At 37.2% G+C, this 144,179-nt stretch overlaps 1 protein-coding gene across 3 annotated transcripts; it reads left to right on the top strand.

Moving 5' to 3' along the window:
- The first annotated feature begins 430 nt into the window (after positions 1–430).
- Positions 431–100,823, top strand: COL12A1 (collagen type XII alpha 1 chain). 3 transcript variants are annotated; one of them, XM_085217786.1, is made up of 66 exons: positions 431–570; positions 2,941–3,048; positions 11,046–11,162; positions 12,434–12,577; positions 14,106–14,162; positions 14,855–15,118; positions 15,227–15,391; positions 15,829–16,002; positions 16,820–17,110; positions 17,327–17,929; positions 19,287–19,559; positions 21,218–21,490; positions 22,436–22,708; positions 33,073–33,342; positions 35,212–35,478; positions 37,505–37,697; positions 38,397–38,518; positions 41,232–41,381; positions 41,465–41,584; positions 42,119–42,283; positions 42,470–42,616; positions 43,274–43,413; positions 44,557–44,686; positions 45,832–45,977; positions 46,243–46,372; positions 47,182–47,321; positions 48,081–48,210; positions 49,543–49,682; positions 49,935–50,067; positions 50,155–50,181; positions 50,490–50,632; positions 53,968–54,097; positions 55,033–55,172; positions 56,445–56,574; positions 57,076–57,218; positions 57,892–58,021; positions 58,633–58,775; positions 60,385–60,514; positions 60,711–60,830; positions 61,330–61,476; positions 62,267–62,383; positions 62,820–62,966; positions 63,247–63,321; positions 63,860–63,999; positions 65,215–65,338; positions 65,534–65,677; positions 67,638–67,802; positions 68,673–68,711; positions 68,801–68,939; positions 71,011–71,153; positions 71,518–71,627; positions 77,628–77,777; positions 78,785–78,862; positions 79,442–79,528; positions 80,536–80,589; positions 81,061–81,156; positions 82,959–83,012; positions 84,262–84,315; positions 85,556–85,609; positions 86,483–86,554; positions 93,628–93,663; positions 93,774–93,840; positions 94,794–94,982; positions 96,061–96,129; positions 97,182–97,352; positions 99,710–100,823. In XM_085217786.1, the coding sequence occupies exons 2-66, from the start codon at positions 2,976–2,978 to the stop codon at positions 99,889–99,891; spliced, it is 9,369 nt and encodes a 3,122-aa protein (XP_085073912.1). In that variant the 5' UTR covers positions 431–570; positions 2,941–2,975; the 3' UTR covers positions 99,892–100,823. The 3 variants fall into 3 exon arrangements, with proteins under 3 accessions (XP_085073912.1, XP_085073913.1, XP_085073914.1); XM_085217787.1 differs by having other exon boundaries at positions 98,465–99,895; XM_085217788.1 differs by lacking the exon at positions 99,710–100,823 and adding an exon at positions 97,713–98,458.
- Positions 100,824–144,179: the final 43,356 nt, after the last annotated feature.

A 144,179-nucleotide genomic window follows, 5' to 3' on the forward strand; every position in this document is an offset into this window, starting at 1 on the left:
ATGTGTATGTAGGATGCTTAGGCTGGAGGGCGAACGCGACTGGTTGCGTGAAGATGACTATTATTAATGGGTTACTTGGTGGCTGCGCGCCGTGCCGCCCCGAGGTTCCCCGCGGGGACACCCCACGCGCCCGGGGACTCAGATTTTCCACCGCTCGCCGCGTCTCCCCCCCGGGCGCGGCGGCGGGGCAGGCGGGAGGGGGCGGCGGGACGGCCCCTGCCCCCGGGCGCGCTGCCGCCCGCCTCATGCCGCAGGAATGCGCGGAGGTATGCGCCAGTTTCCAGAAGCGGATCCCCTTCCCTGCTGGAGCGGAGCGGCGCATATATCATCTGGTGGCAGCAGTCCACCTTCCCTGCAGTTTCGTAACCGCTTACGAGGGTAAATTGAGAGTTGGGAACAGCCCTCTGTTAAGTAGCAGATTGAAGAGAGACTCTTCCCACTTGGAGAAGGCGAGTCTTCCCCGACGGACCCCTCGCGTCGGGAGCTAGTCATCGAGGCGTCTCCCCCGCGCCCGGCTGCTGCCTCCGCTCCTCCTTCGCCGCCGCTGCTACGCGCCGCTCCCTCCACCAGGTGCCCCCGGAGCTTCATCCTTTCTCCTCCTCCCTCTCTCCAGGTCCGACGGCCGCTGCTACGGGCACTGCCACCGACCCGGAGCCCCGCAGCCCCCCGGAGGTCGGTGCTGCCGGCAGCGGGGCTCTGCCTTCCTCCCGCGCCCCGCACGGCGCTCTGAGCGCGGCGGCAGCCGGGGCTGGGAGCGTGTGCCGGGGGCTGCCCGGAGCCGGGAGCTCCGTCCCCTCGGGGGATGCCCGGGCAGCGGTTGCCGGGGATCGCTCTCCGCCTCTCCCGTGCTGTTTGCAGCTCTCCGGCATTCTTTCTCCTCCCAGTTTTTATGTCTTTTGACCCAACTACTGGGTTCTCCTGTTTGTTTCTTTGTTTCTTAGAGGATGCGTGTATATGTATGTAAAGCATGAAAATAGTAGATTTCGCTCGCTGCATCGTTTGGAAATACTTGGCTAACCTTTGTGGGTTTGAATTAGCGTGAGATCAGACTGCTACTGGTGAAAGCCCGGTATTTTCTTAGAGTGGTTTCAAGATAAAAGCTGTGGTGGTGCTGCGAAGGCGGCTTTTGGCCCTGCTGAGCCCGCTCGGGGAGCTCTGCCTGCAGCCCGCAGGATTGCTTTCACACGTCCAGGTTTGAGAGAAGGAAACGGAGTTGTTTCAATGCGGGCGATGGGTGTTTGGCTGAGAAGTTTTATTGCACAAAAGAAAAATGTAGACCGGGAGCAGTAGACTTGCAGCAATAATGAGCTCCGAGGTGCCGCTGCGAGATGATTGATTTCTGTTGCTCTTCTCAAGGATCAAAAGATGGCACTCCAAGCCCACGCAAGCTTCCCAGGACTAAAGTCCTTTTGAACGCTGGGCTTAGGCGATCCTTTAGTCGCTGCACAGTGTTAGCTGCACGAGAGGACGGCTGCTTCCCACGCAGAGCGGTGGCAGGATCGTGGAGCTCAGGGCTGTTAAATGCCAGCCTCGGTGCTTGTGTTAGTGTCAGGGACTCGACGCGGTCAGTTTTACTCTTCTGCTTACGCACTGGAGGTGTCGCTGGACTGAAATGATCGCTTGGTTTTGCTTTGAGCTCGCTCTAATGCTATGTGCAGTTGGCTGAGGCAGCGCACCCAGCTGCCCTGCAGACGGCCGGCAGAAGCCTTTCAGGCTCGGTGTCAATAACCGGGAAAGGCATGCCTGGATCTCGGTAGCGTTTCCTGGATCTGCCCTCTGAATGTGCATTGCTGGCTAGTTCCTCAGATGGCAGAAGAATATTTTCCCTTTTGGCTGTTTCTGTGGGCTAACGAGTTATGTATTTTTCTTTTGTTTTGCTCTTGGCACCTTCCCGATAAAATCTGTTGCCTAATTGCTTGTGGAGTTCTCTTTCCTCCAGCCTAATTATGATGGATGGTATGTGATGCATTTATAGCTTTGTTCAACCAAACTACCCCCTCCCTACTTCCTGACCTAAAAAAACGCTTATATGCCTGTGCAAGGAGGGGCACGCATACTAGCCCTTACTTAGAAGAAAAATCATTTGTAAGTTTTGCTGGAGGAAGTGGGAGCAGTTTAACATGACTTTGAGCAGAGAAAGTTAAAAAGGTAGAGCTGCTTGCATCTAGGAGCTACTAACCTGGCCCAATCCCGCCTATTTTGCTGGACAACCTGCAGGGATTGCAGGACTCTTTGACCTGCCCGCTCTTTATGGTGTTTTTTAAATCTGTTTTTCTCTCAGAATGTGTAAATGAATTATCAGATGTTGAAACACTGTGGCTAGACGGACGTGTCAGGTTTCAGCTGTGTTACATACACTTCTGTATAATCTATTTCAGACCTTCGAGAAATGAAGAATAGCACATTCGTAGGCAGAACACCTCAAAAAAAGTTTTATTATGGTTTCCAAACTGCCTTGAGACCACTAAAACCCAGCGAACTAAGTGCTTCAGCAGCTATGAAAAAGGAGCCAAATAAAATCCCCAGCTGAAAGAGACATTTGGCTGATTGAAGGCAGCAGTGACCTCTGAATTAGCTATCATGGCACTCGCGATGAAGTCATGGAGCTCCCTCCTGGCTCCTGCCGTGTGGAGGCGCACAGCTTTGCACGTTAACCCTGGCAAGGTTAAAGCTGTGTGTGCTACCGTGATCAGGAAGGGTTCGGTGACAAAAGGCACATTATTGAGAGAACGGAGTTGAGTTAGTCATGCAGATCTGTCACAGTTTTGGACCGTTTCCAAGTCTAGAGGTTTTAACCTGGTCCCGTGGGTGGGTGCTGGGGATAAGGGAACAAAGTGAAATCCCCGTTTGTCTTTCTTATGTCTCATGAATACACCCACGCAACCCTCTAATCCATGCATATGATTTCCTTTCTTCCTCTTTTTGCCCCTGCTGCTGCAGATTCATTCATGTTGTTGTGAGCTGAAAGGGCAGACATGAGGACAGCGCTGTGCTCGGCAGTGGCTGCGCTGTGTGCCGCCGCCCTCCTCTCCTCCATCGAGGCTGAAGGTAACCGTCCTCCCCTGCCCCTTTGCGCGGGTGCCCCGTGAGACAACCCACCAGGCCCAAGCTGCCGCCTCCCCTCTCTCTTTTTGAATGTCACTCCTTCACCTTCTCTCTTTCTCTCCTTCAGAGGAACGCCTCTCCTTTGCCCAGCTCCTTCTGTGCTCTGTTTCTCCTGGCTGGTCAGTCAAAATGTAGCTCCCTCTCTCTGTCTCTCTGGTGTGCTGTCCACACCGCCCTGCAGCAGCGGCGCCCCAGGGGAACGCAGTGTCCCGAGGAGACCTGGGCACTGCCAGGGCCCACACCACGGTCCTGCGCCTGCCGGAGCCACTGGGCTGTGCAGTTGTGCTTAGTTGCGTTGAGTGAGGAAAGGAGAAATCCACCACCCGACCATCTGCAGCTCTGAAATAAAATGCTCCAACAGAGTCTGGCTCTCCGCGCCTGTTGTGTTTTGTTTGGGCCGGCCCCCTCGCCTTTACCCCGCTGGTCTCCTGGCCCCCCATGCTCGGTGGGGCAACCCCTGACTGAGCCCTTGGGGCGGCCCTACCCTTCCCCAGGTACTTCGGCTTTCGCGGTGGGCCTGGCGTGGAGGACAGCTCTGGGGAGATGTCATTGTATCTTGCATCCCATATGCAGCCAAAAGGTGACCGAGTCTGAGCCAGACCATGCTGTGCCACTGGGCTCCGAGGCTCTGGCACACCTGTTGCGCCACTGTCCCTGGAGCAGCCTTCTCCTCCTCTTTCTCCTCCTTGTGGGCCCCTGGTCTTGCTGGAGATTCCTGTCAGTCCTTGTTAGCTCCCTGCCTATGGCTGTAGGGAGACACAATGCTCATTGTGGTGTCTCTGCTGCCCTGAGGGATTAGCACAAGTGTGGGATAACCTCCTCCATGTGAGCTGGACAGTAGTAACAGCATTTCTGTTAGCAGTGTCTGCCAAGAGAAATACAAAGATGCAAGGTGCAACTGGACGCAGATGTGATTTGGTCTGACCTCTGGAACTCAGCTCCATCAATAGGGTGTGCCTTGTGTTTGAACTGGGAAAAACAGAAGCCAGTGTCTGGTAATTCAGTTTTTCCCCTCCTCCTATTTCCATACTGAGCTGAAAAAAATTCTCTGATTGTGACCTGTCACAATTGCCTGTGTCTGGACCTGGTTGTCTTGGGTGATGGCTACTAAAAGTATGGTGTGTGAGAGGGGCCTCTAAGATGTCTCTTCCCATGTCTGCTCTGCTGTCATGGGGCACAGAGGCATAAAAGAGACAATTTTCTGGAAAGTATGGCATTTCTGTTGTCAGTACTACATCTGGTCACCGTAGGAGGGGATCAACTCTCTGCCTCCCTCTCATGCTACGTTGTTGTTGGCTGAACAACCAGAAAGGTCATTTAAAGTCTTTTCAGAACTGCATTTCAAATGCAAGACCACTGTGCCAGAGAAAGCAGAGGAAATGTTCGGTTTTGATGGAAGAAGGGAGTGGATGTATTTGTGCATGCTTCCCACTACTAGGAATGAGCTGGTTCAGGGCTTGAGTGATGTTGCTGTTGTGCTGCACCATTGGTTACGTTTAAGGAGTGAGCTATTTCAAAATGAGTGAAGGCATTTTATTTATGTGGTGTGGACTGAAACAGCCACAGTTTGAGGACTGTTAATGAAAGCTAGAAGTATGTGTTGGAGAAGCACGCAACTGTTTTGTAAGGATGAAGCTAGTTATATTACCAGTCAAGCTGACTGTTTAGATCTCATTATAAAGTGTGTGCCATTGTTAAACAAAGGAACAGACGAAGCCTGATCTTGTCAATTGTGGAGCACTCCTGATAGGATTTATGCTGCTCTGCATTTAAAAGTTTGTATTAAATATGTATTAAATAAAGTGCATGGCTTTGGAGCAACTTCTCATAGCTCCAAAGTTTTGAAGCAAGAGCAGAGAAGTGTCTTTGAGTAGGAAGTACGGTGAGAAATAGCGATGCTGAAAATAGAAATTCAAAATCAGGATTAGGACTTGCTCTGGTGAGAGCTGCTGTTGTAGAGCCTTTTTTTTTTTTTCACTGTGCTTTTTGACTGGGCAATAGGGACCATTCTTCTGCACTGTTGTAACATTGTGCTTCAATTTTGTACATATTGGATCTTAGTTGCTTTAGTTCTGGTCTCATTCCAACTTAACTCCTGTCTGCTGAACTGACTTTCTCCTACAAATATTTGTCTCCTTGGTCTGTTCCTTCAACTTCCACACCATACTGTTCTATAATCCTCTTCCTTCCAGTCCTTTCTCAGGCTGCTAGTGCTACATACAGTTGCATGACTGTACTTTAATGCACTTTAAAAATTTTTTTTTCTTTTATTCCCTTGGCTCCTCCTACAGTGGTTACAAGAGGTGCAGTTTGAGTTTTTTTTCCATCAGCTGTGTGCAGGCACTTGGTAGAATGAAAAAGTGAGAGAGGGACAAGGGAGAAGAGCACTTGATGTGGTCAGGGTTGTTGATCTGCAGTGGGAATGTGTTGTGAAAGCAAAGGGAAGGAAAGACAACACTCTCTTTTTCTTCTGCCTTCCTCCAGCTTCCATTTTTCAGTCTCTCCTGGCATAGATCTGGTATTTTTTTCTGAAACTGCTGTTCAGATTCCTAAATACTCCAGGATGAAGCTGGTTCTTCATCACAGCTGCTCTGTGAGTCCTTCACAAGGGTTCACAAGGGCAGTGTTCTGTTGCTGTTGGCAAAGCGAGAGGTGCAGTAATGGTGTTGAAGCTTTTATACAGAGATATAGCAAAGCAAGGGTTTCTCTTTGGATATTTACTGTGACAGTAGAATGGGTAAAACCAACGTATAGTCCGAATGCATTCATGGCATTTCACTGTGGAAGTTACTTGTTTACTTTGGACAAGTGAGCAGATATGTTTTCAAGCTCTGTTTTTACTTTTATAATGAAATTCTACCTGTTCTAATTTGCAGTCCTTCTGGTCTCCCTCTCTGGCCTTAAGCATCATGTGTATGATGCCTTATTTTATGCTTTATTTGTTTCTTGCCATTTCAGTCCAGCACTGCCCAACTGCAGTGTATTTGGTGAATGTCCTTGCGTCAAGAATTCTTTCTGACACACTGTATTTTCCTTCTGTGATCACATAAAACTGGGGGCAAATCTGCGTCCTTCTATTAAAAGATAATGTTTTCATTATTATAGTCATAATTGAGTCAAGTTGATTCCTTGCAAGTAACCAGTTTGTTATAATCAGAAGGTAGTGCTATTATGGTGTTCTGGCTTCTGTAGTGTTTGCTACATGCAGAGGGATTTTCAAAGGCACAACAGGAAGGAAATAATTGGCTCTGCATAACCATTGAGCACGTGACGGTTCTGACTTTTCAATGTTTTGGGAATTGGTTCAGACCTGAGAGGTCTGTTTTCTAGAGAATAGGAAAGGAGGGCATCCCTGAGCCCAGGATGACCCAGGATAGCTGAAACTTCTAAAGTTAATCACCTAATCAGCTTTGGAATTGGTTGGTGGGACCATTAGTTCATGCCCTTTTGATGTATGATTTCTATCCTTTGAGAAATTAGCTGTTGATTTTCAAATTCCTGAAGAGAGAACCATTTAGATTGAAGTGTGAAGATGTGTTTTGTATATGGATGATGCTGACTACAAATTCTTGCTTTTTCCCACTTCTAGAATTAGAAGCAAAGTGTACATGTGAGTTTATGTATATACATACATGCACGCACATACATGTGAACAAATATGACAACATTTGGTAAATATTTATGCATGTAGTGTGTTTATATATATTATAGTTATTTGTTACATTACATTTAAATATGTATGCTTACATGTACAAAAAATGTATACATATTTAAATGATTTTCTTTCAAAATACACTTACATGAGCTGCATATCTTGTATTTTGAAAAAATTTCACATATAGTGTAAAATTTTTTAAAAATGCAGATTCTGCAGGAGACACTTTATGTACTATTGGCAGTGAATATCTTGCAAGGCTGAGAACTATTCTTTTCTATACTGATAGGCTATAACTCATTCCTTCTCCTATTCATATTAGCAAGATGAACTTCAAAGGACCTTGACTGGGGTTGCGATCTAGTTAGCTGTGTCAAATTTGTGCCAAGTATGAAGAAAACATTACATGAAGAGTTTGGGCCTCTTCCAGCCTCAGCGGGGCTTATCTCAGTGAGACCATGAGTGGCCTTATTCTTCAGCTACCATGGCCTGTATGCTATTTTAACAAGAACCAGTATGTTATTTTTCATGCTAATTAGCAGCAATCTTTTTCAGTGTTGGAATTACAGTTTTTGTGTCACGTAAGGATTGTGGAGTGCAGCTACTTCCAAGTTATATTACTTTTAAGATTGGTTATAGATCTGAATTGCTTGATCTGCTGATTACATTTTTCTTCTGTCTTATTAAGACACTTGTTGGGATACTCTAGCAGTCACATGTGTTGTCTATAAAAAACTGTAGACTTCTGGTCTGTTGATAAGCAGATGTGTATTATCTGTTGAGTAATACAAGCTAGTCTAAGACATACATAACATTCTTTGCTCTATACATTTTTTTCTTTTTTGCAGAAAATATACTGTTGTATTATATGCATATAATGGAAGGAGTGAATGAAGTATGTCTAAATTTTTTTTTTCTTTTGTGGTCTGTAAGATAGGATATGCAATCAAGGAAGCTGTCATGTCATAGTTCTAAGAGTGGTGAGAGTTAACACTGTGTAAACATTAAAAATTTATACTGTCATAGAGCAAGTTAAGATTTTACTGAACTGGAATGCCGTAGGGGAGCCCTACATTTCTGTGCAGCAGCAGTGGGATCATTTTATGAAGGGAATAGTACGATATTGTCATTTGTTACATTCACAATCTTGTACCTTGATATGTCAGAGAGAAGTTTGTCCTAGATTTTGATATAGCAGGGCTGGACAGACTGTCACTACACTTTACACATGTGCACAGCTTTATTTGGGCTATTAGTCTTATGTCAAGACTGCTTGCTCAGGTAAGGCTTAAGCCTTTGTAAAATGGAGTTTTAAGGGCTGTTTCTGCAATGGGGCAAACTCCCACTAGACCAAGGGCCATTTAGTTCCTGGTCTGATTTCATAAGAAGAATTTTGTGGAGGGCTGGTGGAGTTGCCCTGTTTGATGATGACAGTAAGATTTTTACCTTCTAACTATTTTGATGTACTTCAGATTGACTTGGATCTCTGTCATATGACTGTGCTTTGATCTTGATCCCACAGCCAGTTTCACATGGATGAAATTCAATCCATGTGAAGGACAGTGGATGTTGTAGAGATTCTATGTGAGTATCAAAAGCTTGCAGGCCGTCCAGAAGACATTTTGACAACATTGGATCCAAACTCGCTTTTCTTCACTCGGACAAATTTCCTTTTTGGATTTCCATGGAAGAAGCACACAGTGATTTAATTTTTTGAGCCAGCCATATGCTGAGGATGAGCAGATTAAAAATGCAACAACAGAGATTGGGCTTAGGTATTGGGAACAACTTTATGAGGACAGAGGAATTCAGGCAATTCCACTGGGAAGTGGGCAGTTTTGCCAATGGTAGAAGTCTCAAAATGTGATCTGAGCAACCATGTCAGGAATGACATGGGATGGCTGATCGTATCTTGGCCATGGGAAAGACTAGGGGACTTTCTGATGTCCCCTGCAAAACTGCTGTTCTAAAAAGGTGTGAATAATTGAATGAATGGATATGTTAATTATATATTGATGTACTGTTCTTTTCAACTGCCAAAATCCACATCTGAATTTTCATAAAATGGATCAAAACCCTTTAAAATGTTCAAGACTTTTCCTCACAGTCAGTTTTTTCAGTTTATCTGGAATCCGGTCATTTGGATATCAACAAGTTGGGCTGCTGCTGTCCTTCAGCAGTTAAAGCCTAAAGTCTCTGCTGCAACATACCAATTTACTTGCAAGGTTGGTGGTGCTATTTTTTCCATGTACTGATTTTTTTTTTTAAAAGCATGCTCAGGTCAGTTGTCTCTGCCTTTGCATTAAATTTGTCCTGAGCCATTGCTACTGAAACAATATTTTATAATGATATTCTTATTTATTACCTGAATGTATTATACTATTAACATGTGTTGCATGATTTTGATACTAAGAAACTAGCCTGCAATCTCCAGCATTGTGATACTCATAAAATGAATGATAGATAAAATGTGCATGCACATTTTAATGGTCTAATCTCACTGCCTGTGTATGGATAATAGGAAAAATAACAATTACTTCAATACTAGTTATCTATTTTATCAGTATTACAAAGCCATATTATCCTATGGTTGGAAATAACAGTAAATTAAAAGAAAAAACAAGGCTACAAAATTGGTTATCATTTTTTTTTTATCTCAGTCTTACTTAGTGCAATTGGATGGTGTCTTTTTATAAGTATATGTTTTAGCATTTATTTCTCGATCAGCTCTTTAAATTATGCTCTAAAGCAAGACAAAAGTCTTATTTGAGTTATGATAGAGATCTTCTGTGAAATGGAGAAAATCTGTCGATTAAGAATGCCTGCAAAATGGTCTGCAGTAGTAAAGGAAAGTATGGCTGAATCTCATCTTACTTTGTAGACCTATTTAAATAATAATATATAATACACCTACCATGCACTGACAGTGAGTCAGTAAAATATTGCATGAGTAAGCATGACATTTTTATAAAGAGAATATCATTATAAAATATTTTTGAAATGTCTTTGTGTAATGAACCTTGTACATGGAGGCTTTTGTCCATCGTGGGAAGCTAAAGAAATAATAATCAACATCTCATTTACATATGCATGATGCTGCAAAATAGCATACGTAAACTATTTCTTTCTGTACTGTTCATTTACTTCTGTCATCAGCTCCTATAAGATTTATTTGCAGTCATTTGTTTGAATCACTGGTGCCCTCTTTGCTGTTCTCTATAGATTCCGTAAAATGAATGTCCATAAAAATACCTTGATACTGTCTTTTCATAATTAACCATTGTGTTGTATGGAACCATACTGGCATTTTATGTTAAAATGCCACTAGTAGTATGGGTACACCTGCTGCAAGGGGAACATGAAAACAAAAGTTTACACCTTTGAATTTTTACAGTAATGCGGTGTAAACATATAGAATCTTATTTTTATGAGCTCTCTCATTGGCTCAAATATATCAGCAAATTTCAACCATTACTAACCTCGTTTATCCACCTCTTAGTTCCTCCATTCTTTGCAGCCATATGCAAAGTATGTCACTGTAGAGGCTTCTAGGAACCAAGGGGTGAAGCTCTCCCTATTCTGAAATAAAATGATACATCAGTATATCATTATTACTGACATACATTTTACATGCATATTCTTATCTAGACCCTAACAGAAATTGTTTTAATGAGCCAATTTGAACAAATGGCCAATTTGTTTTCCCTGTATTCTTAAAAATATTTTTTTTCTCTGCCAAGTTTCTAGAATCAGTGAAATTGATAAGAAATATGGCTGTGCAGAGACTATACTCAAAAGTGGATCAATTCTTTGATGTCTAATTAAGAAGAGTACTGTGTTCTCTCAATGTTCTAAATGATCTCTTGGTATTGTGAGCAGGTTGTGATTTGGCATGCTTGTACGGATTGCACCCAGCATGTACAAAAATTCCTTTTAATTGTTATGTGAAATGTTTGCATATGTGGTGATTATCTGTGAACTCATTGTACATGTATCCAAATGTGTTTTCTATTGTGCTTGATTTTGCTGGCCATTCTTGAATGTCTTGGCAACTCAAGAAACATACATTCTGTGCTGTCCTCTGTAACGCGTATACTCTTTGATGTTGTGTCATATTTTGTCAGCTTTTATTTTACTCTTTTTCCAACAACATATCTTTATATTTGTTGGAAACAAATTTATGCAAAGACAATTTTAGTAAGCTTTGCTCAACATTATTTTATTTTTCCATTTGCCAAAGCTTGTTCAAATGTTTAAACATCCACCTGGTATAAATCTTTTGCAGTTAATCCACCGTCAGACTTGAATTTTACAATTATAGATGAACATAATGTTCAAATGTCTTGGAAAAGGCCCCCAGATGAAATAATGGGTTACAGGATAACTGTGGTTCCTACAAATGGTGAGTTCAATAAAATTTTATTATTTGGTTTTTGGAAAACCTGAGTACATTTTTACTTGTATCCAAGTTAGGTATGAGAACAGTGAGTGACATCTTTCTGAAGATTGGGTAGCAGCAAAGAGCATACACGAAAGAGCAGAGACTGTTCCTAATTAGAGTATTTCTTAGTATTTACCATTTGTGGACTGCAAGTAATAAGTTTTGGATTCTTTTCCTTTGCAAGGAACAAGAAGTTAAAGTCCTCACTGTGTTCCTCTTCCATGCCTTTACCTTAAAGTTAGGGAATTATATTGGTCTTTGTTCAAGTCCATCTCCCAAAGGAAGTATTACATGTGTCAGATAATGATGCAGTGATGTAATGTAACTTCGATAACATGGCCATAATAATAGTTGTGTAAGACACTTGTTATTCTGTTTCACTTTGAGAAATAATCCGTGAGAATCTGGATTGGAACTGGACCATAATTTGTTAAATTATAGTACATTTTGTATGTGTATTTTTGTCTTAGTTTCAGCTGAAATGAAATTGCTTTCTTCCGAATATCAGATATGATGCTATATTTTGTTCTTGGAGAAAAACAATGTTGATAACACACTGACATTTATAGTTGCTGCTGAGCAGTGTTGTACAGAGCCAGGGCCATTCATAGTGAGGGGCCCAAGGAGCTGGAAGGGAACAGAATTAGGACAGCTGACTTAAACTGACCGAAGTGATATTCCATACCATATGACATCATGAGGAAAGAGTTTTGAAGTGGGTAGGAGTACATCTTGCTACCTTTTACTCTCAGGGAAGCTACCTCGGCATTGGTTGGGTGGTGATGAGCAATTGCTTGTGCATCACTTGTTATGCATATTTACATTTGTCAAAATTATTATCCTTTTCTTTTTCTTTATCTTAGTAATTTTTTTTCTCAACCCACAAGTTCTATGTTGTTTTTTCCCAATTCTCTTACCCATTCCACTGGGAAGTGGGGAGAGTGAGCAAACAGCTGTGTGGTGCTGAGCCACCTGTGGAGTTAAACTACAACAATTTTAAATTTCAAATTTCCTGGAATTTATTAAACATTTCACTAATTTTTTCAGTACTGAAAACAACTTAATTGGAAGTTTCATGTTTCAAAATATTTAAGGAAAGCAGAATTGTATCATTGCAAAATTGTCATTGGATGTTTAGGTAGATTACTCTCTGTTGTATTTTTTTAAATCATCTTGTCATTGATATTACTGGATTTAAACACTGCATTAACTATTTTATATATTTATTGCAGATGGACCGACTAAAGAATTTACTCTTTCACCTAGCACAACCCAAACTGTCTTATCAGATCTTATACCTGATATAGAGTATGTTGTATCAATAGCTTCATATGATGAGGTAGAGGAGAGTCTGCCTGTTTTTGGCCAACTAACAAGTAAGTATGTGTAATACAACTTATCGAAGAGAATAGAATAGTATAGAGTAGTTCAGTCGGAAGGACTTTTGAATATAATTGAGTGCAACCAATTCAGGGCACACCAAAAGTTAAATCGTGTTATTGAGGGCATTGTCCAAATGCTTATTGACATTTGTCAGGCATGGGGCATCAAACTACCTTGCAAGGAAGCCTATTTCAGTATTTGACCACAGTAAATAAATTTTTCCTAATGTACAGTCTGAACCTCTCCAAGTGCACCTTTGAGCTGTTCCTGTGTGTCCTGCCATTAGTTATAAGGAGCAGAGCCCACCACCTCCCTCTGCTTTCCTTTGGAGCTGCAGAGAGTAATGGGCTTACCTCTCAGCCTTCTTTTCTCCAGAAAATCAGAAGTGTCCTCAGCTTCTCACAGGACACTTCTTCCAACCCGTTGACCAGATTCATGGTCCTTCTTTGGACACTTTCATGTATCTTAACATCATTTTTATATTGTGGAGCTCAGAACCCCATATATTCAAAATGAGGCTGCACTAGTGCTAAACTAAGCTGCAAAACCCCACTCTTTTGACAGGCTGGCTCTACTGTGTTTAATGAATTCCCAAATGTGGTTTGCCTCCTTTGCTGCTAGTGTACACTGCTGACTCGTATAGAGCCTGTTGTCAACCAGTTAGAAAACCGAATAACAGAACTGACCAGTCATTTACAGAACTTGGCTTTATTCCAGTTCCTCAACAAAATATTGGCACATACCTAAACTCAGATCAGATGTAGCTGCACAAAAAGCCTTTTTTTTTTTTTTTTTTTTTTTTTTTGCATTAAGCATAATTCTTCACAGGATCAAAGATGAAAAGATGCTTGGATATACTGTTTCTGACATCTCATACAGAGTTCTTTGCAGGAGACCTCTGGTTTTGTTGAACTGGGCCTACTTCCTATTAACTGAGTCTGCATTCAAAGGGAAAGCTGCAATTGACTTGAGTTAAGAAATGAATCTGTCTGGATTTCAGTGAAGAAAAAACCCACAAACTTATTTTCATTAAATAGCAATATGTGACATTATACATATATAAATCAGATATAGACTTGAAACTTTTATTGTGTATAGTTAATAATTTTAAGTTAAACACAGCAGACTATCTTCAATGGCGTGTTTTGTCACATGCCTCAAGCTACCCAAACAACCACAGGAAAATTACTTATGATGAGTTTGTCAATGTTTAGTGAGGAGCAACACTTGTATTTAATCTGTGCGTGTTGCAGTGAATTCTATGATTCTGTGGTTGATTTTGGAGATATTACTTGGAAATATGCGAGTTCCAAATTATTACATTTTTTGTATTTTTTGTTATCCTGAATGCTATGTTGTCAGTTCTTCAATTACATGAGATGTAGTTATAACTTGCCTTTCTGTATTCAATTTCTGAGGCTTGTCAGATTTGTTCCCTTAATTCCTTACACGGTTTTCTTTGATTTTAACAAATTAACCTAATTTCCTTTATTAATCCTACCTATGTTGCATTTTGTGCAGTTCAGACAGGTGGTCCGGGCATACCAGAGGAAAAGAAGGTTGAAGCTCAAATACAAAGTAAGATGTTTTATCTATCAATGTCTTGTATTTTGTCTAGAAGATGTTTTAGAGATTTAGTGAGATTTAGTTTCAGGGCCTTACAAAATTAAGCTGTGTTCCTTTCTTAGCAATAAAGTTAGTTTTAAAGCTGCCTAGAATTAGAGTTAGGGTAGTATGGTTTGGTTGTGGTTAGACATGATGATCTTTAAGGTCTTTTCCAACCCGAGAAATTCCGTGATTCTATAAAGACTTTCTTCTATCAAGAAAAGACACTGTCTTTTCAAGGCACTGCAGAAGATGCCATGCAGCTATTGTGGGGAGATAAGAATGGAAAGCAGAAGTTGTAACAAAATGACATTTCCTTAAAATTAAACCGTTTCAAAAAATTTTATGTATAAGTTAGCATCTGCTGTGGGATAACAGATCTTGTGAAATAGAGTGAGAGGTATCTTAAAACTGATTTTGTATCTGACGGTTCCATTGTGTTAATGGCAGCTAAAAGTCCTTTGCCTGTGTTCACCTAGGTGAATAATGCTTCCCTAAGTAAAATGATTCCACAGAATAATATGAGTCTATTGAAAATCTGTTCATTTTATCTTTTTTCACTATTTCTCTCAGATGTTTCTCACTGATTTCTAAGAATACAATTGCACATCCACTAACAGTTTTTTTGTTTCTTTGTTTGTTTTGTATGTGCGTGTGTGTTCCAGAATGCTCCATAAGTGCAATGACAGATTTAGTTTTCCTGGTAGATGGTTCATGGAGTGTAGGGAGAAACAACTTCAGATATATTCTGGACTTCATGGTGGCCCTTGTGTCAGCTTTCGACATTGGGGAAGAAAAGACAAGAGTTGGAGTTGTTCAGTACAGTTCAGATACAAGAACAGAGTTTAATTTAAATCAGTATTTCAGAAGAAGTGATCTTCTTGACGCAATTAAAAGGATACCTTATAAAGGTGGCAACACAATGACAGGTATCGATTTCCCTCATGTGTTTATGCAGCATATAATTCTTATTTTAAATTTGCTTTAAATCTTAGTTCATTCATGCCTAACAAAAATACAACTTGTCTTTTTTTCAGGTGAAGCTATTGATTACCTGGTTAAAAACACTTTCACTGAGTCAGCTGGAGCAAGAAAAGGCTTTCCCAAAGTAGCAATTGTCATTACAGATGGAAAAGCTCAAGATGAAGTTGAAATTCCTGCAAGAGAGCTTCGCAACATAGGAGTTGAAGTTTTTTCTTTAGGTATGTTTTTGATGATTGAGAGATTAGCATTCCTAAAGCAGTAAGTTATGCATTTTGCAGATTCTGGGTTTGAAATTGTGCTATACCCATCTTTTCATATATGTGTGCCTTGAAATGGGCATTTGTAACCTTCAGAATGGAACATACGAGTTGTGTTAACTCGCTAGTAGCTTTGTAGCTCCTATGTGGAGACTAAGAAGGCTGACAAATAGAGTTTGACCCTTGGCCTTACCATATTATTTTCTTAAGTTGAAAATGGAGTGTATTACTTCATTGCATTTAGATATTTAGTAGTATGGTTATTGATAATGACGTTAGAGAGAACTGAATTTAACTCAGCTTTACCTCAGTATATTCTGATACTCTATCACTGCATTCACAGGTGTTGTTTGTATTTTACAGCCACTTAACATGGTCCTGTCTATTGTGACTTCTAGGAATCAAAGCAGCAGATGCAAAAGAACTCAAGCTAATTGCATCTCAGCCTTCACTGAAACATGTGTTCAACGTGGCTAATTTTGATGGAATTGTAGATATACAGAATGAAATTATATTGCAAGTGTGCTCTGGAGTGGATGAACAGCTGGGTGAACTAGTTAGTGGAGAAGAAGGTGAGATACTTTTATAAATGCATTTACTGTTGTCAGTTCATTCTGATGCATATGTAAGGAGACTAGCCCTACTTGCTTTGCTTTGGTTTTTTGGTTTTTTTTTTGGAGTTTGATCCGTTGCCTCATTTAGCAAGTGCGAAAAACAGGTTTCAGCTCTGTGCATTTAAATACAGGAGGACAAAACGTGTAACGCAGTAGCTTTGGAATAGCTCCATCATTCTGTAGTTTCAGGGGCAACAAAATGATGATCAGTTATCAGAGTCTCCTACACTTGGTTTGAACACCGGCTTTACTTCTATGGAGAAAATGTATGAAAAAGGGCAGAATATTAATGTTAAATGTTAAATAATAAATTGAAGAATCCTGAAAAAAAAAAACACACAGACATCAAGCTGTATCACTGTTTTCTGTCTATGTAAGATTCTGAATAAGTAGTTTGTTGCACAGTATGGTAGCAGGATGACTCTGCTGTCACAATGATCTGCTCAGGTCTGTATTTTTTCAGACCCTTTGCTGTGTTCCTATGGATGTTGCTTTCACTTCTGACTGAAATAGATTTAAAGGAGAAGAACATTTCTCCTGGAACTTCACTAAACTTGGGGTTCCACTAATGCACTGTTTATATTTTTACCTTCTCTCTGACGCCCGTCATGAAATTTCCTGTATTTCAGTTATGTTTACTTATGCTAAAAATAGGTGTGATTTTTAAGTAAAGATTAAGCAAGGATGACTGAATTTATTTAAGAAATAAAGACGTACAAATAATTCTGTTTATAATTGCAATTAATAATTTGGGTTTATTTTCAATTTCTTTCAGTGGTGGAGCCTGCTTCAAATCTAGTAGCCACTCAGATCTCCTCAAAATCTGTTAGGATCACTTGGGATCCATCTACAAGCCAAATAACTGGCTATCGGATACAGTTCATCCCAATGATAACTGGTGGAAAACAACACGTGCTGAGTGTGGGTCCTCAGACTACTGCTCTGAATGTTAAAGATCTCTCTCCAGACACAGAGTATCAAATTAATGTTTATGCAATGAAAGGACTGACCCCCAGTGAGCCCATAACTATAATGGAAAAAACACAGCAAGTCAAAGTTCAAGTGGGTGAGTTAAGAACTACTGCATTATTTCCAGGCAGGAGCTTTTTGTCTGAACCTCTGATACTTGCTTTATATCATACCTTTACTGTTTATAAGAGCTTTACTTGGAATGGTTTATTTCCTTAGTAAGCAACTGGATATAATGCATAGACTGCAGATGCAATTGAAATACCATCATTACTGAACACTTGTTTATAGTGGTGATTCTTTTTCTTTACAGAATGCTCACGTGGTGTGGATGTAAAAGCTGATGTTGTGTTTTTAGTGGATGGCTCCTACAGCATTGGTATCGCCAATTTTGTTAAAGTAAGAGCCTTTTTGGAAGTGTTAGTTAAAAGCTTTGAGATATCGCCTCGAAAAGTACAGATAAGTCTTGTCCAGTACAGCAGAGATCCCCATATGGAGTTTTCTTTGAACAGATACAACAGAGTGGAAGACATAATTCAAGCTATTAACACCTTCCCCTACAGAGGTGGATCTACCAACACAGGCAAAGCGATGACATATGTGAGGGAGAAAGTATTTGTTACCAGCAAAGGATCAAGACCAAATGTGCCAAGAGTCATGATTCTTATCACTGATGGAAAATCATCAGATGCTTTTAAAGAACCTGCAATAAAGCTGAGGGATGCAGATGTAGAAATATTTGCAGTTGGTGTGAAGGATGCAGTGCGTACAGAGTTAGAAGCAATTGCATCACCTCCTGCTGAAACTCATGTTTACACAGTGGAAGACTTTGATGCTTTCCAAAGAATATCATTTGAACTTACACAGTCTGTCTGCCTACGCATTGAGCAGGAACTGGCTGCAATAAGGAAAAAATGTAAGTAAATATTTCCTAGAAAAATATGGAAAATGCAATGAAAAAAATGTGAAACAATGTCCTGTTGTTGTAGCTACATAAAAAAATTAATGTTGAAATTGACCATCTACAAATAAAAATTTTAATAGCTGGGGTTTGGTTGTAATTTTGATGTATATTAAAAGCAATGGGAGGAAATTAATAGAGAAATGCAAGTGGAAAAAAAAAAAAGTAGAAATATCTTTTTCCTTCCTAAGTGCTTAGAAACTTCTCAGTGTAGCTTCAGTTAAGTCTCGAGTAAAACAGTTACTTAGCAAAGTTCATTCTTTAGCTGTTCAAAGTGAAGTAGCTAGTCAGAGCTTACGTTCTAGAATTTTAAAGGCAATGGAACAATGTAGGCATCTTTGGAAGGTGATTTAATTAATTTTTACACTAAGATGAACATTCCTAAGAAACTGGCCTTCTGTCTTCCCCAGCTGTAAAGAAGATGGGCTTAAAACAAGGCAGTATAAGACAACTAATGCTAGGTGACATTAATCTCATTCTAACTATAAAGTCTGAAATAAAGCAGGACATGAAAGTCTTTACATGTATCCGTACTTGGCAAGCTTGGATACTGTTTACTATTTAAAAAAAATCTAAATTCTAGCTTTTGTTCAGCTAAAGTTACTTAAGATTAGTTTCACTTGCAGTGTCCCTGCTTATGTTTATTAGAACGCTAATGTTGAATAGTCCCCAGCATTGAAAACTCCACTTTCTTTAAAAATAAGCCTTTTGTTTCAGGATAGCTTTGAGGAACAAACCAGCAAAGCAGCCTTTGTTTTAGAGGGCTCAAGCAGTCTTAACATCCCCACTGTTAGGCTGGCTAGGCCTACCAAAACAAGCCCAGGATGTCAGGTTTGTGTTTGTGCCTCATGTCAAGTTCCTTGTTTCCCCTTTGACTCAATTCCTGAAAAAATAGTGGGATTTATTTTGTCCTATTTCTTATCTACATTAAAAAACAAACAAACAACAAAAACTCCTAGGATTCTTAGTTCCCATTGAGGGCAAAGTGTTATTGCTGTTCATGAGACATGTAGAAGAGAGAACCCAGCTTGATTATTACATTCTTTCTTAAATTTTCCAAAGTACTTATATTTTAGGTGAACTGTTCTCATTTGATTTAGAAATCACTGAACTGGTGCTTCTACTCATTGTTGTATAATTTGAGAGATACTAGATATTAGATATAGTATCTGTTGCATGTACAACAAAATATCTTGTCAATTAGAATAAGTTGAATGATCAAGGGACATTTTTCACTGATTTTAGAGATTATATGTTAAAAATATGTATTCTAGCAAGTATGTCTTAGCTGCACGTTTTCATTTCCACACAGCTTACGTTCCTGCAAAGAACATGGTCTTTTCTGATGTAACATCTGACAGTTTCAAAGTGAGCTGGTCTGCAGCTGGATCTGAAGTTTTGTCATATCTCATTAAATATAAAGTAGCGATTGGTGGAGATGAATTCATTGTTTCAGTACCAGCTTCAAGTACTAGCTCAGTTCTCACTAACTTGCTGCCTGAGACTACTTACGCAGTCAGTGTGATTGCTGAATATGAAGATGGCGATGGGCCCCCTTTGGATGGAGAGGAAACCACCTTAGAAGGTAGGCTTATTTTCTTCTCTGATGTAAAAGAGTCAAATTCCAATGAATAGTTCCAATAAAAATGTGCTTCACTGAGAGAATGTGTATATGGGAAACAACCAGCAGGGCTGAGAAGCTGTACTGTTACGTGAGATGGAATACATGTTGTTGTCTCTGAGTGCATTTAGTAAAGTTACAAAATGCCAACAGAATATAAATGTTGGATTGTTAAGATTGGATTTTAGTTTTCCTGAAAATTGGATGGATGCTTGTTTTCTCTGCGATGGCCTATTTTTTAATAAAGTGTTGTGCTGTAAATAATAAATTCACTGACATATATTAGTCTTAGTAGTCATAGTATGACTGATGCAGGAATGTGTGCGTGTTGAATTTAATGCCTTTAAGTCAAGCATGTACCTTTGTAATTTTCTGTCTACATCTTCAGCTCACATTAACAGAAATTCCATTCTATATACCATAGGCTTGGAGGGTTTATGTTCAGCTGTTTTTCATCAGAACTTAATGGATCTGATTCAATAATTCTTACTGATTCAAAATTTCCATTGATGTCAGTGTGACTTTGTAATCAATAGCTATAAATTTAAGCATAGCAGCTGTACTTTTTTTTCTTGACAGAGTTGCTAAGATGCATTTCTACTGATTTAAAGGAGAAGGATCACAGTAACTTTTATTTTCTATTCCAGTAGTTAGATACTCAGTCTAGTCTAAACCATGTTTTTTTTTTTTTTTTTTTTTTTTTTTTTTTTTAAATATTAATCCACTCTCTTTCCTTATTCCATGCTGTCATTAGTGACCTTTGATGAGCAAAAGACGCGGCAGCATGGAAAATTTTTAATTGCATTTTCCTCTTAGGTTTGATGTAAATACACATTTATAAAATTGCTTAGTTTGGATGGCAAGTTTGGAAGATACAGGTTTCGCTGCTGGTGTGCATATTTCCATTATACCAGTCCGAATGGTTTTGCCACACAGAACTCTTTCCTTTTCCAAGACAGATTCTTCGCTGATAGAATATGTGGCCTGTGAGTGTAAGGGACAGGAGATGGAATAACTTGAATAAAAATAATCAGTGTTCTCATGTTGCAATTGATACATTTTAATGAAATCTTAGCATGTCTGAAAAGACTGAGTTCCATAATCACGTAAAGGTCAGCAGCAATCCATGCGGATCTGCTCCATGCAGCAATTTGGTCCTGATAGCTCTCCTCTTGACAACTAACACTGATTTAAGTCTTGTAAAAATTTTTAAATAGTATTTCTGATCAGTAAAAAAACAATTCTTCTCTTTAGGAATGTTAACTGCTCCACTTTTAATAGGTCTGTAACTGAGCACTGAAGAACAGTGCTTTAGCATACCTTGTTAGCTGAACTATACTTTAGATAGCAAATGATAAAAATTTAAACTTGTCTGAAGGAAAATGCTAACAACTTGCACTGCACTAGATTTTATTGTATGTTGGGATAGACAAGTTCTGCTTTTGTGTGTCATTGGTATGAAATGACATATGAGTTGTAGACTTTTGTTGAGGTCTAGACTAAGTTAAATGGCTCACACCACAGTTTTTAATAGCTTCTGGGATAATGAGCCAATTATTGTATTTGAGATTGCACCTTACAAATTATATGTGCTTTTTTTTTTTTTTCCTTCTTTTTAACAGTTAAAGGTGCTCCTCGAAACTTAAGGATAACAGATGAAACCACTGATAGTTTTATAGTTGGCTGGACTCCAGCTCCAGGAAATGTTCTAAGGTACAGACTTGTATATAGACCACTTACTGGAGGAGAAAGGAAACAGGTGACTGTCTCAGCAAATGAAAGATCGACTACTCTGCAGAACTTGTTTCCAGATACAAGATATGAAGTGTCTGTTATTGCTGAGTATCAGTCTGGGCCCGGCAATGCGCTGAATGGATATGCAAAAACTGATGAAGGTACATGATCAATGCTATGAATATAGTATGCTTGAGAAAACTTTACTGTGTGTTGACATATTCACACTGAAAAGAGAATAAACTATTGACTATAAATATTATCTCGTATGACCAAAGAATTATAAAATTACTGAAATCTCATTGAGAGGTGTTAAATGTTCAGTACCAATAGAATTTATCAAAACCAATATTTGCTTTTCAAATATAGTATATTGAACCTCCAGAACCAACTCTGGCAAGGTAATTTGGGCAAAGAGTCTACATTTATGTTTACTTAGTTTTCCACATAATTGTGTGGTCAGCAATACCAGTTATGTTTATTTTCACGCCCAGTCTGTGCTTCTGAATGGGAAGCAAGGAACAAATGAAGCATATAAGTTATTAAAGTTATCACTGTACCCCTAACTTTGGCTTAGACATAACATTTATGGGCTTTTAACAAGTGTCATGCATTATTAAACAAATTCCTAAGAGTACAGAGACATGAATGTCCTGATCATTGGTGAAGCTTCATTGAGATTTTAATTTATTAGATGCCAGAAAAGCTAAAGTCAAAAAGAAATCTGTAGATAACCATAGAGTATTAATTTCACATGTCATTGCTGATCTTTGACTTGATTCTGCAGTCAAGCATGGATCTTGGTGTGTTGAAGTTGAGCACGTGTTCAAGTGCTAGTATGTATAGGTGCTCAAGGATTGAGTCTGTAGTTTTCTAGAAAAACAAAACAAAAAGAATCAAAACAGCTCTTTATTGGGCATTTTTGCATTGAGTTGCATAGAGAATTGTACAATCTTGATTATGATAAAATTATAATATAGCAGTGTTAGTGCAGGCTAATCAGGAATTATTTTCTTCAGCATGAAAATCTATGTTGTGGTGACTTGAAAACTAAACCAAGAAACGAGGTTTGCTTCAATTTGTTTTCAATATCTTTTGTTGAGCAGTCCGGGGAAATCCAAGAAATCTGAGAGTTTCTGATGCTACAACATCAACAATGAAGCTGTCTTGGAGTGCTGCTCCTGGCAAAGTGCAACAGTACTTTATAACTTACACACCAGTGGCAGGAGGTGAAACTAAGGAATTGACTGTGAAAGGTGACACTACATCTAAAGTGCTGAAAGGTTTAGATGAAGCCACTAGGTATGCACTGACTGTGTCTGCCTTGTATGCCTCTGGAGCAGGAGAAGCCCTTTCTGGAGAGGGAGAAACACTCGAAGGTAACTACTGTTTTCGTACAGTTATTCATTTGTATGGATACTGTTTAAGATGTCTTAAAATGTATTATCTTTCTGAGATTTCTGCAGAAGTAAACATGTAAATGAAAAGTAGGTAAAAAGACATTCAACAGGGATATCCTTACATGGATTTACTAAAACTACGGTTAAAATATCTCATCCTTTTGAAAATCTGTAGGGTTTCTTCTGTACTGAGACTGAAAGATATTCAGGAACCATTTTTGTATTAGAGTCACAACTTCTCATCTAAACAGAGGAATAAAGAAATAGATCTTGCTTCTAACTGAGGAGTAAGAACATGGAGTTGAGCATTAGCAGGATGCTGGCAAGTGCCTAAATCAGAGCCAGAGACTTATAAGGAGGGGAGGCTGCTCTCATTCTACTTTTGAGTGGAGAATTTCCCAGACTTGGTCCTTGTGAGCATTCTCAGCGTCATCTGTTAATTGTCAGGGGATGGGGAAGGCTGCCTCTTAGGCCATGAAAGGAAGTGGGACTGTGCTCTGCACTGGCCAGGTATGTATTGCTAAAGTCTGGTATTCCAGCTCTCTAGGCACGGTACTTGAAAACATCTTATAGATGATTTACATGGAATTAAGATTCCTTCACTGACACTAATGAATTTATAGTAACAATATACTTGACTCTCAGTTTCTCTCTTTCTTTATGGCACAAGTTTAAAAACAAATCAAGAAACCTACTTGAAAAAAAAAGTCAGTTCCAATTCGGGCACTTAATTGAATGCTGAAGTTTGCAGCATGGAATCTCTAGGATTCTTCTGTGATTAATGAGAAAAGACAGATATGTTCAGTAGGCAGGTAGTCCATCTGAGATCTTATTTTCCTTTCAAAGGAACGTTTGTCTGTCCATTGACTATAAAAGGAGCAGTGAGTTAAGCTCTAGTCCCCCAGTACCACCACCTATATATCAGACAACCAACCCCCTATTTTCTGTCATGGCTGCACCCTGTCTCAGTGGATCAGGCACCTTGGTCAGACCTATTTCTTAATATGGAGCTCTAGAGTGAGCAGCTGTGTTTTGAGTTCATGAAATAAACTTAGCTTTTTAATCTGTCATAAGACTTGAACAATAGGAAAGTCTTTCAATTCATTGCCTAGAGCTTCAGTTAAAATCTAGTCTAAAAAAAAAAATAAAGAAAGAAAGAAAGCAATTGGGTGAAATACAGCAGAATTGAAAAAACAGCACCATCAGAAAAACAGAATTGAGTCTCAGGTGAAGACTCTGATGTCCTTTCAATGCTCCCTCCTGCAGGAGGGCTCTGATTCTCATGTAGACTTCTTACAGACTGCTGCAATAAATTGCTGATAAGAAAAACAATTTGAAAACTGGTTAAAGAGTCAAGGAAGTTAAAAGGATAGTCGTTTGTAGTTCAGTAACAGTTTTTAGACATCCAGATGGAGTTTGAAATGGATGTTGCACCTTAGAAGGACATGTGCCTTCCTTCATGCAACTTAACTGCATTATTTTCTATCAGTTTCTCAGTTGGGAGAAAATCAAATTAAAAATTACACATACCGTTAAAAAAGGTATGACTCAAACAAATATTCTTTGAACATTCAGCTGAATTGGAAAACCTTGTCACTGCTACTCCAGAAAATGTTACTTTTTGTATTCGAGCTGTCTATTAAGTATTTCTTTGTTAGATAAATCCTTAGTAAGAGCAAATACAGACTCCAGTAATTATTGATTGATCAAAGATAAATAAAGGAATACAAATTTCTTTTTGCATAGCAGTAGAGACTTAGGTTATGATCACAGAATCATAGAATGGCTTGAGTTTGAAAAGACTTAAAGCCCATGCAGTTCCAACTCCCTGCAGCGGGCAGGGCTGCCCCCCACCAGCTCAGCTGTCCAGGGCCCCATCCAACCTGGCCTTGAGCACCTCCAGGGATGAAGCATCCACAGCTCTCTGGACAGCTCTGCTAGGGCCTCACCATCCTCTCAGTGAAAAATGTTCTCCCTAACATCTACTAGATTAAATAAATTAATTAGATTTAGAGAAATTAGGTATATTAATAAGATAAATAGAAAAATTAATAAGTAAATTAGATTTAGAAATCCTGCGGAGAGCTCTGGAAGGATCAAGTGTTCCTGATGGAACATCCACCATATATTTCAGCATACTTCCAGTTTCACAGAAGAATAAAAATATTTGAAGTAGGCCAGAAGTTTTTGGACGCTGTCAATAGATATTCTAAAAGACTGTCAAACTAATGGTACAAAAGTAGGTACTGTTAAAGTACCTATAGGATAGTATGTCACTGTATGGTACTGTCTTACCTCACTGGAGGATACAAAGACAAAACTTGTGAGGAAAATCAGACAACTAAGAGTGAATGGATTAGCATTTTGGGAACCAAAAGATAACATCCAAACTTTAAAGCTTCATACAGGAACTCAGTTGAAAATAGAAGTCATGTTGCCTATGAAGCTAAGACAAATATGATGGGACTCTGCTGAAAAGTTATTCAGGTCAGTGAACTGAGCACTTGACTAATCATTAGATGAAATAACTTGTTTGACTGAAGCTGGGAATTGGTCAGATCTTAACTCCTGGAGAAATAAACTTATCAACAGTAATGACAAAAAATCTGTGAAAGGAAGCATAAAAAAAGTGTTTAGTATTTTGGTTAGTTTTTCTGCGAGCCATAGCATTTAAAAAACAAAATAGCATGGTAATTTTTTCATTGCCAATAGCACTGAAGTACTGAGTACTTGGGCATTTTCCTGTATCAGGAATCCCAGTGGGGCTTACTTAATGTCTTCACCATATGAATTCTCTCCAAAGCCGTTCAGTCAGATGCCATAGTTGCTGGCTACTTCAGTTTGTCATCATACCAGGAGCTAAGGCTGAGATCGCTTTTCAAACTGGGACAATTGTGAATCTCTTGTATTGATATATAGTCTAAGAGAAGTCAGTTTGAACGCTGTGAACATTTCAGCACTAACAGCAAAGTGAGAATAAAGATACAGTAGCTTCTCCGGCTAGCCTATATTAAAGTGGCAGGAAATGAAAAATCCAAACTCTCAGATGTTCGTGGAATTTTACTGAATCACTAAATAGTCCCCAGTGATTAAGGGTGTAGACAAACATTCTTACTGCCTTTAGTAATGATTTATTTTGCTCTGCATGTAGTAAGAGAACTCACATGGGCAATCATTTTATATCAGTTGCAAAAGTAGCCTTCAGCAGAGAGAGAAAACCTGACTCTTACAGCTGATAATTTTTTAAACTGCTCTAATGTGATTTGCAAGAACATGTCTACCTATGGATTCGGCGAAGGTCCTTCAGTTACATATGCTACCTCCAAAGTGTTTTGGAGCAGTTATTAGTTGCTCTTGGAAGTTCCTCCTCTTCTTCTTCTTTGCCCTACATGGCAATTTGTCAATGCTTTCGGGTGATTTTTCTTCAGGATACCCAGCCAAGTCAATCCACACAAACCCAGCATTGTTTGTAGTTTATATTATTTACCAGCTGTGTTCTCTATTTCTCTTTTCATTTTTCTTTTGTACTAAGTATATACTTGCCCTTACTGTTTCTCCACATAAAAGCAAGGGGGCAAATAGGCCTCCAAGAAACTGTAGATAATGTTCTCTGTGTCTATTCCAGCACAAAGACATGCAAAAGGATCAGAATTTTTTTAACCGTGCATAGACAACACAATATGGGCAATTTAGCAAATAAGTAATAAGAAATTGAGGGTGCTGTTCCATACCATACAAGTATTCAGAGAGAATAAGTTTATTTCTTCTTTGTCTTAGGGTAGTAGGAAAAGAAAACCATTTTTTTACTCCTCTCTTAAAAGTAAAAAACACTATGCTTTCTTTCAGTAAGACTTCAGGAAACTTAGAGTGCCCTGATCTTTCCTACAGCCTCTTTGAATCACTGGCTGATTTTGTCTGCAGTTATGAAGTAACCACCCAGAGGTGATAATTCTGGAGCTTTATATTTCATACTGCAGTAAACATAACTGCACGTGCAAAAAATGTGCTGTAGAAAGCTCCACTTTTATACCTGCTCTTTCAAAATTGCATGGTGATCCATCACTGGACAGCTGTGGTTGGAGCCCTTCTATAAAGTGCCATGGAAAAATTTTCCTCAGACACATTTTGTTGGCTGACATTCCCTCCAGCTCACAAAGATATTGAAACTGCTGAAGTAAATGATATCAGTGCAGGCTGCCATTTGCCATTTGATGGAGCAAGGCTTATGACAACAAGGGGAACTATACAAATTAGTAGTCATCATTATATTTGATGGTAATTGTTAAATAATGAAGAACAAGCAAGAAATCCCAACAAGAAAGCCTTAGGGAAAACTCTCCCTCCTATTGCTGAACAATCTCAAACAATCCATTTGGTTTTCAGGTTTTTGGGGATGTGTGATCTTATCCAAATTGTCTTAAGCCAGAAATAAAGTGCAATGATAAACATGGTGGCAGCAGTGCGTGTAAGTACTGCAGCAGTCACTGAGATTTTGTGAGAGCTACTGTTTTTCTAATCTTTTTTTTTTTTTTTTTTTCTAATCCGGGAGAGGCAGTTGCAAATCTGACAAGAATTTCATTTTCTGCCCAAAGGCTTTCTGTCAGATGAAAAGAACATACTGTACATTAGCTGCTAAATACATTAACTTAAATTATTTGCAGTTATTTTAAAGAAAAACAAAGTCAGTGTTAGATTAAGCAACCTACACAGAAATGTTTAAACATTATGAACATCTGAAAAGTTTGAAAGTTGTTGATCAATTTTTATATGTCCTTTTGCAGGTACATATTTTTCAGAATACTTTTAAGAATACTTCAGTTATTGATTGTAAGCAGAAATGCAACAGAAATCTGAAGCATTTTAAATACAAATTTCAGAGAAATTTAGCAAGTAATCCTTTTTCCAGGAAAAGACTGAGTGATCAGAGCCCCACCTTGCTGACACTGATATTTCAAATTATTTTTACCTGAATCAGTGAAGATCCTAGCCTAGTAACACTTCTGGTGGCTCTTCTAAAATAAGTGAGATTGCTAGTCTACATTAGCAGAAATGTTAGTGCATTTTCCTTCTTTCATTTGTGCACTTCAGAATTACCAAAACACAACATAGTTTATTATATTTGGATGATAAATTTCATACAATTATGTCACAGTCTGTAACCCTTTAGAATGTTTGTGTTAGAGTGATGTAGGGTCCAGTCCAGCCATCCTGTTTGATGAGAAGCTCTTTGTGCTGTGAGAATTGAGCTTTACTGAAGCAGAGCATTAGAGACAAAAGTTGTCATTATATAGCTTTTAGTTATAAGTTATTTTCTGCTGTGTACATTTCTTAGAGACTAGTTTTGAGGATTTTGGTGGAAGAGGGATCCAGTTTTTGTTCTTGTTGTTCAGAAAATGAATAGTGGCTCTTTGGTAAATAAATGATTTGCTTTTGCTGTTTCTATAGTAACATAAAAATGCTTTAGAAATGAATGACCTCCCACAGGCAGAATAATACAAATTCAAGTGACATTTTCTTACAATGAGGTTCTTAGCGTATCATAGGGACTTTGCGTAAAGTTCAAACTGCGTATTTCTTCCATCCTGACAGAAACAAGAACTCAGTGTCTCCAGGAGATACAATGCTGCATCATGCATTTTTTACAATTATACATTCCAAGATTTCTGGATCTGACATTTGAAACCAACATTTGTTAAGCTTTGGAAAATTATCTTAGGTTTATGTAGCAAACTTAATATTCACCAGAAAAAAAAAAAAAAATCAACAAGGACAGGCTGGAAGAATTACAAAAAAGCGTTCCTGCACATTTGAGGCTGGCATGAACTGACTAACTGTTGGAAAAATAGGTAAAATATTAAAAGAACTGATTGTGACTTCCTGATAGCTTTTTCCTGGAGCGGGGACTTCAGTACTCTGAACAAAAAGAGTCTCTCTTTTGAGTCAGGACCCTCTTGGTTTCACCTTCTCAAACTGTTACGTTCCCAGTAACAGAAGAGAAAGAGATTTGCTCTAACAATGTCAAGTTTGTTTTGTGTAGCAAGTCCTCCAGGACTTTCCTTCGCACCAGATCCACATCCTGTCTCACAATGCCAGTGTGCTGGAGGGCTGATAATCCTGGAGTAAGCAACTTCTTTGTGGCTTCTATGGAAGAATACCAACCAATTGAAGTGCCTTCTCTAGTGCTGAGGAGAATTTGGCCACTGGAGTCAACCTGAACATGATTCTGGCACCATCTCATTTGATGTGTGCCCTTGGGTGCTCTGCTGCAGTGCCCTGCTGACTTACCAGGATTCTCCTGATGAATTTCACTGTATGCCATAAAAAACTGGTATACGTCTCAGTAGAAGAATGCTCCTTTATTTAGCTGATTTGGCTTTTTAGGAAGTCGACATAGATCAGTTCTCCGTTTAACTTTAATGAAACAATGGTTTGCATGATACCTACAACTTAATTTTGAAAGCTAGTGTTTAGAATATGTGCAGAAAATTGTTTAAACTTTGGGCCCAAACTGCCTGTACAGCTCATACTGAAATCAGCTGGAGTTGTATAAATGTTTCTGAAGGGAAAGGGCATCTGAATAAAGCCACTGGATTTTTATGAATGCTAACATTTTAATATTAGCTGATTCACACGGCCTTGTATTCAACAACAACGGTGATTACTAGAGAACTGTGGAAAGCAAGCCAAGCAGACACAGGGAAACTACTTAAATATTATATTGTGTCTCTGGCATACTATAGTGGAAAAACAATATAAAAACTGGACATAGCAAAGGTCCATAACTGGATGTAAAAGCACTCATCTGAAAGTTACCAACTTAATTTTTTGCCTGCCTGGAGTGACGGTAGGGATGAACTGTTACTATAAAAAGATGGTAGCTTTGAGCTAAGTACCACTGAGGAGAATCTGGATGGCCTTAAGTAAGTGACTGTCTTGCTTCCTCACTCAGGGGTTTTAAGTTTCAGGCACTGGGGGAACCCTATAGCAGTCTTGCAGTACCTGAACGGGGCCTACAGAAAAGCTGGGGAGGGACATTTTACAAGGGCAGCTAGTGACAGGATGAGGGGAAATGGCCTTAAACCGGAAGAGGGTAGATTTAGACTAAATACAAGGAAGAAATTATTCACTGTGATGATGGATGGTGAGACACTGGAACAGTTGCCCAAAGAAGTGGGTATGTCCTCCCTGGATGCGTTTGAGGCCAGACTGGATGGGACTTTGAACAACGTGGTCTAGAGGAGGGTAAGGTATCTTTGCCCATGGCATGGGGGTTGGAACTAGATGGTCTCCTTTTCCACTTTGTTTAAAGACATAGCTGAGAAGCAGATGTAAAACAACCATTTCTGAACAAGTGCAGCAATGAACAGAACGACCGCTTCACTATTACAGTAGCAGATTTAAAAGATTTAAAAAAGCAAAAATAAAACACAACGTATCTAGATATTTTATTTCAATCCAATGGAAAAATGCTTCATAGGTCTGCTCGTATGTCTTCTAGTCACTAAATTATACTACTGTTATTTGTAGTGTGAATGCATTTCTTGAGTCTTAGTATAGCAGTTTAGATAATACTTGGTGGAATCCTAATAATTTTAGACTTACAGTTGAACTCCATCTCAAACACAGCTGCTCCCCTCATACTAAAATGCTTGTGGGCAATTCTATTGAAACAGAACAAAGCTGTCTGTGAACTTCCACCTCACACACGAGGTGCAAATCAAGTTAGTATGTTATGTTAAATAAATGTTCTCAGTTGCAGTGTAACATATAAAAAGTCTAATTTCCCTTAGTAGGTAAGTTGTCTTGTCAGCAGTTTCCAACTATTTGAAGTCAGAATTTTCCATTTAGGTCTGGTGGTTTGGTAGGAATCCCAATCCCTTTTCCCTTCTTACCTTGCCTTATAAAAAAGGCATTTAGTTCCATAGGGTATTTTCTTCAACACTAACATATTACAGTAACTGGTGTGCATTACGGATCATTCCAAACATATTATTTTCCCCTGTTGTTTAATGACCTCAATAATGACTTAATCAATAACGGTTTTAAATATGTGGTTATTTTTGCAGTGTTTCCAATGTATATCATTAACTGCAATGTCCAAGAGTAGCCTTAGAAAAAATTGTGCTGTGGTAGCAGATACTTTAATACTGAAATCATGTTGTGGCAGAGCCTTGTTTTAAAGTAGCCAAAATAAAGTAACTTGTATATTTATATTACATTAAAATATGGAAAGAAGGGTTTTTATTGTGAGCCATCTGTGCATTCTACCAAGTTAAGTTTTCCATATTTTTTCCATTTGGATTGCCTTAATATATTTTTTTTTTTTATTATATGAAAAAAAGCCAAGATTTGGGAGTAGAAGCTTAAGAGCAGACAGAAAAATTGGTGTAATTTACTTCTGAAGGCAAATCCTTTTTCAGGCTTCCAGGAAAATCGGACTTTGGAGTTTAGATTCTGTCCTGGCTTTAATTTAACACGGTTACTGAATTCAGTGAAACAGCACAAAGCATGAGCTGAATTGAATCTTCTCACTGTACTTTTTCATTATACGCAACTGCTATTTTTGTAAAATGGTAAACTATTGAACTTGACCAAAATCCCTGTATCTTAGCCTGTTTTTCAAGAGAAGACACCATAAAGAGTGGTAATTTATATCGTGAAGCTAAAATGTGACTTGAAGAATAAAACGGTAATACTGTGTTAGGATGGAAAAAGAATTAACTTCAGAAAAAAACTTGATGGGATGTTCCATGGCTGTGAATTAAGATGGAAAAAAGAAACCCTGCAGCACAAAGGAATTATTTAACATGCTCTGTTAACTATGTTTGAAAGAGTCAGCTGGGTGATTGGAATGGTACCCTCTGATTCTGTAATCTATTTAGCTGATGATTCTTATTGTACCATCATCGTTGCCTTCAGAAAAGTTGATATTAATTTCCATTCATTGCTAAGCCACATGGGATTCACTGGTTTCAGTGTTAATGAGGTTGTGCTGACAATACAATAATTCCAAAGGGAAGCCTTTGTATAGTAGCCCTGTTTTGTTTCTGCGGGTTCATGTTTGGAAGCATTGCAGATTTGTAGTGGAAGTGAAAGACATGAGTATGAAAACTGAAAATGCAGTCTATGGCTGTGAGTAACTTGTTGCTTTATCTTGAACTGAAATTGCTTCAGACTTCTGAAGACAATGAGGTCTGTGCTTGCGATGAGATTAAGCAGTGGAAAGGTATTGAATTTCTCTGTGTTCAAGAAATTTTAAATCTGGTCCTGTAGTTACTCTGGTATAATGTAGTGATATAATTTTATCACTGCAGGTTAAACTTAGCTGTGATGCCGTGAGGCCACCTCAAGTGTTTAGGTCTTCTCACTAAGCAGTCTCTCAGAAATGTCCTGTGCAGTGAAAGAAATCACAGAGAAAATATACTGAAGAGCCAATTCCTTCTGTGTGTATATGGATCTGGTTTTGTAGATTCTTTTTGCAGATTTTGCAACAGTGAGGCCATTGCATTAAAACCAACAGTTAGTACTCCTTTCCTGCCTCAAAAGCCAGAAATAGGAAAATTGAACATATGTTATAAACGTATGTTAAACATTAAGCAGAGATACTCCTTTTACTGCACCACTTCAGACCAATGAACTCCATTTTTAAGCACGATTCAGTCATCAAGCTGACAACTGGATTTCATAGACTAACGAGCTGTTCCTTCATTCCAAGCTGGCTGAACAAACTATAGTGAGGGGAAAAAGAGGTACAAATGGAAAGATGGTGACTATTTTCTTCTCTGATGTAAATGCACTGCAAATTAGTTGTTAACAGATAAAATGAAATAGACAATAGATCTAGTAAGCAATACTCATGGAGACAAGGATAGTAATACTAAAAAATGAGGTTGTCAGAGAATTTGAATGGACTATTTAACTCTGTTTAAAGTCTTCTTTATTTACCCCTCTCCACCAAAAAAAATTACACGTTGAAGGATAAAGATGAATGAATGAAGGAAAATTATTTTGTTGACAGTTAAAACTTGCTCAAATGAACTGCAGCACATATAAGCACTTGCTTCATTTTAAGTTTTTGTTCAGTATAATTTTTATTTTGCAAGTTCTAAAGCATAACTGTATAGTATGGGATAGATTATTCACATCTTAAACTTAACTTTCAGCATTTTGTTGAATAAAACCATCAGTTTTCTCCTGGAACTACAGGTGTGTGTTATTTGAACTAGTGTAGATGAGAAAAAAAGTTTGATTCTGCTCTTATGATTATTTTAGTTTTCCATTTGTACTCTGCTAACTTTAGCTTTTTGTATTTTAGTGACAGTTTGTTGTGATCTTTCTTGCAGAACGTGGTTCGCCTCGCAATTTGATTACCACAGACATAACTGACACTACGGTTGGGCTATCATGGACACCAGCTCCAGGAGCAGTTAATAATTATAGGATAGTGTGGAAATCACTTTATGATGATACAATGGGAGAGAAGAGAGTCCCTGGAAATACGGTGGATGCAGTGCTGGATGGCTTGGAGCCAGAGACTAAGTACAGGATTTCTGTATATGCAGCTTACAGCAGTGGAGAAGGAGATCCTGTAGAAGGAGAGGCCTTCACTGATGGTGAGTATACTACAGCATCACCACCATTTGTAACATTCTGTTCTTGATGAAATTATCATAATTTAATGAAAATGAACCTTATTGATCTTCACCTTTGTGTACTGAACAGACCCCCAAAACAAAGTCCCTCACCAAATCAATCAACTCTATCTTTTTGTTCGACTGTTAAAGAAGGAAAGTCTCTTCTATAACATGTAGGCTTCAGTTTAGCAAGAATTACCTCCAATCTGAGAAGTGATTTTGTCCATAAATTACTCTGAGGCCAGCTTTTCGTTGGTTTGAATCTTACTGTGACTACCGGAAATCAGCTGAAATAAACAGTATGGATAGAGTAAGGAGGGAAGGCAAGGTAAATTCCTGCAGAATCAGTTATTCACCCAAAATATTATATATTTGTCTAGCTGTATGTTGGACATTTTGTCCAGAGGGATGCCACGAGAAATAGATTTGAAAGCTTTGCTGAGATATAAAAATGTTACATAAATTGGCTTACCTCGGTTAACTAGATGGGTAACTAATCTTTGTTATTCACCTTTCCCAAGGCTCTTCTTTTCACTTATTTGCAAAATGTTGCGCAAGCTTCCCCTGCAGTACAGGCAAACTGAAACATCTTCAGAAATCAGGAATAGAACGTTAATTAGAGGAGCCAGAGTGAATGAGCGGATGCACTGGGAAAATCAGCTTTGATGTTTCTCTTGTTGCCTGAGGGGTCCACATGAAGGCAAAGTCTGAGTCAGTGCTCTGGGGAAGCATTGTGTATGCTTACCCATTTTTATATTCTTTCCTAGGCATGTTTTGAAAACTGTTGGAGGCAAGCTGTGAGCTATGTCACCCAGTATAGCTGCTCTTAAGGTCTCACAAGAGCAGTGTTTGTTGAAACTGGTAAAAGATGATGCCTGAGACTCAAAGTAGACCTGCTGTCATACATATTCCTTCATTCTTCAGGAGCAGCAGCATCCTTTCTTTACCAAGAAGGCAGTTCAGCCATATAATTTGTGGCTTCTTAGAATAAGTTTTTGCCTGAAGGAATGCACTATCTGGACTATCAACAGACTCAGACCCTAGTCTAACATTTCACCTTTCTGGTGCAAACACAGCCAGGACAGGATACTGTAGCCTGAAAAGCCTACCTAACTGTGAGATGAGATACTGATTGATTCTGGCATGCCAAGAAGGTTCTATTTTGCCAGAGTCTAGATGGGCTACACTGGCTGACCGGCAGTATTACATACCTTTCATTTTACTTCAGATCTTTCCTAATGTTTGTACTGCCTGGAAACTCTCTCTTAAAAGCTGAATGCTGCAATCTGCAGAGAAAATACCTTATTAGTCCTTGTCCTTATTTCAGCTTTAATATTGTCCTACAGTTAGTGGTGAGTGACTTTCCAAATACTTGGAAAATCTGTTGGTGTGGTTTGCAACACTCAAGAGTTTAGGCATATACCAGAACCACATCAGATCTGTAAACTTGAAACCTAGAAAATTTTAACTTTGTAGATCATTCTGTTCATTAAAAAAGGGCTATATAAATAATCAGTTTCACTTGAGAGTTCTGAATCCATTACTTAACAGATTATCAAAAAGTGCTACTAAATAGAACTCCCCCCCAGTTATGCTGTGTCATTGTGTAATCTATACTTTTTTTGTCTGTAATGGAAAATGAACTTGTATTTTTTTTAGCCCATTACAATCATGAAAGAAATTAACAGTGGCCTATGTGAGTTACCTCTGTTTCTCCCAATGAAATACCATAATTTTAATGAAAGTAAAAAATAATGTTAATAAAGCTGAATGCATTTTGTAGGCATGCATTTGAACATATCTTTATGTGAAAAAGTAAACATTTATCCATATTTTTACACTGAAAAGTGTCACAAAGTGCCAGAACTGTGACAGTAGACAACGAGACAGAGAATACAATGAGAGTTTCATGGCAGCCCTCACCCGGGAAGGTCTTGTCTTACCGTGTGTACTACCGACCACGCAGTGGAGGAAGGCAGATGTTTGGAAGAGTAAATGCTCCTGCCACAAGCATAGTGTTGAAGAGACTTAAGCCTCGAACTACGTATGACCTCAGTGTTGTTCCAATTTATGATTTTGGACAAGGAAAATCAAGAAAAGCAGAAGGAACAACAGGTATGTAATACATGCTTACATGGGGTTTGATAATCAAAGGTTTGTGCTGTAAACTGGCAATCATGATATATAGAGAACCTGAATGAAAATACAGGACTTGCTTTGAAATGCTGTCATCAGAAGTTAAAGTGTTTTGTAAGGAAGACAGTATTTAATCAAGTGTTGACAGGTTTTTTTTTATTATTTACATTTTTGGTCTGGAATATCAATTAAATAGCTACCTTACTTCCTGTTCCTTAGAAAGCCATATTTTCTGTGGGAAACCTGAAGTTATTAAAAAAATCAGTAGCTGATTTTAAAGAGTCCTCAGTGGAAGTCTGACCTCAGAGACCACAACATTCTGGATAAGCAGTCTTTTTTCTCAGAACCAGCAACTCTAAAATGTTCTTTAATTCCTGGTGAGGGGATTTTTTTTGAGTTCAAAACAAAAATAATTTTCTACCCCTTGTTTAGTTTGTTTCTGATATTGGTCTTTTGTTTTGTATGCTAATGGTCTCTTGCTCTCCAGATCAAATCAAAGAGATGTAAAGCTATTACCAAAAAAGAAAATTTTCCAAGATGTTTCTGCCTTTTTTGGGAAGAGATAGATTGAGGTACACTGTAAATACTCCATGCCATTCTCTAATCTTTGGACATATATCATATTGAATGGTGATAGAAGCAAGAAACAAGTCTAGTAGTGGAGATAACAGCACCACATTTCCTGCAGGAAGTCTTATTAAATTAGAATGTGACTGATGTAAAGCAGTTCCAAAAACTTGATCCGCTCTTGACTAATGCCTACTTTTTCAATCTTCAAAATTATGTTGAATTAAATCTCAGATCATCCATCTTCTTTTGACTTTTCACATTCTCATGTTGATATAGATATGATGTGGTGCTTTAAGTGTAAATAAATATGATGGCAGTCACACTGAAAGCAAGTGGAGCGTGAGTGATCTGGTTAGTTGAAGCTCTTGTGATATCATGTGTAACTATGCAAAGAGGCGCTGCATTTTTTATTACAATGGGATTGTATCTATTTCTAGTCAGAAAATTGCATAGGCACAGGAGTAAGAAAGCTACCTCCACTCCCAGCCATTTTTGTTTTGTTTTAGATTTTTCATTCCAAAGCTACTTCCTGGTTAATCTGATTTCTGTTTTTTGGAATTTTGAGATTACATTACTATGCTATTTCTGATGTTGGAATGCACTTTAGATTTACATAGAACCAAAAATGAGTCAAGATCTAACAGTAGGCTTATTAACCATTCTGCCTGTGTGTACTGACCTGTGCTGGGTAGCTATTAGGTGAAGTAGCTCTTGACCTCAAAACCTTAATCTGTTTGGCTGTCACTTGAGGAATTATTTTTTGACATGCTGCCATCCCTGTGGTTGGTGAAGTTATTTGAGCTGCCAAGCCCTGAGAGCAGAACCTTTTCTATGGAAGGGCTCTTGCCCAGTGCTCTGTCCTCTGGGACCTAGAATTCTTGAGGATGAGGCAGTTTGAGAAGCTTGAGATACTGGTGGCGGAGTGCTGGAGGAATGTGACTTTTGCTTGCAGCAAACTCTGCTTTTCTGGTATTGGTTTGAAAAAGCTGTTTACACTTCTCTCTTTCAGTCGATGTGTTTCGCCTACTCTTTGCCACGTGAAAGAAATTTAGTAGTTTAATCTGATCATCTTTATCATAGAGAGAAGACTGATGGTGTTTAGTCCACTTAATGTCAGCATTCATTGTAAGATCAGATGGATATTTAAGATGGGTGAAATAAATTGCTGTTTATCCTTCAATCTGTTGTCTGGAGGGAGACCCTTGATAACAAACTTGGCCTATGCATCTATTGTTTAGGTAGCTAAAATGAGCTGAAGTGTACCTCAGATTTAATATCTTGATTCTTGTCTCTGTGTCAAAAGAAAGGCACAAAAAGCATAAAAATGCTGCTAATGCTGGATTTGCTGCATTTTTAAATAAAAGCATTCTTGTTTGGTTTTTTTTTTATTTTTGGAAGTAGGCCTGATTTAAATCCTTTTCTTCCATCCTTACAGCCTCTCCCTTTAAGCCGCCTAGAAATTTGAGAACTTCTGATTCAACTATGTCAAGCTTCCGAGTAACCTGGGAGCCTGCCCCTGGACGTGTGAAGGGGTACAAAGTAACTTTCCACCCTACTGAAGATGACAGGAATCTTGGAGAATTAATAGTGGGGCCCTATGACAGCACTGTGGTTTTGGAGGAACTTAGGTATGGATGATGATAATGATAATAATAATAATTAATAATAGCTTAGGGTTTTGCTTAATTGCTATCTGGGATTGTAATACCTGTAAAAATCTAGTGTAACTTAGGAATAACTTCTGTTAATATGCTATCAGGAATTGGTGGTGCAGTTTTTGAAAACAACCTTACAGGACAGGTTCTGAGATTATTCACATTACTTTTCGCGTTCTCACAGTAACTGAAAAAGGCAAAGATGTGGGCAGAAGTGTTACTATATGTTTCACATAAGAGAGTGTTAATGAGATGCTAGAGAAAACAGCTTGGATTTCTATAGTTTGTCCAAAAAGCCCTTACCTCATGTTAAAAAGAGCCTAATTTAGTTCTTGATTCATTTTATCAGAGGCCAGAATTTATAAAGGAGGCTTCAGAGCATGTCAAAGTCTATTACGACTTGTTTGCATGTTAGAATTGTATGCACATTAAAAATAGGATCATTAAAAGAATTTTAAATTACTTGAACAAAGAAAGCTATTCATGTAAGTATAGAATCTTGAACCAGCTATGAAATACTGAAAATTTGCCTGTCTTGTTAAAGAACTAGTCTTTGGGCTTCACATTTTAGCACTTTCTTTTCTGTATAGTAAACTGATAAAGATTTCTTAAATGAAGTATCAGCATTATCAAGCCAAGTATCTTCAGTTACAATACATTTAATTATTGCAGGGCAGGAACAACCTATAAGGTAAATGTTTTTGGAATGTTTGATGGAGGAGAAAGCAACCCCCTGGTTGGACAAGAGATGACCACTCTTTCAGACACTACTACGGAGCCATTTTTATCTAGAGGTAAACATGACTGAATCAAATAAAATGTTGTCTTGGCTTTTGGATAAAAGAGACTGAGAGTTTTCCAGCACTTCCTATTGTTTTTATGATGCACATAAATATTTATTCACAGGATTCAGTATACTCCCTAACCCAATGACATAACCTCTGATCTGCAATGACCTCTAAGTATGCCCCCGTTCATCTTTCTAGTCCTCTGCACCCTTTAGATGATCTTACAAAAATGATAATTCAGGCAACCCATGTTTTGCTGATTATTGAAAGCCATCTGCATCACATTTTCAAGCCACCCACATCTGTGTTGAATTATGTAAGGTCAAATTCTTGAACAGAAATCACTGCTCATCTACAGGGGTGTTCACAGGATTAGAACAAAGAATTTTAAGCAGATTTTTAGCCTTTTTCTTGTCCTTATATGGTCAATTCTCCATTGAAAACTAAGGTGGTATAATGGACAAAGATCTCATAGTTGGGGATGTCCCAGCATTATTGTGTAATGCTTAAGTTTATATGCAACAATATTATTTCATCACTTTTACTACAGAAGGAGGAGAGTTAGTACAGTAATGCAATTGCTGATTGCTCTCTAGTATATTCTTGGGATTATCTTCCTGTGTAGGTAAGCTTTCAAAGAAAACTTTAGTGGTTGGTATGACAGCAGCTCTCTTGATGTGGTTGATGGGTCTCTGTATGTTAACTGAATAGGTCTGGCCACTATACTTTCAATTAATACTGAGTGAAGAGAATTTCAGGGTTCAGTCCCCCTTCATGGAGACCATGAAATGCTTGTCTGCAGCAGGTCTTTGCTTCTTAATAGTTAAGAATAGTTGCAGAAGTGAAGACCTCACCTCTACTATTTGTATATTTGTATATTTGTATATATATTTGTATAACCATCAGGGAGAATAGATAATTTTATGAGGAGAAAGAAGCCAACTGCAAAGGTCTCTCAGAGTTGGAAAAAAAAAAAAAAAAAAGCTCTCTGACAGTTGACTTATTCTTCTCACTTAACCTCTTTGAGTTATATGAAAATACTACCTTTGTAGCATTTTTATTGACAACACTTTTAAAAACTTATGAAGTTACTGCTGTCCCACTTGGTCTAATGCAAGTGTAGAAATAAGAAAAATACATAAGAGGCCATCAGTGACATTACAGTAAAGCTATAGTAAGTCTGGCAGAAAAATAATTAGACTGAGTGGTTCATTATTTTTTATTATGCCAGCTGTCAATTCTGTCTTGAGTGTTATATTCTTTAAGCTAATTAGTTTTAGTAATGCATGGATTTTAGTCATGGTAAATGTGAAAAATGAATTTTATATCTGTGACTGCAAATGTAATACTACATTATTTATTAGTAGAAAGAGAAAAAGAAATCAGCCTATGTGCCTTTGCTAGAATTTTCCATTCAGGGAACTTTGATAGTTGGAAGAAAAATAAAATTCAGAATAATTTAACTTTTATACTGTACATTAAGCTTAATTTCTATATAAAAGTTATGCATGCAATTTTTTGAACTAATGTTTTACTTAAACTCTACTCCCAACTTATTTTATTGTCCTGACTAAAGACTAGATCTATATTTTCTATGCAGAAGAGGATCATGCTTTTAACCCCCAGGTACATGGAATAGTTATATTCATGAGTCTGCAGTGTTGGATCAATTATGTGGAACATATATGAAATCACAATATCTTTCAACTGTGATGAGTGTGGCTGATTTTTCTCAATGGGATTTCTTCCATATAAAGACCAGAAGCTCTGATGGCAGGAAGCCAGAAAATTTGCAGCTGGTAACACAATCTACAAGAAAAGAGAGAGAGCGAGGATTTTTTTATTATTATTTTTATCATTATTATTATTTTTGAAATGGCGAAATGGCTGTGGATAAAATTGTTGTGTCTTTCTGCTCTGTATAAATATTTTGTGATTTTCCTTGTGATGAAAACGTTATGATGCATATTTTATTCTGTAATTTGTAAATTGAAGATATCTGAAATAATTTCTTACCTTTTCAGAACTGCGCCTTTATATAAGTGTGTGGTCTTGTCCCCCCTCTATCTCTTGCCTCTGTTTATGTGTACATGTCTTCTAAATTGTGATCTTTCTTTCCTATGCGTGTAAACTCCTATACCATCTGTGTTACTATGTCTTTTGCCCCCAACATTCGGAAATGCTATTTATTTGAAAGCGTTTGTAAAATATGGTGTTAATTCCCTACTACATTGTTGAAAAATTGAGCAATAGTATAGCCATCCACAGTAGACTGAAATAATTATTATTTGTGTAATCTGATAATGCTCACTGCCATGCCAGTGGTTAGCTCTGTAGTCTTTTACAAATCCTCTGAAGCAGTTCACAAAATCTCTGAAAGATGGTTATCAGTCATCTTATGAGACCGGAATAGATAGTGAAATGACAGTAGGGAAGAGCACTGGCCTTGGTATTTTAGAAGACTTACTTCTAAGAGGAAGCATACATGAAGAAATTCATATAGCTTTTGCCGTGGAACTAGTGACTAGTGTGAATAACATTCACAAATAGGTCATACTTGGCAGAGTGCCAGTGAATAAAACTAGAGCTATTTTGGAAACTAATTCATGACATATGTCATATAAAAGAGGATGGGGAAAGAATGCTATCATGCTAAGGCTGTGTTTTTCTGGTTGAAAGCTATCATACTAAGGCTGTACTTTTCTGGTTGACACAACAGGTTTAGAATGTCGAACCAGAGCAGAAGCTGATATCGTGCTACTGGTGGATGGCTCATGGAGTATTGGGAGGCCAAATTTTAAAACTGTCAGGAACTTCATTTCCCGTATTGTTGAAGTTTTTGATATTGGTCCTGACAAAGTACAGATTGGTAAGTCATCGCATGTAGGAGGGAAAATGATGCATATTTGCAGCATAGACATATATTATCTGAGTAATAATGGCTTTTTCCAGGTCTTGCACAATATAGTGGAGATCCCAGGACAGAATGGAATCTCAATGCTTACCGAACAAAAGAGGCTTTGTTAGAGGCAGTAACCAACCTACCATACAAAGGAGGCAATACTCTAACAGGTATGTCACATTGTGAGGATTTTCTTTAAGCTCCATAAAAAAAAAGTTCCACTAGCTGACCCTAGTATGGTTCAGTGAACTCAAATTCATTCATGATAAAGAGCTCCACAGTTAACTTCAGTACATTTGGAATTGAATGTTCCTAACACACGAACATGCATTATCAGTGATTATCAGTGAAGATTTAAGTGTTGAAGAACCAGATGAGTTTGGGTTTATGTTAACCATATGAAAAGAAGAAAAGGCAGTTCCATATGACGATCAATGTGAAGACAAGGTGAAGACCTAGAAGGGAGGCTATAGGGAGTCATATAGAAGGGTAATGCATAGATAGTGTGATGTTAAAGATTTTCAGGGGGGCTGAAATAACACCAGTTGCTAAGTGTAGATGATGAACTGTAACTAGACTGAGTCCTTGAAGAATTAAGCTGTGGAATGATGTTGTCGGTGTGAAATCACTGGAATGAATTACTGGCCTTTACCAGTATGTTGAAACAGTTTGTGGTGATAGTTACCCTCTTTGTATCATGCTAGGAATGGCCTTGGATTTCATTTTAAAAAACAACTTTAAACAAGATGCAGGCTTGAGGCCCAGAGCTCGCAAAATTGGTGTTCTCATTACTGATGGTAAATCACAAGATGACGTAGTCACCCCTTCAAGAAGACTCAGAGATGAAGGAGTGGAACTTTATGCAATTGGTAAGTATTACATGAAGAGGTGGCCTGTTCCTGCTCCCTCTCACCCCTCTGCTATAGGAAAGTACACACACGTAAGTATTTAGAAGGGAATTCAATGAATGTGTTTAGGTACTTATGGTGTTTATGGTGTTTATGGTGTTACGTTTCATGTCTGTCATTTCTAACAAGTTTTGTCTTCTCTGTAAGGTATTAAAAACGCAGATGAAAATGAATTGAAGCAGATTGCAACTGATCCAGATGACATCCATGCCTACAATGTTGCAGATTTCTCCTTTCTGGCTAGCATTGTTGAGGATGTAACCACAAATCTGTGTAATAGTGTGAAAGGTCCAGGTACATCCCATTTTCAATCTAATTCATCCTTTTCCCATTTGTATGCTTGAGCTATTAATTCTTTTATATTACATGGAACATTGTGTAGCCCTGAGCTGTTTTTTCAGCTGCTAGTGTAAGGAATTTGTTCAGACCACCTAGACTACCCTGCAGGGGTTCTTCCTTTCCTCTTAACAATGACTGTCAAACCTAACACAGCATGACATGACTGGAAATGCCTGCTTTTTCCCATAGTCAGGAATTATGTTGCTAAGTGTGGCAAGGTCTTTGAAGATACTCATCCAATAACAAAAATTCCAGCAATTCTTTTTAAGTATTAGTGTATGACAGCTCAAAAGCAAAGGCTAGCATGGAAGAACAGTAACGTTGGCTGTTGGTTCTCTAATAAAACACTGGTGTTGAAGGTAGGATAAGAAGGACAGAGAGCTTGTTTGGTTTGCTGATTGTGTGATGATGAGCTATCTCTTTACTCAGTTGTTTTAAGTGTTCCTGAGGAAATAGAGAAGGAAGCAAGTGCCCAAAGCATTGTGGGTTGGTTTTTTTTGTTTTTTGTTGTTGTTTTACAAGCAATATTTTTTAGGTCTTCTTATACCTTGTGTTTCAATTCCCAATGACATAAGATAAATTAATACATTTTAAACTTGTTTCCACTTGTAGGTGATTTGCCACCTCCTTCTAACCTAGTTATTTCAGAGGTAACACCTCGTTCTTTCAGACTAAGATGGAGTCCACCTCCAGAAAGTGTTGATAGATATCGAGTTGAATATTACCCTATCACTGGAGGTCCCCCTAAACAGGTTAGTACCAAATGTTCATCTCTGATATCCATAATAACATCACTTGGAAGTCATTTAGAATATCATTCTGAAGTCTTTGCTTATTAGGGTCTGTGTGTGGTATAGCTGTAAATGAAAAAAGACTTAAAGGTCAAGAATGTTTCTATAAATGATAAATAAAATTACATAAAATAGGAGCGTAAAGATGGGTTTATTAATCATTAATCTAGAAGTAAAATGTATTTATTAAGAAGAGTTTATTGATATTTCCAGTAATTATTTTCTGTTCATATTTCATTATAATATATAGGTTTAAGTAAGTCTATAGTAGAATTTTTTTGAGCATGCTCTCAGGTTTGCTTATTGTTCTTTTAATCCATTTTCTTGTTAATGGATACAAAAGATGCTGATATGAGTTGTGCTATGTAGTGCTTAGCTAACACTGTGATGGTACTTTGGAGGATATGTTTAGGCACAGATTCAATTGTTTAATGTACATGACCAAACTCATCCTATGATTATTATTTCTCTATATACATAGCCAGTAAGAGGCAAGCCTTGATGCAGAATTGGTCTTCATTCTCTTCAAACAGTCAGAATAGTATTTTGGAGAATGAAGTTAGGCATCTCCATGTGTCTAGCTCAGAATGTGTATGTAGCTTTCAAATCTTAACTCAAATTTGACTTGTGGAGAGTTTGGACTTTGTAAAACATGACCTTAGGATTTGGACTGTGATTTGGTTTGGAGAAGCCATTCCAATGTACACGAATTTTACAGGCTTTTTCCTGCAAGGTGGTGTTAATGGCATGTGCTATAACCACCTAGATTATCCTGGATATTTAAAATACTTTTCCAAAGTGGGAGCATCTATTAATGCTATTTTATGTTGCTGAGTAATATGAAAGTGAATGCCATGAGTGAAAGCAGTGTGCAAAGTGCATGCTAGATATATCTAGCCCAGTTGAAAACAAGTATCTGCTCGAGCTATCTCTATAGCTTGCTTTGCAATAGTAATGATATGCTGTGAAACGTGTAGAAGTCTAAGACCATTTTTTTTTTAGTTCTGTACCAATGATTTCACGTGATTTTTTTTTTTTTTTTTAGAGACAAGTTTACAAACATGTTTTTTGTACTGTTGTTAACATTCCCTCTCTTTTATGTAGTTTTATGTAAGTAGGATGGAAACTACAACAGTTTTGAAAGATCTGACACCTGAAACAGAATACGTTGTTAATGTGTTTTCTGTGGTAGAAGACGAAAGCAGTGAACCTCTAATCGGCAGGGAAATAACTTGTAAGTTAGAAGTGTAATGTGAATAACATGTAAGAACAAAATAATATATGGAGAACTGTTCAATAGAACTTGGAGCACTAATTGTGTTGTATTATACTAGTTGTTGAGATCTTGTCTGAAAAGCTGTAGCAAAGAGAAACATCGGGGTGGTAAAAAATGTTTATCCCACTTCCTTCTCAGCTCACAAAGCACAGGTATAAAATCATCTTAGTCTACTGCAATATTGATGAATTACAAGGCAGAGTTTATAAATCTGATCATATGCAAATCTATATTCCTTCATTTCTGTACTAGATAATTAAGTCCTGTAGTCAGCAGATGGAATACTGTACAAAATCCATTCTATTTTTATCAGATTAACTAAAAATCCATTCAAAACAAATCATTTTTAAGAGACACAACCATTATATTTTTACTGTTAATTGTATGATCAATTTTAGGTAGATTGAAGCTGAATGCAACTTAGGATGACTTTGCTGTCTGTTCAAGAATATAATACATTAGGGTATCATTTAACTTCTTTCGTTGTTTTGCATTGGTATTGTCATAAATCCTGAAAGTAGATAAATGATTTTTATAAAGTCTGTGGTAATTTTTAATGTTTATTCAATAATCTGAGAAATTCAGAAGTAAAGAAAGTACATAGAATCCTTTTAGAAGTACAGATCACAGCCATGTACTGCTTCTTATTAGGTCATTGTGAATTAATGTTGCTTTTTAGAATATTCAAGTATTCCAGCGCAGACTTGTAAGAGAATTTTAGCTGTGTGCATAGTGAATCTCTAGCACAATCAAAATGTGATGGCTATTGTTTCATTCTTAAATTAAACCCCGCTTGAAGTACTACTTGTAGACCAATTTCCTGTTACAAACAATGTACCTAAGTGCCCTTACGCAGTCTTTTTAGTGGTACTAACAGTGATGTGAAATACGAAAAGTGAAAAAGGTAGAAAAAAAAAAATATATATATATTTTTTTTTTTTACGACAGATCCACTGTCTTCAGTTAGAAACCTGAATGTTTATGACAATGTACCTAAGTGCCCTTACGCAGTCTTTTTAGTGGTACTAACAGTGATGTGAAATACGAAAAGTGAAAAAGGTAGAAAAAAAAATATATATATATATATTTTTTTTTTACGACAGATCCACTGTCTTCAGTTAGAAACCTGAATGTTTATGACATTGGACCAACTTCCATGAGAGTGAGATGGGAACCCGTCAATGGAGCTACTGGTTATTTGTTAACATATGAGCCTGTGAATGCCACAGTCCCAATTGCAGAGAAAGAGGTAAGAGAATTTGTCTTTTCTTCCTGTGCTCTACCTATATAAACTGAAAAAGATTTTGTTGTTACAATAGTCAAAAAGAGACTGATATGTAGTATTCAAAGCACACTGAGCTTACTGGGATATTGTATACAATGACATCAGTTAGGAAGCTGTAAATATACTGTGAATCCCACAAACAAAATTCCCTTGAAGTTAAATCATTGCTTGCTTTTCTGCTTTTGCTGTCTTCAGTTTTTAAACATGATGTGTTATTTTTCATGTGCAGATGCGTGTTGGACCATCAGTGAATGAGGTTCAGCTGGTAGACCTCATCCCCAATACTGAGTACACTTTAACAGCTTATGTATTGTTCGGTGATATCACCAGTGACCCACTCACCTCCCAGGAAGTGACATGTATGGACATCTTGACTTCTGCTTTGTTGTTATTGCTTCAGAAGTGCTGAACTTTAATTTTATTTCATGCAGCAGTTTTTATATATTCTATTTTGTTTAAAAGACCACCTTTTTCATATTTCATGTATTTTACACCACTCTTACATTTCGAAAAGATCTTAAGGGCAATTTCAGTGAAAAGGTACCTACTATTAAGAGGAAGAACAAAAGGTTTTTTTTCCTTCAATAATGAGATTGTAACATTACAGGTTTGTTTTTTTTTAAAATGCATTTTTGCTTGCATTTAGAACAGCCATAAAACACAATTTTCTCAGATGCAGTTTCCCAAATGTTAATAAAGTTGGAAATATTAGGTGAGGATAAGAAAACATGCCTTACAAAGTGAAAAATTGATCTAAAAATGGCTTAGTCATAGCTTGCCTTTCTTTAACATCTTTTCTTAAAGATTTCCGATTGTAAGAGGGATGTTTCTGGATGTGATGCACTTAGTACTATTATTCTTAGGTTCTTAAACATGTTAAGCCCCTAACTGAACATCTGAGGTTATGTTTTTAATCTCTGATAGTTCTGATGCTTCTGTATTGTGCTTATAGTTTACAAACATGAAGCTACTTGTTTCTAGCTATTTTGCTTGTTGGGGCAGGATGTTCTACAGCTATCTCATCTCATGGTCAGGGCAATTAACTTATAGGATAATAAGTACCTTAATTTCAATGCAATGTATGAAAATACTTAATTAATTCCTTCTGGGAGACCTGTACTTCTGCTGTGAATAGCATTTTCACTTACTACAGTCATTATTTTTACAGTGCCTTTGCCTGGACCAAGAGGTGTGACAATTAGGGATGTTACTCACAGCAGCATGAATATCCTTTGGGATCCTGCCCCAGGGAAAGTCCGAAAATACATCATAAGATACAAAATAGCTGATGAAGCTGATGTAAAGGAGGTAACCAAAAGAAGCATTTTTGCAAAATAAGACCATCTTTTTATTTTGAGGAGCTGGGTTATTAAAATAGTAGTAAACTCAATATTACAATCCTCCATTAAGAGCAGAGAATATCAGTTCTTGGTGATTGCTGTCAGGAAAGGGTACTGATGTCTTGGAATCTGAATCAGCATGAGATTAATTTCTTAATGTACTTCACCACCTTCTCTTAAAGAGAGGAAAAAACTGACTGGAGATTCTTCTGTGCTTTGATAAATGGCCATTTCTGCTCTCTGCTTCAGTGTTACCTTGCCAAGCTCTAAGAACAGCTTACAATAAGGAGAAAATGATTGTAGATTAAAGGTATATTAGCCCCTTTGCCCATGGGCAGCTCATATGAGCACTGGTAGGGATATCTTTCTTACAGTTGCAAGCTTTCTGTAAATGCACTGCTAGAACTGAATCAAGTCTTTGAGGGTTAAACGTGTTTTTGTAAGTGAGTGAGAACTTTCTGGAGATGCAATCTATATTCTTATTTCCAAAACAATGAAAGCAGGGAAAGAATTACAAGTAGTTTACTAATATTTGAGAGACTATGCTTCACAAGTGCAGTTAGTAGATCGCATTCAGTATTCAGATGTAAATGTAGGGGGACAAATGAAAAAATTTTGTGCAAAATACTTTTCAGTTTTTTCAGTACAAGGATTCCTAACATGAAATCAAATTCAGAGTCAGAAATAGAACAATTTGAAATTCTTAGGTCGCTACTTTTATTCCTAGGTGGAAATTGACAGACTCAAAAGCAGCACTACTCTTACTGACCTTTCTTCCCAAAGACTGTATAATGTGAAGGTTGTTGCTGTGTATGATGAAGGGGAATCTCTACCAGTAGTTGCAGAGGCTGTCACTCGTAAGTTTTCCTTATTACCTTTCTTTCAGTTATTTTTACATTATATTCTATTTATATGTGTAGCAATGTATTGCTATGTTAAGGTGGAGACATAATTTCATCTATCTGAGAAATATTTTACTTTTAGCATTATTTACAGTATAATAATCCCTGGAAATCTCAGGTGAATTGTGTTTTACTGCAGCAAACACTGAAGCTGCAATCTTCAAAGAGGGGACAGAGCAGCAGCTGAAGCTAGATTTTTCATGGTAAGACACTGAAGAACCATAGACCTAGAATTAGTGAGACTTTGAGTTCAGAGGAAAGGTTTTCTCAGTCTATGCAGTTATTTTAAATCTTGGAAAATCAGTGGGAAACTGGGACATGCTGGAGATTCAAAGAGATATGATCTTGTTTCTGATACCAGAGTTTTTGTACATGGAATGATAAATAAACCTGTAATTTTAAAGATGTTATTCAGGGAATCATAAAGGCAACGCTAAAGTAATAACAAGAGATAGACACAAGAAAATGGTGTTGCGCAGACCAGCTATCCATGCAAGACAGGTGACAAACTGAAAAGAGCAAGCTGATATCAGGGAAGCTTTCGTCTTGATGTAGTCTTGTGTTTTAGGAATACATAGAAATGAGCAGCATTACCTTATCACACACCATCACTCCAATGTGAAAAAAGAAAAAAAAATATGCTCTGTCTCCTTTTTTGTCTCCCTTTTCGCCTGTTTTTTGAAGCTTGGTGCATTTAAAATTTTGTTTGTTAGCATCTGCGTGAGCCTGTAGTCTGTTTTATCTGAATGCATAAAGAAAAAGAGGAAAAATCAGCCAAAATTTGTTGTAGTTTAATTTCCTGGTTTTACTTTTTTTACTGATTTCTTTCCAGTAGCTTGACTTTTTGCCTCCTTAACCTATGGTTAACCTCTGTGAATTCTATCTAAAGCAATTTTGTAATTCAGTCATTACTCGTTTGGCTTAAGTAAGGAATTTTAAGATCTGGGAGAGAGTCATGCAGGACCTTCTCTTCTGTATGTGGGAGTTCATAATTACTCATTCTAACTACAAAGCATAACAGTTGGAACTTCAACTGTTGTGAGTAGGCGTGCGAGTTATTCTGAGGTTGGTAGAACTGTTTGTTTTATCAGGTGATGACCTGATGTTGTGAAATTATGAAGTGAAATTATGAATTTACTTAGTGTAGGTGGGCTGGGTTATACCAAAGCATTTTGTTGTGATCCTGGTAAGTAAGATCTGAATCTTGTGCATAATTTTCCAAATTCTTTGTGTAATTCCTTGATTTAACCTTATCTTTTAGTTACGTTTTTCCTTTTCTTGCAACAGAGCCTGTGCCATCACCAGTCAATCTGAGAATCACGGAGATAACCAAGAATAGTTTCAGAGGAACTTGGGATCATGGAGCTCCAGATGTTTCTCTCTATAGAATAACCTGGGGACCATATGGTAGATCAGAAAAAGAGGAGGTAAGAGTAATCATAGTAAGATTTTGGGGGGCAATCTCTTAGTGGGCATATTTTAAGAACCAGAAATGTAAATAATAAATGGCCTAAATCTTGCAAGCCTTCCTGTTGTGCCCAATTGAAGTTCAGTGAGAAGATATAGAAAATGCATTCACAGCCATTTATAGTAATGTTACTGTGTAAAAAGTTACTCAGATTCCTCTCTGTCTTTTTTCTCTTGTTTATTTCTTCTATTTTTTTTTATTACCCCACAAGAGTATTGTAAATGGAGATGTCAACAGTCTGCTCTTTGAAAATCTGAACCCAGATACATTGTATGAAGTCTCAGTTACTGCCATCTATCCTGATGAATCAGAAAGTGATGACTTGATTGGCAGTGAACGAACATGTAAGTAATTAAAGGTTTTTTTATAGTTATTAAATCAGAAAGCATACATATACAAGAATATTGAATAGTCTTTCTATTTTTTTCTAGTACCCTTGGTACCTATTACAACACCAGGTAAGAATCTGAATTTCAAGGTATGGTATTATTAAAGAAAACTCATAGCTACCTTTCTCTATACTGAGAAGAATGTTGACATTAAAAAGCTGAGATCATTTAATGAACAGCATTGTGTATTTGGAAGACTACTAAACACTAGATTACCACATGTTTATTATTTTACAAACAGTGCAATTTATGTTGTCTTGGTCTTAATACGTTCTGCTCTTGGTCTGGCAGTTGTGCAGAACTTGGAAGTAGGAAGTGTTTGTCCTTCCTTTTTGCTTGAATTATATATTGATTCTGTACTTTGCTGCCTTTCTCAGCCCCGAAGAGTGGTCCACGAAACCTTCAAGTGTACAATGCAACTTCACACAGTTTGACTGTAAAGTGGGATCCTGCCAGTGGTCGAGTGCAGAGATACAAGATCATTTACCAGCCTATCAATGGAGATGCCCCAGAACAGTCGGTAATTAATTTTGAAGGCCTGTAGTTATCTTAAGGGTAGTTCTACAGAATGATCACTTAGAATAATTTATTCACAAAGTACTGCTGTGTATTAAGCACATTTTAAGTGAAAACATAATTCTAGTAATTAAGTATGTAGTCTCACATTTTTCTTTCTCTGCTTTCAAATCCAAGATAGAATATTCTTTAGAGTGCAAAAAATCCCAACAGTTTTGGTTATAGTCCATTTCATTATTTTTTTGTGAAAAACTGTATAATCTGCAGCTTTAACTATGTAGATTGATCCTTAATTATTGCTTCCTATTTATTTCCATGGAAATTACAACAGATAGGAAGAGCACTGTTTGACAGAGAAAATTCTCAGCTACAAAAGGCTATTTTTAACAGTCATCACCATTAGTTATGCATTTTTGCCAGTGATGAACAAGAGCCTGCATGCTGCATTTGTAAAAATTCTCAGAGGTGACCCACTGTTGTTACCACTGCTGAAATGTATGGCCCACTGTTTCACATCCACTGTTTGGTCTCCATTAACATTCAAAAGTGTTGATGAATGTCAGTGGGTGCCATTTAGTCCATACGGAGGAATTCAATGACACAACTTTTCTTCATATGCACTTCCATGTCAGACCCTGTTTTGCCAGACTGCCCCTCTGCTGTCATCTGTCACATGGCAACAACATGTAACGGAATATTGGTGGGAAGGTTCAACCTCTTCTGCCATGCTACCAATATCTGCCTCTGACATCACTGACGAACATAAATAAAAGAGGAGGCACTGCTTTCAAAAAATCAATCAGCACATACAAGTCACAGATACGTAGTTGTCTCAATCAACTACGTAAAGTACCATGACTACCTCCATAGTCTTGCCTTTCATGTGCTATTGAAAATCAGAGAATTGTGTGGTATTCTTACTTACCATGCTGGGGACAGAACAACCTCCAAGAAATTGCAATTGCAAAAATGCATGCATGGGAAACATGTTAAAGAAGAGTTTAAAGTATTTTATTGTCTTTTAATATAAACAAGCAGCTGTACTGAAAGGGAAAGCCAGTACCATATCATTAGCCAACTTATCCTTCTCCATCAACGGGAGTTGTGCTGATTACCTGTGGTCCAAGAAAAACAGCCCGGGAATGTTAATTAATTCAACCTGTTTATCAAAATCAAGTGCTACTTAAAGGTGCCCTATTCCGCACTGGGAGACTGTTGTGGTTACTGCCACATGACTCAGAATCTCAGATGAAAACCACATGCATTTAGCTTGTTCCCGCAATTGGAGATCACCGTGTTCAGAAGCATATCTAGGAACATTTTAAATTAGTTGGATACTTAGGGGCCCGTGTACCCATTTCTACCCTTTTCTGAAAAATGTGTGTTTCAGTTGACATAATTAAACAATTAAATGAAATGAGGATTTGAATGCAAGATTAGTGAGAAATCATTAAAAGAATAAGGAATGGCAGCACGGTTAATTAATATCTATACTTGCTGCCACTAGAGTGAAAAAAGGGCAATCTGTGGAAATATAAGCTGTGACAAAGAATTTTAATGACTTAATTATTCACAACTGGGCGGAGTCCAGCAGTGGCAGCTGGAGAAAATACCTCTTTCTGAGAAATGCATACAGAGCACTTTTGCTCTCTTCATAGCATGTTAGTGCCTGTCTGCAAGTAATTGTCAGTCATATGATAATAATTACTTGTCCGCTTTTTTTGGTCATTACGATATTTGATTAAACTGCTGTTAGTGTAGCACTGTCCCCAATGAAATATTCAAAACCTGAATTTTTAGAAGTTTTTTTGTTTGTTTGTTTGTTTGTTTTTTTAAAGACTGGTTTGACGTTTGACGTCCTTGGCATCAGGGGAGACCACAGGTGATTTGAATACAACTATACAAAAACTACATACCAAACTGCAGACACCATCATGATTGCTCAGGGCCACATTTTGAAAGGCAAATAGATGCAAAAAATATGAAGTCAGCCACAGTAGGAGGCTGAAAACATTTATGGTTTGAAATGAGTTTTGGACACTTGAGTAGAAACAAAAAAGTTTCTTTGTAAATTAAATTAAATATATGAAATATGAAGATGCCTCCTTGCTTTCAGTTCATCATCTAAAGATATTAAGTTTATCATAAACACCAATTAATTGAATAGGCTTTGAAAATAGGTAGATTGTCTTAAAAAGGATGCTCCAGGTGCAGTTTTCAAATGTTTTAAACCAAAAAAATCTCAATACTGCCAAATATCTGAATATTATTCTTAATGTGATGAAAATCTTTTCCTTGGAGGTAATTGTAGGAACAGGGTTCTATATCTCCCTCGAAGAGGCTTGGAGCACCCTTACTGTGAAGAAAGGCTAAGAAAGTTAGAGTTGTTTAGCCTTGAGAAATCTTCAGGACGGCTTTAATAGTGGCTTTCCAGTATTTAAAGGAGACCCATAGGAAAGATGGGGAAAGACTCTTTATCAGGGAGTGTAGTGACTGGACAAGTGATAATGGTTTTAAATTAAAAAAAAGGTTAGGTTTAGATTAGTCATTAGAAAGAAATTCTTCACTATGAGAATGTTGAGGCATTGGAACAGATTGCCCAGAGGAGCTGTGAGTGCCCTATTCCTGGAGTTGTTGAAGGCCAGACTGCATGAGGCTTTGGTCAACTTGGCTTAGTAGAAGGTGTCTTTGCCCATGACAGGGGGCTGGAACTTAAAGTTAATCTCTAAGGTCCTTTCCAACTCAAACCATTCTATTATTCTATGTTAAAGAAAAATTGAAATGAAGGTCATAAATTGATTTTAGATTGATTTAGATTTTAGGTGTTTAGAAACTAAAGCATCATGTTATAAAACACACAAAATCAAGGAGAGATGATGCTGATAAAATTTTATATTAGAAGTCTGCAGAGTATTGTCATTTATTCCACGCGTGCATTCGACCAGACTGCAGCAGCTATAGACCGATTCAAAATCCATCAAAACAAATTAAGGACTCCTGCTGATTTCTTATTAATATAGTCAAAGGCAATATAGAGAAACAACTTTGTTCTGGCACAGAACTGACAGTTAATATGTAATTGTGGTGACATGCAAGTTTGGAGACTTTAAAGAATACTGGCTTTGTGACACCAGACTCTGTTTGTATTTGCTAAGATAAATATGAAAATATTTGAAAATGTTTTTCAATGCTTATTGTCAGCTTTAGTCACCAGGGGATTGGACTGTATACCACAGTGTTTTCCACTCAGCCTCAAATGATTACTTTCTTAGCTATAATGATAAGCATAAAAAAGGAGCCCAAAAAAGCATTTTAATCTTTTCTTTTGTTTTACTTTAGACCATGGTTGGTGGGCGGCAGAACAGTGTGGTAATACAAAAGCTGCAGCCTGACACACCGTATGCTATTACCGTGTCATCGATGTATGCGGATGGTGAAGGGGGCCGAATGACAGGACGAGGCAGAACCAGTAAGTAACATGTGATCTTGTTAGATTTGAAACAAATCTGATTTACTTTTCAAATCAGCGGAGAAAATGTCTCTGTGGTGAAACTTATCATGTCTATTTGTTCTCTCTCCTTTGGTATTTGGATTTCTATGACAGTATTTTTCTCCTACTATAGGAAGCACTGAGTGATCTTCTACCAGCACTTCAGGTGTAAAAAACAAATCACTATTTTTTAAATTACTTAATTGGATAAGTAAATGTATAATGAAGTTACTTATTAATTTGTACATAGTTTATTTTTGAACTTCTGGAAGGTCAAACATAACAACGTGTTTGGAGAAAAATTAGGAAAACAATCCTAATGAACTTACTGTATATTTCTAAAATAACATGCAGAAATAAAGTTTTCTTATATTTTTCTTTAAATGGCTAGCCTGGAAAAGAGAAGGCTGCAAGGAGACCTCGTTGCAGCCTTGTGGTATTTAAAAGGAGTTTAAAAACATGAGGGAAATCAACTTTTTACACAGGTGGATAGTGATAGGACATGAGGGGATGGTTTTAAACTAAAAGAAGGGAGATTTAGAGAGAGGTTGTAGATGCCTCATTCCCTAGAAGTGTTTAAGGCCAGGCTGGATGGAGCTCTAGGCAATCTAATCTAGTATTTGATCTAGTAATTGGCAACCCGAGATCAACGGGGAATTGGAACTTGATGATCCTTGTGGTTCCTTCCAACCCAAGCCATTCCACGATTATATGATCTGGTTTTTTTTTTTTTTTTTTTTTTGAGTCTCATGTATTATGATTAATGAGATTAATGAAGACAACATTTGACATGAACTATTAAACCTGCTGTTTTTTAATTTCCTAATGAGACATTGCATGGACATGATCTGATAGCAGGGGGCGAAAGAGAGAATGTGGCCCCACATCTCTGACAGTTTATCGTCCTGTTTCAGAACCTCTCACTACTGTGAGGAACATGCTAGTTTATGACCCAACCACCAGTACTCTGAATGTTCGATGGGATCATGCAGAGGGAAATCCTCGTCAGTACAAAGTGTTTTATGGACCAACAGCTGGAGGTGCAGAAGAAATGGTAAATCCTTCTTGCTAACTGTCTCAAATAAATTGCAATATATGTTTCTAGTGAGGGAAATGCTATAGAATGAAGTTGGTCTTGTTTGCCTACATACTGGCTTTTCTGTTTGTAGCTATGCTGGAGCAAGTGCAGAACACATCCATGAAAGACATTTTTTCCAATCTGTAATACTGATGTTGGATTTTATGTATTTGACCTTCAGTGATAAGTTCTTAGAACACAGATTTAATGCTACACAACTTTTTGTTTGTTTATTTCTTACGGCAGTGTGCATGACCATAACATTGGTTTAAAGATGTACAAAAAGCTGTAAAGTTAATAGACCTTGTTTCTACCCATTTTTACTGCTGTGGCAATTGGCAGACATCTGGGACAATATTTGTGAAAATGAAAAAATGCATGAGGGCATCTCATTCTAATAATCTAAAATTACTTAATTCCTAATGAGACAAAACACTCTTTGAAATGAAATTTGATACCACGTTGCAGGCTGGGGAAATATTATTCTCTTCAGATCTGTGCCAATTTGATGTGCCTGTTAAATAAGGAATATGTGAATTACCACTATGTCATAAGCATCTAGAAAGCTACTGATAAAAAAAATATTCCTTAAATACTATGGAGTTATACTTGCAGACAGAGTCGCTCATTACTTTTTCTCATTAGGTTGTTGTAGTGTTATGGGATGTTTATTTTTCTGATTTCAAAAGTGACTTAATGACTCTCAGCTGCTAAATAGTAGTCATTAAAAAGATTGCTGTAGATCTTGTTACTGACAATAGTAGAACAGGATCAGAAGTGAAAGTCAGCTGTAAGGAATTGTGCACAAGACTTGATAACCATTGTGCAAGACAGAATCTTCTTGAAGGCCAATTCTAGAAGATATCATGAAACCTATTATTTCAAGTTTCAACGCATTATTTATTTCATAAAGATTTTATCACATCTAATTTAGAAATGAGATAAGGTAAACAAGTTTATTTTTTAAAAGGAGGACAAATGGAATCTGCCATGCTGGATTGTGAGGTTACTGCTATACTCAATGACATGATAAACAAAATTCATATTTTAACGTCTCTTGTATTAAATCAGAACTAATTTGATAGTAATTGGCCTGAGAGTGATTTGCAATTTATGTTCCCTTGTGAGGTAGTAATCATGTAAAGAAAAAGCTAAAATAAGTATTAACAGTAAGGGAGATACAAAAAGCTGAATTTTTTCCATTTTCATGTAAATGTTATACCTCCACCTTTCTTTTTAAATTTTTAGACCACAGTGCCAGGAAACACAAACTATGTTATCCTCAGATCTCTTGAACCCAATACACCTTACACTGTAACTGTGGTTCCAGTTTTCCCGGAAGGGGATGGTGGACGTACATCTGATACTGGAAGAACTTGTAAGTAAAATAGTCTTTTTAAATAAAATGTTGGATTTTGTGCATGTGTGTAAGTGGCTCAAATCATTAGAAACTGAGTAGTTCTAATTAAGTTATATAAATTATCGAAGTTTAATTTTCCTAATGTAAAATTCTGTTTACATGCATAGTTTGTGGTTTTACCTCTGTAAATGATTTGTTTTCTTTGTTTATTCAAATGGAGTCTTTCAGTTCATTTATCACTTGCAACCTCAGCTCTTATGTTGTAAAGCTATCTTATAGTTTACTTACATACAACAGGAACATTTTACTTCTAGTGCCAGTAGCTGCCCTGCTGCCTGGCAGAGATGCTTGTAAAGACTAATAACTAAGATTCTTAGATTCACAGATATTAGGGTAAAACAAATAATGTCTTGAGCTGATACACTTCTCAGCTTATTTTGAGCATGGTTGAAATTAAAGTAGAACTAGAATGTGTGTAAGGAGGCTTGTAAAACTTACTTTTAATTATCCTTGGTCTAGTGGAGAGAGGAACACCAAGAAACATTCAAGTTTACAATCCCACACCAAACAGCATGAATGTCCGATGGGAACCTGCTCCAGGTCCAGTACAGCAATACAGAGTTAATTACTCTCCACTGTCTGGCCCAAGACCATCAGAATCTGTAAGTAATTTACTTTTTATGCTAGTCTTTGAAAGTGTGCAGAAGATACTGCTTTCTTCAATGAGTGTAGAAAAACAACAATAAGCTATTGAATTTGGAATAACTCCCTGCTTAGGAGGGTCCCTGCGGAAATGAGTGTGCCTACAGAATTTACTATATTGTAAATGAAAGCTTGCTTTGGTGAAATGAAATAAATAAGAGATAAGATTCTCCTACTTAAAACTGAGAATTATCTTTTATTTTACTGCAGGTAATGATGAGTTAAGACATAACCTATATTTGATAAAGTCAGAAAGAAACAACAAATATTTATTAGAAAATGTTTAATAATGAAAGTGGAAGATCAATTTTACTAGTCTGTTTCTGTATAGTGGAACAGTGTATTACTTCACAGGAGTAGGAACCTGTCAATTCGTACCTGTTAGTACCTACCAAGCTCTCCTCCCATTTGCAGATTGAGTGTTCTTTATGTATTTATCTTTTTTTTTTATTATTATTCCTGTGGTACCTGCTCTTGAATTTTTATCAGTGTTATTTGGTTATTTTAAACTTCTGTTGTTCTTGAAAAATATGCAGTTCCTGATTTCTCTATATTTTGTTTAAATTGCTCATTTTAAGGGATATAGTATAAATTGAACACTTTTTATGTAGGTGCTTTCTGTTTCTGTTTCAGATTGTGGTACCAGCCAACACTCGTGATGTGATGCTGGAACGCTTAACTCCTGACACTGCTTACTCAATAAATGTTATAGCTCTGTATGCAGATGGAGAAGGAAATCCAAGCCAAGCGCAGGGCAGAACATGTAAGAGGCAGCACTTTTGTGAGATCTGTCAAGATTAATGTGTGAGGAATTTATAAAATCACAAATTGTGAAAACCATTCAGTGTAACTCAGATAAATGGATCTGAACTATGGCTGAAGCAATTGTAGCCCTCCCTGGAAGGGGGCTTTTTGGTATATTGCATGGAAGATGGAATGCATGCATAATCACTAAATTCATTTTCACCTGGGAAATAAGACTAATTTGAATATATATGTTTAAGAATTTAAAAATCGTTCTCTAAAATGTGATTACAGTTAAATATCAATTTATCTTCCTGAAAAAAGTAACATATTAAGATGCATAGGAAAAAAAAATGTGCTTTGACTTCTGCATTTTACTCAAAAATTGTACACATCAACCTTCTAAATGTTGTTTTGCTGAAGAAACCTAAACACCACAACCTCTGTGTGACAACTTAACTTGCTTGTGCTCGGCTTGTTTCATATTAATTCCAGAAACGAAGCAAAAAGGAACTGTTTATGGTATTCATATGTCACTACTCTTTTGCTGCTTTCTCCTTTCAATCCTCGTGTTTTTCTAAGACTTGATGTGACAGGCCATCATTATACCTTCTGTATTTCTTTCTTTAGTGCCTCGCAGTGGACCAAGGAATCTGAGAGTGTTCGATGAGACAACAAACAGCCTTTCTGTACAGTGGGACCATGCTGATGGGCCGGTTCAGCAATACAGAATCATTTATTCACCCACTGCGGGAGATCCTATTGATGAATATGTAAGTGCTGTAATTCTTTTATGAGCACTGAGATTTTCTCACTTGATTGTTTAGGCTACAGAAAAACACCTGTTTTACTTGCAGTGCACTTTGGACATTTGTGGGTTTTTTGGTCATTGTTGGTAATGCTGAAAAGCCATTGTTTGTACAAATTTTTTTCTTTTTCACAAAACTGAAGAAAAATATAGAGTTTAATGAACTCAGTTTAATAAACTTTTATGTAAAAAATGTTGAAGATGTAAGTCACATCATTAATCAGAGGATTCTGAGCAAAGCCTGCTTCTTGAAACTGAGTTCAAGTAGTGTTCTACAATAAATAACCATCTGTTATTTTATACTCTATTCATTATGAAGTCAGTGTGCTAAGATACAGAGTAAACATAAGTCTGAATTCTGTAAATTGAAAAAGCATTGACAAGGCTTAATAAGAATGTAGTGGTAAAACTTTGATTCAGCGTCTAACTTACTTTGGTAAAGTTCAACATGAATTATGTTTGTGTTTAATTTCCTGCAGCTTAATGACAGCATGGGTTAATCTGGTATGTATAAAATTCTCTGAGTGGTAATAACAAAGGCAAACCCAGATCCTATGGAGGTCAATGATGGAATTCCTTCTGACTGCCATCAGCTAAAATGTAGTGTAGAGAGTACTGTCTAAAATCTAAATGCTCTACCTGTTTATATATTATACAAAGCATGCTGAAAATCACTAGTAGGAAATTCACTATTGGACTTGTTATTCAGAACACAACTAACTTTGAATATGTATCTTTATGCAAAAAATATTGGTCATTTTATTTGTAAAAATAGTAAGTCTTGAACAACTGAATTCTCTTTCAAGTAATAACGGAAGATGTTGATTGAGACATGCTATTGATCAAGTCAATTTCTGTAGTTCCAGTGCTTTGTAGCTATTTTATGGAGCACTTTTTGGATTATGCCTACCTTTTGATTAGAATGAAGCAGAAGTTCACATCTGCACCAGGAAGTTGAAGAGACTGGAGGTTGCATGAGCAAGTTTTTACATTGCTGAATATTCAGAGCTTCTTTCTCAGACCAGCTGTTGTTTCTCCTAAAAAAAATTGTATCCATGAGGATAATGATAAGTTAGAACTGAAACTAATGAGTAGTGTGACTGGATTTGTCTTCCCTCCTTGTTTTACAAACACTTTCTTCTCTTTTTGCATCTCTAAACACATTATTCTGACTTTTCCTTTCTGTAAGGAAACAGTGCTGAAATCTGGGGGAGGAAATGCAGCATCTCAGTCTAATTATAAAGTCATAGAATCCTGTAAGTTGGAAAAGATGTTCAAGATTGTCAGTTTAACCATCAACCTGACCTGCTGAGTCCCATAACTAAGCCATGTCCCTTGTAAGGGTAGGAACTGAAGGGTCAATTTGATTTATATTTTCATGTTGGTCACAATGCTTTATAGTTTAAATTAAAAAGTACTAGTAATTGTTCATAGGCTATAACTCTTAAAATATCCTGTACAACTTTATCTACAGTGAACATGAAAAACAGTCAGGTTTTTAGTTCTAGTTACTGTCATAACTGATCGGTTACAATAGTCTGAGTTTGTTTGTATGTTTCTTTTATATGTTGTAGACAACAGTTCCTGGCATAAGAAATAATGTCATACTACAACCACTGCAATCAGATACGCCATATAAAATAACTGTTGTGGCTGTGTATGAAGATGGAGATGGTGGACAGTTGACTGGAAATGGAAGAACTGGTAATTTGTTTTAATGTAAAATATTCTTTTAAAAATGTAAGCTATACATTTCTTGAGCACTCCAACGTTGTTAAAGTGTCATTATGTTTATAGTTTCTCTGAAGTGTGATTTCCTTACAGAGTTACAATATAAGTTTCTAGAGGCTCAAAACCAGTCACTAGTCTATTAAATTGGAATGCTTTTCTTTGTTTTCAGTTGGCCTGCTTCCTCCTCAAAATATATATATAACTGATGAATGGTATACACGATTCAGAGTTTCTTGGGATCCTTCACCATCCCCTGTTCTTGGCTATAAGATTGTATACAAGCCTGTGGGTAAGAATACTCATTCATTCTGAGTAGAGCACTTTCAAGGAGTAGATAATGGGAGATCAGAATAGAAATCATACATATTATGAAATGTTTGTGTTAAAAGATTTATTTATTTTCCTTTATTATCTCTTTTTGATAGAAGCTCTTGCTATCAGTATTTTATAAGAAGCACTACCAAGTACAGTGTTTCATACAGTCATATAAAGAGACTGAACTGTGTTGAATGTTTCATACAGAATCTAACCAGTGACTAGATGAAGTGAATTGAAAAACCAGACTTGTTTTTCTCTCTTTTGTACCACTTGTACTTTTGAGAATGTGAACTGGTATCCATGAGATGAGTATTGGAGAGGTTATAAGATTCATGTTTTGTAAATTCATACTTTGTTGAAGAAAATGAGATTAATACCTAATGACATGTAAAAGGAGCCAGATAATTTTGTAGCTCACTTATCATGAATCTTTCTCTCTGCGTTTTCTTGATGCTTCCTTTCAATTCAAGGTTCAAATGAGCCCATGGAGGTTTTTGTGGGAGAAGTGACATCCTACACTTTGCATAATCTATCTCCCAGCACTACTTATGATGTGAATGTTTATGCCCAGTATGACTCTGGAATGAGCATACCTTTGACAGATCAAGGCACTACATGTAAGTCAAAAGAATTTTATTGTAATCATTCTAGATACATATACTGATCCGAGATAATGTTGATTAAGACAGTATTTCTTGGCTAGTTAGAAGATTTGAATAGAGACTTGGCCCTTGGCCACGATGTAGTTTCTAGAAATGAAACAAGACAAAAACTATGCTTCAGAACAGTAATGGAAATATAATTTTAAGTAATGATTTGAAAATGTAAAATTTTCTAGTCTGCTTCCTCAAATTTTATTGGCTGTAGTTGGGTTCAGTCTGTAATTATATCCAGGATACTACAGAATTTAACCATGCAGTCCAGAAACTGAAACTTTACCTTTTCAAAAGGAGATAATTTTGTCAATACCCTCAGTTAAAAAGCTTCTTAAAGTTTCTTCAGTTAACATGAATCAATTATCCTGAGTTTTGTTGACTACATTCATTCTTTTCATACTGCCGTATATGAGTCAGATTCTGATATGTTGAAATTTTTTATTGTGTAAAGAACTCCACTTACGTGGCTGAAAAATGATAAAATGGGCTGTTTCCCAAGATGAGAAGCTTATCAGACTTTGGGTGTTTGTAAAATACTAGGCCAGTATCTGTAGGGCATATGATAATATGAAGAAATTGGACTGGAACTGCTCTTTCCTTCTGTAAATCTTAAAAAACAAGCAAACAAAACAAAACAAAACAAAGGTTCTGGAGCAGCACTGCTGATAAATATTTAAGTGTGATGTAGCTCTTTTAACATCTGTGGTGTACTGCTTTCCAAAGAGCAATTTTTGTCTTTCTCTGCTCACAGTATACTTGAATGTCAGTGACCTAACAACTTACAAAATTGGCTGGGATACTTTCTGTATCCGATGGTCAGCTCACCGGTCAGCAACTTCCTACAGACTAAAGCTGAACCCAGCTGATGGTAAGAGAATTTTTGCACTTTCTAATACATAGCTTTCGTATTTTGGTGGCGGGACCACATGCTTGGGATGGAGGAAAGCCTCCACTGTCAGTCATGCTGCATTTGATTGAATTTTGAAGGTCTGAACATATGCTGTGGTGGTGAAAAAGCTGCGAAGTGAACTACTGCTTATTGTCAAGTTAAATTTCACTAGTGGAGATTTGCTAGTTACTGGAGTTTTACATGCACTGGAATGTTGCTGGAATGTTGCTGCTTTCCTGAATGCTCCAGGGTTCATAATCAGAGCTTAATCTTAGTCTAGAAGGTTTTTGTGGGACAAGAATAAGACTGCTATCCTAACTTCCTCTCAAAAAGTCTCTAATTTCTACACTTGTACACACATTAAAAAGGGAATAGTGGGTTCTAATTTTCATTCCATTGGTCTTTGTTTTTACAGGATCCAGAGGACAGGAAATTACAGTACGTGGATCAGAAACAAGCCATTGTTTTACTGGCCTCTCACCAGACACAGAATACAATGCAACTGTCTTTGTTCAGACCCCTAACCTTGAGGGACCTCCAGTCTCTGTGAGGGAACATACAGGTAGGTAATAGATACTATGAACCTTAAGTTTTGAATACAGAACTTGTCTTGTTTCAATAATAGAGCTTGTCTTGTTTCTAGATGTCTTTCAATACTTCTTGTAAGTGTTTTTCCTCTTTCTGTCAGTGTGTCAACTGGAGTTTGAGGGGAAGTTTGTAATACTAGAAAATTTAGTGAGAAAAGATGAATCTTTCTATGATAATAAGAAAGTAATATCTAGAGTTTTCCTTAAATGAAATAATTTATATTAAACCAAATTTTTTTTTTAATTTTATTTCAGTCCTCAAACCTACAGAGGCACCAACTCCACCGCCTACGCCTCCTCCACCTCCCACAATCCCTCCAGCTCGGGATGGTATGTTTATTTGTAGATCTACGTAGTATTTTTGTAGTAGTATTTAACATTGTTGCTGCACTGCCTTAGGGTTTAATTCTATTTTTCATAAGTTTAAATAGATTTAAAGCTAGCACAGTAATTTAGGGTCTGAAGTTTGTGATCAATTTCTTAGTTGTCTCCATTTGCTTTACTGGACTCTGAAATTTCCTGGATTAGAATGGAAAGGTGAATACATACACTGGGGAAAAAATCAAGATATTCTGTAGCTCTATAGCAAATCTGTCAGCATTGCCCTCAGTGGACTTTTTATAAAAGCTGTTCAGAAAAAAATGTCATTTAAGACATTTGCATTTGATTATTGAGCTTTTCATTTCCTGCATCTTTGTTTGAGAATATTTAATAAATGTTTTTATGTTGAGCATAAAACACTTGCCATTTGATGGTATTGTAGTAGAAGTTTGCTAAATACTTGCCTTTCAAATTTTTGAAGCAATGCTCTTTATTTCGTCGTGCTATGAATGGTATATTTCAAGTGTTCCTTTTCTTGGTCTTTCAGTATGCAGAGGTGCCAAAGCAGACATAGTGTTCTTGACTGATGCTTCCTGGAGTATTGGTGATGATAACTTCAACAAAGTAGTAAAGTTTGTCTTTAATACAGTAGGAGCCTTTGACTTGATTAATCCTGCTGGAATCCAGGTAAGTTAGTTATTTCCATTGAGTACATTTTAGAAGGATGAGGCTGGAAGTGGATTACTAAAGTTGTTTGTACAGTGTGTGTGTGTATGTATAAATATATATGAAACATATGAGGTTTTCTGTAGATACTAAGGGAATCTAGTTGTTATACAATAACTTTTGGCTATCAGAAAACTGCTCTGAGGACAGTCTGAGTGTTGACTGAGGATTGTGTTTTAATTTCTCAGTTCAAGAATACTTTAAGTATAAACAGTAATAACTAAGAGGAATAGACCTCTAAGATTTCCTTGGTGATTACTGTTGTCAGACATTTTTTGTCTTACTTTAACCATTACACATTTTTTCTACTTATGTGAAGCTGGATGAGATTGCTGCCAGGGTTCAATAAATAACGTTCTTTAGCTACAAGGTTCCCTACAAATTAATTGTTGAGCATTGCAGTGATCTTTTTTCTCATGAATTGCTATGAGTCTCCGGTCTAAAGCTGAAGACCTGATACAAGAGGCAGAGAGTGCTAACATTTAGCAAATTATGGAAGTCACATACCTCTTGAATTAGTTGCAGCAATCTCTGGTTTTGAATGAGCTATTTATTAATAACTAATTTATTACTCTTACTGATTTTAAAAGAGCAATTTATTTCAATAAATATTAATGTATACATACAAAGAGATAGTTGTTCAGCACTGAGTTAGTTTGATACCATAATATTGCAGTTATATAGAATGAAAAATAAGAACATAAAATTTATATATATTTAAATTTAAAAGTGATTTAAGAATAAACATACAGTGATTATATTCTATTACTTACGGCAGGAGAACATGCAATTTTGCATATGTCCAAGTTCATTGTCATTCTGTCACCAGGTTCTTTTCGCATTTCTTAAAAATAAATGGAGGAGATTTTCTAGATAATATATACCTACTCAAAAGCAGAGAGAATATATTATAAAACTGGCTCCATAGTAATAGAAATGTCTTAATCATCCATATTTAAAATCATATCACATTTTATGCACAAAGGAAATAAAGATATTGTGTGTGTACACTGCTATGACAGTATATGTTTATGTAAATATGTATGTGGGAACGTAAATACGTATGTGGGAAAGATTTTTCAGTTATTTAATGGTTACTAATATACCACAATGCATATTTCAATTGAGTCTGAACTGGAGATATGTGACCGAATACAATGATGCATTCCCTCCCAGGTTTCATTTGTGCAATACAGCGATGAAGCAAAATCTGAGTTTAAACTGAATACATTTGATGACAAGGCTCAAGCTCTGGGAGCTCTTCAAAATGTTCAGTACAGAGGAGGAAACACACGGACAGGTAATTCCGAGAAATAATTTTATTTTTGTAAGATAAATTGCCTGATATTTCATGGACAAAGGATTAGGTTTTATGTTTTCCTGTTTTAGTTGAGTGGCTGTCACTCAACTAGTTGAGTGACTGTCAAAGTAAAGTAAGGAATTTCTTCATGGATAATGGATAATATGGCTGACTCATTTGTTGTACACTTTGCAGGCAAAGCCCTAACATTTATCAAAGAAAAGGTTTTGACTTGGGAGAGCGGCATGAGGCGAGGTGTTCCCAAGGTACTTGTTGTTGTCACAGATGGTCGATCACAGGATGAAGTGAGGAAAGCAGCAACGGTCATACAGCACTCCGGTAAGCTATTCACAATACCTAGCTATTTCATTTCCTTAGCATGTTAACCAACGCAATTTATAAGTGGTGCTTCAATCGTCTTGGAATTCTTTACCTACCATTTATGGATTCAGAAATTTATTCTGATTGTTTAGAATGACTCAGAACCACTTAAAGAATTTAGATTTTTCAGGATCAGACTTTTTCTTTCTCTATTCTCTCCTCTGTGGGAAAGTATGGCTTCCCAGGGCTTTCAAGGAGTTTTTCATGCATGCTATTTTATAAAGACTTTTGGTTACTTTTTCTCCTTGCTCTGTGGACCCCAAGCATCATCATGGAGAGTACTCCATCCTGGTGCTTTTGCTAAGCTGGGCCTGGCTTTTTGTTTTATTTGACACAGACTACAGGAGCTCCAGGGAAAGGAAGTGCTTTTTCTGGAGCTAGGTCTAAACTGACTTCTTCATTGCTTTTGAGCTGAGAAACATTGCACTCCTGCTTTAGACTGCTGAGTGTGGCAGATGTCTGACTAAGCATGTACTCTTTTTCCCTGCTCTCAGCAGCCTCTACTGAACTTGCCCAAAAGTTCTTGCATTTCACTGTATGAACCACTAGGAATGCAGTTTCTTGAATAAGATGTGCTTCCTTATGGAAATCACTGGCATGTAAACCACAAGTGGTCATCTTGTCTGCCTCTGTGATCTGGAAGAATAAGTTCCCTAGATGATTTCTAAAGATGTTTGGCTAACCTATTCATAAAAATCTCTACAGTCTCTGTGGATAATCTGCTTTAGTGCTTAACTTATGCTGATATTTGGAAAGCTTTTCCTCATACTTTACCTAAGTATTTCTTCAGGCTAATGAAGCTGCTGTCTTCTTTTCATTTCCCTAGTTAACCAGGAAAGCAATTGATATCTGTACACTGTAACAGGCCTTCATACTTGAAGCCTGTTGTCATTTCCTCTTTCTGTCTTTTTTCTAGGCTAAACAAATACAAATCCATTTCCTTCAATCTCCTGTTGATTGTGTTTTCCAAACCTCTTGTCATTTTCATTAGCTATTTTCTTCAGATACTTTACATCTTAAATATTGTGTTCAAAGTTGGACAGCGTATTTCAGCCAAAGATTCATTAGTACCGAGCACAGAGGGACAATTATTTCCCATCTCCTTTGGAAAAATTCAAAATGCAAATACAAATAGGCTTATAATTTATAGTAAATGTTATTTCTTCCTTCAGCTTCCAACCAACATTTTTGTGAAGTTTCATGTTTATTACATTTTTTTTCTTTTGGAGAAATTTTTCTTTTTAGTGATAAATTGTGTAATGGACTGTTTTTCTTCTTTCCTGTTTTCTGGTGCAATAAAAAGAAGTCAAATTATTATATGGAGAATTAGGTGGGGAAAGGGAAAGGAAGAGATGAGTCAGAAAAATAATTCTGTTAAGGGCATAAGATATGACAGAACAAAAACTTGATATAAAAGGCAAGGAGACTCCATTTTAAGGATTTGAAGAGGAAAATCACCTGACAAAGAGAAAGATTATGCTTTTACACCTGGTGATATGATTAAATTCTAGGGGCTGGGTTCTTCTAATTTTACTTTTGCCATCTAGTCTAAGGTCTAGTCTAAGGTGTTGGTACTTTTATAGTTATTGAAGAGAGCAACAGATAGGCATCTACAGAAAACAGCTTCTCCTATCCTGAAGTTTGCAAGCTAGGGAGATGAGCTGAATCGCATCCTGAATCTGTCCTTGACAGCAGTCAGTGAAGGAAAGAGGAGAAAATTTTGAAAGAAAGGTGCAAAAAGCAATTTAATCTCTCATGAACTTTGACAGAGTGAAAGGATAACCAGCATGTGTACTCATAATGAAGGCTGGATACTGGAGTGAATAGATAAGACAATGATAGCGTTTGTGAAATATTGACCTGAGAAATGGTTATGTATGTTTTACTATGTTTCAAGTAACAAATGTTATTTTTACAGGCTTCAGTGTCTTTGTTGTTGGTGTGGCTGATGTGGATTACAATGAGCTGGCCAAGATTGCCAGCAAGCCCAGTGAACGTCATGTATTTATTGTTGATGACTTTGATGCATTTGAAAAGATTCAAGACAACCTTGTCACCTTTGTGTGTGAGACAGCTACCTCAAGTGAGTAGAAAATACCATTTTCCCTTTTCCCAAACTAGTGCATTTGTTTATATACTGCTATATTGTAAATGACTTTACAATACTTCAAAAACACGTTCAAATATAAAAGTTAGGTTTTGTAATAACTACGCGTGGTTTGAGAGAGCAAAAGTTTTTTGTTGTTAATTTCGAACTAACTATTGTATTTAGTGTAATCTTGTCTGACATTTCAAAAGTATAGGTAGAATAAAACAAGCAATAGTCAGAAGTTCTGCTCTTTACAAGGAAGTAGAATGATGTCTAATATGAACTGGGGGACACAACCGGTCTCTTTACCTTTGGTCCAGTCTTCTGTAAGAGCATGGGTGAAGTGTGTGATGCTGTTTCAAAATGATTGAAATTAAATGTCAATTGTTTACTCAAGAGTTATCCTTCAATGGCAAAAAAGAAAAATTCTCAAGCCTGTCATGTGCAACTCTGTGACTCCCTAACTTCTTCATCCGCTGGATCCTTAGAAGCCATATAAATCTGCAGTTTTTCTCTGTGATTCTGACAGCTAATATGCAGCCTGACTCACGCCTCTAATATTTATGGAAAGATTGAGTCATTATGCCCCTTTCTTCTTAGGAATTAAACTAAAAATATTTTGGGGGCTCATCTGTTATCCCATACAATTTGTCATGGTAGAAACATCCAACTAAAAGTAGTGAGTAAAGGTTTTAGCAGTTCATCTAATGTAGAACAGAACACAATGTGACAACTGTAGCAATAATTGGCCAAGAATTTATATTAGTACAGAATTTTTGCTAAAAAAATTGTCTAAGTATGTACATGTTCATATTGTGGTAGGGGTTGTATTTATGAACTTACATGTTTTTTCATCTCTTTTAGCTTGTCCTCTTATTTACCTGGAAGGATATACTTCACCTGGTAAGAAACTGCCTATATTTTGCATAGGTTCATTTTTGTCTTATACAGCTCTACAGTGTTTTTGTTGTTTTTTCTTTCCTGATTTAAAGGTTTCAAGATGTTGGAATCATATAATCTGACAGAGAAGCATTTTGCTTCTGTGCAAGGCGTATCACTGGAATCAGGCTCTTTCCCAAGCTATGTAGCATATAGACTCCACAAAAATGCCTTTGTCAGCCAGCCAATACGGTAAGTAAATGAGGAGGACTCAGAGCAAACAGGTGGGGAAGAATTAACAGAGTTTGTAACTAATAGCATTAGTGTCTCATGGAAAATGCATTTATTTGATGTTCTTTTAACTGAAATCCAGAAAAAATACTCCAAAGAACATCCATCATTGCTCTTGTTAAATACTTATTTGCTTCTTCCTTCGCAATCTGTTCACTGTTAATCCAGTTGCTTTTTGTTCTTTTATTTGACACTGTCTTTCTTAACCACTCTACTTACTTACGGTATAGAGCCTGGCAAAAGGCTCAATTGAGCAACAGCCTCCTCGGTACAAAGAGCTCTACATTGTCAGTGGAAAATGGTTTAAGTGTAGTGTGGTAAACTTCACTTTTTGCAGTAAGCAGCACTCTGATACCATTGATTTAGGGTCTCTTGTAGCTGAATTGCTATATCTGGTGAACGAAGTGGAGATTTAAAGGGCCTGTAGTCTTATAGCATCTAACAGAAGGTAATGTGATCATTCCTTTCAACTATCACATACACTCCAGAAATTTAGCGGTTAGTTTTAGTAGGAGGAATCAAGTAAATCCTTTTCTTTTACATTTGTTCCTCACCCTTCCACTTAAGCTTAAGTTTCAGAAAGGACCTCCTGAGTCAGAGGATATGCCTAAAAATAGACTATTACTCCTATTTAATTTAATGAAAGTTATTCTTTTTTGTTGTTGTTATTGTAAAAGCCTTTGAAATCTTCTGCCAGATTGGATCAGATCACATGTGTAGGCTTCATACTGGAGTATATGAAGTAACAATTTCTTTTTGCTGGCCTTCTCAGCTCACAACTTTAAAAGCTGAGGGTGGACTAAAGGACTTTTTGAATTTATTGATGTGCTTGTACAGTTATGGGAGTGATCCTTGACAGCCTGGATTTTTACAGCTAGGGAAATACATATAACCCCAGTCAATGGTATCTTGTTTAGCAATTTTGTTAAATTAATATAAATCATGCATTAAACAGGATAAGTAGGATGACAAGAAGATAATAAAAATAAAATAAAAAAACCCTTTCTGTTTATTTCAGGTTATTTAGAATGTTTTTATGCAGTTTATTGTCTGCTGTAGAAGTGGAATACACTTGGCAGAGTATTTTGGGCACTTAGCTTTCATAAGAAGCCAGAATATAAAATTCACTTTAGACTGAGTCAGCAAGGCAATAAAAGCATCCTGATCCTACTGGCATAGCTATTTCATATTTGACATAACTTGCTATCAGAGATATAAATAGAACGGCTATATCTACTTTATTATTTTCTTTCTTTCACTGTGTTGTGTGTTATTGGTTTTTGATATGACTGTAATTGGAAAGCGTTCCTAACCATGTGGGTAATTAAGTTTTGCCTAAAATATTCATGTCAAGGTTTCTCTGTTTATGCTCATGATGCCAAATCCCTCTCTCAATTCCAGTTTATTGGCTAAGGAGACACATGATCTATCTACCTTTTTGCAGCTACTTTCCTGCACTCTGCATGTCTCCTTCAAAAAATCCCAGAGGCCATCTGCTGTGTATTTTTATTTATTCCAAGCTTTATGAATTTTTTATGTCTAACAATCTGAACATCACAAATCTAAATTTCAGCAGCCACCAGTGGCTGAGGTGGGGCCCAAATACATCACCTGTTGCAGGGAATACATTAAATGTTTCCTTCATTGCCTCTGTTCCTGAAAGCCATTGATAGTTAAACAGAATATTTTCCAATGCATGTCTAAAATAAGCCAGGTGAAATAAGACTACAGATTTTTAGAAACTTACCATCAAGGAATTCAAAATATATGTTGTTTATGTAGATCTTACTGCAAGAATAAATCTCCCAGGGTTCTTGGTCACATTCTGGCCCCCATAATCATGATGCCTCAACGAATTTAAGATAGGCTGTGAGTTCACTTAGCACTTTTTTTACAGAGAGTAGTTAAAATGCACAATTTTGTTAAACACTGTTATTTCCCCATTACCCTTAAGCCATTTCCTTGAAAAAGAGCTTGTTTGTTTTGCTCATATGTTTCCATGTGAAAAAATATCTTCATATTGTCTTAACAGGGAGATTCACCCAGAGGGACTGCCACAGGCATACACTATCATCATGCTATTCCGTCTTCTGCCTGAATCCCCCAATGAACCTTTTGCTATTTGGCAGATTACGGACAGAGATTACAAGCCACAAGTTGGAGTTGTGCTTGATCGTAAGGATGATTATACTTATTGAACAGAAAATTTATACATTACATTACTTTGCATGTATTATTCCAAAATCTTTCCAAAACCAAAGCATTATTAACATGGTAATAGATTTAAATAATTTCAGTTTTAAAATATATACTGTTTTACTTTATACATAGATTAATTTTTCAATTAATATGCCTTTTACCTTTGGTATTACCTCTTAAACCAAAAGAACATACATCTATGTAGCTAGGTCAATTGAACTATCTATAGTCTGTGTTTACCTGCCAGAGCGCTACACTACATTTTATCCATGAGTCTATCTTATGATGGTGATTTCAGCTTTACATCTAAAATGAAATGTATTATTTTATTTTTTTGCAGCTGGCAGCAAAGTGTTGTCATTCTTTAACAAGGATACAAGGGGAGAAGTTCAAACTGTAACTTTTGATAATGATGAAGTAAAGAAGATCTTTTATGGAAGCTTCCACAAGGTAAAGGATTGAAATTATGAAGGTTACTTTCTGAAGGTCTGTTCTTTGGAACAGAGCACAAGCAAGCAGAAGCTACTGTCAGTTATATCCAGTTCTCTTACAGTCCCATAGATGACTGGACAAGGAACAACAGGCACAAACTGAAATATGGGAAGCTCCATCTGAACTTCCTTGATCTGGTTGAAAGTTCTTTAGGAAAACCACGTTGAGGGTCAGAACTGGGGGAGAGAAACAAGTTGCACAGTGAGGTTGTCAGCTCTCATGGTATTCAAAACACGTCTGGATGCTTACCTATGTGACCTGCAGTAGGGAGCTTGCTTTAGCAGGGGGTTGGACTAGATCATCTCCTAAGGTCCCTTCCAACCCTTACAAATCTGTGTCTGTGATTCTGTGACACACAGGCTTACAGATCACACAATTCAAGATCTCTGAAGTTCTAGTTCTTCTTTGGTTATGGAATGTAAGGCCTGTGTTGAACCAGTGTAAAAGATGGATTTGTCAAGACTGTAAAAGTGGAGAGAGAATTACTACAAGGCATCATAGCTTATCTGGCTCATGAAAGAAAAAAAGATGAACTGGAAAAAGGAAAAGAAGGATGTGATGAAAAAATTTTTTCTGGGAGGGTAGGATATAATGATTTGGATCCACTGAGAGAAGAGGAAGATGTAGTCTCAGAAACTAAGTAGTTTCTGGCTTGTAAATGAAAGCAAGGAGCCAATATTGGTAGTTGAATAGAATATTGAAAGAGATTTATATGATTAACAAACATAACATGTATATTTACATATTTTCTGTGTATGCAAGGATGCAAGGTATATTTTTGGCTTTAGAGTCACTGGACCTACAATATTCCATGTTATTCTATAATAATACTATATATATTATATATAAATATATAATATTTATATATTTAATTACAATAGTAATTAATGGAAGGAACAAAAATAATGAGAGAGAACACATAACAGATTGTGTAATCTGTTTCAAATTTAGAGTGGAGCTCACATTTTTGAATTGTCAGAATGGCTAGTGAAATTTGCCTTTGTCTACGAATGTGACAGTTTTGTGCTTGCTTTTAAATGTTGTGGATCAAATTATGTAAAATTGATCCTGCCAGACTTTGTTACCTCTAGACTGTGGAAGTATTTAGTTAAGGCTGCATGTATGCCTAAAACTGCAGCTTCAAAAATATTTTCCAGCTGTTAAGCATATGTGTTTAAAGGCAAGAAAGTGTCTTGCAATTGCAACATTTTCAGTAAGCTGAAATGCACATTCTGATGTTTTCTCTTATCTGCCTTCTGTTTAGTTTAGTTTTTCCTCTGATGATTAAATATGGCTGCACTATAAGATTTGTTTTCTTTATGATACCCTCTCCTACATGACCAGTCACTACAAGCATTCCTTTGAGGATACTGATAAGGGGTTGCCTCTATTGACTTTGTGATACTGGAGGCAAGATTGTGAAGCATGCTTTGCTACAGCTGAAGGCAGGGAAAGCTAGCTGGTGCCAGCATTACAATCTGTTGAGACTTGATCTGTTTAAAACACAGTACTATAAAATCAGTCAGTACTATAAGAGTTATTGTTTTCTTCAGAACTTGAGAGGGGGTAATTATCCAAACTGTTTCTATATCTTGTCTAATTGTTGTAGTGTCTATAATTTACTTAATGACTATTTTCCTATATGTAAAGAGATGTTTGCCTCGTGACATTTATAACTGCTACTTATGAGTAGACTTGGATCACACCTGCATTATACAGCCTCTATTTTGCCTTTGGCATCTGTCTTTTCACATTTCTGTTTTTTTTTTTGTAGCTTAGTTGGACTACTGAATTTTCAGGAACAGTGTAAATCTATTGGAGTGAGAAAAAACAGTCAGCAAGGACTAGAATATGTATTGTTTTGCTTTAAAAGTTGTATCACCTTTTGCCAAGGAGTAGTGAAAACACAGAATAGCATTTACCATTTCTCATTCATTTCAGTGTGAGAGATGAGACCTCCATTATTCAAGTCAGTGATATGAAGCTCTCTACATGCTGTATTATCAGCAGTGTGTGTCAACTGCTAAGCTTATTGATGTTCAAAGTCACATTTTTCCTTTTAGTTTCTCTAAATGTAATAGAGGTGAGGAGAATTCTTTGATAGCTCTTACACTGAAGTTCTGCTTGTGAATCAGCGCAAATGGGGAACAACCTGCAAGCCCAGCAACAACAGCAATCTTGTATAACTGTTCACTACATTTGTTGATGATTTTAATGATGAAATTAAAGAATTTTGCATTATTTTAATTGTTACATACAATCATACATAAGAACAATCTGAAGGTGGTGAACAATGCTCAGAAGTAACAGCTATTGGCAAATTACATTAAAGCTCTGAAACTACAAATTCTTGCTTACCCGACTACATCTTAAGTAAAATGAACCATGGAGTGTGCTGATCCCCCTTCTTCTTTACCCAGAAAGGAATAAAAAGGTCAGATTTTGATAGTATTTGAAGTAACTGGAGTAGCTTTGACTTAAATATCTTCTATTTATGATTTTACACTACGTAACTGAGCAGACTTCTCTGGGCTTTCTCCAGAATGATTACTGAGATTGCTGCATGAGTCACGTTAATGATAGCATCATGGGACTCCCCAGCTCACGTGCTGGGAAAGCCTTATGTATCAACCATGTTGATTAGTTCCTAGTAAAGGATAGCAGTAGTTTCAACTAGATGAAGGAAGGAAAGTAAGATTAACACATTTCTTAAGGTAATTTTGTAATTTCTTCTACCATCTAGTTTCAAAGAAATGACAAGTCTTTAAAAGACGAGAAGATGTTTTCCAAAATGTCAAACATTTTTGCGGTTTTTGCTAGATGACTTACTGGCTCGTTCAGTGAAGCACAGCTAACTACACCTAACTGTGCGGAGAGATTTACTTTGGCATACTTGAATGCTCTGTGTAGCATAACTATGGTGAAAGCTGTTGAATCTGGCACGTCCCATAGGAAAAATCCTGACTGCCTCAGACAGTCATTAGGCTTATAACTGAATGTTTTGGAGAGACATACTTCTTCTACTTGCTTATTATTACCATGCTAGACTTCCTTTTTGATTGCAGTTTTGCAGTAGTTAGCCACAGGAAATTTGATAATAGGTTTATGTCTTTCTGCTGATGTACATATGGGATAATACTTTGCATAGCTTATTGATGTGGTTCATTTAGCAGAAAATCAGAATGCTAAATCAAACTTGATCTTAGAGAGAGATATTAAATTATGTTTGCTTTTGTAAAACTTCATGCCTTCTGGCACTGTAGATGGTCAGAAGTGATGCTTTATTTTAGTGTGCTTGAAATTGAAGAGAGCATTTCTGGTAACATTTTGTTGAAAACGAAATCAAATGGCATTGAATACAGAGATGCAGGATTGAATACAGAGATGTGGAGTTGTCAGGACTGTTGGAGTGGTCCAGAGGAGAGCCATAAAGATGATCAGAGAACTGGAGCTCCCCTCCTTAAAAAAAAATGCTGCGGGAGCTGGGCTTTTAGCCTGTAGAAATGAAAGCTCCAGGGAGACCTGGTAGCAACTTTCCATTACTTACAGGGAGCTTATAAATAGGAGAGAGAGCAAATTTTAAGATAGTCTGATAGTGATAGGACAAAGGGGAATGGCTTTAAACTAGAATGGGGGAAATTTAAGTTAGATGTTAGGGGAAATTTTTCACTGAGAGTGGTGAGGTACCAGCACAGGCTGCCCAGAGCTGTGGATCCCTGGAGGCATGCAAGGCCAGGTTGGATGGGGCCTGGGCAGCTTGATCTCGTGGTTAAGTAACCCTGTCTGTGGTAAGGGAATTGGAACTGGATGGTGTTTAAGGCCCTTTCCAACCTAAGCCATCTTATGATTCTATGTTTTATTGACTGTCAACAGTAGATTTGTGTCTAGGCAACGAAATTTAAGCTGGAATTCAGAATTGACATTAGATCAGTAATGAATGGACCGAGTCGGTGACTTGAGGGAGTCCTTAATGTTTTTAACTGCTTGGATTGCTGCTTCTTTGGATGGGTAGATGATGCTCTAGTAGTCATTGATGTTTGAACCTTTTCAAACTGGTGGTCATGTTCAGCAATATGATACAGATTTACCTCCTAAGTTTTGTGTGCAAATGAAAATGAAGTAACATGCATTCTCTGTGCAGATGTATTTTTCTTTATTTAATTTGTGACACATAGTTAATGTTTCGGTAGAAAGTCTTGCACATTTAGTGCCTTTTAGAATTAGCCAGCTGCATCTGCTGCCATTTACCTGTAAAATTCATGTGTATGATCAAATGACTGAATATATTATGTGTAAATGATAATGAATTTCAAGTTATGGCATAGTAGTGTTTATTTTATTTTGAGGAAAGCTTGATTTTTATTAACAAAATATACTTAAACTCTCTTGTTATATTTCCACTGTATTTTTTTACTTGATTGGTGAACAACAATAGAAATTAAAAAAAAAAACAAAACAACCACTCATTTACACTGAGAATTGAACTGTGATGCCAACTGAATTTCAGTTGACAAAAAATTAGGACAGTTTCGAAAGTCTTAATTCCAGTGATATAAAGCATAACTACATAATGTTTAGAGAGTTTGAGATAAGCTGTGTTGATGCCTTGGAGACGACTCCACATGGGAAAATATTTAATACGAAAAAAAAAACCAACAAGCAAATTCCCAGGAGATTTTTCAGTCAGTTGTTGACTCAGGACATTTATGGGAATCTCTGTTTCCACTTTATGCCAATTTTTTTAAGTAGTCATTGAATAGCAGTTTATTTCTGAAGGGTTATGTGCAGTGACGACAGAAGCCTTAAAACATAAATATATACTTCAAGGATTCTTACAGCTGGTCCTTATATGTTGATATTTGAACAATTATATTGATAATATAATGTATATAAAACATATGCCATGTGTAAGGTATATAAAACTGCTGAAAACTTCTCTGTTGCCTTAAGGTGTTCTTCTGTCAACTGCATATTAGATTCACTAAAAACACAAACCCTGTTTCTGTATTGGAGATGCCTGAAGGTCTTCTGTTTTTATACATAGAGAGGAAATTCACCTGTATTCATTATGTGGCCACATTAGGTCTTTTGCTTACTTTGAGCAATAGATTGTCCTTGTCTGATATTTAATTCTGTCACTGCAGGATAAATGACCATAATCACTGTGAATTTTTAGAATGCTAACCTTTGCTCTTCTGAATACAGTTTACTATGTTTAACCCAAACACTGTTCTCCTTGTGGAATTACTCTCCTCCCTTTGTTACAGCCATTCTTTTCTCTCTCTGTAACTTCACTTATTTCCAGTAATTAATCCTTTATCCTTTGTTTTTGCCTTATTTTGGCATAGATTTTTGCAGTCAAATTTATCTTCTAGAAATTTATTTCTTGCTTTTTCCATTATTTTGTCTGTTAAAAAAAAAAATATATATATATATTTTCTGTACAGGCTATTCTGTTCTCATATCTCAGAGTAACTAGTAATGACTCATCTGAGGAAACTGGACCCTGGATTTCTGGATCTGAAATGATCTACTCTGTGAACTACAGACAAAGTCTATTAGCCAGTCACAGACTCATAAACCTCTTGTGTGGCCCCAGCCACTAGAAGAGAACAAAAGAGCTTACATTCACTTCCTCTTTAAAATTCTTTTTATTTTTGACTTTTATATTGTCCTAAAGCAACTTTCAGGCAAGCTTTTTTAAAAGAAAAGATTTTAATTTTTGAAAATTGCAGTACAGCTGTTTTATTAAGTAGTACTTAAAACTGTGCCCGTGTATTCATCTTATTGATCTTTAACACCTTTTAAAGAAGTTACTAATGTTGGAATTTTTCCCTGTCTTGAAAGTAAATCAAGATTATCAAGAAGAAAATTTAAAACAGTATTATTTAAGCAAGGAAATACTAGTTAAAATACTAAATATGTTTTTTCTAAGTAATGCCTTGAACTTTTTTTCAGGTTCATATTGTTGTCACTTCATCAAATATTAAGATTTACATTGACTGCAGTGAAATACTGGAAAAGCCAATTAAGGAGGCTGGGAATATCACAACTGATGGCTATGAAATCCTTGGGAAACTTCTGAAAGGTGACCGGAGATCAGCAACAGTAAGAGATAAATGTTAATCCATACATTAATGCAAACCCTTTCGTGAGAAAAGACTTTAGAAGTTAAGAGCTGCTAAATAAGTAGTCCAGTACCCAAAGCTTATGAGTTTCTGTATTGCAAGATTGAAGGTACTTAACTGAGAAATATAGTTTGATAGTTTTTCATTCTAGCAGAACTGCAAGAACTGAAACCTAATAAAAAGTTGAAGTCAAGTAAATTCAAATATGAGCATAAATATTGTTTTTTGTTTCTTTTTAATAGGGAAAGCAGTTAGTCATTGCAACTATTCCTGTGCATTCTCCATTGTTGTAAAATTTTAAATGAAGGTTATTTTGTTTTAATCTCCTACGTGACATTCTGTAATGAAATAGTTTTAATTCTGGCAAGTCTTGTAATCTGTCTTGTGACAGAGTAATCCCCTATGGCTTTGTGATCTATAAACCTATAAAGAAAACGTGGTGGCTGCAATGAAGGGCACATCAATTATCTTGATGAATTCACTATATTTAATGCATATTTAGCCTGGCTATTAGCCAGGCTTTGTATTAGAAAATCTAAGGTTGCAACCTGGTATGTGTGTGCAAAACCTAACACCTGAAGAAGATTCTTGGTTCTCGCCTCCAAATGTGTGATTGTATATATGAAATTACAGGACTATAGCTCTTGCGGTGAAAGAGTGAACTGTTCTTAATGTCCCTATTTGAAGCCTTTCTGCAGAACTTATAATTTAAGTATTGTTCACCTTCTGCACCAGCACATGCATAAGCATCAGATCTTGGAGTTACTTGAAGCCTTAAGGAGGATTATTTTTAAATAATGTTTTAAAATAATTTTTATGTCACTGTCAAAAAAAAAAAAAAAAGAAAAAAACAACAAAAAAACAAAACAAAGTGTGAATGATGTTAATTACATTAGAAATAAGTTGTTTTAGAAATCAATTTTAATGCTATTGCCACTAGATTTTGTAAATAATGTTATCTTTCAAGGGTTCTCCTTTCTTTTACAGTTAGAAATTCAGAATTTTGACATTGTGTGCAGTCCAGTTTGGACTAGCAGAGACAGATGCTGTGATCTTCCTTCTATGGTAAGTATGTATGAACTAGAGACTGTTCAGAACATCGTTAATGATATCATATACAATAATATCAATATTAGGCTGCACTGATAACACATTTGAATCTCTTGTGAGAGCAACCAGTGAGCAACTCTGCATTTCAGAGTTCTGCATCTCAGAGAGAAAGATCGCAGTGTGCTAGATTGAGTGTAGTAGTGAAAAGTGTCAAGCTTATATTTTGTACTTCAGTGATATTTAAGACCCTAGTTATTATGAAATGAATAGCCACATTATGTTTTAATAAGTATGTCAGATTGGCATTTAAAAAGTAACTGCATAATCAGCTCAAGCTGATTGTCTAATGGAAATAAATGTTAGAAAAACAGAAATTCCTTACGAATTTGGTTTTGCCCATGTTTCTGTTGCTACTCTGCTTGAAGAGAAAATAATCTGCTAAAAACATGAAATATATTTGGAAAGCACTGTTTCACTCTGAGTTCTACTGTACTCAAAACCAGGATTATAGAGAATCTTTTTATTGTAGCAAAGTGTGCTACCAATAAGTACTTTCATTTAATTTGACAGTAAGAGTTGTGATTGAATTTTCAGAGAGATGAAGCAAAATGCCCAGCTCTTCCAAATGCCTGCACCTGTACTCAAGACAGTGTGGGACCACCAGGACCCCCTGGACCTGCCGTAAGGAACCGTTTGCTATACAGATTTTTGTATATTTTTTTAATTTTTAAATTTATGGAACAAGTTTCAGATTAATCAAAGTGGAAAAAGGTAATTTTGGTTTGTGCAGAAAGAAGTAACACCAGCTGATTTATTTCAGTGTGTCTTGTGAAATGTCTGATAATCCTATTCTCACGTTTCTTGAATAAATGAAAGCATCCACTAAATTATGTGAAACGAAGATCAGTCAGAGAGACAGTTGGTGGTCAACAAGTTCCTAACTTCATGTTAATCTGTTCTCATAGTTTATGACACAACTGGGCAGCTCCTTCCACTTGCATTTGCCTATATTTGTAAACCTTTTCCCATTCTTCCTGTTTAATCACTGTGAATAGCTCCTCCTTGTTTGTTAGGCTGAAAGAGTCTGTCCCATTTTCAGCTGTCTTGTGCTCCACATACAAGAGGTTTTAGTGAAATGTGCAAATGCTTTTCTTAATTACAAGGTCAGGATTTTATTCCAAGGAAAGAGTCATTATCAGGCAAATAAATTAGTGACTTTTTTTAACGTGGCTTGATAATAATCTATGGAATGGATATACTTCTACCAATTACTATGAACATAAGGGAGCTGTGTTCAGCCCAGTAGTCCTTCTGTTTTGATGCCAAACACTCATGTAACATGAAGACTGTTTAAGTTGCCTAGCAGTCCACTAGAGAGGTATACAGAGACTTTGATGATTCCTCTATCTAAAAAGATTGAACATAAATTAAAGAAGTGTAGCTTTGCAAAGACAAAATTGACAATACTTTTAATGGGTTGAATTGGCTAGGCTGACACTTATATATGGCTTTCCTGAATTTCTATGTAATGCATCTTTTATATTCTTTAGCACTGTGGTCTGTACACTTCATAATTTTGAGCTTTTGTGTAAGAATTTGATTAAAAAGGATTGATAACTTAACAGTGTGATGTACCTTTGCTTTCTCTGAGCTAAGAAATTCATTTTCTTTCCAAATGTTTAATTTAGGGTGGCCCAGGTGCTAAAGGTCCCAGAGGTGAAAGGGGTTTGACTGGATCATCTGTAAGTATCTTTCTGGAATGCATCTGTAACATCATGATATGCTTGCCTATATGAAAATTTATATGCTAAGTTCCATGCTGAGCTAAGAATTGATATTAAAAATTTAACTGGTAATATTATTTACATGTAGTTCAGCTATTTAATACTATGTACACGTAGCCTACATATATATATCTCAAAGGCATTGACTGTACATCAGAGGACTGGATCATATTTATGGGGGTGGTACTACACATTCTGCAACATTGTTGTCCTTTCTTCAGAGTAGACAGCTATATTTCCACTTAACATTGCCAGGAAGCATGTGTTGGCCTGTGACTGCCAGCCTGAATCAGAGAATATCGTGTTCTGAAGTATCAGTGGTTCTCCAGGCTGCTGACTTACTCTAAGCGCCTAACCCAAAGGACTTTGCATTTACAGATGTAAGAAAATGCTGCCATTTATAATCTTGTTTTAATTTTCTGCTCCAAGGGGCCACCTGGTCCTCGTGGTGAGACAGGTCCTCCGGGCCCCCAAGGTCCTCCAGGTCCTCAAGGTCCCAATGGGCTTTCAATCCCAGGAGAACCGGTGAGTAGCCATTTACAGAGTGGGTAACAGTGTTATTGGGTCAGTGGTCTTGGGAAAAGGGTAGCAGCTTTGTTCATTTTTCCCCATGATACAGTAGTACTGTGAAACAAATCTTTATTTAAAAGAAGTCTTTTCCATTACAATTGAATCCTCTTTCTGGATGCTGCATGTGCTTATAAAGTGCTTATGAAGGTACGGGATCAGATTTCTGTGATGCATATTGTGTTACAGCATTTTCTCTTCTACAACTTTTCTATACAGTTTCTAGGCTTTAAAGTTCTATGACTCATAACTATCAGACTGTAGTGCAGGAAACTTAAGTGTGCAGTGCTGTTCTGAATATTATCACAGATTCATATATCCAAATTCTATTTTCCGTACTTAAACCATTGCTTAGAATTTCAGAGGCAATATGTGTCTAGTTTTAGGCATCCAAAATAGCTCTTAATTCCTTGGGGGATTCTTGGGGACAGAATGTATATTTTAGTGGAGGACTACTTTTCATTTAATGTATATACAGCTAAAGTATAAGTGTTACTGGCTTAATTCTGTTAAAACAAGGAAATGTCACTAGATTCTGCTTTCTAAAGCAGATAGCACAGGAACCCTTTGTCTACATTCTGAATGTATTAAGACAGCTTTATCTGTATTTTAATAAGTTACTGTCTAAAAAGCAGAAATATAGTTCCTGATTTGGTACATCTGGAATATTTTAGTATAGCCAGAAGCTTTTTTTAATTAAACCTTTTAATTAAATGTAAAGCTTATGAAAAAATAGAATTGGTATCTCACCGCACACTGTCTCGTTCTGCATTTGAAGCCAGTTCACCTTCTCAGTCTGTGCATCTACATAGACATTATGCCCATCTTCTCTTTTGTAGGACAAAGTAAGAAAAAAATCTGTTAACCGGTGTAGATGACTATTTTTTTTATTGTCGTTAGATACAGGAAGGAAAATCTTTGTTAAGATAGCATAAAGATACCAAACAGCAAGAAAGGCCAAACGTATTCCTTTTATATGCGTGATATAAAAGCACTTGCCATATTCAGTTTGAACACCTTTGGAAAATGAAAACAGCCACAGAACTGACATGATACTTGGAACTTCTCATTAGTTAAGGAGAAGTTATAACATAGCTCGTGAGTCATGGAATTTTGTTTTTCATGTCAGTTTGCAATTCACATTGTCAAGCTCTGCTTACAAATTGTATTATAGTAAGTATTGTATTTTCAAATTCATGTCACATGATCTTAAACTATACAGCTATACTACAGCATTGCAGTATATGTGGAATGCAAACAGGTTGTGAAAGATAATACAGTGCTTCTTTATATGGTCCCACACCCTGTGTTCTAGAGGTTTTAGTTTATAGATCAGAGAAAAAATGTCATACTCAAAAAAGACTCAGTCTTTACCTTTTCTTGTGGGTGTGGGTGGCCCCATTTATCAGCTGAGAAAGATAGGGGAGGTGAAAACATATTACCTTTTCCTATCTTGCTGCTTGTGAAAGCAGTAATATATAGTCTCTCTTACTGAAAAGTCTCTGATGCTTCCTTATTGAAATCTGTGCTCCTTTCTTCTCCCCTGTGTTTTTAGTATAATATCAGCCAGTTGTCCTGTGTTTGCAAATGTTTATGAGTATTACTTCAATCAAGAGGTATATGTATCTATTTTTTCCCATAATACATAGATGGCTTGTGATGTGTTGGAGTAATTTTTGGTGTCTGCTTACACTGATTAGTTATTTTGATATTCTGTTCTGCAGTTCAGAATCTCTAATGAACATTTATGAATATCATAGGGTCGTCAAGGAATGAAAGGTGATGCTGGCCAGCCTGGACTACCAGGACGATCAGTAAGTTAATTCTTAATTTAAAAACAAACAAACAAACAAACAAACAAAACCCAAAACATTGCTATTTTACACTATTCCTGATGTGGATTGGCTGTTGGACAGCTGCCTTTGACATCACTAGGAATCATAGAAATTTTTCATACCCTCCTAAGCAATAGCTTTGGAAACACTATCGTGTTATACTTTAGTAATCTGAAATGTTGAAAATTCTAAACCATTCAAAACAGAGCAAAATTAAAAGAACAGCTGTATTGAGTCAAACCAAATATACATCAGGCCATTTGTGAATGTACAAGGAAAGATTGCTGGATTGGGAAAAGTACACTGATATCTACACAGTAAAGTCTCTTAACTTCTGACCACCTTGTAGTTAAGCGTCTTCCTACATTACAGGTTACAGAACCATTGCAGAGCTCTTCTTCAGTAGAGTTGTCTAATGCCTTCTACTTTTGGAATTCAGATTTTCTTAGGCTAATGAGCTCTAATGAGCTAATTGTGTGATTTGTTTGTGCGTGTTTTCAGTCCTTATAACTTTGAGAAATATACACTTAGACAGCAATAACCTGTTAAGAGACATGCTACAGTTAAATGCACAGTGAGATGAGACAGAAACAGGGAAGAAATGGACCATATAATACAAGGCTGTTCAGTGTTGATTCCTACAATAGTTGCCCTGATCCTACAGAGTGTTGAGTTAGCTCATTCCTGCGTGTACTATTTTTGTTTTTATTCCTAACCCAGAAGCTACAAGGAAGAGAATTTACAATGTCCACTATAAAGCAACACAGTGTTAGAAGTAGTAGAACAGAGAAAGGAACAATAAAGGAAGAGTCTAATTTTTTGTTTCTTTAGGAACACTCTAACCAGTGACTGCAGTTAGACTTTAGCACCTGTTGTTAAAAGATTAGCTGACATCTGTTAGATGTGCTTGTAAAGGGAATAATTATAATTATTATATATATAATATAATATAAGTCAGACATATCTGACTTCTGGTTGTAATACTAAAAAATTATGTTTGAAGTTTAACAGAATGCAGTAAAATGCAGTAAAAATGCAAGTGAAGGTGAAGACTCTTGTATCATATATATGAAATAAATTGTTCCTCCTAAACGATTTATTTTAATAAATGTCAAAAAGTGAAATTACAGACTAGTATTTAAATGTGTGCATAGACACCGGGATAATTAGCATAGCAGATACATTTTTTCTGTTTCTGATGCAGTTTATCTTTTTTTTTTCTCTCTAGGGAACCCCAGGCTTACCTGGTCCTCCTGGCCCAGTGGGACCTCCGGGTGAAAGGGTAAGTTTTCCTCAGTTATCTTCCTGAAAGACCACATAATATGGTGTGTGTTTTTTTTTTTTGTGTGTTTTTTTTTTGTTTGTTTGTTTTCATTCTTTATCATAGCTTTCTGTTTTTAAGTACTTTTTCAAAGAGAGTCCTTTTATCTATATCCAACTGGAAGAGGTAAATTGAAAGGATTGGAAAAACTTGCAGGTGAAAACCTCTTCAGATAACCATAGGGTAGCAGGATAGTTTCTTTAAAAATTGCAAGACTGATTGTCCTGTGTCCTGAACAGGTTCTCAGGTGCCTGCACTCGATGAGCAGTGAGTCTCCTGAGTAGGAGTCTGCTGAGGTGCTCAATCCTGCTGTCTTTCACATACTGTTGCTGCTGTAGGGGATCTCATGAAAGCTCTACTTGTCTTGACATCTGCAAAATGTTATATCCTTAAACAATCTGTAATGTACTTAGTGTGAAGGTCAAATTTTCTCTTTAGCCCTTGATTATTTGGAGCTAAGAACTTATCTTTGGATGAGGGAATTCTGAAATGTCTTCATAATCAAGAGTATGCTTATAGGTTGTTCCAATCTCTCTCTTCCTTAGAACCAACTGAGCAAATCTCTTTTGTCTTCACGCTGTCACATTACTCTTGAGATGACTGAAACAATGACTTACTTTGACAGTCTAAATTAATAGCTGATATATGCATTTATAGTTGTGCTTTACTGGGTATTGATAGCCAGAAATCAAAACGGAGCACCAAATGGTAGACATTTGTCAAAGAACATACCATGGGAGTGTTGGGTCATTAACAAGCCATGGATCATCACTATTAGTTTGGGAATGGGATTTCTCAACATCCCTTTTTGAAGGGAGAGTAGCTGGGAGGGAGATGTTCTGTTATTCATCATTTAAGTAGAAATCTCAGGTTTTCCAGTTAATCTGCAAGTGAGAGAACAGAAAAAGAAATCCTCGTCTGGTATACAGCAGCAATTCCTTTTCTTAAAATATTAATTTAATACATATTAATTCCATCCTCAGTCAATCAACAGCAGCTGAAGATCTAAGTTGGCTCAAGCTTATTGTTCTATATATATCCTTTCCCTGCTCTAGCTGTTATGGCTGTTTTTGTAAATATCACTGTGGATAGTTTTAAAAATACATGCTAGTAGTAATCAGGAGTATTATGATTAAATAATTCTAAGCAGGATTGCTACTATCTTAGATTAATCTCTTATCATGCTTTTGTTGTTGAACAGGGTTTCACAGGAAAAGATGGTCCCACAGGTCCCAGAGGCCCACCAGGACCAGCGGTAAATATATAATTTTGTCTTTGGTATACACTGAATGAAGAGACTTGAGCCAAGAGAGAGCCACGATTACACTTCCAAATTCTGTTAAATATAAAATAAATCCTTTGTTTAATATCCCAAATGGATCTGATAAAGTATTAGTGAAAGGTGAGCAGAGAGCTGTATAGAGCTTCTGTTCATAAACATTCAGGAGAGTTTAAGTCTGGTTTTCGTTGCTTTTACCCACTTTACTTCCAATGGTTTTGAAATTATTTTTTTTTCATTGTTAAAAAAGGAAATAAGCATTTTATCTCCTTCTTTAACCACAAACTTTAAAAGCACTGCTAAATCTACTGATACCAACTAGTTTCTGTGATGGACCTAGGAGTTATCAGGGCAGGGTATTAATTTGGACTGCTCTTGCTTTCCCTACTGCTGTCTTTTTGTGCTCCTCTGTGGATGTAGAGTGAGATTTTATCACATAACCTAGCACTGATATTTTATTTATATTAATCTAGTAGTAATGAATTTTATGGACTCGTTGTAATGGACTTTTAAATGGATTGCACAGCTGCTAGAAAAGGTTAAAAGGCACAAATGCACTGTATTCCTTCAGGAACCTATTATCTAAGAGAGAGAGAAAAATTCAGTAGATATCTCTGCATCTTTAGCTTCAGAAATGCCTGTTACATAAAAGAACATATTTCCATAAAGAATTCTTTTTTTTTTTCCTGGAGAGAATTTTTCAAGCTTGGCATATACCTAACAGAAGAATAAACTGATGAGAGCCCTTTTCAGTACTGCTCTGATCTTTTTAATACCATAGCACGTTTCTTATCATCACTTACACCATAGTGGGTTTCTATAATTCATTTTACATATCTTTTGCTGTAGGGTGCCCCAGGAGTTCCAGGAGTTGCTGGTCCAAGTGGAAAGCCAGGGAAACCAGGAGACCGAGGGACACCAGTAAGATAATAATACACTTGGAGTATCAATTTTAAAATTACACTGTTGGTGAATATAAGACTTACCCTTATTTTAAATGCTTGTATTGCACTTATGACAGTGGTTAATACAGTGAAGCTGACCTAAGACCACAAGCCTTCTTTCAAAAATTTTATTTTTACAGTATGACTTTTTGCTGAGTTTAATAGTTGGGGCTGGAAACTGTGGTCTCTGGTTTCCACTAAAAAGATTGTAGACTGTCATGTGCCAAGACATATATTAATACACTGCATAAGCTTGAAGAACGGGGTCAGCAAAATGGCTGGAAAGTCATGTGTGTGTGTGTTTGTGTAATAAAAAAAGTACATGGCTGAAGGTGGAAAATCTTTGGTAATGTTATATAATCACTTCTTGTTTGCAAATGTTTTGGCTTTCTACAATGTGATTTTAAGACTATTTGAGAGTAGGTTCCATGGATTTTATTCAAACCTCTAAAGTAAGTACATTTTGAATAGGGTGAAAGATAAAGAGTTTCAGGAGAAGTTTGAACTGGATTCATTTATAGGATCTCTGAGAAATTTTTGATTCAGGTGTGGAGACAACAACTAAAATGTGAAATCATTCATTTTTTGTATTTTAATGTTTGTCAGTCAGCAAAAATCTTCCATCCCACTTCAATGTCTTGGCGTATATGGCAGATAGATAATTTGGAGGAATACATACAGTAGGCTAGGCAGCTTGATGATTAGGATAAGTTCCTAGGAGCATCAGGAAGCTGGGTTGTTTTCTCATACTCTTGCTGAAATGTCTGAGTTTGTCAGCCTGTATATCCCATTTTCCTTGCAATAGAGGACACTAGATATTTTAGAAAGGATTTTAAGCTGCTTCATGTGATATTCGTACTATGTCATATGGTTGATGAACACAGCTGGGACATAAGGTGCTGTGGTTTACCAACAAATGAGCACCAAAGTACCAGGTTTATCTTCCTTCACCTTGGATACCGAATTGCTGCCCCATTGCAGCTGCAAAGATATTTTGAAGGTAAATAATGTGACCAGAAAGGAATCTGCTTACAAGATAGTCAATGCCTGTCTAAGCGCCATGCATAGGTTTTCCTACACTGAGTTCCTTTTGGTTAGAATTTGTTTTTTTCCGATTATTTTGCTTCTTGTAATGTGACACTGTGCATCATACTTAGCAATTCTTATGTTTCTAGAACAGATCCCAGCAGGAATTCTGGCTTGCACCTTGCACAGATGTTTTATCATACTCCTGGTGGACAGAATTTCAATGCTTTCCTTTGTGTCTTGCATTAGAATTCCAAAGGTGCAGCCTCATGGCCAAGTGCAACTTGTAATGTCCTGAGTCATAGCTCATGCCTGGCTGAATTTGTAACTTCATGTCCTGGAGACAAATAAGGAGGCTTCACATTGCTGCTGAGAAATACAAATAATTTTCAACTAGATCATGCCATTTTTAATTCTATCCAAACAATCTGTAAGGTTTCACAAGTAAGATGATAGACTCCTACAAAGCACAGCACATAACATCCCAGATGAAGGATACACTGTTGCATGAAAATTAAAGTTATATTCCCATTGAATGCAGTTAATTGAAGCTCTTTCCTTATGTGTGAAATACCACTAAAGTGCTAAGCTGAGGCAGACCGCACCACTAATGTGGCTGTAAACAGAGAATCATAGGATCATCATAGAATGGCCTGAGTTGAAAAGGGCCACAATGATCGTTTAGTTTCAACTCCCCTGCTATGTGCAGGGTTGTAGACCACCAGCCCAGGCTGCCCAGAGCCACATCCAGCCTGGCCTTGAGTGCCTCCAGGAATGGGGCATCCACAACCTTCTTGGGCAACCTGTTTCCAGTGCATCACCACACTCTGTGTGAAAAACTTCTTCCTAATATCTAAACTAAACCTTCTCTGTATCAGTTTAAAACCTTTCCTCCTTGTCCTATCACTATCCAGCATTTCTCTGCCTCAACACATACTGACACTGAAACAAGTTGAAGCTTAAGGCATTAACTCTACTGTCATGAAAATAGGAAATCTAACATTTTAATCTGCTTTTTAGGTACTTCCAGGAGAAACATATGTGGGTTTTCAGTGTAGTAACAAAATGACTGAGAAAGGAAGAGCATAACTGAGTCAGTAATCTATACAGTTTATTCTAGAAAAGACTGAAATATGTCATCTGCTTTTCTGGTCAGAGAGAGAGAATTAGGTATTACTAAGTCAACACACATATATCACGTGGTAATAACCTTCACGGCTAAGAAAGGTCTATTAAGCTAGAAGAGGATATTGGATGAAGAAGAAATGGCTGTGCACTTTCTGCGTATAAATGTAATGGAAAATAGAAGATCTTGGACTATCAAAGTAGAAAAATGGATGGTACTGTTGTTTTATGGGTGTGAAGAAAAAAAAATAGAAATGAATGAGTGAGCAAACTTCCTTCTTATGGTGGAACTGTCTTGCTAATAAAACAGACTTTGTGCTTGTGACAACAGGGTCTGACTTTGTTGATCTAGGAAGTCCTAAGGAAACAGTGCAAGACTTTTATGTTTTATATATAAGGTGCTATTAGGACTGATGGTTCCAGAACCAAACAGACCGTGAAAACTTCAAGGGTAATCTTAAGCTTATAAAGGAGACGTTTGTTCTAAGTCAAATACATTTTTTTTTAAGCATTTTCCATTCTCTGCTGGAGTGTAGTCACTAATTTTGCATCCAGCTATGCAGAGATCCTAGAGAGGTATCAAAAAGATGGTGCTTTGAAAGCAGAGAACTGGCAGATCTTGTGGATAGCAAGCATTCATTTGGGAAAAACAATTGAATACATTATCTTTTAAAGTGAAAATAGGAACTTTCTTTTGTTTTGCCCATTTTCAGCCATAGAATTCTGCTGCAGCCCCAGCCTTCATCCCACAGCTCAGAAAAATCCCACATGCAGCACAAACTAGCATTTCCTTGCTCTGACCCCAAGTGACTCCTTCAGCACAGGATATCAACAGAGTAGAACGTCAGCAGCAGCTGCTGTTTCTCAAACTGCTGGTGAACGTTTGGTAAATTGCCTGGTTTCGTCTATTAAAAGAAAATAAACTGAAATTCAGCAGAATGTAGCCAAGTGGGAGGAAGATGCAAGTAGCAACTCAATAATTGCAGTTGTAATTATCTTTTTGAAATCACGTTCGCAGTATACTCAAGTGAAAAATGAACTTTGTTGCTAACATAGGCAGTCAGCTTCTAATTTTTACGTTTTAAGATTAGTTAGGAATAGCCTAGGTGTTTCCAACTGTAAATCTAAGTCAGTGTCTCTTTGCAAGGTCACAGATCGAATAATGAGGCTCATTGAATTTCAGTGAATTATAAAGTTGACTGTATATTGCTTACAGTTAATGAATAGCCTCAGCATTTTTCTCGCTGGAGGACATTTATTTGCAATGCATTGGAGCAAGTTCTTACCTATTTACTGGAGCAACATCTTGTCTCACCATCATGGCTTTTGGCTGAAGGCAGTCTGAAGAACTCTTGACTAGTCGGGAAAAATAGTTTCAGAAATAGAATATAACCTTAAACATTTTAAGCTTGTAGCTTCTTTTATTTTTTTTTTTCCCCATTTGAAGAGGGCATTTTAAGGAATTAAAATATTGCCACAACAATGAACTAGAAATCGGAGTCTAATAATCTGATTTCTAAAGATTGCACTTACCTAGTGAGTGAAGATACAGTGGTTGAGTAGTTTCTGGTCAAAACAACATAAAGTTGTTCTATCAAAGCCTTGAGGGGAATGACAATAAAATGAGTAGGAATTATAAATGTGTACTCAGCAGAAAAAAATCCGAGTAAATAGATTTTCATGAAATTGCAAAAACTGCTGAATTGTAAGCAGAAGGAGAAGCACCGGGTTATTTGTTAATAAGTTATGCAGTAAAAAAACCTGTAATTTTAATCAATAGATACTTCAGAGACATGGTAGTTAGAACCAAGATATTAATATCTGTTGAACTGAGAATCCAAGTACAGATCTTTTAGAGGTTCAGAACATCAACATTTACCACAGATTTTCATTAGAGAATAACAGATAATAGTGTAACATTTTCCTAGTGGTTTTAATTGTTGAAGTTTATTTTGGTTATGGCATTTATGGATCTGTGGTCTGTTTCATCATATGGCTTTGCTGAAGGATAGACCTTTTTTTCCTGTGGACTTCACAGAAAAATAATATAAATGGATCATAGAATCATAGAATGGTTTGGGCTGGGAGAGACCTTTAAGATCATCTGTTTCCAGCCCCCTGCTATAGGCAGGGACACCTTCCTCTAAATCAGGTTGCTCCGTGCCCCATCCAACCTGGTCTTGAATGCTTTCAGGGAGGGTGCATTCACAACCTCTCTGGGTAACCTGTTCCAGTGTCTCACTACCCTCACAGTAAAGAATTTTTTCATAATACCTAGTCTATTAGGATGAAATGAAATAAAGAATGAATCAGTGATGAAAGACAAAATGAAATAAAATGAAAAGAAAAAAAAAGAAGAGAGAGAATAAGCCTCAATTTTATTGGCATATGGGATGCATATTAGTAACTGTGTCATCTTTAGCAAAGTGATGCATTCATAGTTTGACCATTCTAAATCTTTCTTTGAGTCTATACAATTAATTTTGCATGAACGGATTGTAATGCACGATGCCAGTCAATTATATAGCAACTGCTTAACTCATTAATACCTCATGTTTTCCATGGCGTGTTAGAGGGTAGACATGTATCACTGCTGCAGAGAAGTTCAGACAACATACTGTGTTCACACCTTGACATAGCTCATGGGATTTTTTGGTCCAAAGCCTTGATGGAAATTTATGAAACAATGCCACTGTATTTGAACTGTATCCTCCATGACTGCAGTGGAATGTTTTGTTGTTTTGTGTTGAAATTTATTTGTGGGTACTGTAAGAATGTTATGAAAAACAGCTGCAGCCCACACAGCCTTTGTTTTGCTAATAGTGATAAACAGACTCCTCAAAAAAATATAAAGATGTAAAAAACAGCAATACTTGGATGTCTGTGTACCTATGTGGAGAACACTGGAAATATACTTTATGCTCAAATTTTAATTTAATCTACAAGTGAAAACCTATTTGAACTCACAGTAGTACCTTTTTGCTGAACTAACAAGTGGTGTGCTTTGAACATGTGAACAGATGAATTTAGGACAGATGTTTAGAAAGACTCAGCTGTGACTTAATTCTGCTTCCACTGAAATCACCTGTAAAACTCACACTGGCCACTTCAGGAACCATGGTTTAGGGTGAAGTTTTATTTGTTTTACTGTGGAATTTTCACACATGTGGCATTTACCTTTGTGAATACTGAAGAGCATTGGAAGGGCCATATGTATGACAACTCCCTAAGCAGGATTTGTGGTAAATGCAGGGTTGGTTTTATTATTATTATTTTTAATAATAAATTTCTTTTGTATTTCTGATGTCAAAACTGAAAGAGAAGTTTTAAAACACTTTGCAGATTTTTAAATATCTCAGAGTGACCCAGTGGCTAAAGCAATTGACTGTGAATGTGATGTTCTCCTTATTTTAAATGGGTATCTACAATTTTCACTGTGGCCAATATCAGATAAAATAGGCCAAAATAAGCCCTTAACACCCTTCTGAGATCACCACTGTTTATTTTGAAAATCTTTACAATTCCATCATATCAAGCATTGTAATTAAATTTTCCTAAGAAAATATGGCTTTCTCTCTTAATGCTTTTCTTCACTAGCAGTGGAATGCAAACATAAGACTAAAATCTCAAGCACTGTGTGGGAGGTGCATTCACAACTGTGTTTGCAGAGTAAATTGTATGTGCATATCTCTAGTCCAGCACTTGAAAACATCCTTATGGTATACTCGATGTTTTATATATATAAATTAGAATAAATCCTCCTGGTTGGTTTCTTATACAATACTCTTGAAAGTGAAAGAAACTAAAACAATATTCAAAGGCAGATAGAAATAGCTTTAGGCAACAATTAGTACTTTGTAAATGCTGACCACTATAAAGCAGCTCTAGTTATTCTGAGACTAGAAACACTTGCAAGATAGTGGGGAAGATGTCACAATAAATAGAATAAGCACTTAAAGTCATCTCTATCTATCTTATGTATTATCTGTGCACAGCACTCTTAACACAGCTAGTTTCTTTAGTGTGGGTTCAAGGAGACAGCTAAGCCTTCCTAGACACATACTATTCTTCCTATCTTTTCTGGTTTAATTCTGAGTCAGCTTAAGACTTAAAATAAACAGTCACATATAAATCATACCAGGATATTCATCATTTACAGAAATATGAGGCTAGAAATTCAGCTTTAAAACTTCCAGTGTGTTCCTCTGTCAGAAGATAACAGCATCTTTGGCCCTCATTTGAATTTTTTCTTCAGATCTTTTTCTTCTTCATCTGTGTGTTTGGTCATGCACAGAAGATGACTGCTTGTCCCGTCTTTCTTGGCTCCTCCTTTAGCACCTCTGAAATACAAAGTTCAAGGAGGGCCAGGTCTGTCTTCTTGATAGTCAGAAGGTTTTCTAGAACTGCATGACCCAGGGCTGCTTCACCCCTGGAGTGATTAAGCTTTTACTTGACAGAATGTGGCTTGAGTTGCATTGATCTGATGAATCCCTTTCCTGGACCAAAAACCTATGTTATTTAGTGAAAAGTTCCCAAATATCAATGGACATAATTTGGTTTAATTTAATGATCTGAAAACCACTTGAAAATAGAAGATCCATGGCACAATTTGCACCCATAGATCATACATAAACGTCTAATTTCTAGATGAGAAAGCTTTACCTAGCAGATGCTTGGGTACTTAGTACATCTGGTAGATGTCTTTGTCTGTCTTGGTGTAGTTCTTCTAGGTAATAGCTCTGAAGTACGGGACTTAGTATTCTTAAAATGATTGTTTGTTTGTTTTTCCCTGTACTAAATAATATTTCTACTTTGGACCTTCTTCGTCTATATTCCCGTGCAAGTATGCTGCCATCTATTTTGCAGTATGAAATAATAGCTGTAATATTTTTGCTTTAGGGTACACCTGGAATGAAGGGAGAAAAAGGTGACAGAGTAAGTCTACTTTAAACTCATTTTCTGTTAGATCATTTTAATGAAGCACTATCTCTCTTAAAGCACAGATACTTTGTAACAAAACCCTTGTTTTGATTTTGATTGTTTAGGGTGACATTGCTTCTCAGAACATGATGCGAGCAGTTGCAAGACAAGTTTGTGAACAACTGATAAATGGTAAACAGTGTTGCTTGCTTTGTTTCTCATACCAATCTACCAGATTCCTTGTTAAAACTGAAAATATTGATTCATGTTGAAGGTAAGGGATACTGGCTGCACAACAAAACAAGCTTGAGTAAGATGATGGTTGTCCAGTGCCAGTGATTTAGTGGAAAAATGTTATAAAATAAGTTTATGTTTTCACATTAATCAGGTCTTATCTTCAGGAAGAGAGAATCTGTGAGAAAAGCAGGTGCTTTACTAGTAGGAAATGACAGATGAGCTTTGGGCAAATACTGTGCTCAAGGTCAGCTGCGCTATGCAAGTAAAAATGATATTTCTTTCAGTAAGGACACCGAATGGAATTCCAGTCCTCTACTGCCACGCAGGGAGTAGTAAGAGTGCAGCATTGCATCCCATGAAAGCGTGGTTAAGGGTTATGCTGGGATTGGTGCATGGCACGAATCAGGAAGGAACAGATGTAGCCCCTCACATAATGGGCTCCTTTCTGCATAGCTACACAATGCTGTTTGTCTTGTTCAAAGAGAATTTTCTTTGAAAATTAAATTCATGAACATCACAGTGTCCTGCTTGATCTACACAAGTAATTTATCCCATGTCTGTGAAAACTTCAGAGCTTTAAGACTGCATGGAAATGTGATCTTCTCTGAGGAGAAAGCAGATTGTAGACAACTGCTTATTTTGTGACTTTAATTGCTTTAGAATTAGTTTTTGTTAATGTTGTCAGCTTCCAGAATTCCACTTACCCTCCTTTTTTCCCTCCTCCATTTATTTCAAGCCTTCTTATCAGACATTCATGTTAAGTTTTCCTTATTAATCTGGGCCAATTCAGCACTAATTTTTGGAATGGTCATAAGGAGAGGATTTAATGAAGAGATTCCTTCCCACTCTGAGAAAAGACTTTTATGCATTTCACATGATTTACTGAAGTATTCTCTTTCATTTTTAAGGCCAAATGAGCCGATTCAATCAAATGTTGAATCAAATCCCGAACGATTATTATTCAAATCGTAACCAGCCAGGGCCACCAGGACCACCTGGCCCTCCGGGAGCTGCTGGGACAAGAGGAGAGCCTGGACCTGGAGGAAGACCAGGATTCCCAGGACCTCCTGGGGTCCAAGGACCACCTGGTGAAAGAGGTAATGTCCAAGGCAGCTGTATATTTCACAATGGATGTAGTGGAGTGGCTGCCAGAAGAGAAGTCTGATCCCTTTGCCATGTCAGACTATGAAGCCCACACTTAAGCCAGTTAGGTCAGTTGGATTGCTTGAGAAATGTTGTCCTGGAGGACAAGGTTAATTACACCACTGCTGTCCTCTGTCCCTCCCTTGCTCATGTTTCATAAAACACAAGTTGGTGTAATTTTTTGGCTGCTCTATCAAGCATGAACAGGATATCCCAGGAAAGAGAATGTTCTCAGAACTTTTCTGGCACTAAACAGCTACATCTTGAAAGGCTGTTTGGAGTAGCACAGTTCTTTGCAGAATAGTCATCTCATTAAGAGAGAAAGTGAGTCATTACAAAGAACAAAAAGGAGTTGTAAGAATTAGTTCTATGTCGTTGGCCCTTTGGACTAGCCTGAGAGAGAGACACAACTCTAAGTAGAATTTGAGCATATGGCTATATCTAATTTGTGGCTACCTTAGATCACTGCAGTGATCTAAAGTTTCTGTGCCACATTATGGTGTTGCCTTTGCTTATTCCAGCTGTTCAACTGTAGTATAGACTTAGCGATATGCTTTCTAGCATAAATTTTACTCTCATCTTTAAAAGAAGACCTGGATTAAAGTAAAAAATATTGAATTTCTGAATTCTGCTCTTTCTGAATGTCGTTTCTTCATAACTGTTTCTAAGAAAGTGTAAAGCATACTTTATATCAGAACTGTGCAAGCTTGAAAACACCTTCCTGTCGGCATTTTAAAATAATAAGGCTCTGTGACATTTTAGGTGTCTCAAAGACTGTTCTATGCTTTGAAAAAGTTTATTTACACTAAATTACTTTACATCTTACTTTGGTTTTAGGTTAGTGTATTTATACCCAAATTAAGTATTTCCTTGAGTACACACTGGGACATCTGTACAAAATAAGGTTTGACCAGCTCTATTCTATTAAATAATTGGAACTAAATATTAATATTAGTGAGTGAGCGTGAAGAAATATTTATTGATGTTGTTTCCTTTCCTTGGTTTTTATTGCTTTTTAAAAAAATTCTGTAGGAATGCCTGGAGAGAAAGGCGAAAGAGGGACCGGATCTCAGGGACCACGAGGTTTGCCAGGACCACCTGGTAAATATTTTTCATTTTAATTAAAATCAGATTACAGAAAAGTAGGAGAAAAGACAACATTTCTTTATAGGGAACCAGACTGTATATGGTAAAAGAATGTGCTTTACTTTGTGCACTTCTTGTTTTTGGTTTTTATTAGAATTTACTGGGAGCCCCTGCAGAAATGGGCAATTTTAGAGACGTTTGGATGTGTCTAGTAGATATTTATCTTTCCTTTGCAGATTAGTCTTCTGGTGTGCTTATTTGTGTGAAAGTGTGAAATTTCATGAAAGTACACTGTACAAATTCAGAGTGTCTGGATCCATTTTTTTTACTTTAATTTGTAATTACAGAACTGCAAGTTGTCCAAGAAGTAGAAGTTTGTAGTTCTTGGACTACAAAATAAGCCCAAATACAGAATTACTAGATGTTAGAGTTTGGGGATTTCGTTGCTTTTGCTCTTTCTATCATGCAATTTTGTTCACTGATGCCTTGGCTGAAATTAGCTGCATCATTTGTTTCTGCTTTTAGTTCACTAGGCTAAATGTGTTTTGTTTTTTTTTGTTACAAGACTCATAAGATGCTTGCAGCAAATTATAGCCCCGGTTACTCGAAGCTTTGCTTTTCTGCTAACTATAGTAAGACCTGTTCCAAAGAAAACATTACCTCATCTATCCTAGGGCTGTAGGGTAGCAGAATTAATGTACTCCCGTATTTTAATTGAAATCCAGTGTGTTTGTCTAATCTAGTAGCTTCCCTTGAGATCTTCCTATCTTACACAGAGGGGAAATAAACCAGAGAATTCATTGATGTTTCTTACTTGGCTGGAACCTTACTGAATCAGTTTCCATGAAAAAAATCCTTATGTAAGCCACACACAGGGAAGCAACTAATGATGAGTCATATTTCTAGTTTTGTTTTTCTTTCTGTTGACCCTCATATAGCTATAAAATGCAAATGTTTTCTCACCAAAGACATAGACTGTGTAGTCTAGACAGCAGTAATGTTAGTTGTTTTTATCAAGCTGACTCTTAGAAGAAATAACTCCTCCAACCTTTCAATTCTAAAATTAGGTCCACAGGGAGAATCCAGAACAGGTCCACCAGGCTCCACAGGATCACGAGGACCACCCGGGCCTCCAGGTCGTCCTGGAAATGCGGGTATTCGAGGTCCTCCGGGGCCACCAGGATATTGTGATTCATCCCAGTGTGCTAGCATTCCTTACAATGGCCAAGGATTCCCAGGTAGGTTATAAACAACCAAATTGCTCTTTGTCACAAATAGCCTTCTCAGATGTGGCTGTTCATATTGAGTTGCTTTACACGAGACAGTCCTGCTGGCCTGGACATACTGAGTAGAGGAAAAAGCTGCAATGAGCAGGCCTGCCTCACTGTAATGTGCAGGCATATGAGCAGCCATGTGTACTTGGATGCAGATTTAGTTGATGTTATGTGTGATTCACTTTAAATAGGAAGTAGAAACAAAGTATTTCATTTTCTTTTTTTATAGAAGGTTAGTAGTTGAAAATGTTGCGCGTAGGATTTAAGTGACCATTTTCTCTTCTTCTTTTTCCCCCCCTCCCCACCCTTTCCAATCTTCTTCAGAACAAGGTTGAATTCTCCATGTTTCTCTTGAAAAATAAAAAGAATGCTGTGGCTGGCAATTTCCGTGTGTCTCTTTTTGAGCAATGTCAGGATTATTTATACCAAATTTATACCTGAAATCAAATTTTCCACAAAGGAAATCCATTTGGTGGTACAGTGCAACTGAAAAACACCACTGTCCTACAATTTCTGCTGAGTTAAACACCATGGAGTCTCTGACTAGCCCTGGGTCATACCAGCCTTCTACTCTGATGAATCTTAAAACAGTAGCTCTGCTTCTGGAACCAAATACAGGGTCACCAATTCTGACTGGAAAGATTCCAATATGTTTTAATGTGGGGATCCTGCAGGACCACATGATCGTTAACAAATTAATAAGTATGCATTGCAACATCTCAAAATTAGTGTATGTGATACTACTATTGAATATGGTTTGCTGTTAGTATATTGTGCATGTACTCATGAAAAAAAAAATATATATATATATATATATATGTACACACTTGCAGACTAAGTGCTGCTGGCCAAAGAGCCAGATGGTTGTGAATATCTCACAAAATTCTTATTTAAATGAAAAAGGAAGAAAATTGTGCCTGTGATTCAGCAGTGTTCTTCTTTCTAGTAAGCAGATACGTATACATATATAAATATATGCCTATAAATTAACTGTTATGTATTTAGTTGGATGAAAGTATGTTTTTGCACTCAGGTGGACTTTTTAAAAGACTAACATCATCTTTGACCTGTTTCAGGTTTCGGCTAACACATTTTCTAAGTCGCCAGTGCTGCTTACAGTTTGAATACATGAAAATCCTGTTTCTGAGATGTTTGCGCACGTGCTTATTAGAAAATGAGTCCGTATGGATATTTCACCACGGATATGGTTTTTGAACCATGTTGGCCTCATAGAATGGGGAGATTCCTTTTACTAACACAACTTGTGAATGAGATAAAGGACAGTGATGTCAATTCATTAAGCCTGTTGCATTTCAGTAATATAAAATAGACAGTCTTTCTTTTTTTAAAAAAGACCCAGACCATCTAAAGTCTCAGTGGTGAAGGAGGCTTATAAAACTACTAACCAGCAAAGGTAATGCCTTTTGAAGAGACAGATTTAACCCGGTAAATGAGAAATGACTTATGTAAATAGTAAACTAATTGTGGCTTGTAAATGATTTGTACGGGACCGTATCCACTAAAATCTGTTAACAGCTCTATGTGATGCTTTTGCATAAAAGCCTGCTGCTGCTTGCTGTATGCCAGAATAACATCTTTGACAACATAAGAAATCTATCTGTCTGTTGCTTGTTACCATCATGTCAGAATCGGGGCATGTGCCTTTTTTTTTATATGTAATCTTGCTGGATTCTGTAACTACATTTATAAGTACAAAAATTCATAATTATTTTTCTTCTGTTTTGCTGTTTTGGTGTTCCTAAAGCACCAGCTGTAACTCGCTTTGTTTCGAGGAACAGCACAAGAAAATGACATGTACTGTATATTGCCGCTGGTGATAGTTACGTGTACATTTATTTTCCCATTCTCAGAGAAAATTAGTACATGCTGAGCCCACCTGTCCATTTTACATGCTCCATGTGTTCTATTAATTACACAGTATAAAATAAAGTCCAGTGCTTGGGTTTCCTGAATTAGCTGTAAAATAATAATTTTATTTGCTTTGCTTTGTTTGTTTGTTGTGTGGTGTTTTGTTTTTTTTAACAATAATCGGTCCCTTGCATAATTTAAGACTCTGCAATGTTTTGTGTATTATAAATACAAAGCCTTTCAAAATTAATTTTTAAGATTTTAATATTTTGCTGCCAAAGTTATTCATGAACAAAACTGAAAAGTGCCCCCATGAACTGTTAATTTATATATTTATTATATGGAAATAAGATTGGACTAACATTGTGTAGACAAACTAACTGTCATGGTATTTATGGATTCAAAGACATGCGATAACTATAATGTTCAATCGGACAACTATTTTCAACCAGAACCATACGTGCCTGAAAGCGGACCCTATCAGCCTGAAGGTGAACCCTTCATAGTCCCTATGGAGTCAGAAAGGAGAGAGGATGAGTATGAGGACTATGGAGTTGAAATGCATTCACCAGAGTACCCTGAGCACATGCGCTGGAAAAGATCGCTGTCAAGAAAAGCAAAAACAAAGCCATGAAAGATCTGTGTCTTGCTTTGTGTTTTTTTGGGGGGGTTGGTTGGTGGTTTTTGGTTTTGCTGTACTTGCATTTGCAGATACACACAAGGGAGAGTGCATCGTTTGTTTGGCAGTACTATAGCTTTCTGCTCTTCTCATATCAGACACACCCTTGTGCTGTATCTTGCTTGTGTGGGGATAGCAATATGTATAACTAGCAACTTTGTTATGCTCTGGGCATGCTTGTAAAATACTATTGCTTACAGGGGCTGCATATTGGTTAATATCTGCATTCAATTATCCCAGGGCCGCCTTTTCCTTAAAATAATGTTTAAAAAAAAAAAAAAAAAGAAAGAAAAAAAAAAAAGAAGAAAACAAAACAAAACAAAAATAACCACAGAGCTGCTGCAAGTTTTTTGAGGACTGTCTGCTTTAGCTCTACATTTTTCTTCTTTTTCAAATGCATGTTTGCAGTTCAGTCAGGTCACAAATCTGCATTATCTAGCTGAATAAGAAAGAAGCCCAAACTTTTCTATCCTTCAAATATCACTGTCATTTTCTTCTATTCCTAGTTACACTTTGCAGAGCATATACTGCTCTTATACATCTCCTTTAAACACCACAAACATTAAGTAGCTGAAATCTTTGTATCAATGGATACAGTTTAATAATGCCTGAAATCTCCTTGTTCGTAGACACAGCAACATTTATGCCAAATTGCAGTCAATCCTGCAGAGATGGAATTGCATGTTTATGTTGTATATTTAGTATGGAATTTGTTTTTCAGAATACAATGTTTCATAGTTATCAAAAGCAGTTGGAAATTGTTTGCAAGACAATGGATATAGAATTGCTGCTTTTATATTTTAACTGCAAATTGTGAATTTCACTGCCTTATATTATTTATTTCTGAAATGAAAGAGGCATTTTTCAATAAAACTACTGAAAATTAATACGTGGTTATTCATGTTTTTTTTTAAAAGCCAGTTGAGACTGATGCCTGTGTGTTCTGTTTGGTAGTGATATTTATTCCATCATTTGGAAATGCCAGGTGTCAAAAATCAACCAGAATGGGAGAAGTCTTAAAATCAGTATTTGGGTTGTGGTATCATGAGGTTGGTGGATGAAAGCAGGAACCACTGTTTAAGGTATGAATATGACCTTTCAACAAAATTCAGTCTGTGATGCATTTGGTGAAAAAAAATGAAAGAGAGGCTCACCAGCTCCAGTGTTTTTTTTTCCTGTTTGGTGTTTCTGATGGATGGTTGTTTCAGCCAGAGAGAATCTTTACCTCGGAAACTACCTGGACTGCAGCAAGTTGCTAAAGCCACACAATTCTTCATATGCCATGAGTAGCTGTGGTAGCTCTCAGTTCAGTGTTAGCAAATAGTTTGGTTCAGTAGAGGTGTTTGGTACTTGCTGAGCTTCATGCTGTTGTGACCATGCAGGAGATGGCTATCTGCTCAGGTTAGCTACCTCAGCTTTGATAACAGTGTAAGCTGTAGTTTAGCTTTCCACTGTCAGTGCTACAAGGGTAAATAAAACAAGAACTCCTACTTTTCAGTGGAACAGAAGAATCACTTGCTAAAAGATAAGAGAATGGACTGGAGATGATCCTACCCCTGTTATCTTAACAGAGCCCTATCTTAGAATAACTTTCACTACTACTGGAGCAAAGACTTTCAAATTCACTGGGAAAGCTGCAGTGACATTTCTGAAGATCATGGAAAACACCTGCAGTGGAGGTGGAATGGTATATGCAGGCTGGCTTCCTGATCACTGAGTGTTTACTCTGCACTGGAATCTGTGATGAATGTTAGTGTCCACAAATGGAAGTTATACAACAACTTCATAGATGGCCTGAGTAAATACTAGTGAAATCATCTAGCTGGGGGTTGAAACTGGATGATCTTTGAGGTCCTTTTCAACCCAGGCCATTCTATGATTCTATGAAATGAAATACAAATGAATGGCATTTTTCAGATTGGCTCTGATTACAGCCATATGACTTTTAGACTATAAGGGAATAATTCTGGGTTGAGGAAACATTTAATCAAAGCCATTGATTCTTTATGTTCCCATGTAATTGCGGAGAGTTGAAGTATCAAAATTATGTCCTGCAGTTTGTGCAATATAGAAATGCGTGTGTCTGGCAGAAAATAAAAAAAGGTTGGTAGGAATTTGGAGAAGAGATTAAATATGTTTCTCTGAACTGTATTTAAAATAATGACATTGTGCAGTGGTCCTCCATATGTCTGTTTCTGGCATTAACTGTGTCACCAGGACAAGCTTAACCAGATGCCCATATCTGCATAAGAAAGATTCCCATCTATTCTCCAAACAGAGTTTTGCTGAAGGAATGGCATATTTACAGTATATATTTTAAATTATTTTCCTATTCCTCCACAAAAAATATATCCAATGTCTGATAGACAGTCTTTATATTCCTTGTGTTCTTTATTGATATCAGTCTTAGTAGAGGTGCTGGTAATGTGTTGGTTTGAAGTGTTTAAATGGTACATAAAAGCTTAGGCCATGCATTTTAATTACGAAGTTCCTGCTCCAGATCTGCAGAATGGATACCAGCTCTAGAACCCTACAGTCATGGAACTGTGAATCATGACTAAAGACGACCTCTGAACTTGAGAGAAATAATTTTATTCTAGAGGGGAAAAAAAAAAAACAACACAAAAACAAAACAAAAAAACCCTCAATAAACAACAGCAAAGAAACAAAACATAAGAAACATTCCCAAACCTGGCTGACATTTCTTTCCCCTGTACCACAGTGCTCTACATAGGTGTTCTTCTGCTGGCAGTCCATTTTGGAGTAAATAAGGACTTTCCAGTGGCTCATCCAAAGTCTGGGGAAAATACTTGAAGTGTTTGTCAGAGCATACAAATGAATGTTTACTGATGGAGGCCAAGAAGGAACTCACTTCCAGGAATTCTCATGGGAATGACTTTGTGGGGGTACTGATGGCATTTCTGGGAAACCTGATGTGAGGTTGAGCTAAGCAAATCCTGGAGAAGTACAGATGCGAAACAAATACAAACAAGTTTGAGTTCCTGAATACTTCATGCACAATCAAGCAGTTTGCATAGTCTGACTATTTTAAAGAAGGAAATTGCTTAGAAGATCACTTTTAATTTTATATACATAAATCCTTTGGCTAAAACTGTGATGTGAACAAGAAAGTGGGAATGGGTCATTGCTTGTCTGAAATAAGGACTGAACATTGCAAGGAGAATCTTAATGAGGGCAGTACTTCTCTGCATCCCACAAGTATTTTTGGGAGTTGTTCGCATTTTGATTGCACAGATAGCAAAAGTGCACAAATCCCCAGGAAGCATTACTGTTTTACAAAGGCTAAATATTATGATGGTGTGTCACTGCTGGGATCTCTGGACAAAAATAATGGGAAAAAATGGAGTGAAGGAAAACATGTAGAGAACCTCACTTGAAATAGTGCATGTCTCTTTTTTTTTTTTTTTTCTTTTTTTTTTTCTGTTGTGGCTTTGTGATAATATCTTTTGAATACCCTAGTGCTGACTGCACAGTGATGCTCACAAAGAAAGAACATAAATGGACAGGGATTCATGTTGCCAGATATGTATATATATGTTTTGATCTACAGCATGAATAGCTGTTCTTATGAACATTTTCTTTTTAAGTATAAAACAGGTTTATTAGTGATAAATTAATTAACCTATATAGTTCTTAAAAGCAGTAATTCATTTTTTAAAATTTCCATAGTAAATTCCACAATGGAAAACACATTAAAGATATTTCAGATCAGCTTATAGCCATCAAGAAAGCACATTTGCTTCCAGAGGCTTTTCTTCCTTCAGTGTTCTGCTGAAGACCTCATACTTTTGGCTTGATCAACTCAGTAAGATGTGTACAGTCATCCCCTTTGTGCCTGGAAAAGAGGTGGGAATGAAAATAAATGCTCTTGAAGAATTCTTCCCATATAAAAATTCTTAGTTGACATTCAATTAAAAAAGAATAGACTCAGAAAGCTGATACACTATTTGCCTCTGAAAATGAATGTTCAGCTGCATTTTCATTTGTGACATTTAATACATTTGTATCCCAATGTTTCTGATCTTTTGATTCACGCATGAGTATGCTGAGCAGATTCTGACACATAGTACCTGAGAAAGTGATTTTGAAAAGTAAACTTAAATCCTGTCTTCTCTAACATCAGCTGCATTTTGCCACTGACATTAATGAGGTTGAATTTACGAAGATGGTCAGGGGACTGGAGCACCTCCCCTATGAAGACAGGCTGAGGGAGCTGGGCTTGTTCAGCCTGGAGAAAAGAAGGCTGCAGCCTTACAATACCTAAAGGGAGCCTACAAACAGGAGGGGAATCAACTCTTTGAAAGGGTTAACTGCAGGATTAGGGGAAATGGTCTTAAATTGAGGGAGGGGAGATTTAGGTTGGACATCAGGGGGAAATTCTTTACAGAGAGAGTGGTGAGGTGCTGGAACAGGCTGCCCAGAGAGGCTGTGGATGCACCGTCCCTGAAGGTGTTCAAGGCCAGGTTGGATGGGGCCCTGGGCAGCCTGGTCTAGTATTAAATGGGGAGGTTGGTGGCCCTGCATGTGGCAGGGGGTTGGAGTTTCATGATCCTTGAGGTCCCTTCCAACCCTGGCCATTCTGTGATTCTGTGATTCTGTGAATTCATAGTTAGCAAATCTGTTCTGTAAGCTTGGAGATGTAAAAAATCCTTAACAATAAGTTGCTTGTTTTTAAAGAAGAAGCACGGAAAGATGGTTTGGAGCTGTGACTCAGATTTTGCTCTCAGTTTTGTTTCTAGGTCAGCATTGTTGTTGTGAATGTCTTCACCCTTGAAAAACACTTTGTTTCTGAACTGTTCTTAGAGAATTGTTTAGTTCTCAGTTCAACTTCCACTTTCAGTCTTGCATATTCAGCCTTGGGTGCCTTGAAGGCCTAGTTCCTGGTCATGATTCCTTTCCTTTGTATGACCAATACTTAGTCGTCCCAGGAGTGGTGCCTGCTACTGTCTGGGCTTTCAAGTTGCTGACTTTTCTGGGTGCTTACTTTGAGACATCTGTGGATCTCTCAGTTTCAGAAGCTACGATGCCTCTAATATCCTGACCCCCTTTAACCTGCCTCAGGTTATTTTCTAAGTCACTACCAAGATTATTTGCATAGCATCAAAGGTTGAACAAAACTGAAAAAAAGGACAGAAATGACATATCTTCTCTCTCTCTTTTTCATTTGTTATCCCTGCAAAGTTCCTAGGTTAAAAGTACTAAGGAAAGAGTTATTTTTCCTTGAGCTATAGTGAAAATAAAAAAGCTTTGGATGCTCAGGAGACACTGGAAAAGAGAAAATGTTTTTCCACTAGAGAGGGCACCTAACCAGAGTCTTCTGCCATGTAGTTCACTGGAGCTACTGGTCTGTGAAGTAGTGCAAAATACAGATATTTGAAAGCTACCAGAACTCCAGTGCTGAATGTGACAACAGCATCCCTTTCTGGGACAAGCAGAAATATATAAAACTGATTAATACTTTGAGTAATACTATTTTTATAGCTGCCAAACTGAAGCAAAAGTGAGATGTTTATCAGTTATAATCGCCTGTTGTTTATGTATCATAGCAACCAACACTGGAAAGTTGCAACACATAAATGTTTTCAGCTTTGGGCTCCTTTCATGACAACGAACAGAGCAAATTAAATTACTGTACACGATACAGTACCTGTTCTCTCTTTATCAGTTATACCAACATGCTATGCTCTGCACAGTCATTGCTCCCTTGCCTTCCTTCCTGCACTATTCCCCTCCTCCCAGAGTGCAGCTCTGGGATCCCTGGGGTCAAGAAAAATAAATTCAGGATGGATCAAGTTCAGTGGAGGGCCACAGCACTTGGTGCATTGTGGGAGCTAGGCTTGTTTGGCCTGGCAAAGGACAGGCTGACAAGGGGAGATTTGGCTGAAGTCTTCAGCTCCTTTTCTCTTACTGCTATTACTAAACTAAAACTTGTCTTTTCTTTTTATTTTGGTGGCTGCATATGCCGTTAAACCAGATTAACAGAGGAATTCTCTGGGTTCATGGGTCCTGCATGCCATGTAACTTGTTGCACTTTGCTAATACTTGAGTCTAAAACTGCAAAGTAAGATTTTAGGATCAGAGTTTTAGGGTTGTTAATACTTGTTTAAGTAGTGCTCTTTTAGTTTCCCCTGTATCTTTTTGTACTGTTTGTCCTCTTGCTGCTTTTAGATTGTTATTGCAGTACACTAACAATCAGGATGTCATTTCAGTAGATATTATGCTTATCTTATTTGTAACTATAGGTGCCAGTTACCATGTGAGATGGTTCAAGACACTTTCAAAAAATAAAAAAAAAAAATTAAAAATCCACTTTTTTGCCCAGCAGAAGTCAGTGAAAAATACTTCTTTAACTTCAGTGGATCTTAACATTAATTTACATTCAGCATAAATAACTGAAGATATAAAGCCATATCCAAGGTTTGAAATAGAAGGAAAAACAGTCTTAAAAATACAATAAATATACTTTTCCTAAATGCACATACACAGTCATATATATATTTATATCCATTCAGAAATAAGGGAAATTTTATTTCATTTGAAATCCAAAAGGTTTTTTTCCCTCCAGTTACTGAATTTTGCCTAATTTTAGTGCATTTAGGATTTGTCCTTAAAAAAAAACCAAAAAACAAAAAACAACAAAAAGGAGTTCTGGCCCAGTATCCATCTTTAGATGTTTATCCTTAAGTTTTCAGTTCTAGAAACTCTGTTGATATGAGAAATGTCATCATAACAACAAGTAAAGGAGAATTTGCAGACTTGTTTTCTTTGGCAGTTCTTCAGAATACCATGAGTACTCTATGCTGCTATTTGGCAATGCCCTAGTGTGCAGTACATCTGACAGAAAACTCCTGTAGAATACAAACCCCAGCCACTGCATCCTCCAAGGTTTTATCCTGAGGTTATATTTCTGTAACTGATCTCTTTTCAGTAGCAACAGAAGTCAAAACAACACCAAACATTTCTTATATCTATCCCATTTCTCAAATACTCACCTAAAATACGTTTTCCCTCTACAACATTTTCTCAAAATGAACTGAGAAAACTGATACTGAAATAGGTGAAGATTTCAGGAACGCAAAGAGAAATACTTTTAAAAATACAGCAACAGTTAAAACTTATACTTCAGACAATGGCATGAAACTAGAGTTTCCATAATTCAAAACAGTGCTGGCACAAAGTAAGATCCCACCCAAAGGTCAAAGAAATCAAAGAGAGAAACTGTCTTGTGCAGAACTGCATACTACCACTACCATAGGGCTAGAGGTTGGTCCTAATTCCTCCTGAATCTGAGATATCAGATTTTTACGAGCCCAAATGCCTTGGTGCTCTGAGCGCATTCATTGTAAGTGAGCAAAAACAATAAAGTACTTCAAGAAAAATAGGCTCCTTAAAGGACACAACTTTCTTTCCTGAATTTAGCCTTTATTTATTTTATTTTTCAGTACAACTTCTTTCTCCAGCTGAGATGGGAGAAAGTGCCTAACAAGAAGCTCAGATGAATGAAATCACAGAGAGAAGGAAGAATTTGAAAGCTTTTACTTCCCTTGCCAACACATTTCTAATTTCTCACTCTGTATGGATTACAGAGTGAGCATACAGCGGTGTTCAGAAAAAAAGGAACTGAAGAAAAGACCAGAAGTGAAGGAATAAATGTGAAAATGCATAGAGAAATGTACAGTTGCAGTAACCAGCTTGAATGCTTTCTCCTGGTAGCTGGGAGGAAATGTTAGCCATCAAGGGTAGAAGAAAGCTTAATCTTTTCTGAGGAGAGGAAGAAAATGAGTGTCTCAGTTTCAGGTGAGACACTGTTAACAACACACCGGTGCTTTGGTTGTTGCTGAGTGACGGGAGCATTCCCAAGACTAGGATAGGCCTCATGACATCTGGGACTAGGACAGGTGCTAGGTATTCCATACCACCAGGCATCATCTGGAAGGTCATAAAGCTGTGAGGAGGGGGCAGCTGCTGCTGGTACATGTTGGTCAGAAAGTGGTGAGTCTTTGAATTGCTGCTGGGCTGTTATGACTTGCAGTTCTTCCTTTCAGACAAAAGCATAGCAAGGTCTTGCATAGTGGATTTTATTTCCTTGTTCAAACTCTATCTACTTTTAGTCAGTCTAGAAGATGAAGTAGCATGTTTGTTCTCCTAAGGACTATCTTTGTTCTTGACTAAAATAAATTTTTTCATGGGTATCTGTTTTCTGAATGCTGCTTCTTTTGTCCTACATGCCCAAAACAAGTTATGCTAAGTGTGCTGGCTCTTAGAGAGCTTGCTCCATTAGTTTATATGCTAACAAGCAATAAGTGTTAGTGGAAACCAATCCATTTTAATAATTACTTCCTCCTTTAGCTTATGAGCTATATAAATATAGATATATATATATGTATATATGTAAACTATATATATATAGTTTTTGTTGTTGGTGTTTTTGTTGTTGTTGTTGTTGTTTTGTTGTTGTTGTTACATGCTTTAAAATAAGTATCAAAGTTTCTTGTGAAGTCATAGGATAACATATATTCCAAGAACTGCATCCATGTATGCAGTATGGAAGCATAAACTTGAGGATCTGCATATGCAAGAGTGACTTCTTGGTTCGGATGATCAACCTATTAAAGTAACTGAACTTGTCTAATGTTACCCAATATGAGGAAAGGGACAAGAGCTCTGTGCTGCCACATAATCACAGAATGGTTAACAATGGGAGGCCCCTTTAAAAATCATTTCATCTAACACCTGCCCAAGGATTAGCAGGGCCAGTCCCAGCAAGGTGCCCAGGACCATGTCTGGGTAGTTTTTGAAGATCTCCGAAGAGATTCTATAGTCTCTGGGTAATCTGTACCAGTGCCCCATTACCCATGCAATATGGAAGTGCTTCCTGGTGTTCAGAGAAGAGCCCCTTGTATACCTCTTCATGCCTATTGCTTCTTGTTCTGGTACTGGGTGCCTCTGAAATGAGCCTTGCTTTGTCCTTTTTGCACCTCCCTTCAGGTATTTAAACATATTCCCTGCTGGGGAAGGGGCTGATGGCCTCAGGGTGAACTGGAAGGGTGCTCTGGGTCATAAGCAGGGTGGGAAGGCCCCAGTGAAAGCTAGGCAGGGGGAGTCAGGCCTCAGGTCTCTAGAAATACTGTTTGTACAATATTCTACAATATTTAGTTTGGGAAATCCTAAAGTGGCCATTAGTGGGCAAAAACAGAGCTGAATGATACAATTCAAGTATACAAGTACAAGATGTGTCCTTGGAAGGACTGCCCCTTGTAAGGCTCTGATGGATAATGGTGTTGCCTCTGAAAGATGATGGTCTGTTCAATACTATCTAGCTGGAAGAATGGAAGAGGTGAGCACTGTTGCTAAATAAAATGACAATGATATCTCTGCTCAACACAGAGAGACAGAACAAATTAAGAACTGAGACACTAGGCATATAAAACTAGTTCAGGCACTAGGCTAAATGTAAAATTAAAAACGAAACAAAACAAAAAACCCCACCAGTTTTGCTCACAGCTCTTTGTACATGTATTTAAAGTAGTGCTATTTCCTGGGGGCAGAAATTTTGAAGATTATAGCTGATGATTAACAGGACTACAAAAACACAAGGTAACAAGTCTACAGTTTAAATGAATGTGCCCATCATCCATTTCTGGTAGAGGATACACAGACAGAATATAGTCATATTCTAATAATGTGGTCTATTGAAGCAGGAGGTTATTAAGATTTTTTCAAATGGGAGTACGTTCATAAATATGAACAAAGATTGCTGTACCCTGCTTTGTGCAGCAGTATATAGAAATGGGAATTAAAGACGGAGAGTGAATGAGCTACAGCCAGCTACTTATAAATAGATACTCTAGGAATGTGGATGGAAAGACACCAGAAGGAGACATAGACAATGATCTTTCAGCCAAGCACTGACTGTCAAAGGCATGTTACAGATTTCCTGAAATAAAGGTTTTCTTTGACAATCCTGCATGAGATAATTCAATCAGATATGTGACTGACTCAGTTCATCTGCAGTATGTCTCAACTTCTGTCTAGCGGCATTACTCAGACTTTCAACTTATAATTTTAAATTCCCCTCTTAGATTATTTTTTTCCATTCAAATTTGGGGTTAATTCTGTCTCACTTAAAGTTGAATGTGTAGTATTAAAGCCATATATGGGTAGATATCACAAGATATCCCAGCTTCTCCTTTTTTTTTTTTTCCAATAATATTTTACATTTTAATAGATCCATCCTGTGTATTTAAGTAGCTCAAGATTTCATGTTATCTCAAAGACAAACATGTATTTTATTTATTCTTAGATATACTTCTATGATAGGCTTGTAAGATGTATGGAGTTCAGTCTGAAGTTAGATATGTTGGTGTTTAGGTAGACATTTATAGAGGTAGTTTCATTTCAGCTCTAGATATTGATCTTAGACAGAAGAGCTAAGGAAAGATAGAGCTCTCTTATTTTTTATGACCTGTTAATAGGCTTCGTCATTCTTTCTGCATGCATTGTGCTTCTTCACAAATGGGTATAAGTCAACACATAGCACATTGTTCTTTTGGTGACTCACAGCATATAAATATTTAATGAAAATGTTGTTCAGTATGAAGGAAGAGTCGGAATACTTAGGTGCTCTATTACATGTTCAAGTGAGATGGTCCAGTCACTGGTGCTTTCAGAATCCTGGAAGATCAAAATAACATATATTTCCCCCATAGAATGATGTGTTTTGCATTCTGTGTAAATGTAGTCAATAGAATGTGGTACACTATGATAAAATGTGCTTTGTGATGTATGAGATGTATACTCACTTTGTCTTGACATTATATGTATGTTATGTATTTTATCTATTTTGATTTTCCATTCTGAAGAATGGCCCCAGATACAATAACTGGAAAGTTCTTACTGTAGTACCAGTAGTGCGTACATTTCGTCTCAATTTGAAGTTCGTTTAGCTTTATCTGCTAAAGCTGTTTTTATTCTTGCTATTATTTCCCTAGGATCGTAATTTGCCAAATATTCTGCAAAATTATACATATTTCTAAAGGTGCATGAAGCAATTAATCTTTAGCATTCAAAACCTTTAAGGAAAATGTCTCATTTTCTTAGTATGTAGTCTTTTGGCACATCACATTGGACTATGGCCATCCTCTAACATTAATAGTATTGAGTATTGTACTGTTGAAAAAGCCACATCTCAGTGTGGTAGAAATTCCACTGGAGGAAGAAACAGTTCCTTCCAAACCAATACGGTTTTGCCTTTAATAAACTCTTTGGAAATGGATCAGTATTGAATTTCGTGAATTATGGCTGCTTTTTCAATAGGTCACAGTACCCTCAGTTAAACCGTTTGGCTTATTTTTTTTTTTTTCCCCAGAAACTTCAACTTCTGTTTGGGTGCTGAGTCAAATTATACTTTGGGTTCAGCTGTGAACCAGCTTTGTAAAGGAGGCTGGTTAGTCATGTTTGTCATGGTGCTTAGTCTAAGCTAGCAAGAATTGCACTTTTTGCTGGGCTTAATGCAAAGGCAATGTATCTACATAGCTCTTCATTTGAGACTAGCTTGTGACATCCCATGTTCAAGACAGGAAGAGATGACTTGTCTGTTCTCAAAGGATGGTGCAGCCTTACACTGAATGAAATGGTCACATTTTCAAAAATGTTTACTATGTAAAAGCTAATTGTCTGGCATTAGAAAATTTGAATATCAAAGATAGTCTGCTGGAAACTTGGAGCAAAAAGTGTTGGCACGTGTCTGTGGCACTCAAATTGCATAACACAGAGACCAAGTGAAAGAGTAGAATTGGATCAAGATCAAGATAGCTCCGGAAATACGGTAGGGTGGCATTGTCGGGAGAATGGGACAGCTGTAATGTATAGAAGTATGATGGGAGGCCTGATAGGATTGGTCACTCAAATTTACTTTGTTATTCACAGATCTAGTAAACTTGTTCACTGTACATTGTTGTCCTCTACCTCTAAGTGACCCAGTGCTTCTTCTAGGAAACCAGTATGTGCTAAGAGAAATGTAGACAATCAAGGGCAAAGAAGGAAGTCCTTTTGTTAAAATTTATTCCATCCTAATTAGCCAACCAGGCCATTTAGGAAAAGACTGCACAGCAAATGCTACATCATGAATGGTTCTCATGCCCAGATTGTGTTTTGTGCTATTGGAACTTTGGGATTCAGAAATCATGAAACTTAGAAAACATCATTCTTGGGTGTGTGAATTTGGATTTGTTAGTAGGATCGTATGTATGCTACTAACACTGTATAAAAGGAAAATGCAGAATAATTTCCTTGTGGGTTATTTTCGGGGTAGGAACTAGAAAATGCTACAAGGAAAAAGAAAGTAGAGAAAATAATTGATTCTTCCATGAGAAAAATATCCGTCTCTCCTAATATGTAGGACATATACAAAGCGTATCTGCTAAAAATATCTTGCACTAAACAGATTTGAGCTTAGTTCTATAAAAGTCTAATTATTTAAAAAAATTACAAATAGAAATGAAATTAATTTTGTAATTCCTGTAAGTTTCTCTGTCAGTAATATATATTTAGCTGAAACATAGATAGCTACATAAGGAAAAACAAGTAATAAGAGAGAATCAACAAATTTAATCTGTTTTCTCTTGCATTGCAACAGCATTTAAATCTTCATAGATCTCTCCTTAACCAAGTAGGACTTTGTGGGTATTGAATAGTGAGTCAAATTTTAATGGAATTTTCAGCCATCTTATCAGATAGTAATCATTTTCCACTCACCCCTCACTCCCACATTTTGCTGGAATAAGTATACATTGCAAAGTCTTCAAGGTGCAAATACATTAATGAACTTAATTACTGTAAGCATCAGCATGTAAACAAGACTAAGATTCCCCTTAGAGGAGCTACCAAATCCTTTCTGGGAAATCATCATGCTGGGATGTTTCTCTAAAATGCCTGTACGCTAATATATATGTGAGTGGGAATAAACATGAGGATTTTGAGTTGTATGTGCAGTTGCAGGGCTATGATCTTGCAGGAATGATGAAGATGTGATGGGATAACTTACATGACTGGAGTGCCGCAATGGAGAGATAGGGGCTTTTTAGGAGGGACAGGCCAGGAGGCCATGGAGGAGGAGTTGCCTTTTATGTAAGGCAGCAGTGGAATCCACAGAGCTTTGCCAGAGGATGGATGATAAGTTAACTGAGGGTTTATGGGTAAGGTTCAAAGAGCAGACCAGTATGCATGATATTGTTGTGAATGACTGCTACAGATTGCCTGACTGGGAAGCTGAAACTTCTACATACAGCTGGAAATAGCTTCATGTTCACAGGCCCTGGTTCTCTTGGGAACTTTGACCACTGAAATATCTGCTGGAAGGTCAGCCCAGCAGGGGGTAAGTAAGTCAGGAGCTGCCTGCAGAGCATCAATGACAACTTCCTGTTGTGAGTGATAGAAGAGCAGTCAAGGATAGGGCTTGTACTGGACCTCATTCTTACAAACAAGGAGGGCCTTACAGGGGATATGAAAGTCAAAAGGCAGCCTTAGCTGCAGTGACAGTGAGATAGATGGAGTTCAGGGTTGTGAGAAGGAGCATAGCAAAAAGCAAGATCATATTAATAGCCTTCAGAAGGACTTTGACTTCTTTGGCGATCTACAGAGGTCATCTTGTACAACCTCCTGCTCAAGCAGGGTAACTTCATGCAGGGTATCCAGATAGGCTGAGCAGAGGATAAGATAAACTCCAACCTCAACTATTCTGTGATTCTATGATTAAGTAGTTAGCTTTTTACAATTCCTGCTACTCAAGGTGGGTCATGGAAATAACTTGGACAAGCCTAATACAACTGATGTAATTTGAATTTCTGTCACACTTTCTTATGCTGTTTGAATAGTTGTTGAGGTAAAGCATGAAGATATTATTAACATTATTTTATGATCTCCTCAGATCTTGAAGCCTATCCAGTCTAGCCTTCCCCCGCAGCTCCCACTGCAAACTTACTGCGTAGAAATCTTGAACATCATCCTAATAGATGTTCAGCATAGCAGCTTTCCAAGTATTGTGACATGAGTCACACAACTTTATACAGTCACTGTCAAAACATTTAGAAGAGGCTTATTTTCAGAGGCGAATCTTTAGAGAGGGCAATGTTTCTATGTATGCAAACTGCAGAGCACTAAATAGTAGCTGCGGTTTTGGAACAGGATGGGAGCCTGACGTGGAGAGACCACTTCTGAGTATCTTTGCTAGGTTCTCCATGAGAAGAGTGTTTCAAGAGTGGCATAAGTGATGACTCAATTATCCAAGTAACTGAATTTCATAATTCTAATCCTAAATGCAGCTGAATTATGTGCTTTGTGTCAGAATCTGACTTTCACCATAGTATGAAAAGATTCAGTTCTGAATTGGTCTAGGCAGACCTGAATTTGGACCAGACAGTTTTTTTTGATACATGCATAGAATTAAAAATTAAGATAATTAATTCTGTGGAAGATCTTTTAAGAGAAGAACTACCACAGAACTGATGAAGTGCAATGGAAAGAGGAGACTGTAAAACAGCTGATTTTTGACTGTACTCATCAAACTCTTGCTTTTAACTTTTCCCTAATACCTTAAAAAATAATTTTAGCTAGAATGGAGGTGTACTTCAGAGAAGAAAGATTTTTGTTGACCTTATTTTAAGCTTAAAAATGAGAAAAGAAAGGCTGTTAAAAATGAAGAAAGTAAGAAATCATTTTCTTGCCTCATTATAAGGCAATAAAAGCAATGGAAAAATCAAAATTCCACCTCACTGAAATGTTCTGCTTTTAAATAAGTCACTAGCTGCCATTCAGTGAAAGCTTTGGAACATGGACCCAGGCACTTAACTTGAGTGTTCTCAGCCATTAAAAAAGATGTTTGTTGGAGGAGTATCCTTTCTATGGTAACAATCTGGGGGATATCACTGGCTGCTATCTTTTAGTGATATGTCACTCTGTGGCAGATCACTGTTCAGATTCAACACGCTATTTTGACATTACCTCTTAATTGTTCTCTGGTGAAGAAGACCCAGGCCTTTCAGTAAGAGCTTAGTTTATTTCCAGAATTTATGACAAAGCTTCTGGAAGGAATTAATTGCATTTCTTTATCTAAATATACCTCCTTGGCTCTGCCACATTAGTGCACTGACAGCTAACAAATGCACCTGATCATTCAGAAGATAAAGCATCAGTTTTCATTGCTTCCAGGAGGACTTCCATGGCCACCCCACAGCTGTTCCTTGCTGTTCTTCAGGAAAAATGTTGAAATACATTGTGTGAGCTGGTGGGAAATACTGCCTTAAGATCTTTGATCAGTATAGGAAAGCTTTGGTTCTTTGTTTTTATTCTCGCCTGTGTTATTCAAGATGGCAAGTCTAAAAATAATGCTCATGATGCTCTGAAAGAAGAATGAAACCCAGACACTGAAGTCTTTTACAGGCTGTGATGTCATGCCTTGAGACGATTTTGTTGATGTGGTTGAAAGTAGTTTTATTCATGCTTCCTTCTGTATCTTTTGTTTGTTTGTGACAGTACAGACTGTACTTGCAGAGTGTATGATTCCCAAGGAATGTTGCTGAAAAGAAAAACAAATATTAACTTCCGTATTTATATATCTCCTTAAATCTCATATTTATCATCTTAATTTTTCTGATGTGATAAAATAAATCCTGTTTGGCTCTAATCCTTTGGAATCAATGTTGTAATTCCAATTGGAGAACTTAGGTGGTTCTCCTATTTTTCTGTACTGATCTTATTTTTCTTACATCTCTCCTACAGCCCACGTGTTTATTTTGACTGTATTCAGATTTATGATGGACAGTTTCACTTTTGGATTGTTTGTAGAGTGTAATTAGGAGATGCTGCTCCAGATTATATACTTTGGAAATTCATCATCTGAAGACATTGCTCTACCTTCAAACCCAGCAGCAGGTTCATAGTAGGAAGAACACAACAAGTGGGCTGCTCCCCATGACACCATCTTGTGCTTGAGAAGGATCATTCTTAACCCTGGAGGATATTCATGTATTTATGGATATCAAATTGCAGCTCAGCTGTTACTCTACACTGCACCTTTTCCCTGCTTATTTTGAATAAGATGAATTTGTGTCTCTGAGCTTACTTGAAGAGTGTCTTGACCTTGCACAAAGTCTCTGTATTAAGTCATCTCTGTGTGGTGGTCTGTGCTACTGTAGGACATTCAGTATGTTCAGTGCCTTTCCAAGGATGGTAATATGGAAATAAATCTGGACTGTGAAGCTGCCTGTGAAGTGTGGTAAGGTCAGACAGCATTTGCCCAAGTCAGGCCCAATCACAGCAGTGCCAGGCTGCTGCAGGCGCACAAAACATGCACAGAAGTCAGTCTCATTGGAAGGCCTACTGAAACCTTTCCTAGGTTATCCGAGACACTCATTCTTTCCCTGAATAACTGCTGCTATAGTCTCAGCCTTCACACCCCACCTGTACAGTGAGAACCAGATCTTCTTCAGGATGGAAGCAGCAATGGGGTGAGGTTGTCCAAGTGGCTCCAGGTCCAGCATTCAGCTTCTGGAGCTATCTGTCTGTGTACTGGGAAGAGATCTCATCTCTTCTGATCATGGTGCCCTAAGGTGTTCTTTGGAGAATATGTCTGAGCAAGCTGTTCTATTAGTGTTAAAACACCTAAGTTTTCCTTATACTTCTGAGGATGCCCTTAATGCACACACTGAGATACACTCCATTTGAGACTTCTAGTGCTACTTGAGATGTAAACACGGCAGGCCTATTTTTTCTGTCCACAGCACCAATACTGTATTATCGAAACAGTCTCAAGTTGTGCCTGGAGAAGTTCAGATTAGATATTAGGAAGAAGTTCTTCATGTTCAGCATTGGAACAGGCTGCCTTAGGAAATAGTGGAGGTATTTAGGAGATGTGTGGTGTGGCACTATGGGACATGGTTTAGTGATGAGAATCATTAACCAGGTTGATGGTTGGACATGGGGATCTTGAAAACCTTTTCCAACCAAACTGACTCTGTGATTCTGTAATTTTATTAATGCAGGTAAGATTGTTTAGCCCAGAGGCTTGAGTATTGCCACTCTACAAAATGTATTTTCCAGCTCAGACAGGCTCAGAGGTTCCCATGCTCTTCTCTCTCTCAAACACACTGAGATACTTCCCTGATAGCTCATGGGAAATGTCTCTTCCTCACAGGCTGTGAGAGCAAAAGCAGCAGTCTGCCAAGTTCTCCCATTCTTACAGGGACTCAGCTTAATTGGACACTTAATGAAACATTCCACAATGATTATGCAATTCTGACAATCTAACAATTTTTGTCAATGAAAACAATCAGTGACTCCTACCACAGATTGGCATAAATAATTTATTGTTTTTTGTATATGAAAGCCAAATTTTGTGCTTGTGGTGAGTAGGGTAAAGTCTCACATAGTTCTCATGCTACTTTTCCTGCCAATTCTGATTGCTATGAAGTTTCATGAATGGATCAGTATTTCCAAAAATTCACATATTTGTAACAGAAATTTTAATTAAAAGTTTTTTGTTGTTGTTGTTTGTTTGTTTTTTTGTGTGTGTGCATTGCTTCACATCATAGATACTGTATTATGTTCATTATTCACATTTGCAATTTGCTAGTATGTGACTGCAGTTGCTCTCTATGTTTCTTTGGAAGTTTGTTATGAAGAAGGAAAGTTTGTGTTAAACCTATTGGGTCTTTATTTTGGAACACTAATTGGAAAAGATTTGTGGAGGCAATTTTTCTCCTACTACGTGGAGAAAAGACAGTAAAAGATGGAATGTGTGTTCTAGACCAATGAAGTATTCCTAGTCCAGAGAGTATGGAAGTAAACCAAAAGTCTTTCCATTGACTATCCTGGATTTTGGAACATGTCTTGTGTGTTTAAGTGGCGTCCAAAGGTCTGAGCTGTTCACAAATGGTCCATGTCTGTTGTCATTACCAGGAAATGTATGGAGTGGGCCAGAGTTTGAAGTTAAAGTTTTTTCAATTCCAAGTCACATGGACAAAAAGAAAGATTTCATTATCCAATCTGCTGCAGTCTTCCAGAGTGCTGAGTTTCTCTGTGATTTAACTTCACGGACATTTTAAAAAAAAAAGGAGAAGAAAAAAAAAAAGTAACGAAAACCTTGCTGGCTGAAAGTATACTGGGGAGAACTGGTAAATCTCAGTGAAGGGGAAGAGCCATTATGAAAATAGTCATAAGTACAGTTAGATTGGAAATTAATAGTGCAATAGGATTCTTTCAAATAAATAAATCTGAAAATTCTATGAGTATTGTGATGAAGATTGGTAAATGTATGGAAGGGAATTTTTATGGGAGAATTCTGATTCTGGCTGTGTCAGTAGCTAGTGTCTCAGGAAGGGATTACATGGTACAGTGCCTGCCATTATAAGGACTAAACTTAATACATATTATAAATACTTTCAAGATTGGAAAGTATGCATTTACTAATGAAATGATGTATTCAAGTGCAAAGAATTGTCATAGAACAATGAAAAATTAGCATGGTTCTCATATTAAAAGTTATGTCACGTTTGATATTACGTACAATATTCAACAGATACTGAATGCTTTGAACTTGAATTTGCCATTTCCCAATGATAACAACAACAAAGGAATAATGACCTAAATTCTGTTCAGTGGAAAAAAAAAAAAAGACCATTTCTTGATTATTTTTAAAGAATCCTTACAAGTACAGGTGAAAAGGGTCTGCAGAAATTACTGCATTAGAAATATAAACAAAATATGAATTTGCTATTGTGCAGAGGACAGCTGTTTGCTATACTTAGGACAAGTTCTTTGTGAGTAATCCTGAGGAGGCACAATTTGCAATTCCAAGTGAACATCTTCAGTGGCACTGCTAATTAAGATGTGAACTGCATTCAGCATCTGTAACTTCTTGCTCAGGTTAGCTGAGAAAATAGAAGACAACTTCTAGTAATGCTTGAAATAAGGTCGAGAGGCCTAGACTGCATAAAGAACAGGACTAAGAAAATGGGAAACACACTGCACTTTGCTTATGAGTTTCCTGAAGATGATGAACAACTACTCGCTCTGAAGGGTAATCTGTAATCTGACCTGGTTATCAATTTCAGCTTCAGAAATACAGAAACTATTTTCAACTTTACTCCACCTTTCCAAATGTGCCGTAGGAGTTTTAAACTTGGGTTAGAATACAGTAGAATCACCAAGATTGGAAAAGACCTCCAAGATCATCTAGTCCAACTGTCCACCTTCAGCCTATATTTTCCCACTAAATCATGTCCCTTAGTGCCACATTTACACAGTTCTTGAACATCTCCAGACTAAATCACAGTTCCCTCAGCCACTCCTCGTAAGACTTGTGCTCCAGACCCCTCACCTGCTTTGGTGCCCTTCTCTGGATATGCTCCAGGGCCTCAATGTCTTTCTTGCAGTGAGGGGCCCAAAACCAGATGCCAAATGATATCACCGAAAAACAAACTTGAGGTGCAGCCAGAGCTGAGTACCAGGGGGCAATAACCTCCCTTGCTGGCTGCGCTATTTATGATACAAACCAGGATGCCATCTGGCTATCTGGGCACACTGCTCAGTTATGTTTAGCTGAGCATCGACCAGCACTCTCATGTCCACTTTTTCCCCACATTCTTCCAGCCACTCTTCCCCAAGCCTGTACCATTGCCAAATATTAGTTGTTATCAATGTTCTTGTTACTGCTAAAAGGAGTGCTAGACTTAGTGTATCAATGGTTGGGTACACCAGACAGGGCAATATCTACTTCAAAATAGATTCACTGTCCAGGGAAACCTCTGTTTATGGTCAAAACTCTGTTTTTTTAGCTAGTCTTTGTTCTAAAAGAAGTCAGTGTTTTCCCTCTTTGGGGAATAAAAAATTGTCACAGTCATTTGAAAGTGTGATTATGTTAGTAACTCATGAAAATTATCTAGAAATATACCTGGTTATCATCATAATTTGATTATGTCCTGAAAAATAAAATTCTGTACAAATTAAATTGAGGTTTCTTTATTTGCACTGAGTGCTCTCCATCTCTAACAGGCAACTAGATGTTGAAAAAACCCAAACAAAATAAGACCAGAAGGAAATGCTTTGGCTTCAGGCTTGCTGAACTGTCATGAAAAAATGTTCTGGTTTCAGCTGGGATGGAGTTGACTTTTCCTCTAGATAGAAGGACTGAAAAAGGACATTGCTTCAGTCACAGAAACTCTATTCATTCCTTCTTCCATGAATGATGATGACAAACAAATATTTCTTTACTTATTAGTTAAAGAAAAAAAAAAAAAAGTGACTCACCAAAGCAGAGTGGGTGAATAAAATTTTGCTAAGACTGCCTTACATAGTTGACCAGTGTAATGATCTTTATGGATCCTTTTATGGATCTCCTTTTATGGATGATTTAGAATATACGTGAGCATAGAGTGAATGTGGGGGTGAGAAAATGCATTTTCCCACATATAAACCCAAACCACATGAATCTCAAATGAGTCTTAAAGCCATAGTTCAAAACAAACCCAGTAGGCTGAGGTCTAGGAATTCTTTTAGTGTGCAGAAAGATCAGCGTACAGAGTTTTGTGCCCTTTTCAGAGTCAGTTCAGGACACTAAGTCCTAGAGGAATAAAAGCAGAGTAGCTGCTGTCTTCCTCTAATCAGAAAGGCTGTAGCCCATGATTAGTCTGTGCCCATGCCTCCAGCTCAGCAGGCACAGTGCCACAATCCTGAAGTCTGTGCAAGTTAATGTACAGGAGAAAAAAAAAAAAAAAGGAATATTTTGAAACTTCTTGCTTGAAATAAATAATTTTAAATGGTGTAAAATTAAACCCCATCCATGGTGCCCAGCTTTGGACCTTGGCTTCCCTGAAAGACCTGTACTCAGGACATCTGGGGAAAGGATTTTCTTTCAATTATACAATCAATTAAAAAAGTAGAGCTTAATATCTCTTCATTGTATGTTTGCCCTTTTCTGATTAACAGAAAAGAAAGGAAGGCAAGAAGGTCTGGATCACTAACTTCAATCAACCCCAGACCTTGAGGAAGTTTTTCTATTATCATATCTAGATACAAAATTGTCTATCTTTTTGAAATCAGAATTGCCTAAGAAAATCACTTAGCAAAGTATCACAAATGATACTTTGAAATGAGGGTATTTAGCTCCTAAATCTATGCCTACATGAAATGAAGAGTATTTGGCTCCTAAATCTATGACTATGTGAATTTGGACTATAGGTTTCTGGCAAAAATCTGTCCTGTTTAATATTGAAGATGGATTTTGAACTGCTTATTCTAGACATATCACTTCCATAATCTTTTAGTTACAGAAGTATAATCCAAACTGTATACTTTTTAAAGCTAATTGAGTTTATTTCTGAAACTCTCTGGAGATGTACCGACAAAAAAGATGCAATTAGTCAGCAAAAGCAAAGCTTTATATGAATGGCAGCATGCTCAGTAATTCCTTCCTGATGCAAAATATATTAGTGTTCTGATCAAATCAAATCATTATTGCTAGGATTTTCCTAGCTGTATTTCTTAATTTATGTAATCATGTAGTTTAAAAAATGTTTTAAATGGAAATAATTTTTATATATTTTCTATAATAATTTTATATATTGTGACATTTTCTTTTTTATGCTGGAATGAACTGGGGCTTTTGCAGGGATCATCCAGATAATCCTTCTTTCCAAGCAGGACACTGTAAGAAATCACTTGACGGCTGGATGTCTGGCTTTTGTCAGTACCACTGTACATATTTAATGATGATATGATGCAATCAAAGTCCAGCTTTTCTGCTCAGCCTTGTGATCTCAAGGTCTATAAGCAAGTTTCTTAATGCTACTGTAAATTGGGCTGTTTAATCTGTCATGTAGGCAATTTAAGGATTCCATTGCCTCTTTATCCTGCCAGCAGCTGGAAGCATAGTGAGGACCACACAGTCTTAAAGAGTCTTAGTATGTGTCTACAAAGCCCAGCAATTCTGAGGTTAGCACATTTTTGTTTTGGCAACCTGAACATGCAGAGTAGGTGCTTGCAATCCTGTCATTTTCTGCACCCCTTCTTTTGCTATCTCAAAATGAAGGAATCAAAATGTAAGTCCACAAATATGACTGCTATTCTTGGCAAATTTTTGTCACATAAAACATAAACTTTTGTCTGTTTCTAGTTTGTGAGAGTCAAGTTAAAGCATAGTGTTCTATTTCCTCCACATTCATAATATAAGCTTCAAATCAGAGCTGTTAATTAGGAACTCTAAGACTTAGTCTTAAGAATGTAAAACTCTGGTTCAGTTAGGACATTAGTGCTTGTTCAATATTCGTTAGTTTTGCTGACAGCTGCAGACTGTGACTTCCCTTGGGCTCCTTTGAAGTTAGTTGTGCTGGTCTGATGGACTTTGTCAGATGTTCCTCTTAGGTTGCCACAGGGCTGGCTCTCTGCTGGGGGCTGAGCTTTGACTCAGATCTCAGTCCAGGCCATGCTTTTCTCTGCTTTCTGCACTGTCTTCATCAGTCCAATCTGCTGCAGAAGTCCTCCAACTCTCCAGCTAGGGTAAACGCTATGAAAACTGATGCCTTAGGTGCAACTGAGCAATAACCACCTGCTGACCAAGGATCAGCAAGACCCTGAGCAGAAACTGCCCTCCAGCCAACTCAGTTTTTTCAAATTATTTTTCACATGGTGTCACAAGGTATGCAATATCCTTTTGGCCAGCTTAGGTCAGCTGTCCTGGTTCTGTCCTCTCCCAAATCCAGTATGAGAAGCTGAGAAAATGAAGTGTCCTTGGCTCTACACAGCACTGCTCAGCAACAACTAAAACATTGGTGTGTTATCAACATTGTCTCCTAAAGTGAAAACACAGGATCATACCAGGAACTATGAAGAAAATATTAACTCTGTCCCAACTGAAATTGGAATAAAAAGTGATTTGTAAATCCACTAAGATGTATTTCTGTTTAACAGAAACGTATCAAACAGGCAGCTTGAGATTTTTGGGGTGTTTGTAGAATTGTGTAGACATCGTGTAAATTCACTTTCCAGTCCTCTGTCTTTAAAAAGCTATTATGTTCTCTCTGTCTCCATACAGAATTATACACACAAACACGCACAAGCATGTTATATTTACGTAAATCTATACTTAATGTAGATTTAACATTAGTATTTGTGCACACTTACAGATGTACTTAATTGACCTTTTATTTTATGACCCACAAGTTGCTGAGCTAAGGAAGGCCTACTAAACACAGCAATTGTTCAAATGCAAAATTATCACAGAGTGTGGTTTTCAAATGGCAGTGAGTTTTAATGTACTGAGATTCTGAGATATGGTTTACATGGTGATGAAGCACTCTACTTTTAAAGATCAGTCTTGTCAGCCTGGCTAAAATTCACCTCAACGTTATCTACAAACTAAAGGACATTATCTAGTAACATATCCATATCCTTCCATTTACTGAAATGCCTTCTGGGGACTTCTCTGATGTTTGTTCCATCCTTCCACAGAGGCCTGAAGCCTTGGGATTATGTCCAAAGACGTATATAACAAGTGGGAAGCTCCTTTCTCTGAATTGTCACACCTATAATCAAAGAAAGAGGGCAGTTTCCTTCAGTGACCTATTAGTTGTACCTAAATTTGCCATTCTGAACCCCTTCTCTCTTGTAGTGAAAGATTCTGGCATTACTGGATGAAAATTAGCTTTTGGGAATACTGATTTTGACACCTCATTTCAATTCTCAGCAAATATCTGAGGTGGTAGTGTATTTCACTTCTGTTAACTCTGCTCTCTTCTACAGCAGTGCACTGCCGACAAGTTTAAATGCCTGCAATGTTAAGAGCAGTTGTTCAGTCTACATCTGTGTTGTTCAATATCTGAATTGTTAGGAACTGTATTGTTCAATACAGTGCAACTATTGCATCGACTCAGAGGAAGTCTGGAAAACACTTCTGTCGATAAAACTGTATTTTTATATCTGTCCAGTGTTTCTGTTTCTTTTTGTGTGTGATTTGCCACGAAGAGTCATTCTGGTGATGTGAGAAAGAGGAAGAGCTCAAAAACGTGCCTCTTGCTGTAGAAGTTTCTCTCTTAACATCCTAATTTGGACATTTGCTGGATAAGTGATCACTCACACCCTCATCTGTGGGAAGCAGCTAGACAGCTTTGTTCTCTGGCTACGACACAGTCTCACCCAGTCATACATATAGCATCTGCAACCCCTTTGTCCATCTGCCAGCACACCTACACACAGAAGGAAAGCCCAAGAAAATTAGATTCCCTTGGGTTTCCCTAGGAATGCAGTTATAGAAGATTAATGTAGGAAACTGTGGGTTAGCTAGAAGTGGCGGGAGGAAGGAAGATGATGTTGTGGCTCAAGACTCAAGAGATCTAGCACTAATTTAGCTCCTCCACTGCTCCTTGAGTGACTTTGAGCAAGTCACGTAGTATCTTCAGGCTTTGGCTCTCTGTCTCTATGTTGAGTCACTTCTTTCTTAAACTTTGTCCAGACGTGGTGTCTGAATTAGCAGGGCTTGATGCAAAACATAAGTGAACTCACGCAATTGTAGAGAGGTCTGTAAGTTATTTAACTGTGTGATTTAAAGGAAAATGTTTTTTGAATGTGTTTTAATCAGCAACAAAATGCAATATTCAGCACTTTCTAGAAGCACAATGACATTCAGATGGAAACTGGGGCAATTTAAAATGCAGTCTATAAAAAAAAAATATTACTAGGTCACAGACTGTGACTTTTAGAGGATCAAAAAGCAATGCACAGAATAACTATTGCATTTTTAAAACCATCACATAGTGATCAGACTACCGGAATGTGACTGAATTTTATTTGCTGATAGAAAACCAATGAAGTTTGCACATGAAAATCCACAAATTTCCACAAAACACTCAACTTTTAAACTTCCAACTAGTAGAACTATCTGGGACAAAGGAAGGTAAGTGACAATTGGATGGCTTCAATACATCAATAGATTTTACTGCAAAGTTAATACAGCACATACTGCCAACTGTGGTCAATATAAAAATTATGGGGGATCAGTGGTCAAGGTAGGACTAAAGGTTCCAGCTAGCACAATATTCTTTTACAACAGCTGTCATGAAGGGAAGCCCAGAGGGCAGCTGTGTAAGACACTTTCCCCACATAATCTCGTGGCCTCCAACTTAGTGCAGGTTAGGGAATTTCCCAAGGAATTACTCAAACGTGGTAATCTGAAGACTTTTAGATTACAATGTTGATGCAGCAGTTTGGGGATTGTCAGAATAGAGGCCCAAAGAAAGTACATCTTGCTCAGTGTTTCTTTATGCTGTTGCAGGTTGTCTCTTTCACTTGTAAACTTTCCATCTTTTATTGCTTTGTGAAGCTGGCTGTGGCTTTTGCCTCCAACTCATACCGACATTAATTGTGGCCTTCCAGTACTGGAAGGGAGCATATAAACAGGAAGGGGAACAACTGTATACATGGGTGGATAATGATAGAACAAGGGGGAATGGTTTCACACTAAGACAGGAGATTTAGGTTAAGATTTTAGATTTATATTAGAAGGAAGTTTTTCACACAGGGGGTTGTAGATGCCGCATCCCTGCAGGCATTCAAGGTCAGACTGGATGTGGCTCTGGGTCTAGTGGTTGGTGACCCTGCACATAGCAGGGGGGTTGAAACTAGATGATCTTTGAGGTTCTTTTCAACCCAGGCCATTCTACGATTCTATGATTCTGTGATTAATGACAGTAGCATAAGCAAATGTATAGAAACTATAGGTAATCATAAAACCGCAGTTTTTAAAAGCCTGACCAATGGCAATCATAGTATCATAGAATGGCTTGGATTGGAAGGACCTCAAGAATCATGAATCTCCAACCCCCCTCCCCAATGCAGGCAGGGCCACCAACCTCCACATTTAATACTAGACCAGGCTGCCCAGGGCCCCATCCAACCTGGACTTGAACACCTCCAGAGATGGGGCATCCACAACCTCTCTGGGCAGCCTATTCCAGCACCTCACCACTCTCTCTGTAAAGAACTTCCCCCTGACATCCAACCTAAATCTTCCCTCCTTCAACTTAAAACCATTTCCCCTTGTCCTGCTGTTATCTACCCTTTCAAAGAGTTGACTGTCCTCCTGTTTATAGGCTTCCTTTAGGTACTGAAAGGCTGCAATTAGATCACTAGCAGCCTTCTCTTCTCCAGGCTGAATGAGCCCAGCTCCCTCAGCCTGTCAATACCTCAAGGCATTGCCTTGAGGCAAAAACATCAGAATTCCATACAGAACAGTAAAGAAAGCCACTTCCTACTCTGAGAACAATCTGTGGCCAGAAAGTATTTGTTTATGGGTCTGCTGCCCTTCAATCAGTTTAATCTCTTTCTAAGCATGCTGATAGTCTGCCTCCACAAATTCCTGTGAAAACAAATTCCAGAAGTTCACTACCCTTTGTGTAAAAAATGTACTTCATTTTAGTTGTTTTAAACTAATCTTCTACTAATTCAGTGAACTTACAATTACAACATTGGGAATTATTGTGAAAAACAGTTTCATGCTCTTTTTATTCATCAGTATCATGATTTTGTAAATTTCACAAGCATCCCATTCAGACTTCTCTCTTGGACCTGGTATAAAACCTCACTCTGCTACTGCTGTGAGGTATTGAAAAGGCTTTTTAAAAATCCTGCTATGTTATGTCTGTGAATTCCCTTTATTCACACGGTTATCAATGCCTTTTACAAATGCTAGTAGGTTCGTGACATAGGCTTTCTTTACAGAAATAACATTGACTTTTTTGTGACGGATCATATTTATCTACATTTTTGAGGTCTTGTTCTTCCCTACAGATTCTACTATCACATCAGGGCCGAAAATTGTAGTGTAATAATTATTACAGAGCAGCTTTCCCATTAATATATTTTGAACTAGGTTCCTGTAGAAAAGTCAAGGCCAAAACAGGAACAGTGTCATTTCTTTTAGGTCCTATGACTGCCAAGCAGGGAAGCAATCATTTACTGGGCAGCAGAAACCTGTCACTGTTACAAAATCTTCACAATTCACAGCTTCTCTATTCTCATTGAATTCTTTCTGATCATTAACATTGTTCCAAAAGGAACTCTGTAGAACAACTACAGTATTATGCTTTTACTTTCTGAATATGGGATTTCTACCCATAGAGATTTCAGTCTATTCCTTCCTTCCTTCCTTCCTTCCTTCCTTCCTTCCTTCCTTCCTTCCTTCCTTCCTTCCTTCCTTCCTTCCTTCCTTCCTTCCTTCCTTCCTTCCTTCTTTCCTTCCTTCCTTCCTTCCTTCCTTCCTTCCTTCCACCTAAACATTCTGTTCCTCTGATGCTGATAGCATACAAACAGTGCATTGCACTGATGGTTATACTTCCAGGAAGTCTCTGTGGTGATGCTGTATCCAGGCTGCTGTGGCAATAAGGCACAGACTCTCCAAATCATTTATTACAGGTTCTCACATAACTTATACATTCAAAAGTTTCCTTTTTTAGCTTTCCCATCCTCCCTTACAACTATCCCATCTGCCTTTACATGTCAACAAAATATTCCACAAACACTCCTTAACTGTGCATACATCTGCTTATCCAGTCAGAGCCACGGGCCATTCCTTTTGCTTTTTTCTTCTAGAAATGTCCTTGGTTCTCAGTGTTGCTTTCTCATGTTGTTTATCTTGCTTCACAACTGCTGCTTTGAATAGTATTTCTTGTATTCCCACAGGCTGCCACTCAGTACCTGCACAGAGTTTCTCCTATCTTTGTTTTTAGGCATCCATTATTGGATATTTCAGGCTTTGCTTTTGGTCTGTTGCTCTATATCAAAGACTAACTTTTCTCTTTCTTGCCTTACAAGGTGTACTTTCTCAGCATATCTCAGATGTGCCTAGCTAATCAATGAGCTGTGCACAGGGAACAGCTTTCTTCACCCTTATGTAGACATGCTGTTGGCAGTGTTTCAGTTATCTTTGGCTGGCTACAATAATTCTACTTGTTTATGTTTACAAATCTGAGACAGAAGAGATTATGAACTTTGAGACCAACTGCTGAAAGGCAGTTGGAGCTCTTTAGAGGATCTCAAAGGACATCACAGTCTGGAAAACTGAGACAAGCTCCTTATACTACCAATTTGTGTAGTGCTAATTGAGGAAATTAAATACATTTTCTTGCCACAGTCCACTGCATGTACATCAAATGTACTGCATGTACACAAAGATATATGATGAGCAAAGTTTTTTTTAATAGAAACAGACTTAGCATGAATATCTTGGGGGTACACTCGGTTCAGTAAAAAGCATGAAAGGCTTGTATGGTGATTGGCAGACACTAATGACTGAAAACAAACCAAAGGAAGAAAAGGTAATCAAAGCAGAGCGCTAACAAGCATTTTTCAAATGTTTGTTTTTCGGGAGTATTTTCATCATTTCCCCACTGCCAAAATTACTGCTATCCATTATAATATTACTTTTCCTATATATACAGAAAGTCTGTAAAGACTGAGCTACATTAAGGTTTTGATTAGGGTAAACTGCTCTGAATTTTTGGCCTATGAACATGTAAATTACTGTACTTCTTCTATGAACTGAGTTGTTAAAAGACATTTATTTTAGGCACTCCTTTGACATTGGCTTTGATCATAAGACAAATAAAATATCCTAGAAAGAAGCTACATTATGGTGGTTGTTTTTTTTTGTTTGTTTTTTGTTTTTTGTTTGTTTGTTTTTTCCTATTGTGGCCAGCTTGCATAATTTTGAGGCATCCAATTTTTGCTCCTCTTCTCACACCCACTAAATTATCATTGCACTTCAACAAAAGAACTAACACCTCTGATCTTCATTCAGATTTTCACTATATTCTGAGTAGTCACTGATCTCAAGGGAGGATTTTCCTTTACTACTGCTACAATTATTCAGGTTCAAATAGAAATCCTTTACAGATTTGATGTCTATGTCTCATTGTCTTACAGAGGTAGCGTTGAAACTTATGAATTTAAGAAAAGACACAGGAACAGTGTCAGACGTGTATGTAAGGGAGGTAGTTAATATCCCTGCTTATCCAGAATAACAGTATCTTAAAATCTCCGTGAGAAGGGGCCCATTCTACAGTGTGCCTGCTCCAAAAAGGATTCAAAATAAAACAATGTTCACAAAGTCTCAGGCATGCAAGATGCTATTCTAATCTAGAAGTGTCTGTGAGAAAATGAATGTTCTGGTTTGAAATTTTTAGCTGTTTAGCCCCCACATGTGATTTGGGATCAGATTTACGGTATGTATTTAAAGCCTAGAATTAAAGCTTCCATGCTTGTAGCAATCTGGACATCTCAGATCACCTGCTAGCTCAAAGGCATTTTTAGAAAACCACGTGTTTAGAAATGCCTCTTTCTTCCCACTGGATATCAATGACATGTACACACACACACACAGACCTACTGACCTTGGAAAAACATTCAAAGTCCTGCCTCAACAAGATTCCATGGGCAGAAATTGCATTATTACTGTATTCTGGCACTAGTGCTATTCCTTACTGGCTTGATGTGAACAAAATTAATGGAAAAAACATCACATATTAACTAACTGGATAACAATAGAACCATCAAAAGCCAAGCAATAAGCAACAACATTTTTGAAGAGTGATGTCTCCTTTACTTGTCAAGGAGTTAAATGTAGCTATTGGCAGATTATTCTATTTATAAAGAAACAGAACAGCAGTGGAAGATTAATTCCTAAATTCATTGTCCTTTAATCCAGGGCAGAATCAGAAGACTAATGTCCCTTTTAAAGTCAGCTAGACAAGGTCTATTGCTAGGAATAGCATAAAGGAAAACAAAATTCTTACTTCCTATCATTTGTTCTAGGTAATTTGTTCTCGAATCTTTATGGAAACACTAAAAAAGAGGCTATTTGCTTTTTGTGGTCAAAGAAAGGGATTTGTTTTTCCTTGCTTTCTTCTACACCACATAAATTTTCAAGTGTCTTTCAAATTTTCTTCCTCTAGGTTAGCCTCTTCTAAAGTTTTTCATGCTCTCATTTGGACTCTCCCTAATTGACCCACACATTTCTTGCATGGCAGCATTTTAAAACGAAGTACTCCAGCTTAACTCTTGTCATCGTAAGAATGTGAAAATTATTATTTCTTTTTTTTTGGTCATGTCCTTTGCAGATAATGCATCTGTTTCTCTACCCAAATGAGTGTGTTTTTTTTTTTTTTTTAAGTTTCCTTCATCAACAAAGCATAGTTTAGGGACCACCAAAAATTCTTTCCTGAGAAGCTACTGCCAACACTTGCCTTTCTTGTATATGTGCTTCAGGTGCTTACGTGAAATTTAAGACACATAGAGATGTTTTGCATGTGTTTTAGATCTCCCTACACTAAGGAGATGTGAAAGACTGGACGTATGGTCTATTCCTTTTGCAGCAGATAGATAAGTTTTACGTAAATCATGACCTAGGTTTCACAAAGCCTGTACCAGGAAAGCCAGCGAAACACTCAAGATTCTGTATAGAAACTGCTCTGCTACTACACGCTGTTAATACCTTGTCTAGAAAGTAGTCTTATAAAAGTTTGATTCAGCTTTAATATTTTAAAACAGGAATAGTGCATCACAGATTCTCTGGTGTGTGACTTAACTGCTGTTGCACAGTGCCTTTGCAAGACTTTGGCCTACATTTTCCTTCCATTTGCCCCAGACCCTACATGTTTAACTTAAATAAATAGGAGCGTTTCTAGATGAGAAAACCTTGTAATTGTTTGAAAACTATGGTAAGAACGAAACCATAGTTCAGTCAGACATTCCAAAGATCAAATGTCTCCAAAGTGAAAAACGAGCTGTTGTAAAAATGGTTAATGGCCCCTGAGACTTTGAAGACGAACAAGACCTTCACAGTGTAAACTGAAGTGTGATTAGCTTCCACTGACACATTAGTTGTAAACATTTTAATAACAAGACTGAATTTAACTTACACGGTCATCACATCTGGGGACTAAAAGGATTCAGAATAGACACTATGAGCAGTCAAGTTCAAATCCCTCTGCAGCCTTTTGAGTGATCTACAACGCAAATCTCAAGAAAATGTTAGGATATATTACAGTCTTATTCACACAGCTCTTACTCAGAGCCAAGACACAGAAAGAGGAAGGGTGTCTTCTGAGAAAACCCCTTAGGGACATTGGATGTTTATTTTACCATATGTAACTTGCCAGCCAAACCTTTTGACTTGTTAGGAGCAAATAGGCAGTAAAAGGGCACCAGCATGAGTAAAGGCACAGGCTTTCTGTTCAACAACAGCAAGACTCATACACTATGTTGCTCTTGTTGCACAACTGCTAATAGTATTTATGCTATGTAGTCCTGTTCACTGTCAACTAGGAATGACTTGCAATGATTAAGCAAGTAATAATTCATTGTCAGATGTCAGCATGATGCTTTACAGGGAATATAAAATATCTTCCTGTAAACAGTTGATCATAGGGAAAAATCTGCAGAAGTAATGGTCATGGAATTGCTGAGGCAAATGAAACACTGGAGGAAAAGTTCCTTGCACAAGAAATGAAGAACCTTGGTCCTCAATCAGGCTGAGAAACAATGGGTCATGACAGTGTCAAAGAAAAAAATCAGACATGCAGAACAGCATGATACAAAAAGCAGATAGGCACACTCTCCAAGGGAAGAAGAGAAAGGGTATGTGAAATTGTTGCTTGTGAATCCCTTCATTAATGATTATGACTAATTAGAGCAAGTAGCAATGAATGCATAGTGCCTTATGTAGTTACTGTGCTGTGAAGTGTAGGTGCTATATTTTCTTTCAGTTTTTAGCCAGCAATAGCTAATCAGATGAAAAACTTCTTGAATATGTCTGAGAAGAGAAACTGTACTCTCTGTAGTAACTTTAAAGTAATTACATATCTTAATTGTGTAATTAAAAAGTCACTTCAGGTTAATTTGTTCTTGGGTCAATCTTGGGTTAATGGGGAACACTGAGATAAGCATCATATTAAGCTGATGAATGAGCAGTCAACTGGATCATCACAAATGAGATCTCAGTAATCGAGCTGTGAAAGGATTCTGGCTTTTCCTTTTTGAGAATGAATTCCATGATTCCTAGAAGAGCAGTAGCAAGCTTTCTTACCTCTTATTTCAGCTTACTTTGTTGTGTTGTTGCTTCCACTGGAAAATCTTTCAATTGTAAACATTTTAGAAATAGAGTTTGGATTTCTGGCAATGAAGCCTTCAATAGGAGCTTCATACTATATCATGCAGAAGTCTTAAGTGCCTTGGAGTGATCAAAATACCATTTTACTGCTATTTCATTGTAACAGAAGGCTGACTAATTTGATAGGTTTATTGAATATGGTGACCAAATGTCAGACAAAGCCAGAGACAGCAATAGTCATCAAAACTTGTGCAACTGAAGAGCAAATAAGAAGTGGAATTCAATTTGTGAATAAGACAGCTGAATTTAGCCTTTCTGTATTTAGGCAATATCTTCTGAGATACCATAGACCATCTTTCCTGTCTTGTGAAAGCTACTCATAGGCCTTATATCTAGTTCCCTGTGGATATCATGTTTACTCCTGGGTACTCAAAAGGCCTAATGTGTGCAGTTGAATCAAGGTCTAGATAGATCTAGACTTATTGTTAGAGCTCCCTCTATCACCAGGGGAAAAAAGAAGGCATCCTATTTGATTAGGGAGGGAGCCTGTGGAATGCTGCAGAAATCAGAGAAGATCATGGGGATGTTGGCCACTTCTTTATGCATATTTATTTGCAGCATTTTGCAATCATTCCTGAAATTTAATATAAAATGATCTTCTTGAATTTCTTTGCGTGAAGTCATTCATTTTGTAAACACCCATTGACTTCGATTTATGACCAGATATAGTATATGACAAATCTGCCTTAAATTAAAGCTGACAATCATAAGGAGAACTGCAGTTTGTCATCAGAAATAAGAAAAATAAATTCCTTAATTTAAGTCTAGGTGCAGGTATGATAAGAGATGCTAAATTAAAGAGGGGCATTAAATATAAGTGATATATACAGATATATAGAAGTGCATGATTGTGGTATAAAAGACTGAGAGCTTTTCAACTGAGTTTAGAGAAGCCAGAAGAGTGCCTGTGAGCATTTGTCAAAAGCAAGTAAACAGAAAACTTTATTATTATCCAGAAAAAAGTCAGGCTTGGAGGGGGAGGAAAGATTTTTCTCAGTCAACAGAGCTGGAATCTCTGAAAATAAAATAAGAAAAAATGAAGTAGGAAGAACAGGAAGGAAGTGAATGAATATGTTTGTGCAGAATTTATCATGTTTATGCAATTAGGTGACTTCAAATTTTTACTTGTCTGCAATATCAAAGTTTACCACTATTGAACTAATACGAACTCTAAATTATGAAAAAAACAGGAGACTTATCCCTTTTCTTTGGAAGCCTTGAACACATAAACTGTATTTGACAGTCTGTTTATGCCCAAAGTCAAAAAGTGTGGAAAAAGATTGAGTCTTGACTGAACAAAATCCAAAACAGGATATTAACATCCAATAGGTAACTCACCATCTTTTTCTGCATGGAATAATCAAGATGAACCCACGTAATTCCCTTCCTCTGGTTCATCTTGTTTCAAATACCTTCAGAAAACAGGATGCAAAAAAGACAGAGAGGAAAGTAAACACTTAATGCCTTCTTCCTAATTTTTAAATTGTTAAAGTCCTGCTAAATACTTGATAGTAATAATAATTCACATGAATGGTGAAGAGAGAAAGTTATCCTCAGCTCCAGCTGGTGATACCAGAGTCTTTGCCTTTGCTGATAAGCTTCAACATGAAGAAATTTTAATTCATACTGAAGGGCTAGACAACTCTGCAGGTTCTCTGGAAATTCAAACAATTACCTTGCTCATAAGAAGCATTCCTCAGCTATGAGAATGAATATGGCATTTCACAGATGCAATGCAATAGACCATCTGCTTTATGTTCTTTCTACTTGCTGTAGTTGTACTGTGTGTTGTTTTTTGTTGGTTTTTTTTTTTTTTTTTTCTGCTAGAAAAAGTGGAGACCTCTGCTTTCTTTATCCCTTATGTCATACTCTTGATTAGATGAAGCTTCTGGGAGGAGGAGGAGATTTCTTTTTGAGTATGTAGACATGCACATCTGAGAGTAGCACCTGGAGTAGAAGATGGGTCTGCCACCCTGAGAATATGAGGGAGGCAGCAGACAAGATCCTGCTGTGTTTATACGTGGGAACTTTTACAGAGGGCTTAGAGAACATATAGATAAACCACGTCTTTTAGGTGATTGGAAGAAGGCCTTCCAGTGGACCCCATGAAGACCTCCTAGAATTTGCTGCAACCTGGGGCACTAGGAGAAAGCTATTGGCCAGAGAAAAGACTGGTGAAAGGACCTACTTGCCAAAGGGCAGCTTTATTTTCTAACCTTTTATTTTAATCTGTCTCATCTATTGGACTCAGCTCATTCTGACTTCAAAACTTACTGTTTTTGGTCTATGTTTTTAGAATGCAGACTCTAGAGATCCAGACTGCTATTTTTGGCACTCTCCAAGTGTAAGCACAGACAGATGCACCTCAAAGCAGTGGCTGGCTTGTGAGCCTTTCAGAGTCAGCAGGGCCTGGATTCATCCCATCCAGCAGTAGGCATAAAACTGAAGTAATTAAGGGAAGGAATAACTTTTCTTAACTCCGGTTCATGGCAAAAACAGATGTTTAGGGAAGCCTTCTCCCACAAATGCCTTGCCATTCACATGAGAGGTGAGTTGGAGAACTGGACCAGGGTAGGCTTGTTTTTCCTTTTGACTACCTGAGCACCTTGTGTGCTGTGGATTAAATTCCTGACTTCTAAGGGAGTGAATCTGTCTTTGGGTACTCAGAAAAATATCTTTCTTAAAAGAAAGTGCACAGATTTATGGCAGGCTAAAAGAGAACCTGCTCAAGAAAAGATTTTTCTTACTGTGAATTTTATTACATTGATAAGAGAAGATAAAGACCCTGTTGGGATTAGATCTCATGCAGTATCTTCTATTTCTGCAATACTACTCTGGTATCTCTAAAAATCATAGAATCATAGAATCATGGAATCACAGAATTGCTCAGGTTGGAAAAGACCTTAAAGATCATCGAGTCCAACCACAACCTAACCAAACTACCCTAATTCTAACAAACCTCCACTAAATCATGTCCCTGAGCACCACATCCAAACGGTTTTTAAACACATCTAGGGATGGTGACTCAACCACCTCCCTGGGGAGTCTATTCCAGTGCTTAACAACCCTTTCAGTAAAGAGTTTTTTCCTGATATCCAACCTAAACTTACCCTGGTGTAACTTGAGGCCATTTTCCCTCGCCCTGTCAACTGTCACCAGTGAGAAGAGACCAACTCCGCTCTCGCTGTAGGCAGCTTTCAGGTATTGAAAGAGAGCAGTAAGGTCTCCCCTCAGCCTCCTTTTCCCCAGAATAAACAGCCCGAGTTCCTTCAGTCTCTCCTCGTAGGGCATATTCTCCAAGGCCTTTACAAGCCTTGTTGCCCTTCTTTGAACCTGCTCCAGTACTTCAGCGTCCTTTCTGTACTGAGGTGCCCCAAACTGAACACAGTGCTCGAGGTGAGGCCTCCCCAGTGCTGAGTACAGGGGCAGGATGACTTCCCTAGTCCTGCTCACCACACCATTCCTGACACAAGCCAGGATGCCATTGTCCTTCTTGGCCACCTGGGCATATTCAGCTGACTGTCCATCAGCACACCAAGGTAATTTTCCATCAGACAGCTTTCCAGTCACTTCTCCCCAAGTCCGTAGGACCATTTCTGTGAATTCCAAAAAGTAATGCAAAGTTATTTGCTTTTTATTTTCATTTATTTATTTATTTATTTTCAGGGATTGCAGAAGAAGGTTATTACAGTGGAGGAGAAATATTTCATGTACTAATTGATGGTTCTAATGTTCTCCTGTTCATTCATACAAAAGTTACTGATAAGGCTTAGGGAAAAAAAGAGATGAATGTGTGGATCCTTACTTGAGGGCAACACTTTTGTTATCAGCTCACCAGTTTGGGGAAGGTGGTATACATATTTCAGTAATATCTAAAGGAGTGATGGCAAATGAGAGCGGTATCAGGAAACTCCATCTTTCAAGAAATGAGTGGAGAGAGTCTCATGTTAGAAGTGGTTGCTTGTAGACAGGGTGATATATGAGACAGATAATGTCGTTTACTTTTTCCCAGTAACCACGGAGTACTCTCAGCTATCACTGTCTGAGCCTTTCCTGTACTACTCAGTGCAAATATTAAGAATTACAGCCAGTGCGGAGAGGCAGGGAGTTACATTTTTTGTGGTTGCCTCAAGTTAAATCTAAGAGAAGAGCAGATTTAATTTCCATAAGATTTTATTACTATATATTATTGATATATCTTTCTACTTATATTCATATGCAATATTTACAAATGTCTCTGTATTGCTCTTTATATATTTAATATATCATCACATATCATATCGTATACCATATATATCATAGAGAGATGAAAGTGCATATAGTGCATATACTAGATATACTGTTTTCCTTCATTAATAGCTATTTTTCATAATTTTCAGAACAGAAGAATAAAACATGAACTGTATTTGCACCAAACACTAACTAAAATAATGTCAATCTAGTCATAAAAAGAAGTTTTTTTAGTAAAAAAAAATACAGATTTTAATGGCTTGTGACTAGAGCAAAGAAAATAAAGTTAGTGTCTGATGAGAAGAACAGAGCTTTGCATCATCCATAGAAATCAAAACCATCTGTGAGTCTAAGAAAGCACTGCAAAGAATCCCAGCAGGTACCCATGAACATAATTAACAATAGCACTTTAAAGAAGAGCATTTTGAAACTGATTTGTGAGGTTTAATTTCCTGATATCCACTAAAAATGATAAGTCGTGGCTAGAAGTTGTGCAATGCTGTGAAAATTGAAAATATTAGGATCATTTCATAAATTGACATAAGAACCATGTGATTGAAGTGTCTGTAATTCCAAGTTCCAACCATGTGCAAATGTATTAGACTCTTTATATCAAGCAACTTGAAACAACTACAGAAGTGCACAGGACATATGTGAGTTCCCAGCAACACACTGCAGTGCATGGGAAGATAGATGTGTGAGTATAAGTGAAGTATGCTAACCTGAATATACATTTTTTTCTATTTTCCTACACTGGATTAACCTGCAACTGTGTTCCTTTATGTTATAGTACAATATTGAATTTACAGTGTTTATCTAGAAGTTGTAATAATATTTTTTTATCCTAACTAAGAGATTTGCTGGGAGCAGATCACAATTATTGAGATATATTTTATATATTCCATGAAATGTTTGTGCATAAAAATTAGGATCCTGAAATACTATCTGTATGGTTGCAGAAAAAATAAATACCAAGGCATAAAAAAGCATAACGAAAACAGTAAATGTTTTAAATAACATTCCCCTCAGCTTTGTTTGTCTAAACATAAGTGTTCAAACTAAGGTAGCTATTCATGTATTTAGCTATTTTGCTAAAGGCAAAGTACAAATGACCATTCACATAGATGTCTGTTATGGTAATTAATCTCCTTTCTCCCTTCTGTAATTTGCCTTCTCAGTAACAACTCCCTTCCTCCTATTATCATTTTTTGCTTTTATTTTTTTTGCCAGGACTTTGATTCTACTCAGGAATCTTTTTGTTCCATTTTCTTTTTTTAATTTCTGGACTTTCTGCTCTTTTTTGTTGTTTCCTTCTTCCTTCAGTCCTGCTTTGTGTCTAGAAAGAAGAGTAATATTAGTGAGAAATGAGAGAATCCCAGAAGTTTGTTTCCTTATCTGATGTGTCTTCAATTATAAACTTTCATTTCCAAAATTGGCCTACAAAGTTCATGAGAACAGAAGACTCATGAGAAAAGACTGTCTTGCATGATTTTGAGTATTTTCCCCTTTTCATTTGGCCAAGCATATGATTTGAATAGAGCACTTTGGCATTCTCAATCACGCTTGTTGCCAGAAACAGGAAGCACAAAGGCATACAAAACTTAAGCAAAATGAAAAAAAATTAGCCAAGTATTTTGAAGCTAAAAATAATTTTGTTTTCAGAGTTCAAGTTTTAAGAAAAGATTCGGGGTCAGGAGCTGGAAAACATCTATTTAGAACAGGCCTAAATTTATCCATTGATACAGTTTTTTGAATTTTTTATGATTTGGACCTTGTATTTGATATGGGTCTCAAAGAAAGACTTGTTTTTATTCTGTAAAACTCCTGCCTGACTGGGGATTAGCAGGTCCTGTTTCATGACGTGCAAAGAGCAAAGATATTATGCACCTGAGTGAGGAGACAGCTAGAAGAGTTACTGAAGCTAACTCTACTAGAGATATCACGCTTATTTTTTACAATTCCTTATTATGCATTTCTGTATGTAATAGAAGTACCTGGAAGTTTATTAATTATTATTATTAATATTTTTATGTCTCATATCAAACACTTAAAGAGGAGACCAATATGACAATTTCTGTTTTACAGATGGTGGTGGCGGTGTAGTGTGTAATTACTTCTGTGTACCAGGTACGTGTAAGATCCAAAGACAGAAACCCAACTCTATTTTAATGGGCTTGTATGAAGACAGATTCTGGATTTAGATAAAACATTTATTTCTGAACCCTGATCCTTTAACATATGGAACACTCTTTTACCTTAGACCCTTAGACATACTTGAACATTGGGTAAAACTTTCAGATTATTCCTCCAATTTCCAACCCCCCCCCCCAAAAAAAAAGAAGGATGGATGATACTTCTGCAACACATCTAGGATGAAATACTAATTTCCTAAGAAGGACAAATATTATTGCTCCAGTAAAGACTACATAATGATCACCCTTACCAAAGTGGAGTGTGAAAGGCCAGTATCTAACAAATGTGTAGGTGCAGCTCTTACACCACAGATGACCTCTGTCACAAAGAGAATACAGAGGAAGTAGGCAAACAGAAATTACAGGTAAGGAATATGGCTTGCCCAGTCACAAAGAGTGTTGTTGGCAAAGGCAGGAGCAAAATTCTCTTCAGAATCAGCTTATACAAAGACTGTTGATCTTCGACTTTAAGAACAAAGCTTTCTGACACTATTTGTTCTGACAGCAACTTCATGTATAAAAGCTGGAGGCTAACTCTAAATCACACATGGTCAAGAGTATCAAACCATAATGAGGGTAATAGCTGTGTGATGAGGTTCATAATGATGGTAAATGCCAAGGCTTCTAGTAGAAGTTGCCCTCTGCCACCTCTTAAAAGCAGACTAGCTTACAATTTATAAGAAACGAAACGGTGTTTTGTCATATGAAGGAAAATAACATTTCATTTTCTGTGGAGGTGCATAACTAGTGGCTTTCTATAAATCTAAAAAGATTTTGCATAGAATTGAGTGGCACTTAATTTTTTGCTACTAAAATGAATGGCTGATGTAACTAGTAAATTTATGTTGGTTGAAATCATAATGCTATTTTTGAAAGATGGAATGAAATAAAACAAAAAATGACATCTCACTACAGCTCTGCTGGTACTATAGTCTTTTTAAGCATGAAGGAAGGGTTAAATAATGCACTCTGCTTACAATTGAGCATGTATCTTTGGGTTGATTTCCATTTGACTGGGCCATTAGTTTGGATTCTAGGTGAACTCAAAAGAAATTAAAGATCTCAAAATACAGAGATTATAAAAAACATCTTATAGGTAAGTATGTTTATTGGTAAGTGGATAAGTTGTCGGAACAGAAAAAAATGTGAGTGAGGGAGCAAAGAACAATCTTTCAAAAATGAAGTTATGAAAACTTAATGTGTCTGGAAGAAAATGAAGTACAAATGTTTTACATTACATTTAAGAAACCAGTGCATTTCAGTATGGCTTAAAGTTTTCACCGTAGAACTTGTCTTCTCAGGACTTGTGAGGGATAATTTAATTGTAAGAGGAAAAGATATGTATTTTAAACCAACCTAAAAGCAGCATTACATTAGTTGCTGCAAACAAAAGTAGATATGGTCTGTAAGATACTCAATATATGGATTCTCATATCAATGCTTATTTTCATTATGAATAATATTTGATGTAAATGCAAAAAATCTGGCAGTTGAAAGAGCCACAGCACCTGAACAAAATATGTAAGTAAAGAAAATATTCATCCAGCCTAAAGGAGTAGGATTTAATAGAATAAGGACTCAAGATCCTGACATATCACTTCAGCTGTTGCTATTATGCACCTTTAAACTATAGCACAAAGAACACAAGTCCTAGGGTGAATATTCCTTTAAGTTTTGAAGCAGGATGACTTAATGAGTCTCTGTAGCATAGATCAATATGCAACTTTATGCAAATACGAGATGTTTTAGAGCACCTTAAAAATGCTCCTAAGAATAATTACACATAAACTAGAAATTGATTACTACTTTTATATGCCTTCATTGACATTTTTGTAGTTTGTGCATCCATTTCTTCCAGTTTTGTATTTTGTCGGAATTATCTTTTAAGAACTGATTTTCTGAGAATGTTTTTAGTGTCCTCCTTAGTCTATACTGCCTTTTGTATCACTAGAGTGAATACTGCTAATATGCAAGAATATTGCAATGAGATACAGCACACTGAAACTCAAACAAAGGCACTAAGCAATTAATGTAATATACATCTCACCAGAACAGTTCAGTGGTAGCCTTGCTGATGAGTAAACAAGGAATCAGTATCTGGCAAGATTCAGTGTCTTTGATACATCAGTACTTCTAGAGACCCCAGCTGATGAACCAGAAAATCAGGAGTGATAGGTGCCAGAATGGGGGAATGGCCAGTACCCACTTGGGATTGCTCACAAGGAACAGAGAATATGCTATGAAGGGATGGAGCAAGCAGGCTACTGAAAAGTACTATTCAGGGAAGAAAAGAAGAGGGTGTAATCTTTTATAATAAGGACCTCCTTGAATTCATAGATCTCTACAGGGCAGATGTGCCTGTTGGGACCTTCTGTGACAACAATAGATGCAGAAGTGAATCTGGGACTATCTCATGGGCCTGATACAGACCCATTTGGGGCCTTCTTTGCCAATAGGAGGGAAAGGATGAGACTTCCTTCAGATAATTACTGAAAATCTCTATACTTCAGGCAGGTGACCTCTGCTGTCCAGAGAACTGCTGTGAAGGCAATGTGGCTTTGTGCACAGCACCCACAGGAGCTCTTAGAGAGACAGCGAGGGTGACACATTTCCAAAACAAAGACCAGAAAGGTGGACGGGAATGTTTCTTTTTGGGATCTGTTGCTCACAGACTGTGAAGGACTGATGAAGAACTGTAGTGTGGAAAAATATAGCAGTTTATGTTGAAGGAAGTGCAAGGACTTAGGATCTGGTAGAAAGTTCAAGAGAAAACTGCAGAGCTAGGGCAGTAGACTTTTGATAGCAGACTTGGTTATTTAAGGAATTGCTAAGCAAGATCCTCCGAGAAAGAGCCATGTGAGGATAGAGTGCCCAGAAGAGCTGGATGACTCTTTGAAAGTGAGCTTATAGAGTGATCAGGAACAGGTCACATTTATGTGCAGGAAAACTGTAAGTGTCTGCACAAAACCAGCTTAACTAAGAGGGAGCTTCTTGATGAATTAAATACAAACAGTAAATGTTTAAATTGGTGACAAAGATAGGCAACAAAGAAGAATATAACAATATGACTAAGGTAAAATCAGAGCTAAAAGAGCTAAAAATAACTTAATTAAATTGACAAAGAAGAACTAGCTATAAAGGAATTGTAAGGAAGACATGAATCTATGGATGAATGAGACAGCACAGGGTGGATTATGTGGAAAAGGCAATGTAACCAGGGTCTTTTCTACCTTGATCATCACAAAAGAACCTTCCATTTGACCTTTGTCAGTAACAGATTCTATAAGAAAAGAACCAGCAAAGGGTGAACAAGTTAGACATTACTTAAGCTGGACTCATTCACAGCCCTAGGACTGACCTAAAGGTGCTGAAAGATTTGGCTGCAGTAGCTGCCTTGTTGGCTGCTGTGATTGTACAGTTCCTGTGTGTTGTTTATAAAAAACTTAGTGCTAAATGGAATAAGCAAACATTAGTCATATTCAAGAAAGGCAAAAAGAGGATCTGGAACACAGTTGGCTGCTGGCTCACCACAGTCCCTGTGAAGACCATGGTACATGATCTTCTGTTGGAACCCATTTCCAAACTCAAGCAGGACAAGGAGGTAATCAGAAACAGTTGGTCTGATCATCTTTGGTAATGAATTGACTGGTTATAGGAATGACAGGGTGAAAGTCAATGATTTTTAATAAAGCTTCCAATACCAGGGCTCTCATCTGGAAGTTGCGAATGTATGGGCTGGATGATAAGACTGTTAGATGAATTTAAAATTAGCTGGACTGCCAGACCTAAAGTGCAGTAATCAGAGGCTTTGTGCCTAGTTGGCAGCTGGCAATAAGCAAAGTACTTCAGGGTTATAATGGAGCTGATCTTTAGTGTTTTTTATCAGTGACCTGTATAACAAGACAGAAAGCAAGCACTGTCCAGAAAATTTGCAGGTGTCACTAGGTCAGGGAGGAGCTGGTGACACATCAAAGGACAATGTTTTTATCCACACTGACGTTGAGAAACTTGAGGACTGGACTAGCATGTACATGAACTTGTACAGCAGAATACATTGCTGCACCTAGGACACAAGACAAGCAGAATGAGTAACAGCTGCAGGGAATCTTGGGAATGCAGTTGAGGGCAAATAAAGATTCAGAATCATGTGGATTGGAAAGGACCTCTGGAGGTCATCTTGCTATATCTTCAAATCAAAGCAAGTCCCATTGGATCATAGATTCATAGAATTGTTGTGTTGGAAGGGACCTTAAAGATCACCTAGTTCCATCCTACTTAGCATGGGCAAGAACATCTTTCATTAGATCAAGTTGCCCAAAGCCCTTCCAACTTTGAACACTTCCAGGAATCACTTTACTAAGAGTCTTGTCCAGCCACGCTTTGAATATCCCCAAGGACATGTGGAGACTCCACAACCATAATCTGATATGCAGCAGATAAGAAAACCCCTTTCTGGTACCTGATATAATTACTCAACTGTCAACATTAGGTGAAAGAGTGTGGTATAAAAGGCTTGGACGAGCCTCAGTCAAAGCAGAAATTTTGACTCAGAACAGGACAATTCTGCCATGGAGGCCAGATTTGCCTCTTAGTGTGCCAATTAAACACCTCTTCTACTCTCCCTGAGATCTGTGGCCCATCACAATAACAAATAGAGGCAGAAGCAGCATGAGTTCTGGTGCCACTGAACAATTATCTTATTCTTCAGTAACATTAAACTACAGACTTTTTGAACATCTATCAAGAAAGAAGATGGACAATCAACAATTATGAACTCTTTACATTGCCATGAAATTGCATCTGTGTTGTGACAGGAATGATACCAGCTTTGAGACAAATTGTATATGCATTGCAGCTAAGATTATGGACTATACTGTAAAGGATTACTTGTCCCCAATGTGCTTAATCATTGCTTCACACTGTGAAGCGGGAGAATGTGTGGAAACTGTTAGGACACGGCCTGAACCAGTGATTGAGCACCTGATGAAGAGGCATGGCCAGCCCAGGGAGCAACAGGTGCAGTTAACTTACCTGTATGAGCAGAAGGGGTAGACCCAGGGTCCGCCCTTCCCTAACCTCATTTAAGGTCTGGCAGCTGAAATGGAAGCATCTCTTCTCAGAGCCTTCTTCCTTCTGGGAGTTTCTAGTGAGCCTTTATCTTCAGAGCAGGGTAAGCTATTTGTTTCTTATTACTGGATTGTGACTAATACCTTTCTTGGGTTATCTGAAAACTGGTGAGAGGCTTTATTTCATATAATGCCTCTGGTATCCTTATTTTAAATAAGTGGAGATGTGAACTGGGTTGCTTTCTTTGTATGTGTTGCCTAAGAAAGCAGGTTGGATATGAGTGGTGGTGAGATGAAGCCTGATTTGTTCAGCAACAGTAAACTGTCCATCCCTCTTTGTGGTAGAAAATGAACATTGATGTTCTGAATGTTCTGAACAATCTTACTCCTAACGTTGTTAAAAGAAAGCATAATTGCCTGTTCAGAGATCTAACTTTACAGTACAATTTTAATCTAATGATGAAAGCTTTATTAACTGAAGTTTTTGTCAGGAAATTGGTGGCTGTTATAAACTGGCTTAAA

Source organism: Meleagris gallopavo, chromosome 2 (genome assembly GCF_905368555.1).
Source record: "Meleagris gallopavo chromosome 2, MGAL_WU_HG_1.1, whole genome shotgun sequence".
Lineage (NCBI taxonomy): Eukaryota > Metazoa > Chordata > Aves > Galliformes > Phasianidae > Meleagris > Meleagris gallopavo.

Bases quoted from the DNA above. Each gene is read 5' to 3' on its own strand.
- COL12A1 (XM_085217786.1), top strand. From the start codon at position 2,976: ATGAGGACAGCGCTGTGCTCGGCAGTGGCTGCGCTGTGTGCCGCCGCC. The intron at 33,343-35,211 runs GTGAGTATACTA...TACACTGAAAAG, and splicing joins AGGAGAGGCCTTCACTGATG to TGTCACAAAGTGCCAGAACT. The intron at 61,477-62,266 runs GTAAGTCAAAAG...CTCTGCTCACAG, and splicing joins GACAGATCAAGGCACTACAT to TATACTTGAATGTCAGTGAC.